Genomic DNA, 114,487 nt, shown 5'->3' on the forward strand with positions numbered 1-114,487 from the left:
AATTCATGTTAACACTGTTTAAAATTTAGAAAGAGCCAAAAACAGGGAAAAGAATCACTTTGAATGAGCTCCACAGTTCCACTTGATTCCACCTTAATTTCCTGGTTTGGGTTTTCAGTTTCCAAGTTGAATATTACTTACCTGGACCAGGGTTTTAAGAATTGAGAATCGGATCTATGAATCGGCCTTGGCCATGATCGATTCCGATTTTTAAGGGTTCGACACGGTTGAACCATACTCAAAACCTTAGAATTTCTCTCTTTTTTTAGATATGAGGACTGATTCTAGGGTTTTTGAGCACCAATTCGGGCCAATTCTGATCCGATCGGATCAAAACCACTAGTAACTGATTCTGTTCCCTATTCGTGTTTTAAAACCCTGGCCTGAACTCTAGACTTTGGAGGTACTTACGTGAAGCAACACACAGGTGGGATCATGGATTTAGTTCATGGTATCGGTATTGATCACTGCCAATTTGTATTGGTATTGACGTATCAATTGTATCGGCATGAATCCAAATCAAAACATTCTTTTTTATCAATAAAAAAATCATATACGTATCAGCCTATCTATATCAATCAAGTATTGGTATCAGACACAATATGAATCGATTGACATGATGGATCCGATACGGATTCTTAAACCATGAGTGGGATTCTACAATGGAGAAGTTGCACTAAATCCCCATTTTAATTAAGGTTCTAAAACCTCAGGTTTTGACTAGGTTTCGATCAGTCAGAAACCGAGTTTGTTTCGATTTCAACCATATCTCGGTCAAAACCTAGGACTTTCTGCCATGATACCAATGTCTAAACCAGAAAAAATAAATAAATCAAAAATAAATAAATATATCTCCATTATATTTTAGGAGAACTGTTCTCTGGGGGCACAGACCATGCTCAGAAACTGGAACCGATCCACCCATAAAAGCAGAAATCTCAACCCCCAAGATATGCTCTCATTGGTTGCCATGCACGTGTGGCTCCTGCGCTTCCCCTATATTTTATTTTATTAGGATCGAATCATCCAGGAATGACATGAGCACTTGTATCATTGTATGGTTCTGCGACTTCTGGTATCTTCTTCTCCATTTTGTTTGTTTGTTTGGTTTTGCCAATCTCTTTTTTCCCACTTCCTCTCCTCAATCCTAACTATTTTGTGTATGGGCCACTGCCCATTGCTAATGACACATATGGAATGACTTTAACTGTTTACCGGGAAAAAAAAAAAAAAAAAAAAACTTTAACTGGTAACAGCCCTTTTTTTTTATTAGAAAGTAAATATGAAAATGTGTGACATTCATAATGAAAGGTAAGTGAACCTTAATCAAATGGATGTCTATCAGTTTTCTGTGGGCTTGAGAGTGATGGGCTTGTGTCTCTATCACTAATATAATTTCATAAATCATACAAAACCAGTAGTTTAAAAATCAGTCTTACTATTTCCCAGCAATCTACATTAGTAGAGAAAAGAGCAGGTAAGCCAGAAACACAAGATGTTAATATAAGTGGACATCGTGTAAACCCCATTGTGCAGCGCATGTCGCTCCTGTGCCTGAACACAAAGGTATGCAAAATGATCGTCACATTCCTAGTCATTTTCATCTTTCCAGGTAATTGCAACACTCATTACGTGAGCTCCTATGTCTAGGCATATGATGGCATGCACTGCACAACCGGTGGCGTTCTTTCTCCCTGTCTATATATTTAGGAAAGGCTTCCTTGTATCATATGAATAATAAATAATGTGACATTTCCATTTGTTGAATAGAGATGACATCACATGTATTAGCGTGCATTTCCATGTATGACCATGCATGCCTCACGATATTCTAACCACCATCATTTATTCTCCATAGTCTTTGATTTTTTGAAGGTCTATTTTACCACTTGGCATATTATGTTAAATTATAATTACGTGTGAAAAAAGGAACTTTGAAGTCTACCTACCTATAATATTTGGGTCCATCTAATTTTCTACCATATGGCAGATTTTTAAGAACTATTTAGAAATAGACCGTTTAGGAAAACTTCCCCATAACGAGTTGAATTAATTAATAGGAATTTTTATCATAAAAAGAAGAAGAATTATTGAAGGTTGAGTCTGATTTTAAAACTATGGTTGAGACGGTATGTCAAGCAATACCTTCAATCAATGCTTTGGAACCATGCAAGCAAGGGCCTGCATGATAAAATTTTTGTTTTCTGGGACATGATTCTATATAGAAATGATATTTTGTACTTCTGTTACTGGGCCATATTCCTAGGCAAAAAAACATGTTTGGCAACACATAATAATCTCTATTTCTTGGTCAGAAAAGAAACAAAAACGCTTTTGTTATGTACAATCATTTCTGTTTCTGGAATTTCTATAAAATTTCAAAAATGCCATTAAATACCCATAAAATTTGGTGGAGGTTGACATGGTGGCGCTGACGAAGGTGGAGGTGGTGGCAGTGGTGGTGGCAGTGGTAGTGGTGTCGGTGGAGGTGGAGGTGGAGGTGGAGGTGGTGGCAGTGGAGGTGGCGATGGAGGTAGTGGTGGAGATGGTGGCGGCGTCGATGGTGATGGTGGTGTTTTATTTTGAACATGAAATTACTGTTTTGCCCATCAAATTAAGCATGTGCTCATTAAAGAGCAACTCCCCCCTTATTTGTTCCTTTTATTTCTGGGACGGAGAAGCTTCAAATTGGAGCTTCTTTTTTCTATTTCTCAGCAACTTTTCTGTCCCTCATCATTTCCAGGAACAAAAAAATAAACCAGTGTTAACAAACGGATTTCTCTTATTTTTTTTTTGTTTCCAGGAACAAAAAAAATAGAAAAATAGAGTAAGAGAAGTGTTAACATGTAGGCCCCAAGTGATCCTATTGGCCTACTCCAATCATGGTTTTAGGTATTGGCATCGATATGGGATACTTGGACGATACCGGATCGGTGAACGGTATAGAAATGATAGAGATGAAGGGTATTATTGTAAAAAACACAATAAAATATCATTATCTTGAGGGCAAAATTTCTTATATGACCGATTTGACATTGATCCGCACTGTATCCGATCTGATACCGGTACCAATCCGGCCAATGCCTATGGTTTGAGATATTAGTATTGCTAACCATCGATCCTAATACGTGGCTGATCTCATATCTGTGGAACGATATAGACCAGGGGTAAAACTATAAAAAAATCTATGGGTATCAAACAGCTAGTTCGGCCCGATTTTGGTTGGACTGAATTGGTTTTGGTCTAGGAATGAATGAGACCAAAACCAAACCATTAAAGAACTTCAGTTTTCGATTGGTTTTGGTTTCAGTCCGGTACAGTTTCAGTATATTTCGATTTTTCAATATCATTTTAGATCGGTTTATTTTCAGGCTTGAACCACAACTAAATCGTACATTCATAACCTATAGTGAAGAAATATTAAGTAAAAACACTTTAAATCATCTCCTTAAATTAAATAAGTAAACAATTAAGAATAGGGAAATTGATTTAATGTGTTCACGTTGTAATCAAAACAAAGAAATATAAATTGTAACGGGATAACTAATATTGAAATCAGTGGATAAAAAATGGTTTGTAGCAAAATCATTGTCACAGATCAAATATTATTTATCATTGTAAGGGGAAGTAATATTGAAATCAATTGATATCTAATTGGTGAGACGATAACTAATATCGAAATCAAAAAATGAATCCTATGGAAAAATCTCTGGGGGCATAGGCCATGCACAGACACAGTGGGGGCGAAATGTTCTCACCCCCCATGAAAGGTGGAAATCCTACCCCCAAGATGCACTCTCATTGACTGTTATATGTGCTTGCCCCTACGCTCCCCCTATATTTTATTAGTATTTAAAAACATGTCTATTCTGGAAAAATTCATATGATCCATCCATGTATGTGAACCTTTTAAATTTAAATAGTTTGTGATCGAATTATCCGGGAATGACAAGAGCACTTGTATGGTTCTGTGTCTTCTTCTCCATTTTGTTTATTTGGTTTTGCCAATTTCTTATTCCCACTTCCTCCTCAATCCTCACTATTTTGAGTTTGGGTCACTGCCCATTGGAATTTTTATCCGCTGCTGTAATTAGAGCGCTGTTGTGTGCATCGTGTGGCACAGCAGGGACCATGTATACACAGCAGGCCCCACTATGCACACATAGCCGTTGTTGCACCGCACGATGCGCACAGTAGCGCTCCAGTTACAACAGCGGATAAAGGTCCCTGCCCATTGCTCAATTATTGTAAGAGCCATTTTCATGACTTTTAAATTTTAAAAAAAATTTAAATAAAATAAACCAATGCTAACAACACACATGGAATGACTTTAACAGATAACTGATACAGCCCTTTTTTGCTTAAATTACAAAGTAAATACAAAATGCGATCACATTCATAATGAAAACTAAGGCTGCATTTGGTATGCATTCTAGGTTGATTTTGCATTCTCGAACAATAAAAACAATTTTTTTTATCATCCGAGAATGCAAAATCAAGCTAAAATAATGCATACCAAACGCTGCTTAAATGAACCTAAATCAACGTGAGTATCTATCAGTTTTTTGTGTGCTTGAGAGGGATGAGCTTGTATCTCTATCAATAATATCATTTCATAAACCATACGAAATCTGTAGTTGAAAAATCAATCTTATTATTTTACAGCAATCTACAATAGAGAAGAGAGATAATACCTTCACTTTTGTTTTTGGGAAAAACAAACTTGATTAACGACCACGTGTAGTTTTTCTGCAGAGTTCAAATATTTGCTACTGTTGGTATCTAAATTTTGTGAATATATTATTTATATCTTCATCTATTAATTTAAAAATGTTCAAACCATTAGAATTCAAAGATGTAAGAATAGTTGTTTAGGTTCAACCATCTTAAATACAAATACAGAAGTTTTAGTATGGTAGATCATATATTAGAAATACAATTCAAACCTTAACACTTGGTTAGGCTAAGTGAGGACCTTTTCATCCAATAGTAGGTATAGACAAAAGAGCCTTCCACAACCTTAAAAAGCTAGAGCAATTAGACCATGTAGAAAAGCCTTTCTATGTGAATCGTACTGAAAACTTTGTTAGATTTTATAATGTCAATATGTGGGTTTGATTAATTATCGGGTCAGTCATTGATGAGAATTAAAATACATGGATTGATATGGTTTGCTACTTGTTATTCTTGAGATGGACCAGACCAATCCATTGTGGAAGTGAGTTAGGGTTTGAGAGTATTATAAATACTTTTGGTGAGAGTTCCTATAGTCACTTTTCTCCACAAGAAAGAGGGCACAAAGGGAGATTTGAAGATTGTAGAAGATTCACATTGCGACTATGCAAATTTGATCGTAGATTCACAAATGTTCTTCATCAACATATATATGTAGGTGCACAATACACATCAAATCTTTTTCTTTATTTCGTTACATCGTGTTCTAGTTTACTGTATAAAATTCGTTTAGGGTTTCATGAGAAACCCAAGGAAGAGAAACCCAAAGAAATTCTAACAAACCATTTATTTTATAGGGATAAAGAAAGTACTTCCCTTTCACAATCTCTTCCCCCTCTTCCCTCTCCTCATTAAATATCTGGGTCGCCCTTCTCTCTCTTCATCAAATTGAAATATATGATATTAATAAAAGTGGACATCGTGTAAAGCCCTCTTCTTATTTTCTATATGGGAAAGAAAATGCCACCTGGACATGCCGCCCTTGTGCCTAGACACAGAGGTGTGTGAAATGACCGCCACATCCCTAGTATTTCCATCTTTTCAGGTGGGTGCAACGATCATTACGTGCACCCCTATGTTTGGGCACAGGGCGGCATGCGTTGTATGATCGGGTGGCGTTTTTTATCCCTTTCTATATATTTAGGAAAAGCATCTAAGGGTATTTGGATCCTCTATTGTCGAGCTGCCCCGTCCTGCCATGCTGCACAAACACAGCAAGGCGTGAAATGACTGCCTTACCCCTACCCGAGCGCTTTGCCTAAGTGGGGTAAGGCAGTCATTTCCCATCTTATTGTGTCTGTGCGGCACAACAGGATGGGGCAGCTCGGAAGTAGAGGATCTGGATCCCATCTAAGGAAATCTGGTGCTCGAATAAGGAAATCCCTCCTTTGCTTCAAGACCCAACATCAGTTAAGGGTGTCAAACGGTGCGGTTCTGGTTATTCGGTTCGGTTGTGGTGCGGTTTACATTTTGATAAGGTGAAATTAAAATCGAGCCGGATAAAAATCAGCCAAAATCAGAATCGTTTTGCATACGGTCCGATTTTTGTCTGTTTCTATTCGGTTTTCGTTATCCGATTCACAACCAGTTTACATGCAGTTTGTGTAGTGTTGTTTTGGGAATCAGTAATGAAGACAACCTTGGTTTTCAAGACCTTTATATTCCCGTGTTTCCCCATTCTCTCCCGGTCTCCGTCATTCATCATATTTCCTATGCCTATGTGATAAAAATAAAAAACTTCCCTTCTTCACCTGTCCTTTTCTTTTCCTATTCTTTGGTTTTTCCATTTTTTTTTTTCTCCACTCTCACATGATGAACAAACTATTTCTTCTATTAAGAAGTAGGATTGTGTTAATCCATTTTAACATCATCCTTAATTTTCAATTCATACTTGAATAAATATAATATATAGTTTACCCATGGCATTTTACTTATTTTATGTTTCATGTTGATGCAATAATTATATTTATTAAATTAATTATATGTTATTAATTAATCCAATTGATGCATGGGTTAGTATTAAAGTAAGAGGTATCGGTTTCTATTCGATTTTTCTGGTTTCTTATTCGGTTTAGAACCGCGGTTTTGCGGTGAAAGTCAAAACCGAACCGGAAAGAGAACCGGCCTATAAAATCAAAACCCGATCATTTTTTTACGGTACGGTTCGGTTCAATCATAAACGGTTGGTTCCGATTCCGAGATTTGGTTTCGGTTCCATTTTGACATCCTTAACATCAATGGTACGACCATGGAGATTAATTCCTCTTTTGTCTCAAGCGGCCGATGGAGCTAGAGGCATTCCTATCAATTGTCCTCAGAACATATATATTTCTAGTTTTGCAATTTTATAATTAAATATGTAGCAGTCCACAAAGAACAAATTGTTCTTCATCACAATATTATACAAACTCTCTTATCTTTCTAGTAATAACCCACTTTCCTTGTACTATGTGAATAAATGATGTGACATTTCGGACTATTAGATAGAGAGGACATCACGTAAGTTAACCACGGGGCAATATATTGTCTTGTATAATAGCGTGCATCTCCATGTATGACCATGCATGCCTCACGATATTCTATATAACCACTATTATTTATTTTCCATAGTGTTTGATTTTTCGAAGGTCTGTTTTGCCACTTGGCATATTATGTTAAGTTATAACTACTTGTGAAAAAAGGAACTTTGAAGTATACCTACCTATAATATTTGGGTCCATCTACTTTTCTACCATGTGGCAGATTTTTAGGACTATTTAGAAATAGGCCGTTTAGGAAAATTTCCCCATGACGAGTTGAATTATTGAAGGTTGAGTCTGATTTTAAAACTATGGGTGAGACGGTATGTCAAGCAATACTTCAATCAATGCCGTGGAAGTGTGGAACTATGCAAGCAAGAGACCCTATTCCAATCATGGTTTTCAATATCGAGTTAATATCGGTTTATTTTTAGTCTTGAATCAGAATGAAATCGTACATTCATAACATGTAGTGAAAAAATATTAGATAAAAACACTTTAAATCATTTTTTTGAATTAAATAAGTAAACAACCAGGAATAGGGATATTGATTTGATGTGTTCATGTTATAATCAGAACAACGAAAAATAAATTTCAAGAGGATAACTAATATTGAAATCAGTGGATAAAAAAAGGTTTGTAGCAAAATCATTGTCACAAATCAAATATTATTCATCATTATAAGGGGAAGTAATATTGAAAAATGGGTAATATTGAAGTCGATCAGTAGATATCTAAGCAGAGTGAGCCGAAAGAAATTTGATCGTAGATTTACAACTGTTCTTCATCAACATATGTAGGTGCAACGTACACATTAGTTCTTTTTTCTTTTTTTCATTACGTCATGTTCTAGTTTAGTGTATGAAATTCGTCTAGTGTTTTATGAGAAACTGAAGGAAATTCTAACAAACTTCATCATTTATTTTAAGAAAAATTACACTGTCACCCCCTGAGGTTTGTATTAAATATAGAGCGATCCCTGTGTTTCTAAATTATACAGCCACACCCCCTGAGGTTTGGTTAGTTGCTACAGACAGACAGTCCCACTCTGTTATATCATTCCCGTTAAGTGGTACTGTGTTGGTAATTCATGATTTAAAATCACTAATATGCCCCTAATTCTCAACTTTTTCTTTTTACTAATTTTACTCTTGAAACAAACTTAATGGAACCCACCATCCCTCCTCCTCCTCCTCCTTCTTCTTCTTCTTCTTCTCTGCAACGCCACTGGCACCACCACCTCCTCCAACTCAATCCCACCCGCCCTACCCCCCTGCAACCTAACAACACCACACCCCACCCTCCCTGATGATCAATTCAACTAACTACTACTATTGCTTAATTTCCTTTGTCGCCTCAAACTTCTCCATTTCTCTCCTGCTTAAAACCAACGGTAACACTCTAGATCTCACATATCCATATCTTAATACCCTATGTTTGCTGGAACCCTATATTCTCTCTCTTTCCAATTATTTCAAAATCTCTTTAAATCTCTTACATGATTTCTTTTTTCCTTATATATAGGCTAAAGTAGCAAGTTTCATCCTTAAATCTCCCCTTTCTCAGCTTCTTTGCCTTACAAACAGAAAACCTGAGGTTGCTGTAAGAAACATGGGTTATGGGTTTGATACCAATTTCATTTTAATTGTTACTGTTGTAGTATTGCTGATCTCTTCATGTGTTCACCTTGTCTCTGCTAAATTAGAGCCGAATAGTAGATGTAATCTCTACCAAGGTAGTTGGGTGAATGATTCATCTCCTTTCTACAACTCATCAAATTGTCCATTTATCGGTATTACTCTTGCTGGGATTCAAGAGCTGCAGGTTCAGATTAAAGGTGTCTCCCCATGTCTTGGTTTCAGCATCGAAGGAGCAGATCAGACAGGAACTCTTCTCCAGCAGGTAGAGTTTGCGGTCTCGGTGGCGGCAGTGGAGATCCAAGTGCTGGTGGCGGAGTCCTTGAACAACGACGGCATGGACCGACAAATGTCCCATCTCCCGGAGTCGATGTCGTACATTTCGACCGCAAGTGGGTCATCGATGAAGTTGCAGGTGCCATCGGCGACAAGGATGCGAGAATCGAGGCATGCGACGATGGGGTTCTGCCACACAAGTGGCATTTTCACATGGTGCCAATTCAAGTGGAAGGGATCCAAGGAGAAAGAGAATCTGGTGGGGTGGGACGAAGGTTGTAGCGGTGGTAGGGTGGTGGTTGAAGAAGAACAAGAAAGAAGAAGAGGAAGAAATAGTAGTGGGTAAAAAATTAGAATAAGGTTATTTTATTTGAAGGGCAAAGTTAGTATTTAAAATATATTATTTAACATCCTTCACTCACCGTCCACTTAAGGAGTGTGATTATATATTTTAGAAACACAAGGAGTCAATCTATATTTTAATAAACCTTAGGGGATGGCACTGTAATTTTTCCTTTATTTTATAGGGATAAAGAAAGTACTTATTCCCTTTCACAATCTCTTCCTTCTCTTCACTTTCCTCATTAAATAGCTGGGTCTCCCTTCTCTCTCTTCATCAAATTGAAATATAAGATGTTAATAAAAGTGGACATCGTGTAAATACCTCTTTCTATTTTCTATATGGGAAAGACAATGCCACCTGGACGTGTAGCGCACGCTGCTCTTGTGCCTAGACATAGAGGCGTGTGAAATGACCGCCACACCCCAGTATTTCCATCTTTTCAGGTGGGTGCAACGGTCATTACGTGCACCCCCAAGTTTGGGCATAGGGCGGCATGCGCTGCATGTCCGGGTGGCGTTCTTTACCCCTTTCTATATATTTAGGAAAAGCATCTAAGGGTATTTGGATCCTCTTCTGTCGAGCTGCCCCATCCTGCTGTGCTACACAGACACAGCAAAGCGTGAAATGACCACCTTACCTCTACCCGAGCACTTTGCCGAGTGGGGTAAGACGATCATTTCCCATCTTGCTGTGTCTGTGTGGCACGATAGGATGGGGCAGCTCAGTAGTAGAGGATCTGGATCCCATCTAAGGAAATCTGGTGTTCGAACATGGAAATCCTTCCTTTGCTTCAAGACCCAACTTCAGTGGTACGGCCATGGAGATTAATTCCCCTTTTGTCTCTAGCAACCGATGGAGCCAAAGGCATTCCTATAAATTGCCCTTAGAACATATATATTTCTAGTTTTACAAATTTTATAATTAAATATTTAGCAGTCCACGGAAAACAAGTTGTTCTTCATCACAACATTGTACCAAGTCTCTTATCTTTTCAGTAATATGTTTTATTTTCTCATACAAAAAAAGTCCACTTTCCTTGTATTATGTGAATAAATGATGTGACATTTCTGACTATTAGACAGAGACGACATCACGGGAGTTAACCCCGGGACAATCTATTGTCTTGTATAATAGCATGCATTTCTATGTATGACCATGCATGCCTCACGATAATCTAACTACTATTATTTGTTCTCCATAGTCTTTGATTTTTCAAAGGTCTGTTTTGCCACTTGGCATATTATGTTAAGTTATAATTACGTGTGAAAAAAGAACTTTGAAGTCTACCTACCTATAATATTTGGGTCCATCTAATTTTCTACCATGTGGCAGATTTTTAGGACTATTCAGAAATAGACCGTTTAGGAAAATTTCCCCATAACGAGTTGAATTATTGAAGGTTGAGTATGATTTTTTGTTGATTTCATTTGGTTTGGTTTTCAGTCTAGATATCGATTGGTTTGATGTGGTCTAGTGTTTAACCGGTCTCATCATACACCAACTCAATACCAGTCTGATAAGGATCGATTTGATTCGATCTGTGTTTTTTCAGTCCATTTCAATCAGTTGTAACGATTCGAGTTAGGATTGACACCCCTAATGAAACCCAATTTTTTAGAAAAAAAAAAAATGAGGGCAAAATTGCCTGATACACCATATCAGTTTACCATATCAGTTTCTGAGATGACTGATACCTAATCCGATGCTATGCACTAAATCCATGCCGATACCTGATACCTAAAACCATGACTCCAATTGTTTGTTGCGGTTAGATTCTATGTGGTTAAGCCTAAAAAAGAAATTGGTAATCGATCATTGTCCAGCATGATTATATAAACTACTTTGATTTCTTGTAATGATGTATTTTAGATACAATTTTTATTTTACTTATCAAGTACAAGGAACTTAGATGCAAAGTAAAATAAATTTTTACAACCACGTATGGAATGATTTGGAGGTAGTAGTATTATAATCATGTGGGATAATGATTACAAAAATAACTTTGTTGAATTTGAAAAATTCACTTTCCTTCCTTTTAATTCTCCTTCCAACCAAGCAGAGTCTAAGGCTTTGTTTGGATGCCAAGAAAAGAAAGAAAAATAAAAATATAATGAAACACAACTCATGATGATACAATAATTGATTTATGTGTTTATTTCTCTTCCCAAATTCATTTTTTTTTTTTTTTGAATTATTTCTTTTCTTTTCTTGACATCCAAACATAGTGTAAAAGGATCTCTCTTCACGATGGATGAAGAAAACTCAGCTCAAGGGATAATTTATCATTTTACTCAAACATAAAATTCTCTCTCTCTCTCTCTCCTTGGGCCAGTCTAGTCCCATGTTAAATACACATATCGAGGGGGGGGGGGGGTTCAAGTTTGTGTTATACTCACTGTGTCACCGGGGGGGGGTGAATCAATGATGCCTAAAAATGATCGATCCTCATAAGTTGCCTTACGTACACACTCATCTGAAAATACTTGAAAGTAAATCATACATCACAACATGAGGCAATACATGGCTCGACAGTGTGTTTACATCCACAGTGCAAATGACCATTTGAGCTACGACTCAAATCCGGCCTAAGTATAATGCACAATATAATAATTCAACTGCACCCACAATTAGGAGCACCAACCCCCATTTCGTATCGCTCCCACGACACATGCGCACTAACCCTTAAATTTGCATGTCTAGCACCCAGTATACGGGAGCACCAACCCCCTAACTGTTGGACAAGTGTGTGTCCATCAAACCCGGTTCGGTCTGGTTCAACCCGGTTCACCTTTGTATTGAACATTTATACATTTTAGTTTAATATTGTCACATGCGATATAAACTTTTTGAGCATTATGTGTCCGTAAGTTATACTTAAAATGGTAGTCACGACTAGGGTTTGGGTTGGGCACCCTTATCATATGGTCGTCGCTTTGGGTATGCCTAGACATGTGATGTCAGGGTACGAATGCGAGTGCTCACATGTTTGATGTGTGCATTGGTGAAGAATCTACTTTGTCGATTCTCTCATGTATTCTTGCCGGATGTAGGAAGGGATAGACATGTGTCACCGACACCATGCACTGAGGGAACCCTGTCCTTGCAAAGTGTGATCGCATTCTTTGGTTCATCAATGACTGAGACTCAAGCGAGTCAAAGTCGATGTTCGGGAATGCGTGAACACTTTGTGAGTGAAGGAGTTATCAACACGGTACCCCATGGGGAACACCAAGATAGAGACTTTCACGTGCAGGTGATAAGAATGAATGTTTGGAAATGGTTTTGCAAAATTTATTTTACATAAAATGATACGTTATTTATAGTTATTTCAAATAAAGTGTTTTATCGAGTTGGACCGATCAAATGCAGACGCTCTTATATGGACATATCTATGGATTGGGGTTTGCGAAGTGTACATGCCTAGATTCCATAATGATGGCGTTGATTAGTGGGGTTGTATATGATAAATTGTTATCATATAGGAGTTATTTGAATTTGCTAATTTAATTGGCTCTTTATTTAATTAATGAATTTGGTGCTAATTGTAATTATCCATTAATAATTAAATAAAGAATCTAATTAATACTTTCCTATTAGATTATGCTTCTTACGTAGCATTTTGAGTTTAAAGACTTGCCAGAGAGAGAGAGAGTCGCACTAGGCTCTATTAAATCTATCTAGGATTTAATTAAACCCTATTATTATAAATAGGGGACCAAAAATACGAAGAGTAGCTCTCCACGTTTTTGGAGCGGACACTCTCTCTCCTACGTTTTTGGTTTCTCTCTCTCCCTCTTGTGATCTCTCTTCTTCTTCTTGCTTCTCTCACCTATGTTTGAGAGTTAGGGTTTGTGAAACCCTAGATCTGTGCTGAGGAGTTTGAGGGCATCTGGGATTGGCGTGTAGAACCTTGGTAGCACCATTGGAGGTTCAGATCTGTTTGCTTGGAGCGCTCATTGGAGGAAGAACCACTGTCTATTGGAGGAGCAACACTTGAGGCTCACCAGGTTAGCAGTTCTTTATTAATTCCTTCTGTTCATTGATTATTAATATTTATGGGATGCGAAAGAAACTTGAATCGATTAATTTCCGCTGTGTATTCGAGTATGGGATGGATCGCTCTTGCCATGTGATGGACTAGAGACGAATTTCTCCGTCCCTATTGTGATAATTAATTTTATGGAATGCAATAGGGAAGGAGAAACCGTAATAGGGATGCACCAGGGTTCCCATGGGCGACCATGGAAAACCCTAAAATTAAAATGGGGCACCCATGGGACACCATGGACTAACCCAGGACGTGCAAAACCCTAAAGATAAATATCTTGGTCTCCCTAGGGAACCATGGTTTGATCCCTGGACCGTTGTTTGGCCAACAGTGTGGTATCAGAGCCACCTTTCCCACCCATGAATATTAGATAATTAATAGTTTAATGTAATTAACATGAGTGGGATGCAAGTTGGCACATGGGTGTTTAGAATATGGTTGTTGTAACAACCTTCCCATGTGCACATGGGTAGTTACAATGTTGTTAGTGTAACAACCTACCCATGTGATGATGGATTTGGTTAGTTTTATTTATTCCAATTATTGAAGCATGTATCCAATTAGGTTGTGATTACTAATTTTTAATTTTAAAATTTTTTAATCATATTCTATATGGGGGGGGGGGAGCACATGCTGCCAAGCCTCTGCACACGCCCTCCCCCATGAACCTACCCTTGTGCGCATCCCCTTGCGGGCTGCTGCCTGCGGGCTGTGGGCCTGCAGGCTGCTGTCCGTGGGCCTTGTGCCTATGGGCTGCGCAGGGAGTGCCTGCAGCCTGCGCATGTGGGCTGCATGCACCCCCTTGTTTTCCCTCCAGTTTAACAATAAATTAAAAAAAAAAACATTTTTTTTTTCAAAACAGAATTTTATTATTTTGTTTTGTTTTTTGGAGGATGATGATGGGTGAAGAGATTCCCTCTTTATCCACTTACAATTAAAATGCGATTTTAATTTTATGGGCTTGGATACATGTTATCACATGCGATGTGGTGGTTCAATAATTGAAGGAATCTATGTTTTAATTTTTGGTTTACTTGCTTTAATGCCCATGCATGGAATTATATTATGATGTGATTATGGGAATGACATTCTAATAAATGGATCGATTGTTTATGTATGTGATACATGGGGCTATGGGTGGATGTGATGCTTCTCTCTGTTTTTCTCTTTCGCCCTATCTTTTTTATAAACAAATGTACTCCACCCCATGGGCAGCCCAAATGGTGGGTTGGTTTCTCCATGCGAGGTTTCTTTATTATTATGGAAAAGAAAGTGTATAGAATTTTTTCTAGGTTTCCATTATAATTTTAGAGGAGTTAGGACTCCCAGGGCATGTTGATGGTGATCCACATGTGGTGCTCAAAGCTTATGGAGATGCAAGTCACCTACTTTGAAGATGTAATCGGGCGGAGGAGATGATCGAGGCATGGCATCCATGGCATGATAAATGCACCCAAAGTTATTAGTTTTATTTTTATTGGGAGGGTTCTTTAATTGCTTCTGATAAAAATGCCAACATCCTATAATCACTTTTAATTAATGTTGATTAATTATGTTGTTTAAATCTATCCATGTATGTGAGAGTTAATTAATCCCTCTTTATTCACAATACATGTATGATATGGACCAGTCTTAATCGGTAGACATGTCTATGACCTTCTATTGAAGATAAATGTAGAAAGTGTGTGACATGACCCCGCATAAGCCGACAGGAGATTGCCAGGACCTCTGTCACGTATTTATCTATATTTACCTCTATCTAGATACGTTAAGGTATGAATAGTGAGAGGGCACTGCGACAGTGGGTCATCTTTCATGATTCCATGATTCTAACTAATGCAATAGGTAAGTACATGACTTGGGTGTATGTCAGCCGACAGGATCTAGACATGACACCCAGGTGGCCGAAAATATTGGAAGCCCATGAGGCGGACAGCTTAGTCCACACTACCATGGTGTGTATAATGACTCCCAATAGGGTAAGTTATGCATGCAAGGGTTGTAGGTATCCAATTTATCTTTTGGGTTATGAGGGAAACCCAAATCATGAAAAACCATTGATGTGTATGTGCTCAATTTATTATTTTCAATGGTCATTAATTAGCATGTGGTTATTTACTTGTGCATGTGTAGATTAATATACGATGGCTGCCTTTAATTCCAACCTGTTAACACTCATTAGCGAATACAAACTTAATGGTACAAACTATGTCGATTGATACCGGAGCATTAAGTTGCTCGACTCTTGAAGGATTGTACGTTCTAGATGAACAAGTTCCTCCTCAACCCGACCCGAACGATTTTGAGGCAAATGAAGAGATGCAAGAGTTCCTCATAAGGGATTCCAAGGCATCACTCTATATCCTAGGATCGTTGGAAAAATCAGTTGTAGACTCGATCAAGGATATACGCACTGCTGGGGGTAAAATGGATAAGCTTGTTGAATTGTTCAACAGGCAGTTGACACACGCACATTCTGATGCGGTGAGTCAAATCCATAACTCCAAGATGTCCCAGGGGACTCCAGTGATGGATCATGTAATGAAAATGATCAATCTGTTTGAAAAACTGGAATCCATGGGGACTGATTTCAGCTTGCGATACAAGACTGATGTGATCTTAGCGTCATTCACTTATGCCTACGCACCTTTTAGGATGTCCTACAAAATGTCTGAGAAGGAGATGGAGCTCACTGAGCTTGCTAATGCACTGGTAGAGGCTGAAGCGTCCTTGAAAAAGGACAAGGCTGAGGTCAATGCAACTGAGACAAAGCCTTCTTCAAATGGGAAGAAGAAGAAAAAGGGAAGTAAGGGTAAGACCCTAAAAGCCAAGGGTGGAAAGTCTGGCAATAAAGGCAAAGGCAAGTGCTTCTATTGCAAGAAGGAGGGTCACTGAAAAAGAAACTGTCGTGCTTACCTGACAACTTTGAAAGACAAGAAGCCGGATGAAACAGATGCTACTAAAGAAGGTACATGTGATGTTCACATTCTTTATGAGTCTAATTTGTCTTTTGAACCAACCAAGAGTGGATCCACTATTTACATTTGCAATGATTAGTAGGGGTTCAAGGAGACAAGGAACCTGGAAAGAAATGAAGTGCGTCTTCGGATGGGCACTGGAGCTGGGACCATGGCGTTGGCTGTGGGAACTTTTATTTTAAATTTTAGTTCTGCTAGTTTAGTTTTAAAGGATTGCTATTATGTACTCTCTTTCAAGAGGAAGATAATTTCAGTTTCAAAACTTGTTTTGGACGGATATAGTTTTTCCTTTAATTCTAAATTGATTATTCGTTTTAATAATTCCTTTGTGGCATCCGAATATATGCTAAGTAGTTTGTATTTTCTAGATTGCCCTATTAGAACGAATGTTGTTTCAAATGTTGATTTGAAACGGAAAGCAACTCCAGGGAACTCAACATATCTGTGGCATCTAAGATTGGGTCACATAAATGTGGACCGAATCAATAGATTGGTAAGGGATGGGCCCTTAGAGAGTCTGAGGGTGGAACCATTCCCCATCTATGAGTCATGCCTTCAGGGCAAAATGACCAAGAAACCCTTTAGCAATAAAGGTGCTAGAGCCACAGATCTTTTGGAGTTGATACACACTGACGTGTGTGGACCCATAAACATACAAGCAAGATATGGGTATGAGTACTTTATCACGTTCACCGATGATTACTCTAGATATGGTTACATATACTTGATGCGTAGGAAATCAGAAGCCTTTGATAAATTCAAAGAATTCCAAGCTGAGGTCGAAAGACAGCTCGATAAACGCATCAAGTCCTTACGATCAGATCGTGGAGGGGAGTATCTATCGGATGAGTTTAAAGAACATCTCATATCCCAAGGGATAGTTAGTTAGCTAACTAATCCAGGCACACCACAACAAAATGGTGTATCCGAACGACGCAATCGAACCCTATTGGATATGGTCAGGACGATGCTCACTTATAGTGAGCTGCCTCTTTCTTTTTGGGGGTACGCTTTAGAGACGACGATATATATCTTGAATAGGATTCCATCTAGGTCTGTAGCCAAGACACCCTTTGAGTTGTGGAAGGGGCGAAAGCCCAGTATTCAACACCTTAGGGTATGGGGTTGCATATCACATGTGCAAAAGCAACAGACAGACAAGTTGGAATCCAGGACTTCGAGATGCTATTTCTTAGGCTACCCCAAAGGCACGATAGGCTATTATTTCTATGACCCAGTTGACCAAAAGGTCATTGTAAGTAAACATGTCACATTTTTGGAGGAAGAAATGATGACCCAGAGGTCCGAACCAGTAGTCATAAAAGAGCTATCAGATGGCTCAGAAACATCACTTCCAGAAGTGAGACCAACTGACATACCCGCTGAAATACCAACACCTGAGGAACCTCGACGCAGTGGGAGGACTATTAGACCACCCATCAGGCTAACTCTTCTAACCGAAGAGGAAACAGTGGAAGAGTTCCACATGGTATCGGTTGAATCAGATGATGATCCGATGACATACTCTGAGGCTCTAACGGATGCTGATGCCACTAGGTGGCTGGAAGCAATGCGCTCTGAAATCGATTCGATGCATTCCAACAAGGTCTGGACTCTAGTCGATCCACCACTTGGCGTCAAGCCGATTGGATGTAAATGGATCTTCAAGAGGAAGAAGGGCGCCGATGGAAAGGTCAAAAGATTCAAAGCGAGACTGGTAGCAAAGGGCTATACCCAGAAAGAGGATATAGACTATGAGGAAACCTTTTCACCAGTAGCGATGATGAAATCCATCAAGATTTTATTGGCTATCGCAACACACTTTGATTATGAGATCTGGCAGATGGATGTGCAGACTGCATTTCTAAATGGGTTCCTTCAAGAGGAAATCTACATGGAACAGCCAGAGGGGTTCTCTTCTTTGGAGGAAGAAAGAAAGGTATGCAAATTGCAGAGGTCCATTTATGGGCTGAAGCAGACTTCCAGGAGCTGGAACATCAGGTTTGATCAATCAATCAAATCATTTGGTTTTGATCAAAACATGGATGAACCATGCATTTACAAGAAGATCAGTGGGAGGGCAGTATGTTTTCTTATTTTATACGTTGATGACATATTGCTGATTGGTAACGATGTAGGATTCCTTTCATCAGTAAAATAGTGGTTATCCACAACGTTTTCGATGAAAGACCTTGGCGAAGCTAGCTATATCCTTGCGATCAAACTCGTAAGAGATTGCCAGAAAAGGATGCTAGGCTTGTCACAGGCTACCTATATAGATAAAGTCCTGGCCAGATTTAATATGGAGAACTCCAAGAGGGGAAGTGTTCCCTTCAGATATGGAGTCAGTCTTTCCAGATCTCAATGTCCTCAGTCTCAGACAGACATTGAAGAGATGAAGAGGATTCCCTATGCCTCAGCAGTAGGGAGTCTTATGTACACTATGTTGTGTACGAGGCCGGACATTTGCTATGCAGTAGGTATGGTAAGTCGTTATCAATCTAACTCTGGACGCGAGCATTGGAGTGCTGTCAAGAATATCCTCAAGTACCTGATAAGGACTAAGGAATATTTCTTGGTTTTTGGATCTGATCAGTTGTCAGTATTGGGATACACAAATTCATATTTCCAAACTGACAAGGATGACAGAAAATTCACGTCCGGGATGGTATATCTAATGGGTGGAGGTACCATTGTGTGGCGGAGTGCGAAACAAAAGTCTATATCCGATTCTACTACTGAAGCAGAATACCTTGCAGCTTGTGATGCAGCAAAAGAAGGTGTTTGGCTGAGGAAATTCCTATCAGATTTGGAGGTAGTCCCTGATCTTGTCAAGGGCCCTATTCCCCTGTTATGTGACAACAGAGGGGCCATTGCACAAGCTAAGGAGCCTAGGGCTCATCAGAGGAACAAGCACGTGCAATGGAAGTATCACCTCATCAGAGAGATTATCCAGCAGGGTGACGTGAGTATCTCCAAAGTGGACACAACTGAAAATGTGTCTGATGCCATGACAAAGGGTTTGTCACCAGGTGTGTTTGAGAAAAACATGGAGGGCATGGGTTTAAAATGTATGGGGAATTGGTTTTGATGTACAAGTGGGAGATTATTGGACAAGTGTGTGTCCATCAAACCCAGTTCGGTCCGGTTCAACCCGGTTCACCTTTGTATTGAACATTTATACATTTTAGTTTAATATTGTCACATGCGATATAAACTTTTTGAGCATTATGTGTCCGTAAGTTATACTTAAAATGGTAGTCACAACTAGGGTTTGGGCTGGGCACTCTTATCATATGGTCGTCGCGTTGGGTATGCCTAGACATGTGATGTCAGGGTACGAATGCGAGTGCTCACATGTTTGATGTGTGCATTGGCGAAGAATCTACTTTGTCGATTCCCTCATGTATTACTGCCCTGGATGTAGGAAGGGATAGACATGTGTCACCGACACCCTGTACCTGAGGGAACCCTGTCACTGCAAAGTGTGATCGTATTCTTTGGTTCATCACTGACTGAGACTCAAGCGAGTCAAAGTCGATGTTCTGGGAATGCGTGAACACTTTATGAGTGAAGGAGTTATCCAACACGGTCACCACTGCCCGATTGGGGAACACCAAGATAGAGACTTTCTGTGCAAGGTCGGATCAGAATCTGGATCCAATACCGTTTTGGAAATGGTTTTGTAAAATTTATTTTACATAAAATGATACATTATTTATAGTTATTTCAAACAAAGTATTTTATCGAGTTTTGCGGGACCCGATCGGATGCACAAACGCTCTTATATGGACATGTATTATGGATTGGGGTTTGGCAGTACATGTGTACATGCCCTAGATTCCATAATGATGGCGTTGATTAGTGGGGGGTTGTATATGATAAATTGTTATCATATAGGGAGTTATTTAGAATTTGTTAATTTAATTGGCTCTTTATTTAATTAATGGATTTGGTGCTAATTGTAATTATCCATTAATAATTAAATAAAGAATCTAATTAATACTTTCCCTATTAGATTATGCTTCTTCACCTGTGTAGCATTTTGAGTTTAAACAGAATTGCCAGACTGAGAGAGAGAGAGTCAGACTCTCACTAGGGCTCTATTAAATCTATCTAGGATTTAATTAAACCCTATTATTATAAATAGGGGACCAAAAAACGCAGAAGAGTAGCTCTCCACGTTTTTGGAGCAGACACTCTCTCTCCTACGTTTTTGGTTTCTCTCTCTCCCTCTTGTGATCTCTCTTCTTCTTCTTGCTTCTCTCACCTGTGTTTGAGAGTTAGGGTTTGTGAAACCCTAGATCTGTGCTGAAGAGTTTGAGGGCATCTGGGATTGGCGTGTAGAACCTTGGTAGCACCATTGGAGGTTCAGATCTGTTTGCTTGGAGCGCTCATTGGAGGAAGAACCCTTGTCTATTGGAGGAGCAACACTTGAGGCTCACCAGGTTAGCGATTCTTTATTAATTCCTTCTGTTCATTGATTATTAATATTTATGGGATGCGAAAGAAACTCGAATTGATTAATTTTCGCTGCGCATTCGAGTATGGGATGGATCCCTCTTGCCATGTGATGGACTAGAGATGAATTTCTCCGTCCCTATTGTGATAATTAATTTTATAGAATGCAATAGGGAAGGAGAAACCGTAATAGGGATGCACCAGGGTTCCCATGGGCAACCATGGAAAACCCTAAAATTAAAATGGGGCACCCATGGGACACCATGGGCTAACCTAGGGCGTGCAAAACCCTAAAGATAAATATCTTGGTCTCCCTAAGGAACCATGGTTTGATCCCTGGACCGTTGTTTGGCCAACACTAACAAGATTCAACACAACACCCATTGTGTTTGAAGCTACAACCCCAATTACACTTATCACACACCCACGTAACAGTGTTTACAATGAAAAGTAGGTTTACAATGAAAACCTAATACATGTTGTCCACCCTTAACCCCCATCACATTTACATGAAAGCAACCTCAATTATCAACTATGATATGTTGTCCACAATAAAAAAATTCAGATTTGAAATTGAGAATGCTTGCACCTGCAATTCCGAGACCATATGCCACAACGATAGATATGATCAAAGCATAACATTAGAACCTGAACTTGACAAATCAAAATGTATAGATCTGATATAGCCTTCTATTCTCTTTCTACTTCAAATTTCTGCAACTTCTTCAAGAGCTTCACAAGCAAGGTCACAGTAGTAGTCAAATCATCTCTTATTCTTTTTAATTCTCCATCCAAGCAAAACTGTAGGAACAGTTGAACAATTTCTCTCTTGAACTAACTCCTTCCTCTAAAATTGGGTGCATTAAGAAGGTCACGTTTCTGCTGCGAGTATCTTTATATATCATGCAAAAATCAGATTTGAGATCTCCTTTGAACCCGGTTATTGCAAACACCAAAGAAACACGAAGAAAACAAAACAGAGTAAAGATGACACCGAGATTTAACATCGTTTACACACCAATATTATGTGCTACATCCACGAGCAAACCTAAAGATGATTCACTATGTGGAGGAAGAAAAATACAATGGAGAGCTCTCAAGAACACCAAAAATCGCACAAGAACTCTCCCCAAAAACCCCAACTTGAAAAAAATAACCCAAACTCACTTGCTTACACAACAAGACAATAAAGCATATAAATACTCCTCCAAGTCATGCCGACCCATCGGGTCGGATCGAACAGTACCACAGGGACAAAGCCCCTGTACCTCCAAACAAGATCAGTGATGGGCTCCGGGCTTAGGCTTATTGACCCAAGTCCTCTGCAACCATCACATACCTTACAAAAAATCCCATCCGAGTTGCCAACAAAATTGTTGGAGCAGGACATCTTCGAAAGGGGTACAAGAATTCGAGACATGCATAACAAACTCTTTGTCCTACGATTTTTGCAACTTGGAGAAGTCTCTCCGTTTTGCTCCTTGGAGATTTATATCATAGTAAACTCTAGTAAAAACCCAACTTTCATCTTTGATTTAAAGTTGACAGCAGCAGGACTGTTACTCTCTTTCTCTTGTTCGTTTCTTCTTGGGCTCTCTTCTTTATATAGGTTCTATCCATCAGTGATTACAGGGATTCATGTTTATTGACTGATATTGAGTGTCCATATTTGTTAGCACTCAATATTCAGTTACCTTGTGCTTAAGGATCCTACCTCAATCATCTCTCTCTTTTTACGTAAACTCTATCTTCTTATCTTGGTAAGCTGACTGGGGTTGTCCATCTCTTGTAACTATTTATACCATTCATTGTACAAATCATATTACACTCTAACATGGTATTAGAGTCACCACTGGCCCACGCTATGAAACCTTAGTCGGTTCTTGTTTTTTTTCTTTTCTTACACCAACTCTTTCTCTTGCCAGTAGCTTCCCCTTCAGCCATCATGCATGTCGGCTAACCCTCCCTCCATTGCCTCTTCCCCCCTCACCGCCCCCACCACCGGTTATAATCCCTCTCCCTCTCTCCCTTCTATCTAATCTGCCTACCATTCTCTCTCTCTCTCTCTCTCTCTCTCTCTCAAGTTAACCTCCAAAAATTTCGGGAATTGTAAAACCTAGTTGTTCCCTTTCTTAAGGGTCAACGACTTTTTGGATACCTTGATGGCACATCCCCGTGTAGGATAACCTAGAGGGGGATGAATAGATTATCACTAGTGGGTTTTGCCTCTTTTTCGATTAGTTACACAATTAGGCAAATTATGAATTAATTGATTTACAAATAAAAAAAAATAAGTAAATGAAACATAAGGTTCATAATGGTTTGATTCCCAGAGTCTACATCCACTCCTCTCAATACTTGAGAGAATTACACTAGTTCTTCCCTTTCAATACAATAGGTGGAGAAATAACACATTTACAACTCTTTTTCAAGGATAAGAAGATCCTTTTTGCAATAATCTAAGTACGGTCTAGACTACTGCAATACTCGCTCTATACTAGAGTTCAACAACTCAAAAGCCAATACAATTATCATAAGAAAAATAATAAAATTATCTAACAAAGAGTGTGACACTACTCCTTGTGTGTATGCAAATGATGCGACTTGAATGCATAATGAAAGTCTTCTTGATCACTCCTCTTGGCAGTGTAGTTTGGAGGTAGTGTGAAGACTTTAATGCCTGAGTTTACTTGAGAGAATGTTTATGTTGCAATTTGAACTCAATGAAAAGAATGTACTTCGAAGGGTGCTCTTTGTCGTTTGATAGTTGATAGTTAAAAAGCCTTATCTCATGGGCTTTTAGTGGCCTTTTTATAGAAAAAAGTAGGAGTTGAATTGAAGCTCCAATAGATAAAAAACGGCTCTATTTTTTGTCAACCGGTCGACCTGTTCAAAGAACTGGTTGGACCGGTAGACTAGCCATTACAGAGGATATAGCTGTTGAGGAAACCGGTCTAATACCAGATGGAGTTTGTCTGGTCGGTTGGCATAACCTGTCGGACCGGTTGGTACAGACATTACCAATTTTGGCTTCTTTTTTTTTTCTTTCTTTCTTTTTTTTCTTTTTTTTTTTGTTTCAATCTTTTGAGGAATTTTCACCATTGGTCCTTCCAAGTGTTCTAATCTATAGTATATGTACACAAGCATCATCACAGTTTGGTCTAGGCTTCTTTCAACTTTGTCTTTTGGCTTTGGCTTGTTCTCAATTCTTGAATTTTTTTCGATCTTGTATCTTCAATGCAACAGTGATGTCTCACCCCTTTGTTTCTTCCTCATTTGAATTACTACAAAATTTCATACTTGAATAAGGTTTTTAAATATCATCAATTGTTTGTTATCATCAAACTTGATTGTGACCAACCTAGGAGAGAAGAATTCCTGTGTGGGGAAATTAATTCAATTAGTTTTTGGTGCAACTTTAAGCGCTTGATTCTGACAATAAAATTTGAGAACCACTTTTCTCTCCTCCTTTCATCATCAACAAAATGAGGGGTCAAAGACGAGTAATGCTCTCCCCCCTAAGAATGTGCATATAATTTAACATAATGAATATAGGCACAATAGAGGTAGACATGAAAATATAAGCACTGAAATACAAGGAGGTTCATGACTTTTAAAGTACTTAATCACACTAAAAGAAAGTTAAGTACTATCAAACATAAAGTTCTTAAAACTCACAAAACAATTAGCAAACTTCAAACATAGCACACAATAGAAAAGCAACAATTATAGAGTCATAAATGACTAATCTTCAGCTGGAGGAGGTGACAGATAGTGATGTAAGCTCCATGGTGCGAAGCTACTTAAGCAACTAACTCTTCTTGTCCTTTCTGCAAGTTTGTGAAGCAAGTATCCATTTGACTAAAGTAAAGAGCTTGATCCTGCTTCAAATCCTGAAAGTGAGAATACATTCAACTAATGATCAAAGTCAGCAAGTCGCTCAAGAGTAGAAGTTTGAAAATAAAGAAACTGTGGATACCAGTTTGAAGGAAATTGAGGTGGTTGAGACTCAATTTCCTGCACCCCAGCAAGTCGCTCAATAGTTGCTCTTCCATGTGTGGTTGTTTTTGGGGGTGCAGGATTGTCTTCCTTTATCCTCAGGGGTTTTTCAAGTAGCCTCATCTTTCTAAGGCTGGAGTGGTTGATTGGAGTTGGATTGGATCTTGGAACTCTCCTTTCTGTTTGACTCGAAAGTGTAAAACACCTTTTATTAAGAGGTGTCCATAGGGCAGACTGCCAATGGAGTGCTTGTTACCAGCTGCTTCCATATAGTGCATGATTCTGTAAGGAAGACTAACTTGGTTTCCCACATACAGACAATATGTCAAAAAGGCTTGGAATGGAAGAAGATCATCTCTATAACCACTCCTTGGAAGGATGTTATATTGAATGATTACCTTCCTAGAGGATTCAATTCTCTTGTCTTAATCCCCTTGTGGATGTATTTAAACTCAGTAAGAATAGTACCATAAACCTCTTCTTCATCTAGGAAACATGTTACATCCCCTTTTGGGCTAAGATATTTTAGAGAGCCAATAGAGGAGATTGTCAAAATCTCACCTAAGTCATCAATATCAAACTCTATATGATAACCTCTTCCTGGCTCAAATTTCCTGTTCTCAAAGCAACTCCATTGAGATTTTGCTTCTTCAAAGATGAACATAGATGATTGAGTTAATGTTGTGAGAAGGAATTTTTTAAGAAGAAGGGTTTGGAGAGAGGGTTTTGAATGAAGAAGGGTTTGAGATGAGAAGGGAAAAGAGGTGAGGAGAGATGGATTTGAGCAATAATCTTCAAATATTTGTGGATTTGGCAGGATTTTACCTAAAAATTGAAAAACAAGGGTTTGGGAGAGAAGAGAGGTCGAACTAGGGAAGAAGAAATGAAAAAAGATGAAGTTGGGATGCCCTTTAATCAGTAGTCTGGGCCAAACCAATCAACCGTTTGATGAACCGGTACAACCAGTTGCTCTGTTTTGGCTCAATTTGCTCTTTGAGTTGAGTGGGTTTTTGTGGTTTTAGTCATTTAACCTCAAGAGTGTCCGAATTCACTCAATTGGGGTTACATATACCCAATTCTCTCCTTAACTTTCAAATTTTTTCCTCACTCAAGGGTTTAGTGAAAATGTATGTTCATTGCTTGTTTGTTTTGATGTATTCTAGGACATTTTCACCCCTATGAATGGTATCTCTAAGAAAATCATGTCAAATATCAATATATTTGGCTCTTGAATGAAGGATTGGATTTTACTTAGATTGATTGCACTTGTATTGTCACAATGAATAGGTGTGGAATCAAAGTGAATCGCATAGTCCATGAGAGTTTGTCTCATCTAAAGAACTTGGGAACAACACCTACCGGCAGCAATGTATTCAGCTTTAGTAGTGGAAAGAGCAATAGAGTTTTGTTTCTTGCTAAACCAAGAAACCAAGCAAGATCCCAAGAAGTGGCATGTGTCACTAGTACGCTTACGATCTTATCAATTCAAAACCTTGGTTCATTGGGTACAACAATTCTACATTAGTAGTGCCTTTGAGATATTTAAAAATTCTTTTGACGACACTAAAATGGGATTGCTAGGAATCTAGCACATGCACACACACTAAGCATGCCATGTTTTCTAATGTCATTAAGACCTGGACACCACTATTATGCTCTCAGATCTCTGAGATCTGTTGACAGCAGGTAGCATCCGTCTAAACGAGTAATTGACCTGGGAGATTCAGGTCAATCTGATCATCTACATGGAGTTTCCAACTTTCTCCTCATGTTCCTCAATTTTGAACTTCTTTGGCTTCTATTATAGTTATTTTATTCTATTAATTTCCATAGTATTTTACCTCTATGTTAGAGATCCACCAATATATATATATTTTTTTTGAGTTCTAATTAGGCTTAAATATATTAAACAAAAGAGATTCTACATAAGATATTGCAACATTGTAGTCATGATTGGTTAGCGCATTTGTTTCAATGTTGTTTGTTTAATGTGTTCAATTTATTGAATTTTTTTGCTCATAATATGGATGTTGCTTCAAATAATTTTTTATTTCTTACAGAGATATGGTTCTTTAACTTCTCATTAATAGTTTAATTTTTAAAAATTTTGTGGGCATTATTTAATCTTCTTCAATTGAGTCGTATGGATAGAAGTTGGAAGTGTACAAGTAGGGTTTCCAAGGAATACTTGGAAAGGATTGCACAATTTCTCAGTTTTGCATTTATGGAAGCTTCTTGTGAAGGAAAGATTTCACGTCCTGATGTTAATTGTGTTAATGCTTATTGGAGGAATCGGGAAAAAGTGTACTATCATTTGTAATGGTTTTTTGCTGGTTATACTCAATGCTTTTGTCACGGTTAATTGGGGTTGACATCTTTGCTCCCTAATGAAAGTCGTATATAACTAGAACCATAGTTGGCACATGACATGCATGGGTTGTTACCTGATTTATTTGGAGGGCATAGGGAAGAACAAACTATAGATGGGGATGGTCCATCAGGTGATCAGTCAAGAAATGAGCCAGATGTAGAAGCATGTACATTTTATAATGTTGTCAAAGATCACAATTAAAAATTGGGGCGGCAAACTCATGTGCCTGGTGCAGCCTGCGCTGCGGCACAAAGAACATTCTCCCAAAGAATATCCAAGTTGTAAAATATTTAAAAAGCTTTCTTTCATTGTACATTAATTCATCTAAAATGTCTTAATGGATGGAACAAAAAATCCTTTACAATGTTGCTAGAATTATTAAAACAAACATATTTCCTTTGGAGGAAGCATTTTCGAAATTGAGTTATCAAACTAAATGTACTTTGGAAAATTGGGTCGTGGGTATGAAAAAATTGATGCTTACCCAAACGATTGTATGTTGTACTGAAGAAAGTGCATGAAAAATCATATTTTCTATGTAATGTTTTTAGTCTTTTAGATGACAAAGAAATGAGAATGATAAGGAGGATGATACATCAATTTTGTCCAAGAAAAAGAAAAAAATAACTAAGGTCTTATGTTATTTTTCATTGAAACAAAGACTACAAAAATTATTTATGTGATTCTTCTTTCATGAGATGGCATGATGAGGGTCGTAATAAGGACGAGGAATTAAGACATCCTGTTAATTCCTTTGCTTGGAAAGATTTTGCCCAAACGATTGCATGTTGTACTGAAGAGGAAAGTGCATGAAAGTCATGTTTGTTATGTAGTGTGTATAGATGGCAAACAAATGAGAATGATAAAGAGGATGATACATCAATTTTGTCCAATAAAAAGGAAAAAATGGCTTAGATCTTATGTTATTTTCCATTGAAACAAAGACTACAAAGATTATTAATGTCATTGATGCTAGTTTTCTTTATGAGATGGCATGATGAGGGTCGTAATAAGGATGAGGAATTAAGACATCCTGTTGATAATTCCCTTGCTTAGAAAGATTTTGAGTGCCAGTATCTAGATTTTTCCTCAGACTCTAGGAATTTTAGATTAAAGCTTGCGAGAGATGGATTCAATCCATTTAGGTCACTAAGCAATATGTACGGCTCATGGCCCATTCTTTTGATGTCATACAACTTTCCTAAATGGATGTGTATAAAGCAATCTAGCCTTATCTTGTCTTTGCTTATTCCTAGACCGAAAGGACCTATAGCGGTAGTAGGGGTTGGGGCAAGGAGATGGGTGGCGCTGACAACAGGGGTGGGTTGTAGGAAAGGGGGTGGGGGCGGTAAAATGGTCTTTCCAAATTATAACCAACAATAGGCTAACACAATCAGCCAGAGGGGGTCCAAGTGTAATAATAAAAAGTTAAGGAAAAGAATGTATAATTAGGACACAGTACAGGGGAGAAGATGTAATTTTTCCTAATTAAAATAACTTTATAGTTACGTGAGACTAAAATCTATGTAGAAAACATGTTGCGATGATCAAAAGGCAAAAGTGAATAGAAAGTATTCGGAATGAAATTTTCAAGGATGGTTTGAAACCTATGTAAATATAAAAACTTATATGATGTCATTATATATATTAGGTTTGCGATAGATGTATTGTGTTTTGACATGTTTGACATATCTAATGACAAATTAGATTGCACAGTTGGATGAATAAAAAAATGAACAAATTACTGATGAAATAAGATGGCTTACTCAATGTCCAAATCGAGTAGCAAAAAATTATTATGGGTTAAATATATTGGTTTTAGGTTTCACATCAAAGAATGGTTACAGAGATTAAAAACCTAAAACAATAAAGTCTAAGAAATGTTACATATACAGGAATATTGTTGAATATTATTGACTGAACTATTATGATAGATTTAAAGTTAGGTTGTTTAAATATGATAGGATTGATCCTTTGTGCTAGCATCTCAAGTTCAACAAGTATTTCATATGTCAAATTCAAAAGAGAAAGGTTGTTCTGTTATTATCAAGATAAAGTTTAGAGATGTGTTTGATATGGTTGAAGAGGTCACTAATAATATGTATCAGGTATATTTGGAGAATGACTCACATAATGCCCAACTTTTTGGAGGACACATATGAAGTTGTTGAAGACAATATTGGGTGGGTGCGAATTGATGTAGATGAGACAGTGATTGATACATCATTTATACTTGGTTTTCAGGCAATGGAAGAGGGTCATATGGATGATTCACAGTTTAATGATACTAAAGCAGATGATTAGAATTAAATTTTTTTTTGCTAAATAGATGATTGTTAGTAATTTTTCAACCAATGATTATTGTGATTGCTCTTTTCATAAATGATTAATCTAACTATGCGTTTTACAACCTTGCAATAGTATTCACCATTCAATTATGTGAGTTTGTCTTTTGTAATTATTGAATCTTATATAAAAATAAAAGAATTATATAATTATTTTAATTTGTATTCATGTCTATTTCTCTATAGTATCAATCATGGTTAACCTTACTCGTTTACGAAAAAAATATTTAAATAAGATATATCCACAAACTCTTGATCAGTCTCATCACGTTCAGCAAACACAACCTACAAACTTCCAGTCTCATAACCATTTGCAATAATAAACACAATACTAATCTCAGGCCAGTTCGCAGTATCACACCCATTTGCAACAGCAGACACAGTCCCAGCATAATTCCCAACAACGTAAAGATGAATGTCATTGGTGATGATGTTCTTGTTATGGATATGTATAATAATGATATAACTAAAAACATGTTATTCTGTTTCATAATAGAATGTGATGATAATATTACATCTTTTGATATATTTTTTATTATTATGTTGAATAGATGAATCTGTAATTGTTATATAACGACGTCCTACATTATTAAAAGATGTGTGAAATTTATCGTTTAGTGAGAAAATTATTATAGAATAGAATAATGAAAGACAACTCATTGAATGAGAGGAAAATTTGCTAGGTCAGTTCTTAAGAACTATAGCTAGGAACGACTCATTATGCTCTCTAACTTTCAATGATTGAAAAAAAATGTCAAATAATTATAAAGAATTCATGTTCGAGTTTTATGTATTAAAATATTAAAATTACTTTTAACAATTGATTTTATTATTTTTAATAAGAAAAAAAATAGTTTTATGTAATAAGGACCTAATATGATTAATAATGCATGTCATAATCCATGTTGTCTAAATTTGATATAGGAAAAAGAAGATCATTCAAAATGAATTCTTACCTCAATCAATTCAATGTAGAGAAATTTGAAAAATAATTTAAAGACAATTAATTTTGATGTTAACAAATCTCAAGAAGAACTATTGAAAAATGTACCAAACGCTTATACTGTTGACCAATGGACTAATCTTGTGCAGTTTAAGCACGTCGAAAATGAAAAGTAATACTTTTATCGTGTTGTATTTATATGTTATTATAGATTTTCTACATTTATATATATATATATATATGCCCTTGATTGTTATCTGTACATTAATATATTTCATTTATTTATAAATTCTATCTTTTAAATCATCATATTTTATTAGAATTGTAACAATGAAATCATGTAATTAATATACTAATAAATATTTTGATTACTTGATTTTTTGTTTATAGAAACATAGCACAACAAATAAGAAATCATGTACCTTACTTTGCTGGTAAAAAATACTTTGTAAAAATTCACTATAAAAAACGATTATGATTAAGAAATTGTGATACTTTATATATTCATTTTATTTTATTATTAAACTCTTAATTTTGATATTTGTAGTATTACAAAGAAACTAGGATGGAATCATACCATGGTATCTTATATAATTACTCATAAATATAAAGATGGACATCCGATAGATGACATTGCACGAGATACAATTATATGTTTTTATATTTGTGTAAAAAAAAATTTACATAATGCTTATTAAATCTAAAAACATTCATTTAAAACATAATAATATATATGACATATATTTGTAAGTAAATATACGAAAGCTTAAGCAAAAAAAAAAAAAATCACAACCTAGTACCTTCCAGAACATTGGTGTGATTAGTATTTAGGATGGTGATGTCTTTTATCAAATAATGGGAGAAGATAGATATGGACGTGTTCATGGGTTAGAATTGGATCCCAAAATTAAAATGCCTTAGTTTCTCGTCACCTTGGAGAAATTAAAATATGCTTTAAGCAAGATACGAGAAGAGATCATGAACAAGTAGTTTTGCTACAAAATAAGGTTGATGTGATGGAAAGTCAATTAAATAAACTTTTATCAACCATTCAAAACTTTCATCTTGGGTTTCGCATGGTAGATCATGCACTTTCTCCTTTACGACCTGTGGGATAGGCAATATAAATATTTGAAATTGCACATTAAACAACTTATGAGTTATGAGTATGTCTATTTTGTCTCTCATACAATTCTTTTAATTCCTCCATCATGTCTTTGGCAAGAGTCAGATCTTATACAGAGTCGGTAATGGTTTTATCAAGAGAGTTTAAAATGAGAAGTTTGACATTAGATTTATTTTGACAAAAAATTTAATAGATTTGTTTTTCGTCATTACTATCAGTTTCAAGGAATAGAAGTTCTTCTTCAATAAATATAAGGTGTTTAGTGTGCAACTTCAAATATTTATATTACTTGTCCCACAGGTCATGTGCATGATCTGTCATGCAAAACCCAAGATGTAATTCTTGAATGATTGATAAAAGCTTATTCAATTGGATTTGCAAAACTATTTGTTCATGATTTCTTCTCTTATCTTACTCAGAGCTTATCCTAATATTTCTAAAGTGACGAGAAGCCAAAAAAACTTAATTTTGGTATCCAATTCTAATCCACGAACATGTCAATATCTATCTCCTTCCACCATCTGAGAAAACATATCACTATACATTTTTTTTTTTTTAAGCTTTTCCTACAATTCACATACAAGTATGCATATCATATATATTTATTATGATTGAAAATAAATGTGAATATATTTGAAAGGTATTATTTATATATTATTTTGATACAAAAATATAAAAACATACAATTATATATAGTGCAATGTTATCTATCGGACATCCATCTTCATATTCATGAGTAAATTATATATAAGCTAGCATAGTCTGACTCCAACCCAGTTTCCTTTAGTTATTATAACATTACAAATATCAAATTAAAAATTTAATAATAAAATTAAAATTAATATATAAAATAACACAATTCTTTAATCATATTCCTTTCAAGAATTACATTCTCATGATAAACTTGTGCAAAGTTTTTTTGGCCTGCAAAGAAGGATGCACCTTAATTCTTACGATTTTTCTTATTTGTTGTACTATGTTTCTATAAATAAAAACATCAAATAGTCAAAAAATAATTTTGCAAATAGATTAATTACATGATTTCATTGTTACAATTTTATTAAACTATGGTGATTTGAAAGATAAAATTCATGAGTAAATGAAATGTAACAATGTACAGATAACAATCAAGAGCATATGCATAAGAAAGAGATAATCACATATAACATGTTAGGAGTATTTTTTACCTTCCCTTCTTTTGAGTACCAAAATTGCACAAGACTAACCCATTGGTCGACTTTCAAAGTTTTTGGTACATTTATCCACAGTTTTTCTTGAGACTTGTTAACATTAAAATTAACTGTCTTTAAATTACTTTTTAAACGTTTCCAATTTGAATTGATTGAGACAAAAATCTATTTTGAATGATCTTCTTTTCCTAAATCAAACTTACACTCCATAGATTATAACATTCATAATAATATTAGCTCTTTATAATATAAAACTAATTTTCTTCTTAGCATAATTGATAAAATCATTAAAAGAATTTTAATCTTTTAATACATACATAGACTCCAACATATATTCTTTATAATTGCTTAGCATTTTTTTTAATCATTGAAAGTTAGAGAACATAATGACCAATACCAAGCCATAGTTCCTAAGAACTTACCTAACAAACTTCTCTCTCATCTAATGTATTGTTCTTCATTATTCTATTCTAAAATAATTTTTCATTAGACGGCAAGTTCCACACATCTTTCAATAATGTAGAACCTCGATGTCTAACAGTCTCAAATTTATCTAGTCAACATAATAAGATATATATATATATATATATAAAAGCACGTTGTGGCAAATCTTTCAATTACTTATTCTACCCTTCATTCTCATCTAAAATTCCATTATTCAAATCTTAATTTTTATGTCATTCTTTCTTATAATTTCATAATCTTAGGTACCCTTAGTATTAATTACTATTTTTAATTAATAATAATATTTATTATTAGTTAAAGCAAATCTTTCAATTATCATTTTTATCCTTTATTCTTATCTAAAATTTTAATTTTCTATTTTTAATCTATAGGTCATTCTTTTTTATAATTTCTTAATCTTGGGTACCCTTAGTATTAATAATTATTTTTAATTAATAATATTTATTATTATTTAAATTTAAAAATATTCGTTTTTATGTTTGTTTTTAATTAAAATTCATGGTTTCAAAAATTAAAAAAACATGGAAGAAAAAGTATATCTAAAACTATATCTATATCTATCTATCTCTCTATCTCTCTATTACTGTTTACAACGTAACAAAGGTACACAAGTGCATATATTATTGAATAAATTCTAATTTTATTAGTTTTACTCTCTAATATCTCTACTTAGAATTCACGTATGGTCACATGGGCATTTGCACATGCATTTTTACTAGTATATACAAAATAATATATTTCAACCACATTCTTTTAAGAAACATAATAACATTATTCTAGCTATATCATTATTATACATACTCATAACAAAAATATGTTCACCAACGTCATCTTCATCATCATGTTGTTTGGAATTATGTTGGGATTGTGTTTACTATTCCAAATGGATATGGGACTTGGTATTTGCCTAAGATAGAAATTGTGTTTGCTGATGCAAATGGTTATAAAACTAGAAGTTTATTGGTTGTGTTTGCTTAGCATGATGAGACTGATCAGAAGTTGATGGATTTATCTCATTTAGATACCGCTTTCACAAACGAGTAAAGTTAACAGTGATTGATACTATACAAACAAACATAATTACACATTTAAATAATTATATAATTCTTTATCACAGTAACCATTGATTAGGAAATCACTTACAATCATCTATTTAGCTAAAACAAATAGTTACAATCATCTACTTTAGTATCATTAAACTGTGAATCATCCATATGATCATCTTTCATTACTTGAAAATATAAATGATGTGTCAATTGTTACCCATCTACATCAATCCTCACCCACCCAATATTGTCTTTAGCAATCTCATACGTGTCATCAATGACCTCTTCACCCATATCAAGCACATCACTAGATTTTATCTTGACAACAAGAGACCAAACCTTTCACTTTGAATTTAACACATAAAATAATTGTTGAACTTAATACGCTAGCACAAAAGAATCATCTCGTAATTGGTTACCAATATATATCAAATGTGAGAAGTTAGCAAGTGTGAAGCTAAATTCATCCTCTTTTTTCTTTGCAGTATTCAACGTCAACCAAATCACATTTGAACAACCTATCATAATAGTTCAATTCAATAATTTTCACTAATATACCAAAGTATGCCATTTCCTGTAACTAGACGTTTGTCTTGCATTTGAATAGTTTGAGATCTTTGCAATGTTCATAACTCCACAAGTTTGGGTTTTTAATCTCTGTAGTTGTTCGTTGATGTAAAACTAAAAACCATTTATATTTAATATAGAATAACTTTTTGCCTCTCAATTTGGATCTCGAACAAACCATCTTATTTCATCAATAATTTGTTCATTCCTTGATTCATCTAACTATGCAACCTAATTTGTCATTAGATATGTCAAATATTTCAAATCGCAATACATATCGCAAACCCAATATACATAATGATATCATATAAGTTTATATATTTACATAGGTTTCAAACTATTGTTGAAAATTTTCAATCTGAATACTCTTTATTTAATATTTATTTATGAGACATGAACGATTTTGCCTTGTGTTTATTGCACCATGTCCAATGAGTAGATTTTAGTCTCATGTAACTATAAAGTTATTTTAATTACTATTCTTATTAATATAGTTATAACGGTGAAAACTTACTATAATAATGGAAAATTTGCATTATAGTTAAAGAGCACATACTGATTGCTTGTAGCCAAGTTGTTTTATTTAGCTATATATTTTCTTCCACCTCTATTGGTTTACTTAATGTACAAAAAATAGACAATCTTTGCCCTGATATAACTTCAATATAGTCATCATTTCTTAATTGTTAAGCAAATCTCGTCTCAACTCCAGAGAGATATCTTGAACAAATATTAAACAATCTTCTACTAGGTACCAGTCAGTATTTGAACCCTCTAAATGAGCTCTATTATGCATATAAAACTTCAATTTTGACAAATTCTTCTATTAGGTACCAGTCAACAATTGAACCCTCTAGATGAGTTCTATTATGCACATAAAACTTCAATTTTGACAAGTACCTATAGTTAGACAAGTTTCAAGAGTTTCTATACGAGAATAATTAATTACACCTACAAAGAATTTGACAGGTCCTTCTATAGAATACATCCATCGGTAATGCATTGGACCTACAATCTTGGCCTCTGTCGTCAAATAAATCACTGTATTCACCATGATGGTAGAAAAGCTCAATCTCCACTTCATGTAGAATTTTGGAACATACTTCTTTGAATACATTCCATAATTCAATTGCAACAGATGTGATATTCTTGGGTAAAATCCTCAGATTGCTATAGGGAAAATTGGTTGCATCAAAATGTGATTATAATGGCGCTTAAGATTTAAGATTTCAATTGATCAACAAGCATACACCGTGAGACGTTTGATGCATATCCATCTAGAACTTTCACACTCTTCAAGCATTTGCAAAATGTCTCTTTCTCCTTTTGTGCCATTATAAAACAAGCGGGGGCTATTGCGGGTGAAGTTCAAATCTAATGCATATATGTTCTAAGTCAAAATGTGACTTAATATGATTTTTTGTTTTCCGCTCAAGGTTTAAAAGTGTTCCAAGCAAATCATCACATACATTTTTCTCTATATGCATCACATCAAGCTTATGATGTAAGAAATTATACTCCCAATAAAGCAATTAAAAAAATACTACTCTTTTTCAAAGGTTGTATCTCATTTACATTTTTTGCACTTCTCCTGTCTTTCTCTCTTGCCAATTAACCTATATTTCTTCTTTTCATATGTAATGAAATTCATTCCTTGTAACCAACCTAACACTGTTAAACCAGATCGTGGAATAGGTGGAACTATAAATTCCATATTCCCATCAAAAGTTCGCCTATTAAATCAAAATCTATGAGATGGCTTTAAAAATTGACGATGGCCTATACAACAGTTCTTCATTGAATGCTTGAGCTACTTGCTGCAAGTGTCATTGATGCAAGATGGGCATGCCAATTTCCCAATAGTATTCCACCTAGTTAAGTACGTATATGCAAGAAAGTCACTAATTGTCCACATCAAATCTGTACGCATTCTAAAATTCACCTTACTCTCAGCATCAATGTCTACGCCTACTTACCATAATCCTACCAAATCCTCTATTAAGGGTTACGAGTAGACATCAATGTCATTTCCAAGTCCCTTCGATTTGGGAATAAGGCTAGATTGCTTTGTGCATGTCCATGAACGCAAGTTGTATGACATCAAAATAACGGACCACGAGCAATATGTACTGCTTGTTGATCTATGGATCGAATCCATCACTTGCATGCCCAAATCTAATATTCCAGGGTTTGAAGAAAATCTGGATATTGGGATTCAAAATCTTTCCAAGCAAGGGAATAAGCAAGATTTCTTAAGTTCCATCCTTGTTATGACCCTCGTCATGCCATCTCATAAAGGATCTAGCTTCGATGACATAATCTTTGTAGTTTTTGTTTTTTAAGGAAAATAATGTAAAACCTTGGCAGCTTCTTTCGTTTTATCAAACAAAATTATGCATTATCCTTCTTATCATTCTCATTTCTTCACCATCTAAAACACCACATGTCAAACATGCTTCTTTATTCACTTTCTCCTTCCAATACAACATACAGTTGTTTAGGCAAGCATCAATTTTTTTCATACCCAAGGCCCAATTTTCCTAATTACTTTTTAGTTTGATAACTCGATTTGGGAAATGCTTCATCCAAATGAAATGTTTGTTTGAATAATTTTAGCAACATTGTAAAGGATTTTCTGCTTCATCCATTGAGAAAATTTAGATGAAATAAATGCATGATGAAAGAAAGCTTGTTGAATGACTTGCAGTCTGGATATAATTTTCTACATCTGGCTCGTGCCTCGATTGTTCTCTGATGGACCATCCCATCTATAGTATCTCTCTTAAGCCTAATTAGAACTCAAAAGAAAAGCACCTGCTGGTGGATCTGTAACATAGAGGTACAATACTATGGAAATTAATAGAATAAAATAACTAGAATAGAAGCCAGAGAAATTCAGCATTGAGGAACATGAGAAGAAAATTGAAAACTCAATGGAGCTGATCAGATTGACCTGAATCTCTCAGTTCAGTTATTCGTTTAGACAAATGCTACCTACTGTCAACAGATCTAAGAAATCTAAGAGCATAATAGTACTGGTGTGCAAGTCCTAATGGCACAAGAAAACAAAGCAGATTTTTAAAACTCGAATTTTAGCCACTCAAACTTAAGATTGCAGAATAGAACTTAAGAGAATGGTCTACAAAATCCCAGATACATCAAATTTGAAGCAATTCTGACTAGTATTAAGAAATGATAAATAGAAAGAAAACTGAAAATAGACTGGGTGAAACAGATTGTTGAAGAATCAAGGAACTGATTAACCAGGTTAAATGAGGAAATAAACTGGAAGATAGAAGAATGGAGAATCAGAGAGGAAACTGAAAATCCACCTGCAAAGTAGCCCCTTGGAATTCCTATTGCCTCTTTTATTTTTCATTCTTCTTTCTTCTAATTTATTTGTTCATTTCACCAGGTCAGTTCTTTAATTCTTCAACAATCTGTAACACCCCTGTTAGCACCTCATTGCTTAACCAAGGACCTATTAAGCCTGGAATCGAAGACCCCAGGGTGCCTCACAAGGACTACAATCCAAACTAAAGAGTACTAATAGAGACTAAACTCAATGATAACAACACCTCACCAAGCAGAGGAAGAAACCAATTAATGAGACCATATAATATTAGCACCCCATTGTTGAACCAAGAACCTATTAAGCATAGACTTTTTCTATCTTCTCTCCTTTTTTCTCATGATCAATAAAAATTTTCAAGGACTATCTGGGGGGATTAATTAAGAAAGAAATTAGTATCCACATTTAGAAGTTTGAAGATGTAAGTGAAACACCAATGACATGAACTTCATTTGAAATGCATCATGACATGGTCTCATGGAAATGAACAAGTGACAAACACACCAATATGAACATTATTTGATGTCCATCCATCCCTACCAAGGTCTATTATGATCAAGGAAAATAAATAGATGAAAGAAGTAGATAATAAAAATACAGCAAAAGGAAAAAAAAAAAATGTCACATGAATTTCGTCAATCGTGGAATAGAAGGAGAAAAGATACCAATGAGGACTGGTCAAACCATCACTCTGGGTACTCGTCAAGTTACAGTCTAGGAAAAGTGTGAGACATCTTAGTTCGCCCACTTAAACCGATCTTCCTATTACTTGGTAGAAACTAACAATATAATTAATAAATAAAAATAAATGTAATTAACTCCAAACCAAGATTAGAGCTAGAGCACTTACCCGAAGCAGCCGGCTGCATAGTAAAAGTTAGTATACAAAATTAAACGAATCATTGAAAGTGAAAGTACAAAAGATCTTCTTTAAGGGCAATAGTAATTGACCACATGTCATAACCTATGGATGATCAGTACAATTAATTAATAGAGATGCTAACTATTTGCATCAACCGAAGTAAAATCACAGCAACCATCACACTACTACTGCCAATCCACTTGGAGCGGCAGCAATGTGCCTAAACTAAGGTTCTTAATCCCGGGATCGTTCTCGGGATCGTCAACGCTGAAACCAATCGAGATTGGTCAAAATCGTTTTGAATCAGCCTAAAGTGGAAAAAATCTTGATTTTGTTGGATAGGTCCAAGAATCAATTAGTATAAGTTAGAAAAATATTAAAAATATATTTTTTTTAAATAATCAAAGAGAACGGTAATCACAAGGTTTGCGAGATCTATCACCAACTTAATCCCTAATCCCTATTTTTCTGTTTAGCTTATCTGAACTTGGTTCCTCAACTTAACCCACTACCACCATTATCGTCACCTTATTCCTAATTTTTTTGTTTAGCTTATGTTTTCATGGTATTAAATCTTCATCGATTCCTCAATCAAAAATGGTAATATTTCCTCTCCCCCTTTTTTTCGTGGATTTGAGGCTCCCAAATCTAGGTTTTAAAACTCTAACCACCTTATACAATGAAATCTTCAAATCTAAGATCAAATCAATGTTTACATTCCCGCAGATTTGAAACTCTCAATTCTGTGAATCGTGGATTGAAAGAATCGGGATGACGAATAAAGAAACAAATATGAGTTTTATAACCGTTTTAGTCATGCATATCGGATCAAATCACCATATCTCAGGATCAGTCATGATGGATATCGATCCGATCCAAGATTACGAACCATGGTACTCTAAACTATTACTGGAAATAATCATGCACGAACTAAGGCAGGTAAAATAAAAATATGAATAAGAGAATAAACTAAACTCACTGATTTGATGAAGACTCGAAGAAACGAAACGCAGGCTGTATTCATTCTCAATTCGAGTAATTAATTAAGCACAGGAGTTGCAGCGAGCGAGCGAGCGAGCGAATGGCAGTGACTGTACGTATACCTGATCACTGAAACGCATTGCCATCATCCCTTTACTTTTATTCTAAGAAAACCATTTCTGTAATTCGTACACATCTCAGTTCTTGAAGAAGATAGATAACAGAACCTTTATACTTCCTATGGAGGAGAAAATCAGCCTCTCTGATCCCTAGTTTGGGAATGAAATCGCAGGTGCTTCTGTTCTTGGCCTGAATCTCGAGCCACGGCAGGGAAAATAGTCGGATCCCGGTCTCAATATCCAGGAAGAAAACTTCAGAAACAAAACCTTGGGAGAGAGAGATCAAGAACTGTCTATCTCCCAAGTTCAAGTTCATTCTTTTCTTCTCAATTTCTATACTCTCTTGTAGAGGAATCCACTATTTTCCCTATTCTCTAAAACTGTTGAAGATAATTAATTCTCTCTCCAGAACCGTGAGAGCCTTCTTGGCTTCTCACAAAATTCTTTCGAGCCCTTCTTGGCGTGAGAGTCCCTCTTGGTCTCTAGCCTCACCTATCATCCAAAAGAGAGTCCTCAAAACATCAATGACTTTTTCTCCCATTTATTTGTTGGAATTTTTTCCCAATTAAATAGGTCACTTGGCCTTTGCAAAATCATAGGGGAGATCCCCTTCAAATTCTTCTTCCTTTTTCTCTAAAATTTTGGGATCTCTTCTGATTTTTCTATTAAAACCGTAAAGCTTCCGTTAAAAACGTGTAGAGTTCCTTTTATCTCATCTGTCCAATTGCGAGAGATGCGAGATACGGATTCCATTCCAATTTGATTTTCCTTCGGCCGTGGCGGGAGCTGGAGGGTCCAGCTCAGCAAAACAAGGGTAGTTTGGATCATTTCACAGGTGGGGAAAACCTTAATCTAAAGACTAAAGGGGCGAATGGGTGATGGGCAATGGCTGATGGCTGAAGATGAATGAAATCACGATTTTGGGGTATTGAATATGGATTTCATTTTCCCCTTTTTTTTTTTTAATTTAAATAACATTTTTAAGTCGTTTAAAAAGTATTAAATGTGTTTAATATTTTGTTCTATAAAACCACGTTTTTATCCGTATTCTTGGATTTATATGTTAAAAACGTTTTTTTGTGATACATACATGTGAGGCACATGTACACAAATTATATGTATTTTACTAAGTACGGTACACAAACTATATGCATTTTTACTAAGTATGGTGATGAGTGCGAGAGGAGGTTCTCAGAGAAGGGATAGGTGTGAGGACAATGAGCAGATCGGGGAATCGCAACAACATTCCCCATCTTATACACTTGGGATGGGATGAATCAAAACATAAAGAGTCGCCACATAGATTAGGGTTTAGGACCCATACAAAACAAAATTGACTCCAAGACTTATCCAAAAGAGATGGTCTAACCATCAATCTGAGAACAACTTTAAGTTACGGTCCAGGGAAGGTACCCTTGTCCACCTGGTAAAAACCAGTCTCCATATTACTTGGCTAAATCATATAACACATGTAAATTACTATAAAATAAAATACATGATATAAAGAAAATTAGAGTTTAGAAAACACATATCCGGAGATTTGAATGCAAGGCAAGGTTAGTATATTAAATTTAAGCATAACATACAATACGCCATGAATGAAGATTCAAGTTTAAACGCATGTAAACATGAGGAAACCCCTAGATCTAATATGAGAAGCAAATACGCATCGAAGCATGAAAACTAGCATCAAGACTAGTATGACACTTAATCTATATGCATACAAATAAAGAAATTAAGCATCGATCTACACATCATGGGAGAGTCATCGTGAAAAAGGAGTGGAAAACAATAAATCTTAGACTAAGCATGCATAGAGAAGGACAATATAAGTAAAACCTAACCTATAGATGCAAAAGAAAGCAAATGGAACAATATACTCATGATTACGGGATCAATATAACTTAAGCAACATATTGGAAATTGTTAAAACATGGGCTCATGATCAGTTGACCACTACTTAGAGAGATAGGTTCTTATGCCCTTTGGGTAAGCAAACCAAGCAAGGAAAGAGAATAACACAATGAAATAATGAACAAAGAGTTAGAACATTACTTTATTGAAGATTCGCAAAATAATTGTTTGGAGGCTGCTCTTGCCTCAGTAAAGAAGCTTCAATTCGTATTCCAATTACCCACTACTTAGGGTTCACAAACTTACTCTATATATTCAACTCACTCTAGCCAAGGAAAATTCCATATACTAAGAGATCTTGTCCAAATGATCCCCCTCGACACGAGAGGACTTGTGTTTATAGATTTTAGGAGGTCTACCACTCCTTTAACATGTTTTAAGGTTCCAAAACTCATCCCAACCATCCACATTGGTTAGTTGCTCATCTATGGTTTAATGAGTGCCAACACTAACAACCAATAGAATTTGAGCAAGTAACCATGCTTATCACGTCATATAGTCGTCTTGGGGGCCAAATAATGAACCTAGATGTGTTTATGGCCTCCAAGAATGGATTAGGATTCATGAAGGTGATCAAATTCGAAGAAAATGAGAGTCCATACCTATCTGGGAAAATCCTAGAAATCGAAATCAACAAGGCTCGTGTCGACATCGAGCTTTACAAGCATCAATATAGATCAAAGCCTACAATATGTCAAACAGAATCTTCATTATGTCGATGGACCTTCTTGACAAACTGACACATTCAAGACATTATTCGACATTTGTATGAAGCCAATCGACAGGTTAATCAGCTGACTGACATCTTATAGATGTTGATTCGGGTTCCTGGTGTCGATTCTTCTTAGTGTACCATTGGTGCCACTTTGCCTGGTTCTTTTCTAAACCGGGCTAATTCCAAGTGTGATTGTGCTAGACCAAGCCTATTAAGTATATGTCTAAGACCTTGGAATGCATGTAACTTAGGCTACACATGTTTAACTTAGATGATTCAAAATTTACTTGTTCACATATTTCGCATATTACTTTAGTATGAGAATCAGGGACTGTATTAGCCAACAAGGACCGTCTCTAGTGTACACCCTAGTGATCAGAATAGAATCTTCTCCCAAATAAGGGGTAAATAGACAATTCCATACCAAATTTGGTTATGAAGAAATAATCCATCAATTGGACACGTTGGCAACTCTTCGAATTGAGCCAACATGTCATCAGATTTCCCTCTGAGGGGAATTTTTGTCATTTTTATGGATGATTTAAGAACGTATAAGGAACTATAGGAAACTCTCCAAATCTATAGATACAAAACCACCACACCTTAAGGGATACTCATCATCGTCAGAGTAACCTCCAAGGTGACAAAATGAGGTATCTACAATAGGGGGAGAGAGAGAGAGATTACCTTCTTTGGTGTCAGTGATGCATTAAATCGAAAGTCCAAAGTGAGTAGGGCTATAGGGCTGCGAGGGAGTGAGAGTGAGTGGGGGAGACAGTTTGCGAGTGGATTTGGATGAGAATGAATCTGGGGGTGAGAAATTAGGGCTCGAGGGTTGGGGGAGAAATATAATATCTTGCGGTTTTATTTTTGCAGTTAAAGGGACCTCTATTATTACGGTTTTAAATACCGCATCAATAAGTATCTCATATTACTGTGATTTTTAATTATGGTTTTGTTTCCGCAGTTACAGAGTCCTCTATTACTATCGATTTAAATACCATAACAATAAATATCTCATATTATTGTGATTTTTAACTGCGGTTTGTTTCCACAGTTACAGGGTTCTTTGTTGTTGCAGTTAAATATCGCAACAATAAATATCTCATAAAACGGTTTTATTTTTGTAGTTACATGGTCCTCTGTTATTGCGATTTTAAATACCGCAGTGATAAATATCTCATATTACTAAGGTTTTTAACTGTAGTTTTGTTTCCACAGTTATATGATCCTTTGTTGCTGCTGTGGGTACCACGACCTCAGAGTGAGTTTCTCCCGCCTTGAGGGCCGGTCCGTTTTGGGGTCCCTTGTCGATGGGAGGATTTGGGATGAACATGTTAAAAGAAAATGAGTCGCCACCTAGGATTAGGACCTAGGACCCAAAAGATGTTGCCTCATCCATGGTTTGTGGAAAGGGTTACACATGATTCCATCTGGTCTGGTCAAAGTCTAGGTAAGAGGTCAAGTTACGAGAGTGGAAAGGTGTTACGCACCCATCTCGTCTGGTTGAAACAATCTTTCTACTAGATGTCAAAGTTCGAACATTTTCCCAAAATAACATATCATATACCAACATGCAAGACTAACAGATAATTGACTAAGGAATCACTACCCCTTCTCAAAAAGGGCTTGTTCATCCAAGTGGGAGATGGCGTCTCAATAAATCCTTGGCAAGATTATTGGATTCCTCATTGGCCACCTTCAATCGCCCCATACCCGCTACTACCTGGAGCGCCAACAAGAGTATCTCAACTTATAAACCCAGTGTCAAGAAGGTGGAATGAAGAAATCGTTTTTCACTGGTGGCCATTTGAAATAGCAATTCAAATATTTGCAATCCCCATCCCCATATATCATACAATTGATTATTACATTTGGCTTCCAACAGCAAATGGAAAATTTTCAGTATCTTCGGCATTCTGGCTTGCAATTGAAGAGGATCTCAATCAACCAAACCTTCTCTGGCTCAAACTATGGCATGTTCCCACGACTCCCAAAAGAAAGACTTTTGAATGGAAACTTCTACTGGGAAGACTTCCTACAACTGACCTTCTAAACTAGGGTATCTCTGTGGCTCCAATTTGTGGACGAAATTTTGCTGCTACACTTGTTGCTACAAGGTTGACAGCCAAGGAAATGAGATCTTAAAGGATATTTTTGAAAATACTAAAATCTAGGAGGGTATTTATGAATACAAAAGGGAATTGAATTATTCCATTTCCTTGGCTGCCAGCCTCGTAACAAGAACATTCCTGCTACAAGTGTATCAGCAAAATTTTGGTATGCTTTACGACTCTTCTTGACCCCAATCGTTTGTTTATCCAATGCCATCGTGCTCATGCTATATGGAATCGAATCAATTTGCAAGAAATTAGCCTGGCTGGTGACATTCAGAACTGTATGCAATTGGCTATATACTGAACTCCTCTTCTAAGGAAAATCGAGACAAAGCCTCAAAGATTCCGAGCATGTTGTGACAAATCTGAACATCATACATGAGTCACATACATGGTGAGGAATTACAAGCAGTCAACCCAACAGCTTTCAAAGCCATGGCTCTAGCTAAGGAGTTCTCTAATAGAGAAGTCCCCAAGAGACATTGTTAAGATCAACGTGGATGGAACCAGTCATTGGAATCCCGGGTCATCAGGGATTGGAGGGATTGGAAGAGACTATTTGGGTCAATTCTTATTCGGGTTTTGCTACCAAGTTGGGACATACCCATGCAGTGGTCGCTGAAGCTCTAGCTCTACGTCAACCTTACTTATGGCAACTCAGTTGGGATATCAAAGAGTAATTATAGAAAGTGTCAATCTAATGGTAATAAACTGCATCAAAGGGAACAATGCACAAGTAAGGTCCTGCGTCCTGCCTCTGTTGAGGATTGATGTCTTGTATTCCGTGGTTTGGGTTGTGGTCTGTAGACCATCTTCGAAGGGCCGTTAAAAAATTGTAAGGCTTAAGGCCCAGGAACTGTATCTTTATGTTTTCCCTTTTAAATTGATAGCGATGGGATCATAACGGTTAAGAGGGAATTCTTTGTTCACAGAGGCATGAGGAAGAGATCTTGTAATCCGTTTATCCATTGCTTGTGAAGCCGCTCTCATCTCACTGTGGATGCATCATTCCATAGAAAATCTAAATGGTCTGAAAACATGCATGTTGGAAGCCTAATGGTATAGCAAAGAATCCTTTACCCAGTACTTTGGAATTTTCAAGCAGAAGGATATGGGTGAAGATCTCTTGCAAGGGCAATGATCCTCGAAACATGAATCCATCAACAAGGTAAAGTATTTATTATGAGGGATCTGTCAATAGTGTTACATGTGATTAAATAAGAACACCAAAACATTTCTTGGGTATGAACAGGAAAACTAAAGGGCAAAAGGTTGATCTGTAAATTACATCGAATTTCTACTCTCAATCAATTAATGAGCCTATGGACAAGAACTGAATCAGTTTCATTCCAAAAAGAAAGATGACTGACCATCATGAAACTGATATAAATCAATGGTTGAAGAACAAAAACGATTGAAGTGGGGACCAGAACCTTTGAAGAACATCTTGAGAATGAATTGTTCTACTTTCACTAAGATTTGGGAATCTTATCCTCTGCAAAAAAAAAACACACATTTTCAGTTTCTAATGGAATTACCATACCGTAAGGCACACTACCCAATCTTTTGAGCAAAGACACAATGAATCAAAATGGAAACATGGAAAAACCTCATCATTCAAGAAGATATAAGCAGTATCATGCAAACAAGTATCATACTGTGAACAAGAAATAGAAAACATGGAGATGCCCTCATTCCATTTTACACACAGATTACAACTGCAAATATTCATTACAATCAAAACTACCAAAGGTTCTAGTCAACATCTAGTTATCACGAATTTAAGATAACTCTATCATGCTGAAAGAAGTCATCAACACAGAACCCTCTGATTTATCAGACCGGAGAAGAATATAAAAACCAGAAGAAGTGAAACTTGGAAGTATACACACCACACAACATTTCAACCAACCTAAAAACACAGATTGCAATTTTCCCAATGTGAGGCAACAGTATTTGTAAGGAATTACCCACAAAAGAAACTTGAAGTGGTGATCGCACCCTACTGGCAACAGTAGTTCCCCCAGCCCACCAAAAAAGGGCGTACCCAGTGCATGAGGCTCCCTCCAATGCAGGGTATGGGGAGGGTCATAATGTATGCAGCCTTACCCCTGCTTCATGGAGAGGCTGTTTCCCGAATCATTTTAGTTTCTCAGAAAACCCAAAACTTAAACCCATGCTCAAAAATGCAATCAATCAAACCACATAAGAATTAGCAATCAGATGGCACCAAGGTTCTAGTTATTCAATCCAAGTTCCATGATTTAAAAGATAATATTAATGGACAACAATAAAAATGTTAAATGAAATCATTCTTTGGTGCATTGGTTCAGAATACATAATTAACATGCGCACTCGATTAAATCATCTGAAAGACTGTACCTGAACAGGTAAATATAATAACAGACATACAGCTCAAATAGATGAATGGTAGATCATTAATTTTTGTACAAAAATTTATGAACAAATGAAATTTAAGAGTTATAATCAAGTCACAGATTTAAAGCAGTCCAGCAATAAATAACAAAAGACATGAAATCAGAAATTGCAGATAAGACATGATATTTCCTCGCAAAACCATCATCAAAATAAAGCCAACTTCATGAAAAGGTTGGAAGTAGCAAGGTAAAACATCTGGAAAACATCAAAAGATTGATTTAATATTCAAATTGTCTACATGGCATTTGATAATCTTGAAAATGAACTCACCAACTGAATTAGGATCTACATGTACAAAGAAACTAGCTGCAACTATTAGATAGCAAAGAATGAGCATTAATCCCTTAAAGTAGTTAGAAGTTCCCTCCTGCAAGTAAGAACATGAAGCAAACGATCCATAAGCCCAGAGAATACTCTTTAACTTTAGGGGAGAGGTTGGAGGGGTAAAGAAGTGAAAACACGATATTTTGGAGATCTGTCTATCCGATCTGCAATTATGCACTAAATATCCAACTTATTTCACACTCACACACACACAAGAAGAAAAAAAAAAAAAAAAAAAAAAAAACTTGAATCTAGCTGTATCTGTTACTTTTTCGATAAATTCCAGTTTTTGAAATAGTACAGATGAATCATATAAATTGTTACAACAATTATCACCCGAACATCACCCACATCATGGACAATTATGAACAAATATGCCATAGTATGGATGGCATCGAAAGACCACTATAAACATCTAGGTCTTTTGACCTCTTTGTGTAAACATCAAAAAACAAACATCACCAAGTACCTAATGCGTTTCTACTTATTGTCCTTTTCTTCTTGTACAAAGAAGTGTGATGTTGGTATTTTCATTAAGGAAAAAAGGTCTTTGGTACTCACATGTAGATATAACCATTTTTTTCCCTTCAAGGCTATTATTTCATGCTGAGCATAGATATTTATAGCATCAATTTTAATACTATTGATGATCCATCACTATAGCAGGAGTATTGCAAGAAAACTATAAAATTTGGGGAGTAAATGCAAGCTGTTCAAATGCAGGTGGCAGGTATATAATTATGGAAGAAAGAAAAATATGGGGTTACAAAAGAACCCGAATAGGATTCTACTTAATCACTATTAGAAAAATTTGTAAACAGCAACTGCACTAGTGAGGAGTGCTATGATGCAAATTGAAATGTTCTCGAAGGAGAAGGGGAAGGACTACAATTGAATATGTTCGATGTAATAATAGGAGGCAATAAGGTATATCATTCAGAAGAAAATATCACCCAGAGAGTATTTGTGAACTGGTTACAAGTAGTTGGGTTAAGATTTTGTTGGCTTGCATTGAGAAATCAATTAAAAGAGAAAAGAACCATCTTAAAGTTGGCCATTTACGAACTCTTAAAGTTGGTCATTTACGGCTAGAAAAGTTCTAGACTTGACTATTTTTCAATCAGAAATAAACACTGCTTAAGTTACCTGACAATTTGTAGTTACTATCAATCTAAAGAAAATTTTATTTTCTGAATCAGCACAGACAAACCTGCAGCAAGAAGGCTACCACTAAAACCGTTATGAAAAGCGTGGCTGTCTCAAAAAGTTGAAAGTTCAAGTCCATAGGGCGTCCCATGATCCATCCTATAACCACACAAAAGGGAATCTGCAGTAACATCAAAGTAGAATTTAAAGATACTTCACAAAAAGAATCAATACAAGTGAGTTAGACAATAACAATAAAATATAAATAAAACAGAAAAAGAAATAGAAGAAATAAAATAAAATAATTTTTAACTGCATAGATGCATTACACATCCTAATACGGACTGCTGTGTAGATGTCTTGTATACACCACTAAGGATGTATTCTACGACTAACCAAATTAAGTTCACACTTCACAGTGATCATTTTTACCAGGCTAGTTTAAGTTTTTGTATGAACTATTTACAATCTCTGGAAATTCTTTTTTGGAACATCAGTTTTGTTTGGCTAGAAGTGAGGAGAGTGAAACCCCAAGTTTTGAAAACCTACATGCTGTGTAAAGAGTATAAATTGCCTACCTCAAAATTCAGGCTTCATGTAACCAATCTCAAAATTCATTTTGAAGCTTACCAAAAAGCATGGAAAACACTTTTGACTCAATGCGGCCACCTATAATTTGAGTTTTATTCAGCTGAAACCATAATGATTTGGTCATTCTTGACCAAAGGACATAGAAAAGCAACATAATTTGAAAGGAAAAGGACAAATACAGGAATTGAAATCAAAACACCAGGTGTTTAAGCCTCTCAGTTAGACTACATTATTATGTCAAATTGGCATCACTCATAAAGATATCATATCAGAGTTGATACTATATATGCTTTTGACATTGTTTACTTAGAGGCCTTTCGATCTCACTGTTGGTATCATATCAGTAGGATGAAAAATGGGTACATCTTAGGTTGTATGCAGGATTTCTGTCAATACTTTCTACCAGACTTACAGCATGATCAGGCTCTTATGTTTAGTACCTACCCCAAACATGGATATCTGAGTTGAAGACCCTATTGCAACTCCCACGGAAATATCCTGCACACAAATATATATAGAGATACATATATAAGATATTTGATAGTAATATGAAGGAGATGGAAAATTTCCATCCATACAAGCACTTACAAGCTTGTCTTTCATAGCAAACATAATTGCACTTGCATGCTCTGCAGCATTCCCTACAATAGGGAGTAAGATGACACTAATAAATGCAATTGGCATTTTCCATGCAACAGATGCACCCTGCAAAAGCAACTCAACCAGAAAAGTACACAATCAAGAGAGAGAGAGAGAGATGCTAAACCAAAGTAACTTCTATAACACTGATTTTCTTCACCCCAAGGGGTCAGCTCAGTTGGCAAAAGACCAACTCCTCAAATAAGAGGTCATGAGTTCAAACCACCTTGGGGCCTATCCCCATCCCCTATCCCCCCCCCCCCTAATTAAAGCTCTCCAATTCCAAAAAAAAACACTGATTTTCTTGTTTTCAAGAGCAATAGAAGAATTAAAACCTGTAAATGAGATCGTCCCTACAAATTTAGGGACACATAACAGAGAAAAGACCATTCTTATAAGGAAAATAGTGCTTAGACAGAGATTATATAGGAAATAGTTTGCCATGTGTCATGTGCTAAGGAAATATAAATTTGCTTGTCACAGGATTCAACTAATCAATCAAGGAGTAGGGGGGCTTAGAATGGAAGGTGAATTACCTCTATGGTATCAACTAGGTACTCAGAGAGGATTGAAATCCAAACAGTCAAAATTAAAAGCCATATTATTGACTCCCACTTAGAGATCTCAGGGACTTCTTCATCAGAGCTCCCCTCAGTTGGAGTTCCGCCCTGGGTCCAAGTTCATCAAATTGAAATCCACCCATGAATAAAATAAACAAATAAGATTGGATGAGTAGGAAATTATCAAACAACTATAAAAAAAATATTATCAACCTCCATAAACATACAAAATAGTTAGCAGGTTATAGTTATAGAACAAGAACAAACATAGCATACTTCTGGAATATTGAAGAGACCAACCTCATCAACTGGCATGTATAGATTCTTCTGACTCTTCAGCTGAAAAACAAGATAGGCAGCATATGCCACAAGCATAATACAGCTGCTAAACCTTGAAAGGGCTAACTCTGACTTTCCAAACTCTATCTCAGTGTGTGTGTAGTGGAGGACAGCTGGAAACAGTAAGCCCATGACCGCCATCAACAGCAACCCCGAGTTCACAACAGCAGCTGCCTGCTCATCAAGTATTACAGGTATAACCATTGCATCTTTCAGAATCGCAACAAGGATACTGGAGAAAATAGAACTGTAGAGAGAAATTTAATATGCTTACCTTGTTAAACACCTGCTCCTTCTTACAGAAAACGATCCCACCGCTGAAGAATGCACAACCAAGCACCAGTAACATGTTTGACAAAATTGAACCTAGTAGTGACTGTTGAACCACGCGCATCATTCCATTTTTCAGTGCATAAATTGATATTATCAATTCTGTTGCATTTCCAAATGTTGCATTTAAAAGACCCCCAACTGCATGTTCCAATTCAATACATTAAAAACAAATCTAGAGAAGTCATAACTGGTACCCTTGGATACATAGGTGTAAGTAAAAAACTAGACATGAGCACAAGCATTATTATCAGTCTAGATGTAATCCGATGGTAGACAGAACAAGGATAGATCAAGCATATCCTTAAAATTCTACTCGAAGAAAATTGTTTCCAGAGACCACTAAATGAAAATTATCCAAACTAGCTTCTTTTCTCATTATTGAATTTATACCATCTAATATCTATACTACTAACGTAGGGTAAGTGTGATGGAATTTTATGTGGATTATCTGCGTAAATCACCAAGTACGTAACCAGAAAATAAATCAGAAATCTAAAGAGAAAAAACCAAGCCATAAGGTTGATGAAACTTATATTTCATTAAGAAGAAAAGGCTGATCATGATAACCTGATTGAACATACATATTTAAACCAAAATCCTATGGACACTAATTACCCCCTCTAATTAATTACTGATCTAGAGCATTATTGACCAAATAAATAGATAAAGAAGAAATAATGACCAGGGATTACTGTAGCATGTGGACAGTGTGTGAGCAGTACCCACTGGATTAAACTTCTATGTAAACTAAAAATTGGATTAGATTTCTACATAAACTAAAAATTAATTATTAATTAGTATCAATTATGATGGGGCTCATTACAGCCAAAAAATGTGTTGCTATACTGAATCTGAGGGCATGAGAGAAAATGTAGAGATAAAAATAGGAACTGAAGTCTGAATATGGTGGCTGCTCTGTTGTGATCCTCCTATATCTTGTTTTCAGTAAGTAACCAGATCTGAAACATTAAACTTCTCCATCTAATTCTTCTTCTTTCTCTCTTCCTCTTCTACCTCAATAACCCATCAATGACAACAAGGCTTATACATGTATCAATCAATAAATGATTAATCACTTGGGCTTAAAGTTCATCATTAGAAGGGGCAAAAGATCCACTATGAAGCTGGTCTTCTTAGACATTACTTTTCATAATAACTGCTAAAATGGCCAGAAAATGTGGTAAGCAATGTTCTGATTTCCAATCAGGAAGAAAAAAAATCAAATTTATAAAAAGAAGGAAGCAAATCTAAAGTATTCATGAACTCTAAAAGCTTTACTGAATATCCCCAGCATCTGAATGTATTCTAGGAGAAAAATGAAGGAAAGTGAAAGAAAAGTCAGCACCATATGGACATCAAAGATACACTGCCTCTAACAAACTTACGTTAAATTTTGTGGAATGCTTAGCATGATCCGCCAGATTCTTGTACTTTTAAACATGTTTCTCTCATATGATTAAGTCTCCCTGAGTATTTCCGATCCATTTCTGAAAATTCTAGAGATACTTCCATGGTTGGACAAGGTAGACTAATGTACCTCAATAAATTCTAAAACTTATCTGACATTGTCCAACACCATTCATAATCATGAATTCATAACACAAAATGTTATCAAGCATGGTTGCGCCTTGTGCTACTGCTCTAAGACACCTTTGTGCTCCTTTTTGTGAAGCTGTGATTGGGAGCTCTATTTGACAAATAAAGTAGAGCACTGTTCATTAAACCAATGCAACCCTAAATCTATAACTTTGCTCATTGGTTAAGTTCTAAAGATTAGGATTTATCATTCAGCATCTTGGTTATTTGCTTTAACACAGGCTTTGTTATCATCCATATTGGCCATGTACTGTTATTGTTGCCTGCAATCTGTATAAATATTTGATGTTCTTTTCCGACTGCATTAATTGCCGCACTATCTTCTAATTTCTGTGTAACATAAAATATTTCTAACACTTGAAGAAAAAATAGCACATGACTTTAGTCATGCACACGCCTCATCTGGCATGCGCAAAGGATGACTTGGCATCTTGCATGCACCCCTTGCCTTAACAACACTGACATCACACAGATAAGCGAAAACTGTTGGAAGATAAAAGAAGATTTCCCTCATAATGCCATAAAGAACATTCTATTGTTGTGATCCACCAGCTATATGTTTGGTGGCAGCTGTCAATAGGCAGAGATGAATACCAAGATGAGATTCTCCTCGAAAGATAAAACAATATCATGCATTTAATTTGTCTTGAAAATAAGATTAAAGATAACTTTAACAAACCGCAGTGAAATCTCAGAGAAAGAAGGAAGCTTTCTAAATATTCCAAGTAGTGCATTCCATGTTCTTAACTTCTTATTAAACATAGCCAACAGTTGTTGGTATTTGTTTCAGGCTTTCAGCTTTGATTAGAAATGGAATATTGCTTTTTTTTAAGCTCTTCATAAAGAATGATCCCAGGAAGACATTTTTCGTTCCCCCGACAAAGAGCTGATCCTTGAAAAGATACAAAATTGAGTGGCCACACCAGCTATCATGAGTCATGACCAAGGCAAACAAAGAGAAGAGGCAATTTCCATGGAACATTTGAAAGAAATCTACAAAGGCCCTATACATATATTGACTGTGAACAACTGGGTTGATTCCATGCACGAACAGAATGAAGTCACAATGTGAGATCTTCTACTTTGCCAAAGAGGTAATGATAAAATTACAGTAAAACATCTGCGAACTGAGCGCGCATAGGGATTACTCCAGGTGTAGTGAAGCTGCATATTCTTATACAACAACAACAAACTCAGCCTTATCCCAACTTAATGGGGTCCGCTACATGGATCCAAACAAAACAAAGTAGGGAAAACTGAGGTCTAAACAAACAAGGGGAATGATGCTGCAGTATTCTTATAAATAATAATATAAGCCAAGGAAATACAGTGAAGAGTAGACTAAGAAACATATTGAATAGTACCATGAATCTTCTATTTCTGGGAAACCTTATAAACAGATATACTTAAATGGGAATTGAAGTGCTCATAGGTGTCTATGAATTCAAACAACAAAACAAAATTCTTGAGATTAAAATTTGACTCATTATTGAGAAATAAAAGTATTAGATGGTATTTGCCAATCTAGGCCATCTCTTCCTGATTATCCCATATGCCAGTTCTGTAGCATTATTAGCTACGTCAGATCTAATATTTCCCAGGGAGTCCCTCCTATTTATTTGCCACCTTTACCTAAGAAATTTGTCCTTCCTTAAAAAATACAAAAAAATAAATATAAATAAAGAAAACAAAAATGTAAAGGAAAATGAAGAAAGAAAGCAAAGTACAACCTTCTAAGATGTAACCACAGATGCAACAAAATAATCACTTTTCACTAGGAAATTACAGCAAGAATCAGAAAGAACCACAAACAAGAGCGAGCAGATGTACTCTAAAGTAGAATAATTCTATAATACATCCTTTGAATTTACACTAACTGAAGCTTACCAGTAGCTCCAGTGAAGTATGCTAGCTGCCTGCATCAGAGAGAAAATCGAGCATTTTAGGAAATTGTCCCTTATGAGGTTGCATTATGGAAAAATTCACCACCAGAAAAAACTGATACAAGATCTCACTAGGGAAACTATGTGAATCCTTACTCTGTAGCATAACCCAAACGTTCAGCCAAAGGCATAATACCCAATAGGGTGAGAAAGAACACCCAACCCTACAGTCCATTTGAAGAAATGCATCAAACACAGAATATGTATGACAACCTACTGAACATACCAATATAGAGAAGCGCAACTCACATGATGACCAGTCAAACCATGGACAATAACTGCCAGAGGGCCAAAAGGCATAAGTAAATTGATTTTGGTTGTGAATACTACAACCTTTAGGCTCCTGAACACTCTGTCCTTCATATACCTAATACTATGAACTTGCGAACCTCCTGAAATTGATCCATGCTGAATTGCAGCCCTGTTTGCAAGTGAAGTGGGGCTACCGAGGCTCTCATCCTCAAATTCAAGCACTGATCTTTCATCTAGTGATTCCATCTGTGCCATCAATATCCTTGCATTAGAAAGCTTCTGGAGAAAAAAAGGGGGAGGGGAGAGGAAGAGTCTTACAACCTATAACCGGGGTATGTTTTAATAATAAACTAGAAATCATAATTTTTTGTTTTGCATCGCATTTGTTGGTTTAGCACCCTTTCTTTTAATTGAGTAAAAGATGCAGTCAAGAGAAAAAATTGGAATGTTCAAACTAATGGAGTGCTAAGGTAATTAAATTCTACTAGAGAAGAGTGACTAATAAATTGGCTAAAATTAAAGTGAAACAGACAACGAGATGAGAGAGGACCTGAATCGTTCCTGACAACTTATCCATCTTCTACACAAGAACAGTGGGTAACCCATTCCCAACCACAAGCATCAAAGGAAGTGAAAGGACACCCACAGTTCGGCTTTCCAGAATCAAAGGGAGGACTAAACAAAGTGGATTGTCTCCAGTCAGTAGCTATCACATTAAAAATATGAAAAGGAAAAATGAAATTAGTTAAACAAAATTCAAATGGGTTGGGAGCTAGGATTTTACCTTGAAAGCTTTTACTTCTGTATGTACTAGAAAATCATAATTCTATCACTAATATACCATCGCTTTGTATCTCCAACCTAAAAACAAAAAAAAAAAAACAAGATCACTAAACTGAAAATTAAAAACTCAAATATAGGTAGTGCCACTCCCAGAAGTTTAAGGATGAAATCAATGTACTATTTAAAGGCTCAAACTTCAAAGCAAGGTTTTCCAAAAATGTTTAATCACGGTACCAAGATATTGTCACGAAAGTCCCCACAAAAGTGATGCTTAATTGAAGGGTGAAAGCCTATTATTTTCTTAATCTCACACATAAAAAAAAACAATAAATTGGAAAGGTCATGCAGAATAAAGAGACAACATAACAAGAGAAAACTACTGATTCATTTATAAAACTAGCAATGAAACAAAAGGGTGGTCGATCAAAAATAAGATTTCATTGTGTGTACAGAGTAGAAGAAATGTCATACGAAATAATCCAATCAAAAGCAAAATTGCATCTAATATATGATTATATTTGTGGTTAAATAATCTCTGGTTATAGATGAGGATTAAAAGAACGTACGAATAAAGAAATAATTATTCTTGAAATTAAAAAAGAGAAAACAACTACACAAGTTGATGAGAAGTATATACAACAACAACAACTCAGCCTTATACCAACTAAATGGGGTCGACTACATGGATCCTTACCCTCTAGTCAGCTCTATTCAAAGTCATACATGATAGAAGGCCTAAGCTATGCATGTCTTTCCTCACCACTTCTCCAAGAGTCATCTTAGGTCTGCCCTTGCCTCTTTTAGCTCCTTCAATTTGAATCAAATCACTACTCCATACTGGAGGGTCTAAAGGCCTCTGTTGTACATGGCCATGTCACCTCAAACGACTTTCTCGCAGCTTATCATATATCGGAGCTACTCCCAAATCAGCTCTAATTTAAACATTCCTTACTTTATCCTTCCTAGTGTTACCACGCATCCATCTCAACATCCTCATCTCACCTACACTAAGTTTATCTATACGATGTTTCTTAACTGCACAACATAAATCATAGCAGTTGGGGACGAATGCATAACCACAAGGAATAAATCAAGCAAACAATCACACACAACACGAGGAATTTAACGTGGTTTACTGGTTCGGCACAATGCCTACATCCACCTGAGAGAACTAGAGATTTTCCACTTAATCCTGAAAAACTCTCTACACCACTCTTTGCCTCACAATGTGATCTCACCTTGCTTATGTTTAGGTTTTTCTCACAAAGACAATATATAAGGAGCCCAAAATCCCTAATCCCTACACAGTTACTGATGAGAACATCACTCAAGAATTTATGCAGCCACATGTTACTTCATTATGGCTAGATGACCAGCATTATGTGTAGTTCTTTTTATTATTTTGTTGTAATTTTATTGGGGCCAGAACTTTTATGTACTAATGTTGTAACTTGTAAGGGAGTTATTAGGGAGTTATTGCTGGAGAAGTAGTTATTAAGGAGTTATTTCCTTCTTTTTTTCATTTTGGGATTTAAAAAGACTGTAATTTGAGATGGAAGATAAGCAAGGAAGGAAGGAATGAAAGCATGAGTGATTCTATGCAATTTTTGGAGTGAAACCAAGATGGAGTAAATCCAAGATGGTGTGAAGCCTCGATGGTGTGAAGCCAAGATGATCTTCTTCTTTCTTCTCTACCTTCTTCTTCTTCTCCTTTTATCCACCCCTCCTCTCTTTCAAACCCTATATCTACAGCAAACCATCCCTGTTTGATCCCCCAAATTCATTGTTGTTTATTTAATCATATTTCTCCCGACTTCCTTTTTCATTTCTTAAGAACCTTCCCATTTGTTCTTTCAACTACAGCAGCCTGTAAACCCCAATAAATCATACTTGTGGCTAGAATAAGATTGGTTTGTGGTTTGATGTGGATTCCCAAACCTGCCCTACATCAATTACAATTTTACCCTCATACCATACATGTAGTGGACCCAAAACCCAACCCAAATACAAATACAAGCCCAATTATAATTATGGACCAAGAATACAAGACCAACCGAACCCCAGCAATAGCTGGTCGTATGATTGTCCTATAAAATTTTCCTTTAAGTTTTAAAGGAATATGTCAATCAATACTCCATACACTTCATTCATCCTATTTTAATTCTTTGTGTAACATCATCCTCTATTTCTCCTTCTTTATTTATGATTGAGCCCAAATATCTAAAATAATCACTGTGTGGGATCTCTCTCTCTCTCTCCCATTAATTTTCACCACCTCATTATCCATCCTGGTGTGTAACTTTAGTTACACACCATATTCTCCATTTTCGTTCTACAACAACAACTCAGCCTTATCCCAACTAAATGGGGCCGTCATTTTCGTTATACTTAACATAAAACCTTTTGATTGCAAGGTTGATCTCCGTAGTTCCAACTTGGCTTTAATCCCTACTTTTGTTTCATCCACCAAAACAATATCATCAACAAAAAGCATACACCAAGGGACCTGATCTTAAATGTCACTAGTTTGATCATCTATGATAAGCGCAAACAAATAAAAGCTTAAAGCTGATCATTGATGTAACCCAATTGTAATTGGGAATTCACTACCTTGATTCCCCACCATTCTTACACGGTCATCACACCATTATACATATCGTTAACTTGGTCCACGTATTTATTTGAAACACAACTCTTCTCTAGTACATACAAAATTAACTCTCTAGGGAACTCTATCATAGGATTTCTTTTTAGTTTAATAAAGACCATATGAAGATCCTTCTTGCAATCTCTAAATATTTCAATGAGTCTCCTAAGTAAGTAGATAGCTTCTGTCATGGATCTTCTAGGCATAAAACCAAATTGGTTTTCCATAATATCAGTTTATTGTCTCAAGCGAATTTCAATAACTCTCTCCTATAACTTTATAGTATAACTCATTATTTTTATGCCTCTATACTCTATAGTTTTTACAGCTTTGAATATCGCCTTTATTTTTATAAATCGGAACCACAATGCTTCTCCTCCACTCATCTGGCATTTTCCTTGTGCTCATACAACAACAACAACCATAACCTTATCCCAACTAAATGGGGTCGGCTACATGGATCCAATAGAGGCTATGACAGTAATAGAGATAAGAGAAGTAAAAAGACGTAAGAGGAGTAAAAGAAAGTGAAAAAGATAATAAGTAAAGGAAGAAGTCCACGCAGTAGTCAAAGCAGCATCCCAGGAACATTCCCCTACAAGGGGTCGGCTACACGGGTCTTTGTCCTCCAAACAACTCTATTTGCAGTCATATTAGGATCGAACCCTACCACATGCATATCTTTCCTTATTACTTCTCCAATAGTCAATTTAGGCCTTCCCCTACCTCTATTAGCTCCATCAAACTGAATCTGGTCACTCTTCCTTACCGGTGCATCCATATGTCTCCGTTGTACATGACCATACCACCTCAAGCGGCTCTCACAGAGGTTCTCTTGAATTGGTGCAACTCCCAGTTCGGTTCTAATATAATCATTCCTTACTCTATCTCTCCTGGTCTTGCCACACATACTTCTCAACATCCTCATCTTTGCTACACTCATCTTATCTATATTACTCTTCTTAACTGCCCAACATTCCACCCCATAAGTCATGGCTGGTCTTATTACTGTCCTGCAGAATTTCCCCTTAAGTTTAATAGGCATGCGTTTGTCACATAACACTCCCGAAGCGCCTCTCCACTTCATCCATCCTACTTTAATTCTGTTGGAGACATCATCCTCTATATCACCCTCTTTGTTAATGGTTGATCCCAGGTATCTAAAGCATTCGCTTTGTGGTAACTCTCGCTCCTCAAGTTTCACCACTTCATCACCTCTCCTAGTTTGACTAAAGTTACACATCATATATTCTGTCTTTGTTCTGCTTCACTTAAAACCTTGTGATTCCAAGCTTGATCTCCATAACTCCAACTTTGCATTAATCCCTTCCACTGTCTCATCAATCAAAATAATATCATCAGCGAAAAGCATATACCAAGGGACCTCATCTTGGATGTGTCTGGTTAAATCATCCATGATGAGCGCAAACAAATAAGGGCTTAGAGCTGACCCTTGGTGCAACCCAATTTTAATAGGGAATTCACTACTTTGGCCCTCTGTGGTTCTGACACTTGTCACCACGCCCTCATACATGTCCTTAATTATATCCACATAGTTACCGAGCTCCTCTTCCCTAGGACATACCAAATGAGCTCTCTAGGGACTCTATCATAGGCCTTTTCTAGGTCGATAAAGATCATATGGAGGTTCCTTTTGTAAGCTCTAAATATTGCCATAAGCCTCCTTAGAAGGTAAATAGCTTCTGTCATGGATCTCACTGGTATAGAACCAAATTGGTTCTCTGATATATCAGTTTCTTTTCTTAGGTGGGCTTCAATGATTTTTTCCCATAGTTTCATGGTATGACTCATTAGTTTTATGCCTTAATAGTTATTGCAATTCTGGATATCACCTTTATTCTTATAAATCAGAACTACAGTGCTTCTCCTCCACTCATCTGGCATTTCTTTGTACTCAAAATCTTGTTAAACAGCTTGGCTAGCCAAGATACCCCCGAACTCCTAAGCTCTTCCACACTTCAATTGGGATCTCATCTGGTCCCGGTGTTTTATCTACCTTCATCTTTCGTAGGGCCTCTTTAACTTCGACCTCGCCAACTCGTTGTAGATGTCTATGACGTGCGTTGGCTTCAAGGCTATTCCTCTCCTCTTCCGAAACCATTCTATCAATCACAGTAGCCCAATTTAGTAGGTTGTAAAAATATTCACCCCATCTCTTCATAATGTCCTCATCTCGTATTGGTACTCTACCATCATCGCTCTTAATGCATCTAACATGGTCCAAATCTCTACTTTTCCTTTCCCTTATTTTAGCTATCTGATAAATTGCATTTTCCCCTTCCTTTGTATTAAGGTTTTCATAGAGGTCATCATATTTCTTCGCTCTTACCTTCCCCTCAATCTTCCTAGCTTCTCTTCTAGCAGCATAATATCTCACTTTATCCTCTGCCTCGTTGATCCTTTGCCAAGTCTTAAAACAATCTTTCTTAGTCTTAATGGCTGCTTGAACCTCGTCGTCCCACCACCAAGTCTTTCTAGGAGCCAGACACATACCTTTTGAAATCCCTAGGACTTCTTTAGCAACCTTCTTAATACAAATCGTAAATAGCTTGGTTAGCCAAAATAGACCACATAATCCTAAGGTCTTCCACACTTTTATTGGGACCCCATCTGGACCAAGTGTCTTGCCTACTTTTATCCTCTTTATAGCTTCTTTCACTTTAGGCACCCTAATTTTTTGTATTTATCTACAACAAATGGTGCCTTGATGAGTAGTGCAACCTTCTGAGACACTATTACTCGAAGTGCCTTCATCTAGTAGCCTGTAAAAATTTTCCATCTCTCCTTAATGTCCTCATCGCTTACTAGTACTTTATCATCCTCAATTTTAATGCATCTAACATGGTCAAAATCTCTATTTTTCCTTTCTCTCATTTTTAGATATCTTATAGATAGATTTTTCTCCTTCCTTTGTGCTCAAATTGTTATCGAGAACCTCATATTTCTTCGCCCTTGCTTTCTCCACAATCTTTTTAGCTTCATTTCTAGCAGCTTTGTACCTTTTTAAATACTCAACCTCCTTAATTTCTTGCCATGTCTTAAAAATACCTCTTTCTGCCTTAATGGCAAGCGAACATCATCATCCCACCACCAACTCTCTCTCCCTAGATGAATGACGTTTCCCTTTCGATTCGCCTAGGACATATTTAGCAACCTTCTTAATACTAGTAGTCATTTCATTCCACATTGTATTAGTGTCTCCATCAAAGTCTTACCTTCCTTGTTTGACCACTTTATTAGTAAACAAGTTTTCTCCTTTTAAGGTCCACCACCTTATCCTTGGCAAATAATCTCACCTTTCCTATGGTTCAACGTAATGAGACACATATCCATAACCACTAATCTATGTTGAGTAGTTAGTCTCTCCCCCGGTATAACCTGACAATCCTTACATAACAACCTATTAGTCCTTCTAATTAGAAAGAAAACTATTTGGATACTATAATGCTCACTTTTGAAGGTAACTAAAATCTTCTCTGTTTTCAAAGTATGTGTTAATTATAGATAAATCATAAGCCATAGAAAAATCTAAAATTGAAGTCCCCTCTTCATTCCTCTCTCCAAAACCATATAGTCCATTTACTTTATAGCCTCTACAATCTCTCCCAACATGTCCATTTAGATCTCCCCCTATAACAATCTTTTCTCCTTGACTGAAACCTTGAACTAAACCATCCATGTGTTCCCAAAATCTTATCTCCATCAGCATTTTCAGAGGAAAGACTTGGGGCTCCCTCAGCTATTTTCATGGTATAGAAGTAATATGAAGCAAGAAAGGGATTAGTCTATTACAACGCAAATATGTGTTAGACCTCTCGAATGAAATTGTGATGCTTGTATTTAAACCATAGTTGTCACGGCGTCACGGCGATCTAAGTCGGTGGAGGGGTGTCACGTCGATATATCGACATGTCGCCCGCCATGGCGTTGCCATGGCGAGCATGTCGACCATGTTTTATTTTTTATTTTCTCTATTTTTAATGTTTTAATAGATGTATACTCAAGCCATGTTTTATTTTTTCTCTATTGTTTCTCAAGTTTTAAGAAGAAAATTCAGAAATCGAAAGAAATCGAAGAGGGAAAGAAGAAATCGAAGAGGGAAGAAGAAATCGAAGACAAGAAGAAGATATCGAAGAGGGAAAGAGAGACAGGAAGAAGAAATCAAAGAGGGACGCCATGGCGACGCCATGACAACTATGATTTAAACCAGTTGATACTCCTATGGGTCCTCATCAGAAGTTTAGAACAAGTGATGTCGAAGATTTTGATTATACACACTAGTACAGGCCATTAGTTGGAAAGCTTATTTATCTAACTGTTAGCGGACCTGACATCTCGTTTGTTGTGGGTGTTATTAGTTAGTTTATGTAGTCATCAAAGAAGGTTCAATGGGAGGCAGCTTGTCATAGTCATATCTTAAGGTACTTAAAGGGGGCTCCAGGGAAGGGGCTCATTTATTGTTCTCATCAGAATGTTGATCTAGTAGGATTTAACCAATGCTGACTGAGCTGGTCTTGATAGGGATAGGAGGTCTACCACAGGTTATTGTCCATTTATTGGTGGCAATCTTGTCACATGTTGAAGTAGGAAGCAAACAATTGTGACTAGATTCAGTGTTAAAGCTGAGTATAGAGCTATGGCTCATACTGTAGCTGAGTTGATGCGGTTGAAGTCTCTCCATCAAGAATTGGGGTTTCCAGTTACTAAACCTATGAAGATGTTCTATGACAATCAAATGGCTATCTACATTGCCAACAACCTAGTGTTTCATGAGAGAACCAAACACATTTAAGTTGACAGTCACTTTGTGCGGGGTGTTGTTATGAAGAAGCTCATTGTAACTCTGCTGATTAGCTTGGGGATGATATGTTTACCAAGCCATTGCTTGGACCTGCATTCAGAAAAGGCTGTTCCAAACTAGCATAGGTGACTTATATGCTCCAGCTTGTGGGTGAGTGTTAAAGTATACCGTGGGGGTACATCTTTTGAGTGTACTATAGTGGTACCATGATAGGGGGAGTGTTCCTATCTTGATAGATTCCTTTGCTTTATGTCTTTGGTTGTTAGTAGGAGTTAGATTGTTAGTAGGAGTTGGTTGTTAGTTGTTATTCCTGGTTAGAATTTAGAATAAGTTTCCTATTCAGTTAATGATTGAATGTTAGAAACATTACAAATAAAAGGAAATAGCCCACTATAAACTCTCTAAGCATAGTCTATCGTGGTTTAGCAGCATTCCTCTCTTTTCCATCATCTTTATCTCTCCTCTTCTTCATCTTCCTCTGAATCTTGGTTACTGGTGCTATTGTTGTGTACTCTGTTACACATCCAATTCAACTTGGGGTGCGTAACCACTATACTTCTCTATGACGAGAAGTATATAGCATAAAGGAAATGAATCCAGAAAACAACATAGCTCAAATTCAAGATATGGATATGGTAGAGTAATAAGAAGATAGAAAAGAAGAATTAGACAATCCTACTTAGTTTTGATAAACTCCAATCTCAAAATGACCTCAAAAGACAACAAAAAGAGTGAAGAAAATTTAATGAAATTGTTAGGTTATAAATCAAATTGGGAGGGCAGAAACATCCACAAAACACGGATTTGTACATATAAATGTCAGAGCAATGGGATCTTAGTATGCTTGAAAAAGATCTCAGAAATGATCGAGAAAATGGCACTTTAACAATGTTGGGGTGGGCTGCAGGCAGATTGCCCAAGAACAGGCTAGAAGAGGGGGAAAAACTCTTAAAATAGTTCAAAAACAATAATGAATCAAGAAACAATACCAAGCAAGGGGAAATATCATCCCCCTCCCCTCTAAGTTTCCTAAATATCAACCCAATCACCAAATTTTGAAAAATGATAATGCCCTTCCCTACTTTCCCAAGATTCTATCAACCGTACCCTAACCATTAAAAAATGTCATTTAAGTGATGACGTGGCATGTACAAAATTTCTAAAACCCCAAAATACCCTTTATATAATTCTATTCCAACTTTACCCTCCCCTACTTTCCCTTTTGCATCTTCTTCTCCCATTTCCTCTTCTCTTCCGGCAGCACCAATCTCACCACCTACGTCTACCAAACTGACCTGGGTGTCTTTGCTCTCACCTGGTGCTATAACATTGTCGGCAAAGTTCTCCATATCGACCTCTGCTTCGACGATCATGACGAGGATCTGTCCTCATTCCGCCTCGACATCAAGCCCTTTCTCTTCTGGCGTAGACGTGGTTCTAAGAGATTCAATCTCAGTAGCCCAACAAGGAAGGTTGAAATCTTCTGGGATCTCACCAAAGTCAAATTTAATTCAGGCCAGAACCCCAGTCTAGATTCTATGTCGCTGTTGTCATCGATGGCGAGATGACTCTTGTTGTGGGTGACTCCTGCAACGAAGCTGACAGCAGAACCAGAGCAACAAAGCCAGCGAGATCCCAGGTTTTGATTCTGAGGAGGGAGCATGTTGTGGGAAACAAGTATTACACTACAAAAGCGAGATTTGGGGGTAAGACCAGAGATATCTACATTGATTGCAGAGTGGATTCAGGGGATGAACCCAGACTTTGTTTCAGCATCGATAGGAAGAGGGTTTTGCAGGTGAAGCGATTAAAGTGGAAGTTCAGAGGAAATGAGAGGATTGAAGTGGATGGGGTCCCTATTCAGGTGTCTTGGGACGTTTACAACTGGATGTTCGGTGGTGCTGAGAATGGGCATGCCGTGTTCATGTTCAGGTTCGAGAAAATGGACGAATTGGAGGATGAGATGGTAATGTTGCCGCAACAGCAACAGCAGTTGTGTGGGTTTTTGATGAATGGGTTCGAGTGGAAGAAGATGAAGAAGAGTCTGTTGAAGACGGGGAGCTCGTCGTCATCTTCGATGTCTTCAGCTTCGTCTGGTTGTAGTTCTGTGTTGGAATGGGCCAGTACAGAGGAGAGCGAGTTGCAGAGTCCATCTGGGTTTTCATTGCTGGTTTATGCTTGGAAGAAATGAAGGGCCTGATTCCAACTGATTCTTTTTTTGTTAATCCTTTGTTTCATGGAAGATTCTCTTCTGGGACTGGTAATACTTCGATTTTTAGATTCATTACTAACCCATTTATTCATGAACATAACTGAATAAATTGATGGCTTATCTCTTCTACTACTGTTAAGGAAAAAAATCTCTTTTTTTTTTCTCTGTTTTTGGCAGTGATGATTGCTTTTGATTTTTCATAAATGAAGTGACAGTTTGGTGTATTTGATTGAATGAGTTTGTACAAGCAAATACTGATTATCAGAATGAAGATGAAGATTAGTATTTGGTGGTGTAACCTGGTTTTGATTTGGGTTGTGTTTGTTCTCTTCTGTTTTGTGAGCTTATTTTCTTCTTCCCTTCTCTTTCATTTTCTCTGATAGGAGAGGGGTGGTGGCTCATGTGAGCCACTGGGCTGCTTCTCCATAATTTGATCAGATCTGAGAAGTCACAGTTCCAATTGAGAGACCAGATTTTATTGAAATAGTAAGGAGAGAATAGATTATAGAAAAGAATACAGGAAACATTGGTGCTGCCTGAGGTAGGCGGCGCGCCGGTGACTCCTCAGCTGATGGGTCAAGATCCATGGGTAGAGTGGATACAGCCGTGGTGGCAGCGGTGGTGGTGGATACAGCCGTGGTGGTGACCGTGGCTTCTAGAAGAAGAGGAAAGAAGAAGAAAGAAGAAAGAATTGAGGTTAGAGACGAGGGTAATATCGTCTTTTCATATGCTGTTTTAACAGAGTTAGTGATGTAAACTGGCTGTCTAAAACCAGCCGCAGGTGTAGGGATTCTTCCCTACACCAGCCTAAGTAACCATCGGGTAGGTGTAGGGATGAATCCCTACACTAGCAACAATCGTGGGGATTTTTAGTATTTGTTTTATTTTTATTAAGTTGTAATCTAATTAGGATTCCTAGTGCAAATCTGAATCCTAATTAGAAGCCCTATGTTTTATTTTTATTGAGTTGTAATCTAATTAGGATTCCTAGTGCAAATCTGAATCCTAATTAGAAGTCCTAAGTCCTAGTTAGCATTCCTATTTTGAGTCCTAGTCCTAGTTGGCATTCCTATTTCTATTTTGAGTCCTAGTCATAGTTAGGATTTATTTTATGTCCAGCCTTGAAGGCTATATAATGTAAAGAGCTCCATTGAGCCCCCCACGATTTAATGAAGAAGATTATTGCTTTAATGCATTCCACTGTCCTGAGATAGGCTGTGAAGGTGAGGCTGAGATAGCCTTCACTAGTTCACTATTTTCTCTCCTTCGAGTGCATTCAAGTTTGTCAAGTTTGTTGCTGCCGATTGTGTGAAGGTTCAAAGATTAGTTACTCAGATCTGTTCTCAGTCCAAGGATCCATCCAACACAAGTAAGCTTTCATCCCAACCCCCTAACCCTTCTTCTCCTATCCGTACCATCAAACCCTAACTCCATTAACCCTAACCCTCAGTTCATCTAATCCTCCATTCTGCCCTAACCGATTGCATTATACCCAAGCAGATTCTGGTTCTGGTTTTAGTTGGATTGACATCCATCTGGAATTACATTATTTGGTATCAGAGCCTAGCTATGGGTTCTCCAAAATCAAGTGATCCAACCACTCTACAGCAACTGGCTGAGATAGTCAAGGTTTTATCTGAAGATGTGAAGACCATCAAGCAACAGGTTGATGTACTGTCACAACAAGGTCCTACTGCACCTCCACAGCAAATATCACAAACTGAAGCTGCTGCTTCATACACTAACAACCGACATCCACGTAGGTTACCACAGAGGGTTCCCACACTACAGACACACAGGATCAATAACAATTCTACCTATGAAGAAGATGAAGATCACGATGGAAATCAGTATTACCGTGATGATAAGCATAAGGTAAAACTGGATCTGAAGGAATATAACGGGAAACATGACCCTATTGCATTCCATGACTGGTTGAGTGCTCTAGATGACTACTTCAAGTGGTTTCGGTTGTCTGAAGACCGAAAGATGCAGCTGGCCACGACTAAGTAAACTGGAGGAGCCAGAGATTGGTGGCGTACACATGAAGACAGGTTGATCCGTCGTCACATGGAACCAATTACTTGGGCAGCTATGAAAGAGATTCTCAAAGAGAAGTACTTACCTCCTTCTTATCGGAGGCGTTTGCATGATCAACTGAACACTATACGACAAGGTACCTTAACAGTTGAGGAGTATATTGATAAATTCAATGACTTACTCTCACGTACGGGTGTAGATGAGAATGATGACCAGCTTATATCCCGTTTCAAGTTGGGATTGAGGGTTGACATTAAAGACAAGATAGGCGTGGTTGAAATATATAATTTGAATCACTGTTTTGAAAAGGCCATGGATGCTGAAGATTTAATCAAGGCTGCCCCGCGAAGATTCACACCGCAGTCCGGTGATATTAGGAGAACCTTTACTCCTAACAGATCTAGTGGTTTCCCTACCCGAGCTCCACCAACTACAGAGGAAAAGGGTAAGGCCCCCATGGGTAGTCAAACACCTAACAAGTGTTTCCATTGCCAACACCAACAAGATGGTCATTATGCAAGGTACTGCCCCCAAAGAGGGAAGTCCAATTCAGTGATTGCAGCCACGGAAACTAGTCCAGATGTCCAAGTTTGTGACCCGCAGTTTAATGACAATTGGGCCGTTAATGCTGCTCTTGAGGGAGAAGACTATGATGATACTTTGGAAGACGAAATTTATGAGGTAAATGTAGTAACTCGCATTCTGGTTGCCGAATCTAAAGGAGAGGACTGGCGTCGACATTGCATCTTTTATACACTGATGGATAGCGGGACAGCAACAGCACAAGTGATCGTGGACAGCGGTAGTTGTGTCAACGTGGTTTCCAAAGCTTTTGTCATTGAAGAGAAGCTTAAAGCTGAACCTCACCCACAACCATACAAGGTATCCTTACTTAATAATGATACTTTAGAGGTTAATCAGCGATGCTCAGTGCCACTCAAGATATCTGGTTACAAGGAGAATGTCTGGTGCGATATAATTCCTATGATTCTGACTGATGTCTTACTTGGGAGACCATGGATGTATGATAACAATGTATTGACGGGAGGTACAAAAAATCAGTGTTTCTTTGACTTCAAAGGGAAACCACTGGTTCTCAACCCCCTCAATGTACCATTGATGAGGCCAAGGCTTAGAGCTGCCCAGCTGAAGCGACAACAGGTCTTGAAAACTATTGACAATAGACAGCCAATGAAAGGAGGGTCAAGCAGCAAGGCACCACATGCTAGTACTAGTACTACTAAAGCACAACCCATGGAGCAACGAATTCTGCCCCTGCCTCACCAAGAATTCCTTACTACAAGTGAAGAGACAGGGTTGATACTAGCCCTGGTCACAAGAGCAGTGTCACCAACCCCTACCACTATTCATCCCAAATCCATAAAAGATCCGCTTGATGATTTCTCGGATCTAGTACGCAGCGATCTTCCGATGAGCTACCTCCTATGAGGGATATTCAGCATGCCATTGATCTAGTACCAGGTTCGGTGCTACCAAATCTGCCCACTTATCGTCTCAGCCCTACTGAGCATGCCGAGCTCAAGAGACAAGTAGATGACCTGATTCTCAAGGGGTTTATTATTGAGAGCATGAGCCCATGTGCTGTTCCAGCATTACTTACTCCAAAGAAAGATGGTACATGGAGGATGTGTATTGATAGCAGGGCAATAAACAAGATCACCGTCAAATACAGGTTTCCTATTCCAAGACTTGACGACATGTTAGACATGCTCACAGGTGCTTCCATCTTTTCGAAGATTGACTTAAAGAGCGGATATCATCAGATTCGGGTCCGCCCAGGAGATGAGTGGAAGACTGCTTTCAAGACAAAGGATGGTCTATATGAATGGAAGGTGATGCCTTTCGGTCTCACAAATGCTCCAAGCACCTTCATGCGTGTAATGACACAAGTACTTCGTCCATTCATCGGTAAGTTTCTTGTGGTTTACTTTGATGACATTCTTATCTACAGCCACACCACCGAGGAGCATCTCGATCATCTAAAGCAAGTGATGAGAGTGTTACGTATAGAGAAACTCTTCATCAACCTCAAAAAGTGTTCTTTTAAGTTACCTAAGGTTATCTTCCTTGGGTTTATTATATCTTCAGCCGGGGTTGAGGCTGATCCGGAGAAAGTGCAAAGCATAGTCGATTGGCCAGTGCCACACACCTTGACAGAGGTTAGGAGTTTCCACGGCCTAGCATCTTTTTATCGGCGTTTTATTCGGAACTTCAGCGGCATCATGGCACCCATTACTGAGTGCATGAGAGAAAGTAAGGGCAAATTCCAGTGGACACCGGCTGCTACCAAAGCATTTTCCTTGATCAAGCAAAAGATGACCGAGGCACCTGTTCTACGGCTCCCAAACTTTGATGTCATATTTGAGGTGGCTACAGATGCATCCCATGTTGGGATTGGAGGAGTTCTCATGCAATCAAATCATCCCATTGCCTTCTATAGTGAGAAACTCAACGATGCTAAGCGGCGTTATTCTACCTATGATTTGGAGCTTTATGCAGTGATCCAGATTATAAAGCATTGGAGACACTACCTTGTGGGCAAAGAATTTATTCTATACTCTGACCATGAGGCCCTTAAGTATCTCCATTCTCAGCGATCCATAAGCAACCGCCATGCTAAATGGATCACCTATCTCCAGGAGTTTCATTTCGTTACTCAAGTACAAGGCGCAAAGAGAACCAGGTCGCGATGCGCTAAGTCGGAAAGTTCTCACCCTATCCACCTCTTCTACTCACAAGACAGGCATCGAACATATCGGAGATGAGTACACCTGATGTTGATTTTTCCCCCATTCATACTACATTACAGAAGGCGGAACGATGCCAAATACTCCCTACGTGATGGATATCTCTTCTTCGGGACACGCCTATGTATCCCTAACACATCCTTTCGGCAGCACCTCATTAGGGAACTACATGGCGGTGGCATGGGAGGGCATTTTGGCATTAGCAAGACATATGTTGCAGTTGCTGATTTGTATTATTGGCCACATCTTCAGCGTGACGTCCAACAGGTGATTCAGCGTTGTCGAGATTGTCAGCTTGCCAAGGGAGATAAGCAAAACACGGGCCTCTACACACCTCTTCCAGTGCCTCATGCACCCTTACATATCAGCATGGATTTCGTTCTCGGCCTCCCATCTACACGGGAGCGTCATGACTCTATATTTGTGGTGGTGGACAGGTTTTCGAAAATGGCTCATTTCATTCCCTGTCGGAAGACATTTGATGCCAGTCACATCGCCAAGCTCTTCTTCAAAGAGGTCGTACGTATTCATGGGCTACCCGAGTCTATTGTTTCTGATCGTGATGTCAAATTCACTAGCTATTTTTGGAAGACCTTGTGGATGAAGACCAATACCAAGCTGAAGTTCTCCACCGCCTTTCATCCTCAGACAGATGGGTAGACTGAAGTGGTTAATCGCAGTTTAGGCAATCTCCTCCGATGTCTTGTTCGTGATCATGCAAAAGATTGGCCTTCTGTCCTTGATATTGCCGAGTTCGCGTACGATAGTTCTGTCAATCGGACCACTGGCCGTACTCCATTTGAGATTGTCTTGGGTCTGCAACCCAAGCGCCCCGTGGACTTGCTTCCTCTTCCTCCTCATGTTCGTGTTAGTGTGGACGTTGATGAGTTCCTCCGCCACATCACCGAGGTCCATACCGACGTTCGCCGACGCATTGCTACTAACAATGAAGGTTACAAGGCAGCAGCTGATCGTCATCGCCGATACGTGGAATTCCAACCTGGTGATTTGGTGATGGTTCGTATTTCTCCTGAGCGACTTCCTCCTGGAACCAATCACAAGCTCCACCCTCGCAAAATGGGCCCTTTCAAGGTGCAACAACGCATTGGGACCAATGCCTATATGCTCGAGCTTCCTCCGTCTATGAAGATTAACAATGTTTTCAACGTGGCCGATCTCACTCTTTATGTCGGCCACCATTCGGACGACGGTGATACTGCACATGCTCTCCGCCTCCCACAGTTTACCACTCCGACTGCTGATGTCATTGAGAATGTGCTTGATAACAAGTTTACTACTATGCGGGGTGGTCGCGGCTATTACTCTTTCCTTGTGAAATGGAAGGATCGCCCTGATAGTGACAGTACCTGGATTCACGCCGACGACTTCAAGCGCCTTGATCCTGATCTCTACGAGCGCTACATGTCTTTCATCCATTCGTCGGAGACGAATGTTTTTGAGAAGGGGGGAGTTGATGTAAACTGGCTGTCTAAAACCAGCCGCAGGTGTAGGGATTCTTCCCTACACCAGCCTAAGTAACCATCGGGTAGGTGTAGGGATGAATCCCTACACTAGCAACAATCGTGGGGATTTTTAGTATTTGTTTTATTTTTATTAAGTTGTAATCTAATTAGGATTCCTAGTGCAAATCTGAATCCTAATTAGAAGCCCTATGTTTTATTTTTATTGAGTTGTAATCTAATTAGGATTCCTAGTGCAAATCTGAATCCTAATTAGAAGTCCTAAGTCCTAGTTAGCATTCCTATTTTGAGTCCTAGTCCTAGTTGGCATTCCTATTTCTATTTTGAGTCCTAGTCATAGTTAGGATTTATTTTATGTCCAGCCTTGAAGGCTATATAATGTAAAGAGCTCCATTGAGCCCCCCACAATTTAATGAAGAAGATTATTGCTTTAATGCATTCCACTGTCCTGAGATAGGCTGAAGGTGAGGCCGAGATAGCCTTCACTAGTTCACTGTTTTCTCTCCTTCGAGCGCATTCAAGTTTGTCAAGTTTGTTGTCCGATTGTGTGAAGGTTCAAAGATTAGTTACTCAGATCTGTTCTCCCAAGGATCCATCCAACACAAGTAAGCTTTCATCCCAACCCCCTAACCCTTCTTCTCCTATCCGTACCATCAAACCCTAACTCCATTAACCCTAACCCTCAGTTCATCTAATCCTCCATTCTGCCCTAACCGATTGCATTATACCCAAGCAGATTTTGGTTCTGGTTTTAGTTGGATTGACATCCATCTGGAATTACATTAGTTGGTCACTTAGGGTACAGTTGATAGAATCTTTAAAAAGTAGGGGAGGGCATTATCATTTTTCAAAACTTGGGTATTGGGTTGATATTAAGGAAACTTAGAGGGGAGGGGAATGATATTTCCCCTACCAAGCAATTGAGATGCTTACATCAAGTCCAAAGGCACTTTAAATTGATAAAGAATGACAAGAATCAACCATTTAATTGAGACTAACCATACAACTTGGAAAATAATGACAGATGTATCAATTGATAAAGAATAACAAGCAGCTACTAAAGAAAAAGGAAGTGGTGTTCATATAAACTTAATTTCAACCATGGAAGAAGAACTCAACCGAAACCTATCGAAACCACCGAGTTAACTCAGTTTCGCAGGTTTCTGAGACTAGTTGAAGGGTGATTTAAAAAAATCCAAGGTTTCGACCGAAATTCGATGGTTTCGACTAGTTTCGACCGAGATGTTGGTAATTTCACAAGTTTCGACACTTGTGCCCATCGAAACTTGGGGAAACCTGGCCCGAAACCAGTACAGATACTTAAGTATGCCAGTTACCAGGCCAGAAACCAGGACAGACACTTATTTATTCCTGATATCATTTAAGTAAATGATTTTGTATTTGTATTTCATTTACTTAAGATATTATTCATAAATAAGCAAATACCCCCTATTTGAATCCAATAAAAATAGTTAAAAAATCAAATTCCAAAAGGAAAAAAAGTAACCCCCCCCCCCCCCAATTCAAGAATAAAAACTAGATTTTCGACGGTAGGTGCAATTTTCAACTTTCTAATGTTGGGGTTTTTCTCAAATCTAAAAATTCCATAAATCTTAATATGATAAAACATTGCTAAAAACCAAAAGTGCGATAAAATATTCATTTGTTTTGATGTCCAAAAAAATATTTTCATTCAGAGCGATTTTGACAGCATTTACGCACACCAAATTAAGTTTGACCGGTACATAACTCCTTCAATATAAATCAGATTTAAGCAATCTTGGACTTGTTGGAAAGCTATCAAAACAAAGCTTTCTAACAAATCCAAGATTGCTTAAATCTCATTTATATTGAAGGAGTTATGTTCCGGTGAAACCTTTTTCGATACCATGTCCAAGAACAATATACAGTATCAAACTTGGATCAAAACCACAAGTAATATTTTAGTGTTCTCTGTGTGAAACTAATGCATGAATTGAGTTTAGAATGTCAAAAATAGGCAACACCATAAGAATCAGGGCAAAACATAGTTATCAAGGCGGGAAGGTGACCATGGCGTTTTAGAGGGGCAAAAATCAAGGCGACACAGCCATGGCGGCAAGGCGTTCGCCATGGCGCCCAAGGCGTCCAAGGCAACCAAGGAGCCTGGACGCAATGGCAACGCCTTGATAACTATGGGGTAAAAAAACAACTTTTGGGACTCAAAACCAAGGTTCGAGTTAGCCTAGAGAATGTCCTAGGTTTCGACCGAGATATGGTCGAAACCGAGACAAACTCGTTTTCTGGCTGGTCAAAACCTAGTCGAAACCTGAGTTTTAGAACCTTGATTTCAACAACTATAGCTGTGAAACGAGTTCAAGAATTGTGAAACTCAAAGAGAAACGAAAAAGGGGGGGGGCAACTAATAAATAACCTCACAGATAAATCCAAAAGGGTTGAGTTTTCTCCATTTTTCATAGCATTTGAATGAATAATTCGAGGATCCAAAGTAGAGTCATCTAATGAATCTTGACAATGAAAACAAATTGGGAAAGAAGGAAAGATATAAATGAGATGCTTTCTTAAAAACTTTAAAAGGAATGATCGAATTTCTATTTCTCAGCAACATTTAAGCAATGATAAAGATGATTGCATTGGAAATGGTCAAAAGAAAACCTGTGATTTCAAATGAGACTGCAAAACCTGAATGGAATAATTTCGTTCGATTTGCTTCCATTAGAGTTGACCAAAATCATGCCCGTACATTTAAATGCTGCAACAAAACCAATTCAACCATTAGAGAAGGGAGAAACCAAATATAAATATCAGAATGAAATCGAAGAGTCAAGAAATCATGTAAACGCAAAAGATAAATGACGAAACAGAAAGAGGCAGGGAGAGACCTATCAGATATTACAGAGAGAGAAAAAAAAAAAGTCTAATGCAGCAAGCGATGCAAAGGAAGGACCTTTTGTCGAACAGGTGGTGGAGAAACGGGTGTATAATGGTTGGGAAAAGGGAAAAAGGAAAAGAGGTGAGAAGTTAGATTGTTGGAAGGAGAGACATCAAATCCTGCGAAAACAAAGCGCTTATCCTCTTGTAGTTTGTTGTTGCCATGTCTTGCCTTCTCCGCCTTCTTCGTTTACGGGAAAATCACTGTTGCTCTCTACCATTCGTTGCTCAGGTTCGTTGGTTTCGGTTATTGTAATTTATTATTTTTTTCTTTCCCCCCTTCCTCTTTAGTCCTCTCCATTGCCTCTCTTTTCCCCTTCCGCGTTGAGCTGGGTTTGTGACTTTGTGTCCTCTAATTACGATTGTCAATTTGTCGATTTGTCGGTTTGATTTGGTTCGGTTGGTTTCGATTGTCTATTTTTGGATCAATTTAAAACCAAACCATTGAGGAAGTTTTCGGTTTCACTCATGTATGCCTTTTGCCTGATATCTTATCGGTTTTTTGTTATCGATTTTTAATCAGACTACTATCAGGTCCGGCCTGGTTTTGAATTTGCATATATACGTAACGAAATTAATGGGAAATTCCTATTGTTGTTCAGTTTTCAGCTTCTTTTCGGGTTACTATTGGTTCGGTCAAGGTTTTATTGAATTTCGTCTGGTTTTTTGTTTTGATCAAGGCATTTGACTTGGGGATCGAGTTTGGCCATCATGGCCCTGACTCGCCCTGAGAACCCAAACAAGGCATGGGCTATACCCTAGCTTTGAGGGCAGGTCAGGGTTGGGAATTTCTAGCCCTAACTCAGGGCCAAGCCCTGCTAGGGTTGAGGCCTCCGGCTGAGCCCGGCTTGGGCCAACCTGACCTTGTCTTCTTTCTCTTCTTCTTTGTATTTTTCTTCTTCTTTGTGTTTTCCGTTCTTCTTCTACACCCCAACCTGGCTCAACCCCTACACTTCCCTTCCCCCAGCCTAGCTCAACCCTACATCTCCCTTCCCTTTTCCCATAATCAAGACCAATTAGGGTCAGACCGGCCCAACCCGGCCATGTTACAGCCCTACATTTGACTGTTCAATTCAGTTTTGATTTCTATCAATTCTATAAAACCCTAAACCATAAAGCGAATCAATAAAGAACTGGGTTGAACCGAAACCGACCTATCGGCCTGACTTTGACACCCTTGCCTCCGTACATCCATGAGGATTATTTTGGAAAATTGATGAAAACGCGTCAGGAATTCAATGTCTTTTAGCCGAAATATTGGAAAAGAAAAATGGTGCAGTGACTCTCAAGTCAAAGTGTCTCTTTTTTAGCTATTCAATAAATTATTTCATGTACTTCACCTCACCGCCTCACGTACAATTCGTATTTACTTAAACAAGAAAGATATCACCACACCGCCTCACGTACAGTTCTTATTTGCTAAAAAAAGAAAGAAATCATCTACGATTTCTTTATTACAGCCAATGTGGATATGGATGGCGCATAAATATAAATGTTAAATAAATAAATTAAGTTAAATTAAGTATGTAACGTGCGTAGTGCCGACTATTTATTATTTTTTTTTTTTCCAATAAAAGAGATTTCATTCAGAAATGAGCTAGAATAGACTATGCGGCCGACTTTTGTTTTTTGCTTTTTTGGGCAAGAGAATGCTACTTGGTTGTATAGCCCCTGCAACAACGTAGTAGCCAATGAAAGTGTGCACAAAACAGGGTTTTAGAATTGGTATGGACTATGGGATCAGTTTCGGTTGATACTAATTTGATATCAATTTGAATCGCCCCTTTTCAATTTGGATTGGACAAATTTACTGTCTTTTATTTTTAAAATAGATTTTTTTACATTTTTACCCTTCATTTGTAGCGATCCACTGATATTGGATCAACTAATACTTGGGATCGAGGACTGTCGATACGAATCCAAATCGAATGATTCCCTCGATCTGCTATCGATCCCGTACAGAAGCATTGTTTTGGATAAAATTTTCGATTTCACTGAGGATTGAAAGGTCTTTTCGCACACAAAGGCATTGATTTGTGTTTAGGATTAGGAATCACGCTCACCACGCGACCGATTAACATTCTTTTTCCCTTTTTTTTAGAAAAAATATTTTATTCAAAATAATATCCATCCTACCTATTATTGCTTTGCAGTATGAAAACTTGGCAGCAGTTTTTGATCTCCTTCTCCTAGAGGGGATTTGGATCCTCTCCAATGAGCATCCTACCCAATGAGTGCCTAATGAGACATCGGTCAAGATGTGTGCAGCACAGTCCAATCGTCGGATGCCTTATTGGGCTTTCCACTTCGTGGAGAGGATCCCAATCCTATTGCTGCTAGTAAGTGACTTTACTCTAGGGTTGCGGTACTGGCCCACCAAAGAAGAAACTTTGTACTAAAAGTGGGTCCCACATGAAACGGATCAAACGAGTCTAAGATCAAGTGCAGGAAAAGGCCAATACACTGCTCTCCTAATGGAAAGACAAGGCGATGTGGGTCATGTAAAGGGTGTCAATCAGTTTGGTTCTGGGATTTTAGATCACTTTCGATTTGATTAGAATATAATATGTACAAACCCAAAATTGAATTAAAACCGAAAAATTGCACAAATCAAAACTGAACCGAATTGATTTGCTTTTAGTTGATCTCTATTTGATTTTTTCGGTTTCATCCCATCATGTCTTATTTACAACCTAACAAAGTAGGGGTTTTAGTGGAACAAAACAAACGATGTCAAGCCAAAAGCATCATTATTCCTTTAGAAAATAGTGGATGTAAGAATTCACAATCGATCATGTCCTTCAAGTCACACTTTGCTTTCTACCATATCAACATTGCGAGGTGGCAGTTTATCTGGGCCAGATGCCTCCTAAAGAGTAATAGAGGTGTGTGAAGGTAGGCTCGAGCGTCTATTCTTCTTTTGAGTATAATGTTATAAGTCTGTCTGATTGTGAGACCAGTTCAGAATAGAAATGCTAAGGGCATGTTTGGTAACGTTCAGAACAGTTCTTTTGTTCTAAAAGAACGAAAAAACATAAAAATGTGTTTGGTTGTGTGGTTCATTTTTTCGTTCTTTTAGAACGAACCGGAGGTTATTAGCACCAAAAGAACGTTCTTTACAAACCGTCTGTGAGACGGTTTGCAAAGAACAAGAACAAATCGAGATGGACAAAACCCGTGATTTTTTGAGACGACAAAGGAAACAAATCTCGCTCTGCAACCGTAGGTGAGATCTCTCTATCTCTCGCTCTCTCTCCCTCTCTATCTCTCGCATGCTCTGCCTCTCTCTCGCGCTGTTTCCCTCTCTCTGTTTCTCTTTCTCGCCCTCTCTATCTCTCGCACTCTCTGCATCTCTCTCTCTCGCTCTTTCCCGCTCTCTGTCTCTCTCTCTCTCCCTCTCATACTCTCCCTCACTGTCTCTGTGTCGTTCTCTCGCTCTTTCCCTGTCTCTGTCTCTCTCTCTCTCTCCCTCTCATACTTTCCCTCTCACTGTCTCTGTGTAGATAATCAGATAAAGCCTTACTCACTTCGACTTGACGACCAAGGGTTGTAGCTTGGCATTCGATTGTATCAAGATCATCATCAGAATAGTAACAGAGATCTGTCGCGACATGCCAGATAAGAACGCTTTGATCAAATTCAACATCAACACTCCAACCGAGTTCTTCTAGGTAATTATGTTCTGAGCAATTATTCAATTTCATTACCCATTTGCCTCTTGGATTGCGAAATTCAATATTTTTGAATTCTTCATCCATAGGATTGGTCCTGTCATTTATCATTTAATCTTTGCAAATGTTCAATAGAATATGATAAATTTGGAAATTTTGATGCATGAATTGAACATGATTGCAAAGACAAGGGCATTACTGTTACATTGCAACAACCATAAGGAATTTCCCTGTCCCTAGTGAAACCCATTCCATTCTGCATGATCAAAAGCAAAGGAGAACTCTGAAAAACTATTTGACTAGAGCTACAGAATCCCAATTAATGAGCTTGTATATGTGCTCAAAACACTGCTTATATGAGACTCCTTAATCTCTTCTTCCCATATTGAGTTGCTCCAGAGTACAGCCTTCACAAATCCTTGCTATTTGGCTGAACAGTTCATTCTAACTTTCTCATCAATGTGATACTAGTTTCTTGTATTGTCCATAATTTTAAACAAATTATATCAACCAAATGAAACTGAACAATGGATGCATTATGTAAATAAATGTAAGTTTTTATCCATGTCGAGCTTAATTCCTTAATCATCTTAGTTTGATGGATAGTATTTTATTTTACCACACAAATGAATGTTGAGTGAGTGCATTAAGGAGCTACGTACAAGCTATGGTCATACCAACTGCATCCCAATTGGATAGAGTGCAAGTGAAATATAGAAAACCTACAAGCTGGCTAATTAAAAAGGTTATGGTTTGACTGGGTCAAAGAAGGCTTTCGAACAACCTTGTGATCTTTCCTAAATCCTTGAGATTATTGTTATAATCAATAAAAACAATTAAGTTTTTAACATATAAGAAAGAAAATGAACTGCTGTAAAAGATAGGCAAACTCTTAAATCAAAGATAGTTTCTACTACTAGCTAGGGAACTCTGATGAATTTATTTGTCATTTGTACTCTTTGACATTTACCCAAAAAAGATTAAAAGTGTACTCTTTCACCTTTCGAGATCTTTTATGTTATCAACCCCATCTGTCATATGCGATCTTCTTCTTGTACAGTGAACAATACTGAATTATTGTTGGATATAAATTGTGTTACTGCTGTAACCATTTCCATGGCTACCTCAGTATCCATGAGATCTACTGCCAGCACTTCACTGATGCGCACCATAATAGTTTGGCTTCCACTTCCAGATTCGTAACCAAACCAATTCACTACAGTGGGCACACTACAGTGGGCACAGCTCCTGCTGCTTCACTCCCACTATTACCTTCCTCATGTCCAGCCCCATAACCCACCAAGCCTGCTTCATTTGCATCACAAATGGATTTTATTTTATCTAGAAGTAAATAGTCATATATGCTTTACCCTAAAATGGATTTTAGGGGTTTATCTTATATTGAGTTTGTGGAATAAGGCTTTTCAATTTGGTTTCATTTTGTGGGTCGAAAGACTATGGCTGTCTCTTTCTCTATTTCAATAAATCCAGTGGTGGTTTTGAAGTTTTAGGCTTTCTAGCATTTCTTTAATTATCTTACAATCATCAACTTTTCTGCTACATTTGTTCGAAGACTGGTTTTGATTCTTATTTGCCTTTGATTTCAGATTACAAAATTTTCTTAACTAGATTTTTGTCAGATAAACATTTTTGTTTTCTACACTGTAGGATCAGCTTTTGATTCATAAACTCCTGAAGAACAATGGCAATGTCTGGGGTCCCAAGGAGGGAGGGGAGTTGAGAGTTCATGAAAATATGGAGGAACTTGCCACCGATTTGGCTGACTATATAGCTGAATTATGTGAAATATCCATGAAGGAGAGGGGGTTCTTTGCCATTGCCTTATCTGGTGGTTCTCTCATCAGCTTGATGGGGTAAAAATGCTTTCCCTTTCCACAGCTTCATTGAGTGATTTTTTTTTTGTGCTTCTTGCGCCACTAAAATTCATCCATTGCAAATTAATTCAAAAAAAGAATGGAGAATATAATTTGGTTTAATATGTTGTGTTAATTCATTGACAACTTGATGGGTCTTTAGCTCAAAGTAGTAGAGCATTTGGAACATAAGCATGTTCCAAGAGGATGGTGGTTCGAGTCCACCAAGGCCCTCTTTATTCAACTGTTCATAGCATAGTCAATTATGCCACTAATCCACACAATAACCCAATTTTAATGGCATCTTTGAAATTTGACATCTTTTTATACTTACTTTGGTTATGTTAATGAGATATTTTAATTTTATGCTAAGGTTGGTAAGAGAAAATGATTTTACAAGTCTTTTTTTTGGTATAATTGACAAAGAAATTGCATTATTGTAATTAACATCAAATAGGGAAGAACAGGTTTTAGCAAACACCATTTTTGTTTTGAACGGCGTTCTTGAGACTGTTACCAAATGGTCATTTTCGGTCTCAGACCGCCATTCCAGACCAGAAATGCAAAAGAATGTTTCTAGTCAAGAACGGGCGTTCTTTGTTCAGACCGTTACCAAACGCAACCTAAAGCATTTACTTTTTTAGTTAGAGACCGTCTTGAGGCTATCGTGGGATCTGCTCAAGGAACTATTGGTTTAGGTAACTAGTTCATGCATTACTCAGGTCATTTTTTGATTTGAGGAGAAAGAATTTGGTTCATACATGGTCTCAATATTTTGGTTCAAATTCGTTTTAAGCGGGAAAACCTAATGAACCCCCCCCCCCCCCCCAAATAAATAAAAAATAGAAGGAAATTCCAACTTCATGAAGAAAGAATTCCATAATGTCAAATCTGGCTTTTCAACCCTTTTTACATACCATAGAAACTCATAGTAGGTAACTTTACACAACTCAACAAAGACACATGATTGTAGGGTTGATTATGGTTTTGGTTCAGTTTATACGAGTTATATTTTATTCGATTTGGTTTGATTCAAAGCAATATTTTTTAGACTACAACCAAAATTGAACCGAATGAAATTTCACTTTTAAAACCAAAATTGAATCATTATTTTTTTGATTTGGTTCTGTTCATTTTTAATTGACTTTATGATTCCAATTTTAAATTGACACTCTTATGCCCCGTTTGTTTATTGACAAAAAGGGTTGAGAAATGAAAAGTCGTAGACCCCACATGTAATTAGACCTGTAAATGGATTGGATACGGATGGGATGTAATCGGATTCAGATATTTCTTGGTCGAATTCGGATACCTCTAAACGGATTCCGATGGATTCGGATGTGGATCGAATTCGGATTTTCAACCATCCGTTTACACCTCTGCCTTTTGTAACCCGAACCTTCCTCCCCCTAGTGGATACAATTCACTCTCAATCCATAGTTTTAGATCGTGTTTCTCTTTTCCTCATATTCTAGAACCTGTTGAATCTTCAAAAACCCTCAAAATCATTATTTACTTAATTTTTTATAATTAAGTATTCGGATTCGAATTTTTATCGGAGTATTTGGATTTTTTTTTTGGATATCTCTAAACGAATTCGAATGCTCCGAAACAAATACAAATGCGGATCGAATTCAGATTTTCAATTATTCATTTACAGCCCTACATGTAATGGGGTCAAGGACCCCACAAGTAATGAAGTCATGAGGTAGCAAAGACAAGAAAACGAAAGGGTAGTAAAGGATAAAGTGAAATAATAATTTAATACAATCAATTTTCCCATCTTTTTTCAAAGTCATCTCATATAGTAACAAAGCATTTAATGCATGTTGTCTAACTTTACCACCCAGTGAAAACAAATAACTTTGGTTTTTAGAATTTTATGAAAAACCTTCAGAGTATCTTATCCCTTCATTCTCATCCCACTTTTTTTTCATCAAATAAACAGGTCTTAGAGCTGTGGCCTGTGGGTAGAAGAGGAAATAGCTCGAGGTGTTAATTTGTGGTTTACAATATATAAACAACAAAGAAAAAATATTGGTTCAATTTTGGTTTTCAAAGTGAAATTTCTTTGTGTTCGATTTTGGTTGTAGTCTAAAAATCGTTGCTTTGAATCAAATCAAATCAAATAAAATATAACCCGTATAAACTGAACCAAAACCATAATCAACCCTACAATCATGTGTCATTTCTTTACCAAAATTTTTGCTTGTTTCGTATGATACTTCCTTCGTTAATTTCTTTCGCTATGGGGATGGATTTACACACTGGTGGTGCATAATGGAATTTCTCATGTTGATTCTTCCTTTGTTATTTTCTTTCGTTATGGAACTCGGTCTCCTTATATACTTAATATCTCTTAAAAGTTCTAGGTTGATAGAAGGGCAATAAGAAGCCAAAAATAAAAAATAAAAATCGAAGTAGGTGCTCAGTTTTTTTGTGACTTTTGTTGCCCTTCTCGTTACTTATTCTTCTTTGATAAGATGGATATCATTGCCTATCAGGACTACTCCCCGATGCATGTAGAAAGACAGTGGGAGATATTGGAAAAGGAGTGAAAAAACCTTCCTTGTGCAAGTCAAAAAATGCAAAACTAACGAAATCATATCCTCATGAAAGCGTATGCTCCTCACAAAATCATATGCAACAGAAACGGAGCATATAGGAATGGAACAGGTAAACACAAGCCAATCACTCACCAAATATAACGTGAAAAATCCTTCAACATGAAGGGAAAAGCCATAAGGCAACTTTGAGAACAATCAAATAAGAATTACAATGTTTCACTTCTCAAATTTATGCCCAAGACGTGAGGTTACAATAAGTTTTTTTTTTTTTCTTTTGTATTCTCAATCTTGAAATTACAACAAGATTGAGAGAAAAGGCAACAACACTTGAAGATATTACACTCGTTATCTCACACACCAACAAGATGCCACTAAATCACCTCTAAAATACCAACCAATGATTTCTTCCAAAGCTTAGATAATTCAATTGATAAGCACAAACTGAACAAGAATGTGAGCATAAATAGCTTCAAGAATGACTAACCATAAGAATAAATCTCCTGCATAAACTCTTCTTCTTAACTTCTCAACCAAGCTCTCTCTCTCTCTCTCTCTCATTTTTCAAAGTAAATAACTATAAAAACCATCAAAACTCATTTTCTAAAGTGACTCTTCGTATAATTATAAAGACCATCAAAACAAATTAGTGCTTGCCAAATCACATGCACTTGACTCCACAAGAATTGGACCACATAGCCAATTACCATCATTACTCTACACTTAGCCCATATTTATTAAAACTACACTACCTTAAATTTCTTTCCTAATACTACCCTGTTTTTAAACTTTTACATATCCTTCTACCCTCATGTTTTTAAATGCCCAGATTGCCCGCCCTTTTCACCTAGTATCCTGCTAATCTATTTAACCTACCATTCTTCTTCTATTTTTGTTTTTTGTCATTAAAATAAAAAAATGAATGCACCCACATGCTTCTTCTCTTTCCTATTTTTTAGTCCATTCGTTTTTTTCTTTTTGTTTTTTCCTTGGCTGCCACCTTGTAGCAGGAGTGTAGCAGTAAAATTTTGTCCCAGGGGAGACACATGAGTAGACATGTATTTTGACATCTTAGGCCTTTTTTGGTATGATTTCTATTTCGGCAATTGTTTTGTTTGATTTTTTGCAGCTTATTTCGGTAAAATAGAAATCAAATGGAATAAAAATTTTGAAATAGATGAAGAGTTGTTTCAATTTTGAAATTGAAATTAAATTTTTTTATTTTTTTATGGAAATAAAAACATATAAAAAATTATATTGCTCCAGGAGGTGGAAAAGGAGGAAAGACCTCCTTCTCCGATAAGTAGTGAAAAGTAATGTTCATAAAATTATGTGATAGTTTAGCTAATTCCAAAAAAAAAGGTAAGGAATGCCTTACCACCCTTCTTCTTCTCTTGATGGTCTCACCACCACCATGCCTCCACCACCACCCTGTCACCGCTACCTCCCCACCATAATCACCACCGCACCTCCACCTCCACCTGAATTTTTATCGTATGTTGTTCCCTGATCGGTGCAGTTCCCTAGTGCCTCTCACAAGAGGAGGGTGGACCCCACCCAGGCAGAGTGTTAGGTCAGGTGCCCCGGGTGGGTCCCACCCCCTCTTGAGAGAGGCACTAGGGAACCGCATCGGTCAGGAACTGTAGACAATAACGATTCCCTCCATCTCCACCACCACGACGGTCACTGCCACCTCCACCACCACTACCTCCTTCTCGGCCCCAGACCTGCCCCCCCACCTCCACCTCTGGCCCACCACCACCACCCTCTTCCATAGAAATATAGAGATTTATTCTTTGAAACTAAACCACCAAATGAATTTCTTATTTTTGAAATATTTCAAATTATTACAAAAACAAAAAGAAGAAATGGTTCAGATTGCTGCAACTAAAACAAGTTCAATTTTATGACCAAAACTCTATTTATTGACTATTTCATGAAATCAATCTGAAACTAAAATAAATATCATAACAAATCTATCCTTAACAATGATGATTAGAGCCCAATTCCCTTCGTGGTGGCCAAATCGCATAAATAACCGTTTCACCCTTAGTCTATTTTCTATACCAACATTATACCAAATAGAGTCTACAACCCCCTATAACAATGTTATTTAATCATTTTTGGCCCTCGCACAAAATTTCACCCAAATCTGGCATTTTATGAAAAATGACGGTTATGCCCTTGGTAGTTTCCTTGATTTCTAAACCACCACATATTGAGCGGAAACTTTGTATTTTGTATCATATGACTATTTTGAGAGTGTACGTAAAGTTTTGTTCAATTCCGATATCATTTGATACTTTTTCTAAAAGGGAAATTACCATTTTTCCCTCAACATTTTTCTCGATATCTTGACCACCCAATGTGACCCCAGACCTTCTTGATGGCTTTATTTGGCCGGATAATTATCACCTCCAATTCGTACGAATTGGAGGGGACAACGATTCTATTTGGCCATATTAAGCATGCAATTGAAGTTTCATCCAAATTCGATCTTGTTTGGACCTCGATCGGAGTGAAACATTGTTTCTAAGAATTTCTTGGTTTTTGTGCTAAGTTTTAGTAAAATCTGACAAAACTAGCCATATAGATGAATCGATCTCGGCAAGTGCTTCGTGGCAATATGTGGCACATCAAAATCATCCATGTGGTTAAAAAGTTATTAACACTTTAATTTTAAACCATTGAAAATGTTTTTTTACAGAAAAAAATAAATCCAACGGCTTGGGGCCTGCCATGCATGTGGCCACACAGGCAGCCCTGCACGTGTGGCACCACCCAGCCCTCTTTGTGCATGGATCAGCCCATCCTAGGCCCGGATGGGAGTAGACCTAACCCATGACTTGACCCAACACATGCCCCTTAAAGCCCATGTGTTAGAACCCAGCCCATGTGTTAGAACCCTGTACGGCCCACCGGGCCAGATGTCTTGGAACTTGGGCCGGACAGGAAACTGGAGGAGATAATTTTCCAACCAAGGGAAGAGATTTAGAAGCTGAAAAAATTCATGATTGAAGCCCTCAGTTTGCTGTGCAATCTCCAACTCACGGATCTATAATACCACTTTCCTGAGCTTTTAAAAATTCCTAGAATAACAACCTTGTTTTACCATTTTTTCCATTTAGAGTGTCCACCATTAAAGGCGGTTTCCAGTAGCACTCTCTGGCCCTACAAAGTGCAATATATTGACACAAGACTCCTCAAGTCTCATGGGTTCTTTTCTTGAATTTTAGAATTTATTCCATTTATTATGATTTCTTAGATAAAAAGTGTTGTTTTGGCTTAAAAACATTCCCATTAATAATCCTGATGGGATAATATTCTGAAAAATAAATATATAAAATGTCTCTCACTATGTATTATGTGCCCTAATTTTCTTGAGTCCCAAATCTTTATATTTTAGACACTTTTGCCCCTGTGATTGTTTTATCAACCCATGAAATGTAGGTTTTGTGATGTAATTTAGCCTCTATCTTCTTGCTAATGTTAAAGAACATGTTTGATTTAGTGTGGTTTTTATTTTCTTTTCTTTTTTTTTTTTTTTTTTTTTTTTTTGAGTCAATTCAAATTGATGGTATGTGTTTAATTTTCTTTGTCTTCCTCCTATTTTAGCATATTAGAAATCATAGAAAATCATAGAAAGTGCATAAGAATATGAGATGTTCCCCTCACAGTGATTGAATTTCTAAACTCAGACTCATTGATTTCATGGTTTCATCATGTCTTACAAGCTTCCCAAATCCCCTTAGGACATAGATATCATTTGTTAATGTCTTATATACCAAGAAAATTTCCAAAAAATTAAAAATTAAAAATCATTTTCATCATGTTCCATGTTTCCAACAACATGATAAATCAAAAAATATTTTTTCTAAAAGTTAGCATAATTTTCCATTGTATTATATAATTTATGCATATTTATCATGCTTATATTCCATTTTTATAATTAGGGATAATATGCATCATTAAATTGCCATGCCATGCCAATGATGAGTTTCGGCCATCGCATTCCTTTTACATGACATGTCAGCATGTAGGATCATTTTACATATTTTTTTATATTTTATGGATGCCTATAATATTTTCTACAAGCAAATTTCCAAATTTACCCTTTATGTGTATTTTCACCAAAAAATCATGAAACATAGTTTTTGTTGTATTTTGATGCAAGAAAAATCAGGGGATGTTTCTCATGATCACATAATCTAGGCCATTCTCCCCTAATATGTTGTATTATCATGCATTAATTTATGCATTTCTTCGTTTTAGGACAAATCGATAATTTCCATAAACAAAAATCCAAAAAATATAGAAAATCAGAGAAAGTTATAAAATAAAAAAAATTAATGCAGTACATGTTATTCTAAATGATTTTGAGAAAGTTTTCATGTGCATACATAATCCGTTCAAATATTTTATGCATACAAGTTCGTTTTTCTGCCCTATAGGGACAATTTGGTAATTTTGCCTAGTCGAGGGAAAATGTGGATTTTGATGTTATAATATTAAATATTTTTTGACAAAATAAAATGCTTCAAAGCATGCATGGGGAGTTTTCCAACCCTTTTTGATAAAAAGAAGACTTTTGTCATATTTACTATTTTGCCCCTAAGGGATAGTTTAGTCACTTTATATTTGATCTTTGTTTAAGATTTAGGGGGTTTTTCATCATTTAATTTCAACCTCTCCAAAATTCGTATATATGCATGTTTTAATATAAAAATTTTATTTTATGAAGTTTTTGGTGTATCCCATGCATTTTTGCCTTATAAGGGTATTTTAGTAATTTTCTTATTTCTCACTATTATCAGATTACTTAAGTGTATTTGATGTTTTTAAGTCATATTGTAGTCATTTTGGACATCTTAGCATAATTCCATTCATCTCCCATGTATATTGGCCTTCTAAGGGTAATCTTGTCATTTTGATCAATTATATGATTTTATTATAAGTTGTATATATTGTCATTTCCCCAACATGATAAACCTAGATTGTATGTTTAATAAATCTTTAAGTTGATTTTAGGAATTTGGCGATAGAGTTAGGAATTTCGAACTTAGGTAATGCATTAATTAGGATCCATAATGAACTTAATCACCTAACTTAAAATTAGTAAATAGTATTAAGACATTAATTTTGATTAGCCTAATTAAGTTCATAAATCTTAACTAAGGCAAGTTAAATCTTTCAAAATCAGTTTAACTAGGTCCAAAATACATATAATCAACAAGTGTATAGCAAATAATATGGTCTAGAAAGACCGGCCTTCGGTTGCTAGGTGTCTAACACCTTCCCAGCTTGTAACGTGATACTTACCTAGAGATCTGGAATAGACGAGTCTTGGAGATAATTTAGTGCCGCTTTTGAGAAGGAGTGATACCATTCATAGGTCCTAGACCCCAAAGCTAAGTAGCAACTCCCTATCACATCACAACATCTTCGCTGCCTCTGTTGGGTGCATTCGAATAATTTTAATCCATCATACCTACAGTGGTAGAGCTCATCACTTGGATTGCAGAGGGTCACTAATGGATCATTGGTGATGCATAACAGTAAATTGAACGGTTGAAATGTTTAATGTCCCATCCGACGGTCATAATGTATGTTGGCTAGCCTACCAATGTACATCATTTTTTTCTTTTCAATTTGAAGAAAACTAAACTTCATAGTGAAGTGTAAGAAGACCGTTTCTTCTTTTTTCTATTCTCTCACTAAACAAACATTTTTTAAAGTTTTACTTTTGATTTGCCACCTTAAAAACCTTTGAATTTTGAGGAAGAATTAAGAAGAGTGAGAACCAATTAATTGCAGTTTGTTTTTCATATGAAATACATTTGTCAATTCTAAGCCTGGAAGAGATCAGGAAATTAGGCTTTATAATCCAAGGGAAAAGGTTTTCTGTAATTTTTCATCACATATGAGCTAGCATCTAGTCATTGTTTATGTATGGATTACTAGAAGAGTATTGATTGATGGGCATGGTTGGATGGAACCCAATATGAGAAGTAATCTCTCTAATGGCTTATGGATTTTCCGTTAACCTGCTCTAAAGTGTAAAACATTAATTTATGTGTAGGCCTATTAGCAATCAATAGTATGTGAGAGATCCAATTGTCCTATGTTGCAATGTTAGTTCCTGTTCTCAATCTATAAATTGATAATACTACCCATTAGTTGCTAACCCTAGTCATCATAGAGAAGGGAGCACAAGATCGATAGAGAGAAAAGTTTATAGCTTTTGTCTTCTTCAAATGATATGGTTCCAGGTACGAGTTTATTATTGAATCTCTGGTTGTTATGTTTTCATGTTTAATGGATCCGTCATGTTGATTATGTAATTAAATTCTCACAATTGGTATCAGAGCCAAGATGATTGAATAGTTAAACTGATATTGTTCTTCATTTTTTTGTGAATTTGGTTATTATAACCATTAAATTAACAAAAAAGACAAAGAGAGCAAATCGCTTAGGTTGCTCGAACGAAAAGATTCTCTAGGTGGTCACAGTTCCAAAAAGACGTATGATTTGTATGTTCTAATGTTATTAGAAGATGTTTTTCCATCAAGGTTACAAGTAAGTATAATGAATGCTATTGTTGAAATCACCCTTTTAAGACGTTGCGGTGGAACCGATTGTGCTTGAGAATAGTGAAAGGCTGGCATTAGAAGCCTAGAATCCCAGTTATTATTTTTTTCATAGATTGGATGATTTGCTCCATGTCAAGCCTTGTGGAAAATATTATTCTTCTTAGCCATGTTGTGAATCACTCATGTTGTTTATACCTTGAAGCTATTGGTCTTGTCGATGATACTTATTTTATTCTTTACTTTGTGAATCTTGACTAGATTCCTTGTTGAGGGATGAGGTGATTCTTGATTTGTTATCTGCATGTAAGTAGTAGCTTTGAGCCTACGTCAAGATGGCATAATAAATTTGCTTATGTTGGTTTTGGAAGCCGTGTTGGAATGGAATGCTCTCATTTAGGCATTGAATAAAAGTTGAGCTCCATGATTCATTATATGTTATAAAGTAATTTTGACTCAACCAAGATGTTGATAGAAATTGAAAAAGACCAATTTATGGATCTCGAAAAGTGAACCCATTGCAATGTTTTGCAATGACTCCAACTTAGATCATGTTTTTCTTTTTGGTAGAAAGTAAATTCATTGAGAAACAGAGTCGATACAAGCAGTGACATCTAAATTACAAAGATTTATCAGCCACTGAGAGGTAACTGGCCAAGCAATCGGGGACTCATCCGAAAGGGCCGACCAGGCCAAAGAGTCTGCAACTGAATTAGACGACCTTAGAACAAAACTAAAAAAATAAGCAGCAAAGGAACCTTGAAGCTGAAGGATATCAAATCCCACCCCACTGATCTCCAAATCGAAGCTTTTAGAGTTAATTTGGCAGATCAAATTTGAGCAATTCGACTCCACCACAATGGAAGAGAAACCACACTTCGCCTCTTGAAGAAGCCCAGTTCTAACAGCAACAGCTTCAGCTAAAAGACTTGAGACACCATCAAAACCCGCAGTAAAGGCATGAAGGGGAATCCTGAGATGATCCCTAATGATGATTCCTAAACCCCCTCTATTGGTCTTCTTCACCCAGGCTGCATCGCAATTTACCTTCACAAAAGGTTCAACAGGAGGGGGACCAGCCGCAAGGAGGGAGAGGAGAACGAACAAAATCTGCAGCAGAGACTGAATTAGACTTTAAACAAACCTCAGAGAATTCATTGAAAGCCTTCTCAACCATAGAGATCACTTGCTGAGGAGACCAACATTGGTTGTTGAAGATCAGTTGGTTTCGAGCCTTCCAAATAAACCAGATCAAGAAAGAAGCCATAGAAAACCTCTCTTGTGCCATTTTTTTATCCTTCACAAATAAATCATCCCAATAATGGAACCAATCACTCATTTTATCAGATTGAGTAAAGTTGGTTAACATGGATAAGGATGAACCAAACCAAACAGCCCTGGCGAAAGAACAAGTAAGAAGTGTGTGACCCACAGATTCTTCCCTCTCTCCACATCTATAGCAAGCCGGATTGATAGGGATTCTTCTAACAAGGAAACCTTGACCCACTGCAATTCCATCAGCGCAACTTCTCCACAAAAATAGCTTTATTTTAGGCAAAGTCTTGGCATTCCAAATTCTTCTCTAGTAGATATCTGTCATAGATAAATAATTCTTATGAGAGGTTGAGGAAGAGGAGGAACGGTTAGAGCTTTTCAAATCCTTCCAATTTTTGAGCAAATGATACATTGATTTCACAGAAAATTTGTCGGATTTAGCTCCACCCCACACCAAAACATCTTCATTTGGAAACAAACTAAAGCTGATTTTTAAAATAGCCTTCTTATCAATAGGTAGAAAAAAAGCATCCAACAAATCAATCTTCCACGATCTTGATTGGGCATCAATCAAGTCCTCCACCTTCTCAATTGGACAATTGTCCGGTTTGAGAGAATAGATTCTGAAATTCTTGGCTGAAGGAATCCAGTTGTTATTCCAAACAGAAATTTTATCTCCCTTCCCCACCAACCATAAAAGACCAATAGATAAGGCTTCCCTACCTTCTAGGATACTACGCCATCCCCACGAAGGCTGATGTCCCAATTTTGCTTTAAGGAAATCACAATTTGGAAAATAAGAATTCTTCATCATTCTTGCCCAAGGAGAATTCGGCTCTGATAGCAACCGCCAAGCATTTTTAGCCAATAAAGCTTGATTGTGATGAATTGGATCTCTGAAGCCCAGACCACCTGCTTGTTTTGACTTACACATTCTGTCCCAAGAAACCCAATGAATTTTATGTTTATCAGAATTATCATCCCAAAAAAAATCAGCAGAAGCCTTTTTAATATCCTCAAGAGAAGATTTAGGCAATTTAAAAGAAGCTCCTGCATAGTTGGTCATAGGGAGAGCTGCAGATTTAAGTAAGACCTCTTTACCCTCTTCTGACAGGAGATTTTTCTTCCACCCTTGAAGTTTTGAAACAGTCCGGTCCTCAATGTCTTGAAACACTAGATTTTTAGAGATGCCAAAATCCGTGGGAAGTCCCAAGTATTTAGCCGGACCATCCCCATAAGGAATTTTAAGCACTCTAGAAAACCACCTTCTAAACTTGGAATGAGTGTTCTTGCTGAAAGTAATGCAGGATTTTTTTAAGTTTATCTCTTGACCCGAAGCTTGACAGTACAGGTCCAGATACCTCTTCAAAGTAGTAACTTCATTAATATGGGCTCTACCAAACAAGAGGCAGTCATCTGCGAAAAGGAGATGAGAGAAAGCGTTTCCTCTATTTCTGATTTTAATGCCATGAATGTCGCCTTTAGCTGCAGTCGCATTAAGGATAGAAGATAAAGCTTGAGCGCAAATGATGAATAACGCCGGAGAAAGAGGATCTCCCTGCCTAATTCCCCTATAAGGCAAAATATCATCACTTTCCGATCCATTAATCAAGAGAGTATAAGAAACCGATCGAATGCAGGACATAACAAGCTTGACCCAAAAATCAAAGAAACCCAATTTGCTAAACATCTTTTCAATGAAGCTCCAATTAACTCTATCATATGCTTTACGCATATCCAGTTTGATAGCCAGAAATTGGGATAAGCTTTTCTTTTTTGCTTTTTTAATAAAATGGAATAACTCGTGAGCAATGAGGACATTATCGAAAATGTACCTGCCTGGAACAAAGGCCGATTGGGAAGCATCAATAACCGAGTCCAGAACCGGCTTCAGACGAGTAGCCAATAATTTTGTAATTATTTTCACTGCCACAGAGCATAAGCTGATTGGTCGAAATTTGTCAGCAGAGTCAGCATCCTTGGATTTAGAGATAAGGCAGATGAGGGTGCGGTTATGCCAAGGAGAGAGAGATCCAGAATTAAAAAAATCAATAACAAACTGAAAAATATCCTCCTTAATATCCTCTCAGAATTTCTGAAAAAATTTGGGAGGAAACCCGTCGAAACCAGGAGACTTGAGCGGAGCTAGAGAAAATAGGGCCTTTTTTTATCTCCTCCATATCTAGAAGCTTACACAACTGGGCGTTAATTTCATCATTTACCAAAGGGTGGATACCATTTAGCACTTCCTCAGTAGCCGCCTCATTCGTTGCCTCTTCCTTATAAATCTCCTTAAAATACTCACAAAGGATATTATGGACTTCTTCTTCAGAATTTGACCACGATCCATCCGGGTATTTCAGCTTTAAAATTTTATTATTATGCCTCCTTCTAAGAGTAACAACATGAAAAAACTTAGTATTCAAATCTCCCTCCTTTAACCAGTCAACTCTTGATTTTTGTTTCCAGAACAATTCTTCTTTAAACAATTCTGCCTCCAATTGAGCAATAATAGCATCTTCCTTATCTTGAGAGAACTCATCCTTATCTTGGGATTGAATGTTCACCAACTCCTCTTTCAGCTTTTGAATTTTGAGATGAATGTTTCCAAAACAATTTTTATTTCATTTTTTAAAAACCACTTTGGAATTCTCCAGCTTTTTTGCCACTAAATTAGCCGGATTCTCTGAAGAGTGAATGGACCAACCTTCCTTCATCACCTTACCACAGTCAGGGTGGGTAAACCACATATCCTCAAACCTGAAAGGCCGAGCTCTCTTAACAAGACCACCTGTAGTATTAATACATATGGGGGCATGATCTGATCCTAAGGCTGCCTTAACCAATACTGAAAAATCTGGATAATCTTGTAACCAAGCCGAGTTCGCAAAAGCTCTGTCAAGCCGGATTCTTATATTATCCTTTCCTGTCCTTCCGTTACTCCAAGTAAAAAGAGAGCCATTATATCCCAAATCCAAGAGGTTGCAGTCATCAATAAAAGCCCTAAACACTTCACAGTCCTTAGAAGAGGACATATTTCCACCTGATTTTTCCTTCCGTGAAAGGCAAGCATTGAAATCACCAACTGTCAACCAATTCTCATTCCGCATAGATCCAAACAAGCGAACAGCATTCCACACTTCTTGCCTTCTATGTTTTCTAGGATCTCCATAAATACCCGTAAAAAAGAAAGAAGGGAAGCCATTAATATGAACCTTTGCATCAATGAAGTTGAGACAAGAGTCTAAAATATCAATCTGGATATCTCCCCACCAAATCAAAGCCAAACCACAGCACATTTCTTTGGATCCACAAAGAAAAAATAATGATCCAAGAGCATCTTCCTTATTCTATCCACCTTCTTCCTGCTGTTTTTAACTTCCATCAGAAACAGTATATCTGGCTTTTCAGTCTTGAGAATATTTTTAAGAGAACGAATTGTCAAGGAATTCCCCAAACCTTGACAATTCCAACTGATGATTTTCATGATGACCCATGGGGCTGTTTTCCCCCAGCCGCCACGGGGCCATACAATAAACAATGCTGATCGTCCAAAGAATCCTCCTTAACTGAAATATCCATTTTATCTTCTTCTTTAAGCTCATTTTCCATTTCCATCCTAGTTCTTTTTTGAGGAGGTGTTCCAGCACTAGTACCTTCAACTTTAGAATTGTAATGATGTCCTTCCAGCAAGCCATTAAGGGGAAGAGATCTCAGATGCATTGATAGGGGGAAGGGTTTAACGGGGGTTCATTGAGGTTTAGATTGCTAGTGGGACAGAGGTGCTGATGTGGTTGATTCTGATTTGCTTGATTGGCTGGGTTTGGGTTGCAATTATTGAGGTGGTTAGTTAGGAAAAAGTTGGAGATGTATGGTAACAGATTCATAATGGTTTGAGTTAATTCAGGTTGTTGGAGGAGATGGATAACTGGTACTTGATTTAAGTTGTTGGTGGGCATAGGAAGTGGCATAGTGGAGGGGTTTACAACAATCGGGGAATTTTGGCTCTGCATTGGAAAGGAAAAAGAATTTAAGTGATTGCGGCTAGGTTGATATTGGGTTTGGTGATTTGGGTTGTTTTGAAAAATTGAAGGCTGCTGAATGTGGGCTGAATTGGCAGGAACTTGGACACGTGTAACATTACATTCATTGCCAGCTTCCTGGGAGTTGAAGGGACTAATGGCCAGCACAGCCGTAGCTGTACCACCGTTACCGGCTGAGCACGGAGGAGTAGAACTCTGATTCTCCGACAGGTTTGAGTTTCCTGAAGTTGAGATCTGCAATATTTTACAAGGAGCTTTCTCACAACTATGGGCATCCGGAACTGTTCTTTTGATCTCTGGGCTGAAATTTCGTCTTCTGAAATACTGACAAGGGAATTCCTCATTACAGCCATGACTCTTTCGATGCTGCAATTCCTCCTCATACAGTGTGGTGCATCTTTGTTCTTCATGTCCTATAATGCCACAATAGAAACAAAACAGTGGCAGTTTTTCATACTTGATTTCAATAGACTGAAGAGATCCATTTCTCCTTTGAATACGATACTGCTATTTCAAAGGTTTGGAAATATCAATAACAACTCTGATCCTGATGAATTAGACATAAATCTCTCCCCTCCTTTTTCGAATGATCATCACCTTCGATGGTATACCAAATCTTGGTACTATCTTAGAAGCAAACTCCAACTGAAAAAATTCCTCTGGAATACCATGGAGTTGTATCCAGAAACCTGTTGATTTGAAACTCCACTCTTTCTTTTGATTCCATTTTTCCATAATGAAAAGGTTATTTGCCACCGACCAAGGTCCTTCATTTAGGACATTTTGTAAATCCAAACCATGCTGGAAGTGAAAGAGGTACTTATCTTTCTCATATGGAGCAACTGTTACTGGGAATCTAGTATTCTATGCCTTGACGAGAGCTTCATCTACGGCTTGACGACGGTACTGCTTCCCTGGGATAACATAACCCACTAGTGTAAGGTTCCAGTTAACCTGAGACTCCTCCTCTAAACTCTCATCAACCAAGAAAACATCCTTATCTGTGTTATCCTTTTCCTCTTCATAATCATAAGAGGTTTGACTTTCTGGTGTTTGTATACTTGAAAAGTTTTGAGCAGGTTGTGGTGTGCTGTCAGGCCATGGGGTGTATGTGGAGCTGGAAGAGCAGGTCGTGGGTTATCCATACGGAACCAGACTCAGAAGGGGAGAGGGAAGAAGGAAAAAACACCAAACAAAGAAGAAGATCAAGAGTCAAACTGGAAAGAGCACACCAAGATGGTGGAAGAGAAGACACACTAGTTCAGTGGAAGAGAAGTCTAGGATCGGAGACAATGGTGACAACACCCCTAAAAGTTTACTAACACCACTAGTTTCCAAACTTTGTAACAACAAGACATCTACTTGATCAACACAGAGAAAAGAGTGTGGTCCAAAGAATCTTAGATGGGAAGAGTTGCACTTGCGGCTTTGCTGGTAGTGTCCCTCATTGCGTGTGCAGCTATTATCTATTTCTTCCAACTTAGATCATGAACTTACACTGATTTGAGTGTTCTGATTCTAGTCTGAACACTCAACCAATATTCTTCTATTCAATACCCAGAAATCTGAACTTTAGCCATGGAGTTTGGATGTGGAGTTGACATTATATTTGCTCAGTTTTGAGTTTCGATGTTTACTTTTAATGATGTTGGATTTTATTTAATTTATGGGAGAGAGTTTTCTATTCGGGAGCATGGCCCTTGTGCTAGCACGAGGGCCAATGAGAGTGTGTGAAAAAGCATCAACAGTGATAGGATTTCTGCCTTTCACGGGGGGCGAAGTGATTATTTCACGCCATATGTATCTAGGCATTGGAGCTACACTCCCGAACATAATCTTTTTTCCCGTTAATTTATTTGTGAATGCAATCAATGAATTTTCCTCCATATTTACACTCTTCAAGATAGTATAATATATTCTAATGGATTTCTTGCCAAAACAAGTACACACCGACAAACTTATGTAGATAAATAAAAAATAATCTATGGGGGTGTTTTATCAAGTGACTTCAAACTGTTGAAAGGATCAATTATGAATCTATGATTTAGTGGGTCCTTCATTAGGATTCTGATTCGATGGCTTTAGATGACACAATTTTCAAAACAATATTGTGAACCTCTTTGTAGGTCCGCCAATATGCAATAAAGCCCGCAGTTTGTAGAGGTTCCACTGGCACCTACAGCTACAAGCCCAATATGCAAGGAGCATGTTGTCAATTCAATATTAATGGGCTTTAGTAAAACTAAAGTAATAGGCTTTATATTGAAGACAATGTCATAGGTTTTGTAATGTCTAATGAGTTTTTATTAAAGATTCATATCTAGTTCAATTATCTTACTCGTTTTGGAATCTTCTCTTTGTTTTGCATAAATATTAATTTTTGATGTAAAGTTCAATTTGCTTGAAATCCATTGACATAATTAAAATGGTATTTTTCGATTATGAATAATTGTTTATGAATTACCATTTTAGCATACTACAATATTTAGAATGTTTTCTATTTTGGTAATAGCTAGAAATACAAAATTCTCATAATGAATGTGTACCCACATTTATGATTTCTAAATTGGGATGTTGCCTTAGGTTCTCCTTGGTATTATTTTATATTTTTGATTTTTTTTCTATTTAACAAAAATAATTAATAAAAATCTTTTTTTTTTTTTTTTTATTATCAAAAACTAAAAATCGTTTGGTAAACGTTAGACATTATAGAGCAGAGAATGAGAAATGGTTTGGTATGCCTATGTGTTGGAATAGTTTCTTGAAGAAATGGTCCCAAATTATCAAATTTCATATAAAGTTTAAGTGGTTGGTGAAGAGATTCCCTCTTCACCCATCTTCCTTCTTGGGAATGGATCCCACTTGGAATCACAATTCGGAAGTTATAAATACGGTGTTTGATTCTTCTTCCTTCGATCCAAGTCCTCCAGAGGCTTCCTACACTTTGCCTGTCTCCATTGTTGCAGAGATCTCTGAAACTAATATGCTTAATTTTCTGTTTCTCCGTTTCTTTGAAAGGTCAGTTGCTTACTTGCTTCTTTCTTTTCCATAGATACCTTCCTCAAGAACCAAGTCTTATTTTGTCATTGCTCTGCTAGCTTAGATATTTGCATCTCAAAGAATAATAATTTAGACATTTCATTTCTAGATCTGAATTTGTTTCAGGATTTTGGATCCTATAACCATTTCTCGATCTGGGTTCTTTCTAGATCTGATGGAAACCATGCAAAAACTGGGGGCAATGGATTGTTTGCGTCAATTCTGGATCTGTGTTCTTTTTTCCTGCTTGATTCTTCAACCCGGAGATGGATTTTACCTTCCGGTTATTTACCCTCACAAATATGGTGTGGGCGAACAGTTATCAGTGAAAGTAAATTCTCTTACCTCGATCGACACTGAAATGCCTTTCAGCTATTACAGTCTCCCATTCTGCAAGTCCCTTGAAGGCGTGAAGGACAGTGCAAAAAACCTCGATAAGCTTCTCATGGGTTTACAGGTTTCGAATTCACACCAATGAGAAGAAGGAGGAGGAGGAGCAGGGGGTCGATACCTCTAATTAAACATGAAATGATGCTCCTTTCCTTCGAGTCTCAGACTTAAAAGCACGTGTTTATTAAAGTCCCCGCATAAATGATCAAAACTGGATTTTGACCAAAACACATAAATGAGTCGGGACCCATTTGTGGTTTTTCTGTTTTTTCAATATTTTTTAAATAGAAACAAACTCCATAAATGATACCAAGTGCAACCAAAATCGTTTTTGTGAACAAAAAAAATCAAAAGTAAAAATAATACCAAAGAAAGCCTTAATGATTGTTAGGGTTTATATTGGGTCGCTTTTGTGGGCTTGGCTAGAATGTTTCTTGTTAAATGTTGAAATAGTCTATCTTGTTGCAAGCACCCAAGTTGCAATCTTATCGTCGATGTTTCATGACTTAGATGATGCTTCCACTCAACAGTCTAATTGCTCAGGTTATAGAATCATTGTTGGCAATGTTATAGATTACCCTCGAGGAGACCATATGACGAGCGCTGCACTCTTACCACCACATAGTGAGTCATTGTTTGGTCGATTTCGTTTGATCGAGTGAGGGTGATGTTTTGAGCTTTACAGATGTGGGAGTTCTTGTCTTGCCACCACAGGTGACAGAATTTTTGAGAAGCGTTGTTTCAGTCATTTGGTTTTACTAAAAAAAAATCCATTCTGTTGGACGATCTTGCCATTGCAGGTGTGACCTGATGATGTCGGACCTTTCACTCATTTCTTTTGAGTTTTTTTTTTCTATAATCATTTGGAAACAAGACTGGAATAAATATGATTACTTGTCCAGTTATTCAGGTTTATGTATATATTTATGGCATACTTGTTTATTTTTATGCTTTGATTCATGCATATTGATTATTCATGTAAATTAGTGTGATTGTGTTTACCAAGCTTTGATAGCCCATCTTGGTTCAATTAAAATATTGATTGAAACCAACTATAATGAATGGCATGAATCTATGATCGTGTCTCTGGCTATTACGAGACTTGACCTGGCTCTGAGAGTCGATGAGCCTTTCGAACTTATGGTTGATACTACTGCTGACGCTAAGGCACTTTATGAAAAGAGGGATGAATCTAATAGGTTATGTTTGTTGATTATAAAACACAACATTCGCAAAACAATCAATAATTGCATTACCTCCATTAAGAATGCTAAGGCATTCCTTGAAGCGGTTGGAAAGAAGTTTACAATCACGACAAGCCTGAAGGGCACATACATGGAGCTATTCATGTTTGCACATTACGATGGTGAGTGGTGTCCAGGACCATCTTCTAAAAATGACTAATTATGCCAACAAGTTGGGTGAAATGTAACTTAAACTATCGAAAAAAATTTCTTGTGTGGAAAATCATGCAGTCACTTCTGTCACAGTTTAATGCTCTTAGGACATCGAATAATGCTAGAAGTTAGAATGGAGTCTTGAAGATATGACTTTATACTTGTGCAAGAAGAGGAAAGAATGCGAAAGAACAATATACATTATTCTCATTTTATTACTCATGAGAGGAGTAAGAATAATTTCAAGAGAAATCAGAAGGACAAGAATTTTAGCAACAAGAAAGAAAATTTAGGAAAGCTGCTTAGAATTTGAAACCTAAGAATGAGGTTTTCAAGTGAAGGTGCAACTTCTGTAAGAAGGTGAGAGATAAAAGGGTATACTGTTGGGAATTGGTTTGAATGGAAAGGACTAAAGAAGTAAGAGGAAACAAAATAAAGGAGAGATTCAGGAGATGTGAAAAGAATACTAAAATTGAATCCATAGGACAGTTTAGATTACTTTTAGTTTCTAGTTTTGTTTTAGAGTTGGATAATGTACCATCATCTAGGAAGAATCTTATTTCAATTTTCTAAACATTATAATTGTGGTTGTGGTTTTGGTATTGGCAATGAAAAAACTATTTTCTATTCTGACGCTCTTATGGTTGGACAGTATGGCATGGTATCGGTATGGAAAAATGGTACCGTACTCGGTATGATATAGTATTAATATGGGGTGTTGGGTTTCAGTACCATACCAAATATCGATACCGTACCGTATTGACACCCTTACCTCCCCATACATTGCACTTATTACTCTTTGGTTTCTGAACATCACATGAATGTCGCGTTACATCATAGAAGAGATTTGATGTTGGCTGCCTTGGAATGCATGCTAGGTCATATATGTCCAAATATTTTTTTTTTGTTATGCATTCTCTTTCATGGATGTTAGAGAATGTGATATATTCTAGAACGCATCGCATTCTGGACCTTTATCTGCTCTATTTCCTAGGCAGGTCCATTTCCCCAAGTAAGTTCCTCTAATAGACGGGATAGAAATGATCACCCTATCCCTGCCCGAACACACTACCTGGATGGGATCCACCCCCTTCTATTAGAGGAACTTGGGAAAATGAAACGGACAAGAAATGGAGTAGACAAAAATACATTGCATTCTAGTTGATAATGAGAATAGCTCGTTCTAAATAATATTCTCATTCTATGTTTGGAATGCATTCTACATTGCGAGAATGTATTTCCAAAAAATACATATCAAACACAACTTTTGATAGTACATATATAAAATATTAGTATAAAAAAAAGTAGATAAAAGGTCATGCTTCATTTGTGTAATTTATTTTCTTAAAAGTAGGTAATAGACATAGATTTTTTTTCTTTAATATTTTATTTTCAGGTATCATAGATTTTTTTATTTTTTTTATTTTTTTATTTTTTTAAAAGGATGTAATAGAAAACATCAATATAGATTTTACTTACGTTAATAAAAGACAAAAGATAGTTGTCTAATCGCGTAGCCCTGTATCACCGAATATATTCTCTCAACACTCCAAGTATGTTGACAGATTTTTTATATTTAATTAATAAAATATAGCTGACGAAAATATATATATTTTTTAACAATGATGTAACGCTTCTCATTTTCGAGCATTTTGTAGTCATTAGTCTTGTCTTTTTGTTTTTTTGGCAATAATTAGTCTTCTAATTTTCCTTTTGGCGTTATCGAAGTAGAAAATGTTTATCATATCATTAAGAATTTAAGATGCAACTAAGCACTAGTTCCAAAACAAAATTAGCTATAATCTACACATATCATTTTCATTGAAATTTTATAAAAGTAAAAAATAATAATAATAAACTTTTTCAAATATTTTGGGTGAAGAGCCAGGTCATATTCAATAGATTTGAGGTGACGTTAACGGTGATTTCTTCATTAGTGCCGAATGGTGGGGTCCAGCTCACGTGAGTACTTAACAAGACACGTATCAAATTGTGCCACTTGTCACCGTTAGGAGTACGACACGAGAGTATATGTAGTTGGATCAAAACTTAATCTGGTGGTCCAATCATCCACTAGGCATGTGATATGGCTCTTCTCTCGAAACTATGATTGATTCCCACACCAATTCAATATTGCCACATGTCTTTTTTTTTTGTTTATATATATGTAAGTAGATCTTCTACGATATTAACATGAGCATCACAAAAACTTTTGGGTTTTTCACAAATGCCCCCCTGAAAATGTCCATTTGTCCAAATGCATTCCTACAATTTTTTAAATTGCAAATTCTTCCTTATTTTCAAAACACTGTAATACTTTGGTTCAATCCGTTAGTGTGGGACATTATGTTCAAACGGCTGGATTTTTTTACCATTATACCCTTGATATGGTAGAATGACCAAATTTATAGTTGGGAAAATTACATGATTAGCTATTTTTGGATTTTCATTTACGAAATTATCCATCCTATGTTTGAGTTAACAAAAATAGACAAAAGCAAGTTTAGCTTTACAAAACTAGATAGAATAGGACTCTCCTTCCTTCCTCGGCAGTTTCCCTCTGAAAAAATCTCTTTTTTTTCCCTCTGTTACTTGGGGTAGCAAAGAATGGCGGTGGCTGGGACAAGGGTAGGGTTGTAGAGAACGGAGGATGCCTGAGCGAGAAGGCAATGACAGGGGTAAAAATATCTAAAAAAAGTAAGTGTTGGGGGGGGGGGGGGGGGAGAGACACTGTTTTGTCCAGTTTTATAAATCTTAACTTATTTTTGTCTATTTTTGTTAACTCAAACATAGGGTGGACAATTTTGTAAATGAAAACCCAAAAATAGCTAATCATGTAATTTTTCCTTTATAGTTTTCATCTGGTCATCATGATGATGATGATACTCTTGATATTGTCCACCAGTTAAGATCTAGGGGTTCAATCAAAAGGTTTAGTCCGGGTCTGGGCTTGTCGGGTTGAACCGATCTGGTCTCAACCGAACAAAATTGAAACCGACTCGATAAGAAGATCAGTTCAATCTAATTCGGTTTTGAGTTTGTAGCGGATTAGGTTAGAGGGCTTTTATCAATTTTTTTTATGTGCATAAAAGAAATTATATATATAATTTGGAAGAGTTTACAATAGTTCCATTATCCACAAAAGTTTGCTGCCTCTTATGGCAGCTATAGATAGCTTTCGAATAGAAATTGGGAAGCGTTTCGATTACTGTATCAAATTTTATGGAATTTTTTAGATGTTTTAATTGAACTTGAGCAATTCCTTCCAGAATCCCAAAAAGTTCAACTTTCAGAGGGTCTCCCGAGTTCAAAAGCCCTGCAACTACCAAAACAAAATTTTATTACACTAAAATGCAATAAGCCCAAATAGAGGTGTTTAGGGTTGGGTTAGCAACTCCATCGCAAATTTAGATAGGATGTTTAAGATAAGGGATGGGTTCAAAAAGAGTAAAAGGAGAATAGTAATAAGATCATGAGAAGTTACATCACATTGGGTGGGACATCATGGGAGGCAAATATTAAGATCGTCAAGAAAAACCATGAGAGAGATTGTTGTCAAGAAATCTGTCAAAGAGAAAAGAGGTATAGAGATTTGCCAATGAGGAGTTTGAGAGACACTCAGTTCTCAGTTCCAAAGGACCTACAACCCAAATATGTTTAGATTATTCACATGAAAGAAAGAGGTGCCAGATTGATTTTGCGTAGGAACCACAAAAACACAATATGGCTCGATTGAAGTCTATTTTGAAAGGATAGCTTCGATTGAAATTCCTGCATATCAGGCATGCCAAAAAATAGTTTACATTTAGGATGTAACTTGATTAGCATCTCTAGTAGGGCCAACAGCTTTCAGAAAAATTTAGCAGCTAATCTCGTTGAGAAGTGGCCGTCCGGAGACACGTGCACCACCTTCGATCCACATTACCTGAGATAGGAATGTTAATAATTTCTTCAACAAATATAGAGGGTTTTAATCAAGTTGGTTTAGTTCAGTTTCAGGTTCTTTCATGGGAAAATGTGAGGAGCACGTACCCTCCACCAACTCCCCCCTTTCTGTACCTATCTTCCCCCATGTAAAAGACCCATATGGGTCTAGGAGAGACAAAGATAAGGGGGCACTCCACACGGGACATAATTGTCCTTTTTCATAATCGCTCCCATGTGTCTATCTCTCTCATCCTCAAAACAAGGGTATTGAGATGTTTTTTTTTCACTAGGGACGAGAGAGAGAGATAGCGTTGGCATAGGCCACACTCCCATATAGGGGTGTCAATCGGTTGGTTCGGTCCGATTTTTCAGTTTCGGTGTGGCTTTTAGGGAAATCGAAATCGAATCAATAAGGACTTTTCGATTTTGGTTTCGGTGCGATTTGGTTTCTTGTCGGTTTCGATTTATGCTAACGGGTTAATAGCAGTTTGGATTTGATTTGGTACCTTTTTTTTTAAACTAGTTGGGTTCGGTTTGTGCCTATTTTCTTCTCTTTCTATTTTCAAGTACATAAAATATTTCATTAGCCCTACACTTAAAAAGGAGATCAATGGAAGAAACATTGTTACAATTCAATTTTTCTATTTTCATAACCTCATACTCATTGATTTGTAATAATTTCCCTTACAATCATAAATTTGCTCGCTAATATTGAAATCAATTCAATTATGCATAACCTTTTATTCATTATTTTTTTATCGGTTTCATTCGATTCGATTTTCAGTTTATTATCGATCGGTCTGATACGATCCGATTTTCAGTCGGTCCCATCATACCCCAGCCCAAAACCAATCCAATAAGGATCGATTCGGTTTGGTTCGATCTTGGGTTGTTTTGATCAGTCTTAACTGTTCGGGCTAGGTTTTGATACCCTTATTCCCATACATGATACATAGTTCTTTTTCCCATATAAAGAAAATGAAAAGGGTGACTCAACTGCAAGAGCAAGTGCAGGCAAGGGTACACCAACACTTCCTTATTATCTCTTTCTTGTTAGGTGAAATGACTTTACTGACCTCATATGTACGTTACCATTTAATCACACTTCATTGGTGTGTTCTCTTATGCCGCATGCTCAAAAAACCCTCTCCCATAAAAAAAATAATTTAAAAAACTATCTTTTATTGATTTCTGGTATTTTCTGTTTCAATTAGGATCTATCGGTTTCAGTTTTATAAAAGACTAGACTAATGCTGGGCCGATACAAATTTGGTTTGATTTGAGCCGAACCAGTCGGCTGAAATTTTACACCACAATCAAGTATATTTAACTTGGACTGGGAGGTTGAATCCGTCTCTTCCGATTCTGATCCGAATCAACTATCCAAACAATTGGAATCGGGATCAATCATGGTTGATTCCGATTCAAATCAGCTATCCAACTCCGATTTTGGTCCAGAGTCAACACACATATGAAGCGATTCATAGAGCGGCTGAGATATTCTTAATTTCCATTTTTTTATTTTTGCGTATCATGTGATGGATATAAGTGATTAGTGACGGATGAGCATTGACTACTACTCAATAAAAAAAATGAAAAATTACACTGTTGTTTGTACTAAATACAAAATGACTTCACGAGTTTCTAAATTATACAGCCGCACTCCTTGAGTGGACGGTATTAAATAATATAATGTAAAATGTCAGCTTTGCCCTCTTTTAATATCCTGTTAAATAATGCTCAGTGGAAAATTATGACTTTGCCCTCTTCTAAAATTATAAACCAAAACCATCGTCATCTTCCCCAAATTGAAATCGTTGGACCTGTAACTCCATCGCACGCACAGGTATTCCCTTCACAACCACCTGCCATTATCTATGTCTTCTCTCCCTCATCTCAATTACTCATCTCTTCTCCCTCTATTTTCTATCTTTTGTTTTTTCCCTGCTCTCACGCCTATCCCTTATCTCCATTGACTCTTAAAATTCAGCAAACCCAAACTTTGTCTCTTGGTCCGAATACTCAACATAAAAGAGATTAAAAAACCAGAGAGTTAAAAAACTTCATTGAGGGCATATTCTCTCCATGAAACCTCAAACTTTGTAGTGAAAATCAATCAAATTAAGAACACAGAGGAGGGGAAAAAAGAGATTTAAGGGTAGAAAAAGCAAGGCCCGTTTACATGGATCAGGGATATGAAAATTGCCACGGGTAATCAAATTTTGATCAGAATCTAATCTGAAATCAACCCTATAATCGATTGCACTGATCTGAAAACTCAGTAATCGGTAATGTTGCGTGTGGAAACCTCCGGTGTCCGGTTCGCCCACGGATGAGCCTGCAAAAACCGAGTGAGCGCAAGAGAGCCGGTGTGGCTCCGGCCTAGGAATCTCAGATGCTCAAGTCAGGTCTCCAATGCGATAGCGTAACAGCTAGTGAAAGTAAGATGTGGAATTCTGCTCCATACCTAGGTATTTATAGAGGGAGATGAGGCGATTGGAAGAGTCCTGATATGATAGGAGTTCTTCTCGTGGAAGGCTCTTCCATGTAGAGCGAAGTGGAGAGACATTTTCGGGGTCGGACTCCTGTTAAGGTAAGAGTCCTAATGGAAGCGTGATTCAATATCGTGTAGGGATCGTGGCTCGATCCTTATCCCGGGATACTCGGGCGGTGCTGACATGACTCCGCGATTCCTGGTAGGCCGTTGTGATGACCTTGGTGGAGGGCTCGGCCTAGGAGGTCGGCCATGGAGGTCGGCCATGGGAGGTCGATCTCGGTAGTCACTTCGGCCTTAACAGTCCTATGTATGCTCGGCCAGGGAGGTCGACCTCATCAGTCACCTCGGCCTAGGCCGTCCTGTGTATGCTCCGCCAAGAAGGTCGGCATGGGTGATGTGTTGCGGGTGCAGCAGAATGCTAGGCCCAGACATGCGACCTGACGGAGACTAGGTCGATCCAGTTTCTAATTCAACTCGGTTCGGTTCTTGGGGTGACTCCGGCTTGGCCACGTGGCAGCTTCTGATTGGTGAGGTGATTTTATGCTGTATCAGGTAATAAAAAAATCCTTGAATTGGTCACGGCTGATTCAACCAATCTGATTCCGATGTTTGAAATTCTAAACTGATTTTTTGGGGGCAGGAGGGTGGTGATCATTTCCCCATTATTAAAACTTACGATCGCATGGTTGCATTGCCAAAACTTGAAGTTGCTTGTGTAAAATTCCAATGCATCTTAGACAAAATAGCTTTTCCACAACCAGAAAAGGGAATAAAAACATTCGGAAGGAGTAAAAAATATTAGAAAACCAACCAAAACCCCGTACAAAATCAGAAATAGTTCCTCCAAATTCAAATACTCCCCCACCAAAATCAAATTCTGAGCTGTTTTATGCCCTCTGTAGCAACTGATTCTCGCAAGTCATTCCCAGTTGTTAAGCTCTTAGTGTCATCCTCTATCTGAATTGATGATTTTGATGGCAAGGAAAAAACCTTCAAAGATGGCAGCTCTTTACAAAAAAGCGGAGCCGGAAGTTCCTCTTTACGAACGGGTGGAGCAGCAAATATTGGCACTGTTTGCCTGAAGCAGACTGGTGGGGCTACATGAGTTGGTGGTGGCCCCATTACTTGAGGACGGGTTGGCGGTGGGGATATTGGCGGGGCAGAGAAAACAGGGACTGAAGTCCTTATTGTCACTGGCGGTGTAGGTAGGGGATGGCGTTGAACACTGCCTCAGAAGATCGCCATCTTGAGAACCCAAAACCCTTCAAGTTGCAGAGGAAGGAGTGCTAGAACCCTAAACCTCAAACCTTATTCTGATGCGAGTAACAGGGGAAGGAGGTGGGAAGGGGGTGTGAAGTTAGGGATGCCATATGGGCAAAATGGTAACCTCACACCCCATTAGGGGGTATATTAGTCATTTTAAGGCATCAATTATCATCACTGTAACAATTAACGGGAATGCTATAACGGAGTGCAGCTGCCTGTAACAAATAACCTAAACTCAACAGGTGTGACTGTATAATTTAGAAACACAAGGAGTAGCTCTGTATTTAGTATAAATCTCAAGGGGTGACAATGTAATTTTTCCTAAAAAAATATTAAAATGCTACGCGAGAAGTCCTCACTCTCCACTCTCACTATCTCAGTCAGTCCTCACTAGAATTGTGTGATTTGTGTCCTAAAAATAGTTTATGTATTTAATAACCCCTCTTTCTTCATTTATTTGTAGAACGTAAACTGAGCGCGATTGTCTTGGTTCATCGGTAATTTCTCCAAAGAACAGAGTCATTTTATTATCCTCAGATCTGTTTCGACAATGATGTTCGTATTTAAAGGCGCTCGTTACTCTGTCCTGTCCTTCCCGGTATGTCTTCTTCTTCTTCTTCTCTCAGGCTCCGAGTAGGATTTTTGGAACCAGAGGAACACTAGAAGAAACTTGAAGAATTCGATTCGATACAAAGAGTAAAAGAGGTAAAAGCATCAATTTCAAACGTTAATGGCGATGTCTGCGATAGGAATCTCGAGGATTCCCTCCTCGAATCACTTGAATCTTGTCGACAAACCAAACACACCTTTCCTCAAATCCGTAGACCGAAACCTCTCCTCTTCTTCATCTTACCTCGCCGGTGATAAGATTCCACTCAAAGCGATTTTCCGTCGCCCGAAGAATGCTCCAAATGCCAAAATTCCTTTCTTGGTTTCTCCTAAAGCGGTTTCTGACTCCAAGAATTCGCAGACGTGTCTCGATCCTGATGCTAGCCGTGTAAGTCTTCACTTTTGATTAAATTCAGTTCTTCTTGACCTTTTAGTTACGACTTACGAGTTTATTGGTGTTACTACGTTGGATGTTCACCTTTTCTGTGCAGTTCTTTGATTATCTTCATCATCTCAAAATTCTACGAGGAATCGTTGGTGATTTGTTCATGTTTGTATCTAATCAAGAAATTAACACTGCGGATGTAAATTTTGTTTGAGAAAAGAATTAATGTGATGCAAGGATGTAAATTACGGATTTTAGAGAGTAAATTAAGACTCACTGTCTTAATTCCTATATAATGATTGTCTGAAATAATGTAGTTCGTCTAGCCTTTTTTGATGTTTAATTATGATCCTAGATCTAAGTTTGTTATTCACTTTTCACAAACACTCTCTCTTTCTCTCTGCTCTGGGGACTGAGGAGCTACCTGAGGCCGTTTCTCATTGGTCGGATTGCTCACCCCCGGCCCCTAATCTGTCTGAGGTCATTGTTTTGTTGAAGTCATTTGCTGGATCTCAGAGTTCCCGGATGTAGGAAACGATTGTGGATCCCACCATTTGGACAACTTGTGTCAAGTGGACGCTATAATTTTCCCCCAGCCTGTTTACATTGGCTAATCAAATCATAGTTTAATTATGTATAATTTTGTAATTTATATTTTACTGTTAGACCTCTCTGTTGCAATTTTCAAGGCTCTCCTTTTTGTAGCTCCGAAGCAACAATCTTGAATTGCCGCGATTGATTTCTGCTGTAATAATCTATTTAGTAGTTTTCTTCAATGGAGCTCTGAGTTCCAGTTTCGCTGGATTCATGATGTCGAATCTGTGGGACTATTATATGCTAGGTTGGATGCCTCGATTGTAACATTAAGGCTTAAGCAAACTATTAGTGGTCTCGTGATTGTATGATTTCTTCCTTCTTGTCATTGTTCTTGTTTGTTAGAAGTTTTTTACCTCATAATTTTCATCATTTAAGGTGGATGGAGAACTAAGTTCTGTTGATGTGATTCTCTACAGAGTGTTCTGGGAATTATTCTTGGGGGTGGAGCTGGGACCCGCCTATATCCCCTTACCAAGAAGAGAGCAAAGCCTGCTGTTCCACTGGGAGCAAACTACAGACTGATTGACATTCCTGTGAGCAATTGCTTGAACAGTAATATATCAAAAATCTATGTTCTCACCCAGTTCAATTCTGCATCTCTTAACCGCCACCTATCCCGGGCATATGCCAGTAACATGGGAGGGTACAAAAATGAAGGTTTTGTTGAAGTTCTTGCCGCTCAGCAGAGCCCTGAGAACCCCAACTGGTTTCAGGTAATAATACAACCTCGTTCTGCTTTTTGTGTCTAATAGTTTTTCTGCTTCAGTATGAGGTCATCAGAATTTGGACTATATTCTATATATATGTGTGTGTGTCTAAGGTTGGCTTTTTCAATGTGTTTAATTTGCTTTTGATGAGCTCATTTTCTCAATGAGATTTCATACTTCATTTCAGTTTGGTTTAAAACATTTTGATTTGGACTTAATCCCTTTTTTCAACATAAAAGGTGATTTTTTTTTCTCACCCTGTGAAGGTTTAGGTGGCAAAACTTGGAATGTGGTCTCAAGATCCTTGCTTGTTTATGGTTTGGTGTTGATTATGTCACATCCCCCTACCTAACATGAGTTCTCGTGATAAGAAGTGAAAAACTAGTTTGAAATATTCACTTTTTGTTGATAAGCTCCTTGATTAAATGGACTAGTCTATAATTCAATAAATTTACATACTGTAATCCATGTGTGACATATAGGAACTTCTTCTCTTTCTTAGGTTGCACTTGTGGTGTAGGGAATTTCAGTTACATTATTGGACATGTTACTCGGTTTCTGCAATCCTGTTTAACTTAAAGGCCAATTACAAGTATTCTCTTGTCTAGAAATTTAATTACTCCAATTCAGATGGGATGATTTGTTATTGTTGTTTTTTTTTTGGGTGGGTGAGCTGAATGATAGGAAAAATTACTACTTAAAAAGAAGGGGGGAAAAGAGAATGGAAGCATAGAAAAAATTAATGAAAAAATTGATAGATGGATTTGACCCCTTTCTCTTTAGCTGGCTCTTACAGTGGAGTCCATCTTCATAAATTGCAGGGTACTGCTGATGCTGTAAGGCAGTATTTATGGCTGTTTGAGGAACATAATGTTATGGAATTCCTGGTTCTTGCTGGGGATCATTTATACCGAATGGATTATGAGAGGTTTATTCAAGCACACAGAGAAACTGATGCTGATATTACTGTGGCTGCACTTCCGATGGATGAAAAACGTGCCACTGCATTTGGACTCATGAAGATTGATGAAGAAGGACGGATAATTGAATTTGCAGAGAAGCCAAAAGGAGAACAATTGAAGGCAATGAAGGTAGAAAATATGAAATGGATTTATATGTATTCTGCTGTTTGTAACTTTGTGTTTTCAATATTCTCAAATTGTTTTTCTTATGAAAGGTGCATTTGACTTTTTGGCTTGACTTTTGTCAAATTTATTTCAGGTTGATACTACCATCTTAGGCCTTGATGATGTGAGAGCTAAAGAGATGCCATACATTGCTAGTATGGGTATATATGTTGTCAGCAAAAATGTCATGTTGGAGCTACTCCGTGAGAAATTCCCTGGAGCTAATGATTTTGGAAGTGAAGTCATTCCAGGTGCAACTTCCATTGGAATGAGGGTATGTCTTATTTTCATTCATTCTCCCTTTAATTTAAATCCTGCATTGGACTAATTCTCTAAGGTGTGGTTCTGTCTGCATACGTTTGTGTTTATGATTTTATTTCTTTCCTTGCTTTTTAATTTTTGGACATTTGCCTTTGAACTGTTTGCCACAATTTATCCTGACTGTCCTAAAGAAAGCATTAAGTTAATTGCATATTCACTAAGGTCAACCATTGGCCTCAGAGATCACCTTGGTGGGATGTATAGAAATAGAATGGCTCGGGCCCAACCTAGATTTTGCTCCACAGGTATGGCTACAACAAGGACTACGGCTCATAGTTGGCCTTGTCCTTTTTAATTATGAATCATTCCTAGATCAATAATTGGCCTTTTAGATTAACTTGGTGGGATTTATACAATGGGTAGGTCCGCACCCATCTTCTTCTCCACAGGAGCGACTACAAGGATTACAGGCTTATAATTGACCTTGTCCTGTTTAATTATGAAGCATTCTTGGTCAATAATTGGCCTTTGAGATCAAGTTAGCAGGATTTACAATCCATATGCTCCACTGGTGTGGCAGCAACAAGTATGAGCTCATTGTTGGCCTTGTCCACTTTGGTTATAAATCAGGAAGTTAATTTCTACATAATCCTTGAGGTTTTAGGCAGTGTTTGGTATGCATTCTTAGAATGCATTCTTGGTTGATTTCGCATTCTCAGATGATAAAAATAGTTGTTTTTATGGTCTGAGAATGCGAAATTGACCTAGAATGCATACCAAACACAGCCTTAATATTTCCATATCTGAAGCCAATTTAAAACATATTTTCATTTTTGTTCTTTCATGACTGTCAACTTCTTACAGGCATGGAGTTAATTCATCCAAAGCCAATGAAACCTCTAAAAGTAAAATCACAATTGGATACTTTATTTGCTGGAGATTTTAATATTTATTCTCTATTTCCCTGTGTTCACATTCTCAGTCCCTGATTTCGAGACATCTTAATGGTATTTCTTCAGGTGCAAGCTTACTTGTATGATGGATATTGGGAGGACATTGGTACCATTGAAGCATTTTATAACGCAAATTTGGGGATTACCAAAAAGCCAATACCAGATTTCAGGTAGTTTAAATCCAGGGAGATCAAGTCTCTCAACTAGGTTGTATGATGCAACATCTTTTATTCCTTACCTCCAAGTCTAATTGAAGATGTACTTTAATGCAGCTTTTATGATCGTTCTTCTCCAATTTATACACAACCACGGTATTTGCCTCCTTCCAAAATGCTTGATGCTGATGTCACAGATAGTGTTATTGGTGAGGGTTGTGTGATTAAGGCAAGTTGCCAAAAGCCATATTTTTGTATTTTAAAGTAGGCTTGAACATGCTTAACCTAATGATTCTATTATCTTCTTTGTGTTTCAACATCAAAAGTTACATTTCTTCCTGGTTACGGCAATTAAGGCTTAGATAATGACCTTGTGCTAAGATTCTTTTTTTTTCTTCTCATTCTTCTTTGTGTCAGAACTGCAAGATTCACCATTCTGTTGTTGGGCTCCGTTCTTGCATCTCAGAGGGTGCGATTATAGAAGATACACTGCTAATGGGAGCAGATTATTATGAGGTAATTTTTTTGTGGGGAATATTAGTGATTTATACTTTTGTTCTTGACTTGATACTGATAATCTGGTAGTTTCCATCTTTTGAAAGACTGGGAAGTTTGACATGTAAATTGATAAAGAATTGCTGATTTACATTTTAATGGTCATGTATGTGCCGTGAATAATAATGGTTTTCATCCTGTTTGCACCAGACGGATGCTGATAGGAGGTTCTTGGCTGCAAAAGGTAGCATACCAATTGGTATTGGCAAAAACTCTCACATCAAGAGGGCCATTATTGACAAGAATGCTCGCATCGGAGACAATGTGAAGGTTTGCACTTAATACCTCCTATCGCCATGAATTATTCCATATTGCTACACCAAATTGGTAGCTGTGCATAGCCAGATTTTTGTACAAGAGGGATGGGGGATTTATATAGTCAATCTAATATGAAGATTTACTGAGATAATAATCGCCCATCCTAAGTAAATCTTTCAGTATAAGTAAAGAGGGTGTTTGTCAGCCCAAAAAGCGCTTCATCATGTGGCAAAAGTGAGCTCTCTTATTTGTTTATTTTAAATAAAAGATTAGAAGTTAAACTGTTGGCATGAGCAGGGAAGAATCCTCAGGATGACAGATTCTAAACCATCCATGGACATTATCATCAATCATGGTTTCAAGTATTGGAATCTGATCAGGCATATCAGCCCCAGATGGACCAGATCCCGATCAATTGATACAGATCCATCCAATACTTCCCAATAATCTGCCTCTCCATATCTCCAAATGGCTATATGGGAGGTGCCAAGGTGGTTCATGGGAGAGATTTAGATGACTCAGATCACTGTAAAACAAGAAACTCTGAAAACAACTGTTTTTTTATTTTAAAAGTCACTAGATGTTAAAATAGATATCTGGTAGCCCAATTATTTCATAAATGTATTCTCTCTCCCAGTTATTAGTTAAATTTTAAGAATGGGTTGAGTCTAACCAGTTTACATTCTACTGGCCTTTGTGGGTGTTGGGATACAATGCTGTTGGTGGTGGTATCAGTGATGTTTCTTTTTATAACCCTGATATACTCAATAAGTGTGCATATACATCTATGCATTTAATATCCTTTTTGAGTCCTTAATGTTGAAACATTGTTTGTTATGCAGATCATTAACAGCGACAATGTGCAAGAAGCTGCTAGAGAAACAGATGGGTACTTCATCAAGAGTGGAATCGTCACAGTAATTAAGGATGCTTTGATACCCACTGGAACCATCATCTAAAACCACTTCGAATTCTTCCCACAATGTATAAAGAGAGAACCCACGTACTGTTCTCTAGTTTTGGGCCCGAAAACCAATGTAATAAGAGTTCTATCTTCCTTATAATCTCTTGCTTTTGGATCCTGAGGGACAATGTTTATGCACTAGGCAGTGCTAGGTATTTTAGCAGTGACTTGGTACTTTAGCCTCGTTGGTATTGTATATTTATTTTACTTTTACCTTTATGAGGAGAATCTCCTGAGGCTGCAAAGTCCATGTTTCTATAATCTACAGACTGCCAAACATGTTTCATCAGAATTTACACTATTAATAAAGACCAAATTTATTAATGTATTACGATAATTTATATAAGGGAAATTATCATCCCCCTCCCCTCTAAGTTTCTTTAATATCAACCCAATACCCAAGTTTTGAAATATGATAAAGCCCTCCTTTAC

At 37.3% G+C, this 114,487-nt stretch overlaps 2 protein-coding genes and 1 pseudogene across 5 annotated transcripts; 2 read left to right on the forward strand and 1 right to left on the reverse strand.

Moving 5' to 3' along the window:
* Positions 1–46,266: 46,266 nt before the first annotated feature.
* On the reverse strand, positions 46,267–74,828 carry LOC122652410 (vacuolar cation/proton exchanger 3-like). 4 transcript variants are annotated; one of them, XM_043846139.1, is made up of 14 exons: positions 74,679–74,828; positions 56,055–56,131; positions 55,821–55,945; positions 55,268–55,516; positions 55,115–55,182; positions 54,963–54,991; positions 51,421–51,617; positions 51,108–51,320; positions 50,784–50,915; positions 50,197–50,313; positions 50,053–50,106; positions 49,082–49,198; positions 47,818–47,914; positions 46,267–46,603 (listed from the first exon to the last, which is right to left on the reverse strand). In XM_043846139.1, exons 3-14 carry the CDS (start codon positions 55,845–55,847, stop codon positions 46,581–46,583), a joined length of 1,323 nt encoding a protein of 440 aa, XP_043702074.1. In that variant the 5' UTR covers positions 55,848–55,945; positions 56,055–56,131; positions 74,679–74,828; the 3' UTR covers positions 46,267–46,580. The 4 variants fall into 4 exon arrangements, with proteins under 4 accessions (XP_043702074.1, XP_043702077.1, XP_043702076.1 ...); XM_043846142.1 differs by having other exon boundaries at positions 50,784–50,912; positions 51,105–51,320; XM_043846141.1 differs by having other exon boundaries at positions 55,821–55,976.
* Positions 64,776–65,724, forward strand: LOC122650830 (annotated as a pseudogene).
* A 33,347-nt stretch (positions 74,829–108,175) lies between the features above and the next one.
* On the forward strand, positions 108,176–114,313 carry LOC122651309 (glucose-1-phosphate adenylyltransferase small subunit, chloroplastic/amyloplastic). The gene is made up of 9 exons (XM_043844648.1): positions 108,176–108,481; positions 109,492–109,788; positions 110,604–110,873; positions 111,004–111,183; positions 112,190–112,293; positions 112,396–112,507; positions 112,696–112,794; positions 112,984–113,103; positions 113,934–114,313. The coding sequence occupies exons 1-9, from the start codon at positions 108,215–108,217 to the stop codon at positions 114,048–114,050; spliced, it is 1,566 nt and encodes a 521-aa protein (XP_043700583.1). The 5' UTR covers positions 108,176–108,214; the 3' UTR covers positions 114,051–114,313.
* Positions 114,314–114,487: the final 174 nt, after the last annotated feature.

The sequence above is a fragment of the Telopea speciosissima genome, chromosome 2, assembly GCF_018873765.1.
Source record: "Telopea speciosissima isolate NSW1024214 ecotype Mountain lineage chromosome 2, Tspe_v1, whole genome shotgun sequence".
Lineage (NCBI taxonomy): Eukaryota > Viridiplantae > Streptophyta > Magnoliopsida > Proteales > Proteaceae > Telopea > Telopea speciosissima.

Coding starts and splice junctions, on each gene's coding strand:
- LOC122652410 (XM_043846139.1), bottom strand. CDS start 55,847: ATGGATAAGTTGTCAGGAACGATTCAG. Junction 50,916..51,107: donor TATACATGCCAGTTGATGAG/GTTGGTCTCTTC, acceptor ACTTGGACCCAG/GGCGGAACTCCAACTGAGGG. Junction 50,107..50,196: donor TTGCTATGAAAGACAAGCTT/GTAAGTGCTTGT, acceptor ATTTGTGTGCAG/GATATTTCCGTGGGAGTTGC.
- LOC122651309 (XM_043844648.1), top strand. CDS start 108,215: ATGGCGATGTCTGCGATAGGAATCTCGAGGATTCCCTCCTCGAATCAC. Junction 110,874..111,003: donor AACAATTGAAGGCAATGAAG/GTAGAAAATATG, acceptor AATTTATTTCAG/GTTGATACTACCATCTTAGG. Junction 112,508..112,695: donor GTGAGGGTTGTGTGATTAAG/GCAAGTTGCCAA, acceptor TCTTTGTGTCAG/AACTGCAAGATTCACCATTC.